Here is a 144,179-nt window from a genome sequence, read left to right as displayed (position 1 = left end):
CACATAGACACGACTGATGTGAGACTCTGTTTCTCAGTTGTTGAGTTTAGCAACCTGGGGGCTCCTGCTCGCTCAACCTCAGTGGCACCTGCTCTACGCCGAGCAGAGGAGTAGTCGGCGCTCAGCCCTCATCCCTCATTCACTTTGCAAGTGGAGGGAAAATAAATGGAATTAAGAGTCCAGTTGATTATTTCTTTGGGCTCTGCATGACAGCAACTTATGAAAAAGTGAAAGAGGAAGCAAAGGTATGTCGTCCCGTCCAACACAAATCTCTGTCACGCTAGGGGCAACTCCTACCGGGCTTCCCCGAAAAATAAGACCTGCCCATAAAATAAGCCCTGGCAGGATTTCTAAGCATGTGCACAATAGAAGCCCCACCCCGAAAATAAGCCCTAGTGACGGACGTGGCTGCGCAGCGCGTCTGCACAACTCATGCGTGTCGTCGCGGAGAGGGAAAGAAGACGAGCAGCCCTTCTCATCTGCCCCGTGAGAGCTCTATGGCTCGACACGAGAGATCGGGGCCGATGGTTCTAAAGGAGATAGAGGCGCAAGACATTCAGGATGGGATTCGGGGTTTGGAGAATGGTGATGATGTTCCAGAAGAAGATGACTTCACTATACTTGAATCAATGTAGACTGTGGTACTGTCCTTAAAAAAAAACCACACATGCCCTGAAAATAAGCCCTAGGGTGTCTTCTCAAGGAAAAATAAATACAAGACCCTGTCTTATTTTCAAGGAAACACGGTAGGCCAGTCATTCTCACCCGGGGGCGATTTTCGTGCCCTTTCCGTCTTCACCAGGGGACGTCTGGCAATGTCTGGAGGCATTTTGATGGACCCCATTGGGGAACTGCTCCTGGCATCCTAGTGGGTAAAGTCCAGGGACACTGCTGAATACCCCACCGTGCATGGCACAGCCCTCCAGCCACACCCATGGGGCTCAGTGGCCACCTAGGAGGTGGAAGACCCTGTTCTGTGCCCTGATGAATTCCTTTCAGCCTTTCTGGGCAGAAGAAACGTTGGGTACCTGCCTTCCCTTGCTTTCAGCCCATGTTCCTGCTTCAAAGCCCCTGCCCAACACTGGCACCATCCACCTGTGCAACCATCCAGTGGGAAGGCACGTCCCCATAGCCCATTTATGTCCCTGCTGAGGATCCCGGGGGTGGCTCACTCACCTGCACCACGGAGCATGTTTCCGGAATAAGACTCCAAGGGACGCTGCAGCTGGAGGCACCCCCTTTTAGCTGCCATGCGTGTGTCTGTGTCCCATCTCCCCAGCTCCAGGACCGGCAGCTGCGACGGCAGAGGGGAAATATCTGTCTGAAATCGGCCCCCACTGTGGGCTGGGGAGGCTCGCTGCAGTGGCCCAGCCAGGAGCTGCGGCTGGGGGTTTTGAATTCTCCTCCGCGAGGCCGGCAGCTGCAGGAAACCAAAAAAGAGAGTATCAGGCGGTGTCTGTTTGTGGGGCTGCAGATTCGGTGTCCCCCTTTGGCCGGCCTTCCCGAGGCCAGGCCGCTGAGCAGGACGTAGGTAATCTCGGGTCAGTCGGCAGGTTCCACTTGGCCAGAGAGACCTTAGAGGGATCCGGCCACAGCGAACGTTCTGGAGCCGGTGGGTCATGTCACAGCCAGCCCCTGCTCACACGCGGAGGAAGACACGGCTGAGTCCCCCAAACGTTCCTTTCCTTTGTTTCGGTGACTGTACTAAGGAAAAGTATTTCTTAAAACTCAACTGGCAGTGAGTTCTTGAAACCGAGCTCGTAGTGTCTAAGAGGCGTCCTCAAACTACAGCCCCGAGGGCCACATGCGGGAGTTTTTGCCCGTTTGATTTTTTAACCTCAAAATAAGAAATGTGCAGTGTGCATAGGAATTTGTTTATAGTTTTTTTTTTGTTTTTTGTTTTTTTTTTTTTTAAACTATAATCCGGCCCTCTGACGGTCTGAGGGACAGTGAACTGGCCCCCTGTTTAAAAAGTTTGAGGATCCCTGGTCAAGGTACAGTGCTGGGATGTTTAAGTGACAGTTTAAGTGACATCGTAAGCCACGGTGCAAGGAGCAGAGCCGGGGGGAGCGAGGGCTGCAGGAGCAGGGTTGGGAGACTGAGGCAGCACCCATAGCCCAGGAGGGCGGCAGAGCCTGCGGGGCAGGCGGGGATGGAGTGGCGGGGCGTGGCACCTCTGTCCTCCCTGAAGACCTGGGCATGAGGGTGCCGGGCAGACCCCAAGGCACCAGTGCCGTTCCTTTCATTGCCCTGGGTGGGTGTGACACCAGAGTGTCCCCTTGGTGACAGACAGTTCACCCAGCCATTCACGTGATTTCTTTTCTTTCCTATAGGTAATTTTTGGTTCAATAAAAATTTTACTAAGCATGCACAAAACGTTTTAAGAAACAGGCACAGAGTATGGTCCCCTTACCTTTTGACAGTGTCTCAAATGTTTCATAACTACTTGAATTCTTTGAATTATGTGTTGAATCAGACAGTTATTTCTTTGGATGTGCACGGCCGATATCCCAGGTCACAGAGGTTTCCACTTATATTTAGATTACACACCATGCTGATGCAAGTATTAGAAGCTTGTTTGATTTGCTTTTTGTTCCCTTTCCCTAGAATTCCTCCCCTCCCCCCCAACCCCCGCTCTGACTCATACATACCTATTGATTTTAAAGACTTTGAATAAACATAATTTTCATGAGAACTTTTTGAGCTTTCCTGGTAGAAGTGACCATTCTATTCTTTATGTTCTCACGACACAAAGCACATTTTCTATCCAAACCTATAAGATTGTAGCGAACCCATTTAACTCTAATTACTAGCTAATAAGCTCTTGTGATGGGAGAGATTTCGCTTAATCACCTTTTTATCTCAAGTCCCCAGAAAACACAGCAAATGCCCCCTAATACTTTCGTGAATGGATGTATACGCAGCTGAATGAAAATGTATGCGACCTGAACCCGTGTAATATAATTTTTCATCGTGGCTTTAATGTTCGTCATAGTTTATAATAAAAACACATTACTGTAAATGTAGAATCTAACATTACTTAAACACTCGACAGAAGCAAAGGCAGTTTTAGGTCTCTGGTCAAATTTTTTAGTAAATTAAGGATAACATAACTGATTTCAAATATTTGGCTCCTAAGTAATAATTTTCTGTCATTCAATGTCTATTTCCCTCCCTATTTGTTACTTAGGATATAAATAGTTTAAATTAAGAAAGCACAGCTGCCATCTCGGAAGTAGAGAAATGCAGATTTGACTCTCAGCTTACTTCTTGAAGGCTCTCTGACTTTTCATGAGCACTTTTATTTAAGCCTTAGTTTATGCATCAGTAAAACAAAGAAAATAATTCAACCATAATGGTAGCTGTGAAAATGAGATGAGGTCATTTCTACACTCTAACTCACGTAGAAGATTCTCAATAAATGTTAAGTTCTTATTATTTTTTTTTTTTTTTGAGACAGAGTCTCACTTTGTTGCCCGGGCTAGAGTGAGTGCCGTGGCGTCAGCCTAGCTCACAGCAACCTCAAACTCCTGGGCTCGAGTGATCCTTCTGCCTCAGCCTCCCGGGTAGCTGGGACTACAGGCATGCGCCACCATGCCCGGCTAATTTTTTATATATATATCAGTTGGCCAATTAATTTCTTTCTATTTATAGTAGAGACGGGGTCTGGCTCAGGCTGGTTTTGAACTCCTGACCTTGAGCAATCCGCCCGCCTCGGCCTCCCAAGAGCTAGGATTACAGCCGTGAGCCACAGCGCCCGGCCAAGTTCTTATTTTTTTTTCATACCTCCTAAATAAGAGCTCTTAAGTTTATCCCAAATATCCAACCCTAAAAACCCATGGCTTACTAGTTTTGCTTATTTTCCTTCTTGCTTTTTTTTTTTTTTAAAAGAAAGTAAACAACCTAACCCTTAATTTTTGCCATTAACTTTATCATGGTGGTGGGAGCTGGGGTCTCGTACACAGAAAAACGCTTTTCAGTCTTTCCGCTCTCATGTTTCCTGGTTGTGGTCACACGTTCCCAGAGGCAAATCTTCGTTTTAAAGGTTCCATAAACTCAAGCCTCCCTCATGGACGGTATATGTTAAATATGAGACTCTCTGAAAGAGTTTTCCCACATCACCACTGTATAAAGCAAAACAGAGCATCGTGAATGCATGCATTTAAATGAAGAAGGAGCAGGAAGTGAATGCATCCACCCATCATCCATCCATCAGCCAACTCAAGAGCCAGAACGGCAGGTCACGGCACACCCCGCTTTGCCCAGCCACCCCTGCAGTTTTTGTCACCAGCAGGGTGACATGCTCTGTTGTTGGGCACCTTCTTCAGGTGTGGAAGGGCCTCCTCTGGGGAAAGGGGAGGGTCCCCATTCTCTACCTGCCTGGCTCCCAGAACCGACCTCTGTCTCCAGGAGGAACCAACTCCATGGTGTAGCTTCCTCTCCTAGAGTCGCCCTGCAAGGTGCAGCTGAGTCTGGGGCTGCTGCACCCGGACCTTCTCCGGCTGGGTCCCCTCACTTTCTGACCATTCGGTTCCTTCCAGAAGGATTTCTTTAACAAATTCTTGCACCCAAGCCCCCATCTCAAGGTCTGCTTCTTCCAGGAGGATTCAACCTAAGATAGGGGTGCACCAATAAAGTGTAAGGGAAGAAAGAAACGTAGGAGAACAGCATTAATGTAAGCAAAAAGAAGAGGGATTATTGCAGGTGGTTCACAAAAAGAAGTCAGATAAAAGTCTGGAAGTCTTAACCACGAGAACGTCTATGCTACGCTCAGGCTCAGGAATCTGGGTGTGGAGTTGGGATGGACTCGGGCTTCATTCTGGGGATGTGATTATATGAACAGTGTCTAGCAGAGCCCAGAGTCAAACTCCGTGGGAGAGATTTTTAGAACCACAAGTAGGTGTCAGCAACTGATGAGTTCCTTAAGTGAACATCTCATGAGAGAACAGGAAAATGGAATGGAGGTAATTAAATAATGCAAATGCAGGACATTACCAAAGCCCTCAGGGTTGGGGCTGAGTTGCTGCCTATCATATTTTTCACAATGGACTTTTCTAACATGTATGAGGTCTGTTTTTTTTTTTTATTATATAAATATTTATGTTCTTTTGTGTTCGGCGCACCTTGCCTATAAAAGCTGCACAAGAAAGGTTGAATGCATGAGTCACAGTTGAATACAATAGTCACGGATCCTCGCTTTAATTTTTTTTTTCTGTTGTTCTGGGAGAACAATGTGTCTTTATACAAGAGGGGAGAAAACTCATTCCGTTCTTTTTTCTATTTTCACAAGCACCGAAACCCACCCTCTGGTTTCAAACCAAAGTCTCCTTCTGACATCTATAAATACAAACATTTGCTGGTAGGTATTTGCTTACAAAGAATAAAACTCCCCCTTTTATGGTGTATAAAGGTAAGTTTCTCTCTCAAGTAAGGGGAGGGCAGGTCCACACAGGTGGACTTGAGTGTACACAATTCTCGTGTGAGGCATGTACAACACCCAGCGAGCATGATGGCTGTATCTAACGTGTGTGTGTGTGTGTGTGTGTGTGTGTGTGTGTGTGTGTGTGTGACAAGATCCCCTTCCGAGCAGGGATCATAGGACATTTTCTGCAAACAATGAGATGCTTTGAAAGATTGAAAACCATAGCAGTGAAAGTGGAACCGGGCATTTACCTAACAAGGTGGCTTCTTCACTTATTATCAAAGGTGAAAGGAATATTTTCAGCAGGGTCCTCTGCTAACAAAAACATCTCCTGGGGAAAAGGCAAATGATTCTTTCTGATTTAGTTGTGTTCCGTATTCCTAGCAGGGAAAGCTAGGACCCACCGGGTCCATTTCAGAGACTGTCTCTGGGCTGAGGGTGGGGCAGCCGCAGTGCCTGAGCTGTCTCTCTGTCTCTGTGCTATTTGACAGATGCCAGTTGCCAACGATGAAGTATTTCTAGTTTCGGGCCAGTTGCCACTGGCGTCAAAAGCCCTAATTGCTCATTTTTCTAGTCTTCTGGGTGAAGAGAAGGACTGAATGGGAAGAGAGACGCCGTCCCATCTGGACGACATTGTCCTTGACAGTTGGGGACACCCAGAAGGGACAGGGTTGGGGCTGCCGAGAGACATCTGGGGACAGATAAGACACATTCACTTGGCTGCTATTGCCGTGGTTGTCATTGCTGCTATTATTATTATCATTTGTTACTGGTCTCCGATTGCAAGAGGCTGCTCTCTCCAGTAGTACCGTGTTTCCCTGAAAACAAGATAGGGTCTCATATTTATTTTTCCTCAAGAAGACACCCTAGGGCTTATTTGCATGGGATGTGATATATATATATATATATATATATATATATATATATATATTTTTTTTTTTTTTTTTTTTTTTTTTTTTTTTTAAGTACGGTACAACAATCTCCACTGATTCAAATAGAGTGAAGTCGCCTTTTTCTGGAACACCATCATCACTCTCCAAACCCTGAATTCCATCCTGAATTTCTTACAACTCTGTTTCCTTTAGAACCATCGGCCCCAATCTCTCCTGTCGAGCCACAGAGCTCTCACGGGGCAGAGGAGAAGGGCTGCTCGTGTTCTTTCCCGCTCCGCGACGACACGCATGGGTTGTGCAGACGCGCTGCGCAGCCACGCCCGTCACTAGGGCTTATTTTCGGGGTGGGGCTTCTATTGCACACATGCTTAGACATCCTGCTAGGGCTTATTTTATGGGTAGGTCTTATTTTCGGGGAAACACATAGCTTCTTTATTTAAAAGAAAAAAAATAGTTTCAATGTAATCATTTCACTCACAAGGCTATTCCAGAAACAAGGGAGTTGCATATTTGGCTTTTTAGCTGACACTCGCCTTTCCTGAGCTCCCTGCTGCCTCTCGGGTCCCCACAGTATATTCCACCGACAGCGAACAAATGGGCAGCAGTAAATATTATGGTCCCATCTAATGCTTCAACTGTGAAAACAGACGACAGAAAGTGTAGCCCACATAATAGATACGGAGGTCAAAAACCATTGGCACAGATATTCCACCCAGTGACTATTACAGTACACATTTCACGAAGGGCTTATTTATGGGAACATGTTATGAGTCATAGCAATTCATAACAGGCTGTTCTATGGAAAATTCCGTTCTCCGCTCTGACTAAACAGTAGACACACGGCACTCGTGTTTGATTAACGAGAGCCATAAACACACCCCGCCCGGTAGAATACAGTAGTTTACAGCTTTAACCTAAATCGACTGATATAGTTTTTCTCTTCATAAAATAAGAGACATAGGATCGAGCGAAATCATTGCAATTCTCAGCAGGAAGGTTAACCGGCCGCAGCCACTGCCAGGTTCAGTGTCATTACCTGCTTTCCAGAACGTGCCCTCCGTGTGCATCATTTATTCATTACCCAGAATGCAGCATCTGGGGGTGTCCTATAAATATCTTTCTAATTTGAATTAAGATAATGTGCTATCTGTGCTTGTTAGCTATGGCATAACGAAGTTTGCACTCACTTTGAATCTCACCAAGTCAGAGAGCATTTTTGCATTCCAGATAGAGCTAAAAATATTCACCCATTAAAATAGTAATCATCATTAAAATTAGCTCACTGATTTCGCTGATTAATTTTTCAGTAACAAGTGTGCTTTCTAAAAAGTTTCAATTAAACATTTTTGACAAAAGTAGATTTTTAGAATGTAAACTCTGTAAGAAGAAAGAGATAATTAAAGAAATAAAAATAGAAAATTTAAATCTACTGTAATTTTAAAAAGACTTAAAAAAAAAATTGGCTGACAAAAATAGAGAATGAAGAGGATGGGAATGGTTGCTATAACCGGAATGTAGGACTGAGTCCCCTACGATTTCATTTGGGGACTGTGGTCCTCATACCTTGGAAAGGTTGTCTATTTTTGTCTGTACAGGAAGAGAACAATCTAGCAGGCATAAGTATTCAAGTGATGAAGGCCACTTTCGTGAGACTTAAATGTTTATTTGCATGCGTTCCATTTTCATATGCATCAGGAATGGCTCAAGTTCAGAACAAGGTTGCAAATCAACAACTTCAAGGTGCAGCCCAGGGAGGAAATAAAGGTTGTGGCTTATAAGACGGCCATTGGAACGGACTACTCTGCTCTTAGTGCTTTTATTTCAGTTGAGGTTAAAGATACAAGCATGCGGAAATACAGTTTTGATCAACTCTTTTTTAAAATTCTGGGAGGGCAAGTGATGGGTTTTCATTTCAGCCCTTCAAGAAAAATCAACCCCTTCCCGTAATCTTTAAGGAAGTAGACCTCTCCAAAAGGCTCTATTTTGCTAAACTATTATAAATACGTTTTACATGGAGGAAAATGAATATGAATTAATAAGCCAGAAACTTGTTGAGGAAACAAGTATAGGTGGCAAATAGTAGGAGAAAGTTGTAAATAGTCAGTTGTGTTTAAGATGATGCTTGTACACAATGTGGAACTAATTAGAGCTGTTAAATATTTCTTAGCTGGGAATACTTGATGCGGTATATGCAGCATTTGTGGTGGACAAAGGTCTCAATGCAGTAGCGACGCACACCACACAGAAACTGTCACAGAAACACCCCTGACCTTCCCCAAGTGTCGGATGGCAGCGGATCTAGGGAGAGACAGAGGTTCATGGCAAAACGCCCTGGAATGTGGAAGGCAGGAAAGGGCAGTAGTCACCCCCAGGGTGTCCGTGTTTCCATGAACAAAGTACAAACACACATGCATCTCTTTTCTTTTTAGCGGACACAGATAATGTATAGCTAACGTATTTCTTTATTTCCAAATGCTAGGCTGTCGTGGAATTCAGCCTGTTTCAATAATACAATTCAGCGTCATCTTTTACAGAGCTCTAGTGAGCTATTTTCTAACGTTTTTAGGGAATACGTCCTTTGATTCCCATGAGTCTGATTATGTGTGTAATCTCTGTGCTATTTGTATGGCAAGAGATATTAAATCAAAACGTTTATAAAAGGTCATTTACGTATTCCGTGACACAATATGTCTCCAATGTCTGGTGTTTGAGAAAGTAGAAGATGGTCCTGTTTGTCTCCTGTAATTTGAAATGCAAATCTAGTTTGGTACAAGGTGGGATTCCGTGAGTCATTATCAGGAGGAAATAATCTGTGTATTTATGTGTGTGTGGGCATGTGTAGATTGGTAGATAGATAGATAAGTGGGTAGATCATAGCTGTAGACAGACATTTAAAGTACTTCAATTGTCAAGCATTTTTTAAGTCTTTATTCTTAATTAAATCCAGAAACATTTAAAAGTCAAGGCTTGAACTACTTTAAAGTGTGTGTATGGTATTTCCTAACATTCACCTTTGCCCTCTTGCAAACTACTTTTCCTTCAGTAGCCAGAATGATTTTTAAATAAAACTGGGATCGTTGCCCAGTTTTAAACAAATGGCATTTTGCTTTTTTTTTTTTTTTATTGGTGGGTTCTGCCATGTATTTATTTAGACTCTGAACGCTGCATTAAAATCAACACCTTCTGGTCTTCCTGGGATGTGCCTGTGTGTCTCAGGGGAGCTCCCACTGGACGCTGAACCTTCTACTGTGTCCCAGGTGTGACCAGGAGGGGCAGAGGCCAGGAGAGAAGTGTCAGGTGTTCTGGGCTCTGAGATTTGCAGGTGTGTTTTTCAGAGGCTTCCTGAAATTTCTCAATCTTACGCCCAGAAAAATACCCAGGTTGGCTTGTGGCATTGCCCTTTGGCTTGAGTCTCTCTCATTATATCTCGCTGTAACATAGGTGATTTTAATTTTTTTTTTTTTTTTAAAGAAAAGGACCTGGACGAGAAGTCCTCAGTAAGCAACACAGAGAGCTGTGTGTGAACAGAGGCCTGTCTTTCTTCCAGAGCTTGGTTACATGCTCCCCATGCTGGAATCATCCCCAAGGATCCTGTCTCCCTTTGCAAACTTTATTGGTGATGGCAGCCCCTGTGCTGGTGAGTTATATATATTCTGTTCTCTGTGGTGCACAAATAAAAGTGGTAGCTGTCCTATTTAGCTGTTTCAGGGAACTGAAGAAAGGAAAATATGAGACTGGAGGATCCTTGCTTTGACAAGTAAAGACTCAAAAAATGAAGTTTTCAGTACTGCGAGAAATAGATAGGTCTTTGCTAAAAAAAAAAAAAAAAAAAGTGGCATTATTTATGCAGGTAAATAAACGTGATTGGTCCAGTGAAATTTCACTCCTGGAGAAAGTTGCTATATCAATCAGTTTGGATTTCAGACAACTGTATGATTTGGAACATTTAAACAAAAAGAAAAAAGAAAAAGGAAGCTAACTGAAAATAAAGAAAGCAATAAAGTGTGGCATTGAGAAAGCACACGGAGGCTACGTATTCAGGATCAAAAGACCTGTGTTTTACTAGGGTGTTCTGTGGAAAAGCCTTTTTTAGAACAGAAAGAGAAATTTGACGCCAGTTTATCAAAATGATTAAGCTCTGTGTGAGAGACTTGAATAATCACAAGTGAAGTTTGAAGATTTCAACTCTATGTTTCTAAGCTGTGGGAAGATATGGCATTCTTATATTTGCGACTTTGGAGCACTTGCAAGGACAGGGAAGGTTGTCAGCTGTTATTCAAGGAACAGATGCTAAGAAAGGTAACAGGTGCCCACCCTTGGCGCTCAGTTTGAGACGGTAAATTGAGTTTCCAACCTGACAGTAACACGATGCTCAGCACAATAGTACATGGCAACTTCGCTGGTAGAATCTGCCACTCCACGCCCACCCCGCCAGGGTCTTGACGTCATTCATTTCTACCTACCTGCATGTCCCACATGTCTTGCATGGGATGGGGGTATTGCAAAGGCGCTAAAACTAGAAAGCGGCTAGGAAAAACAGGGTGGTTTGGGGCATCCTTCCACTGGGAGAAGGGGACAGGAGCAGATGCAGAGACTCTCTTTGGCAGTTCGAGCTGGTTACCTAGGACACGTGGCTGAAAAGAGAGAAGGACATGCATAGTGAGTGTTTCTTCCAATGCATGAACCATGTGGGAAATCCCATTTCCTTAGTTGAATGGGATTCCAGTTCATTCTTGAACAAATGGCTATAGACGGTGTTGTGAACCATAAATCATTTTATACTCTTTTGTTTTAAAATAACCCATGTCCTTTTGTAGCACACAAATTTGTCCCAATGTTGTGCTAATCGTACCTCCTTAGCACTAAGCTTTCTACTAGTGAAGAAAGTGAAAAAGAACACAATTCAAAGACGAGGCTAAAGATGGCCCAAGATTTAGACCCGGGATCATCGGATTTCAGATTCCCGTCATATCACAATGATTCTGTTCAGTGCCTTTTAGTCTTCTATAACAAATATACAATTTGGTGGGTTTTTTTTAATAGTTTCCAGGGAAGCAAGCAATTATTAAGCAGTATATTAACATTATTAAACCCGTTAAAACTTACAAAAGCTTTGAATATTTCAAGTTAGACGTAGAATTTAGTATAAAGCATAAGACTTCTTTAAAGTGCTAACCAAGGGAGTTTAATTACTAAAAACTTTTAAAAAATAATAAAAATAAAAAGGTTGCCACCAGAGAATCCAAGGGGTGTTACAGTACAATTCTACTCAGAAACTTCTGAGAATTTGGGGGACAGATAAAATTTTAGTGGTCGATTATATGACACCATTGACTTAAATTTAGAGGAAGCCATCGGTATACGAAAGGTGTAAGTTGGCTTCGGGACTACAGGATGGATATTATTGCGTTTAGATTTAAATAGTGCTAAAACTATATGCAAGATTGTAAACAGAAAAAAAAACAAACTGTGAGGTCCTAATACAAGGGAAAATGGGTGGGAAAAAAACCTTCCTTTTGCTAAATCCTCAGATTGAGCAAAATTTCTTCCAGTGACATTTATGTTTTCACATTCTCAGGTTTTGGGTGTGGGAAGCTCCGGGGCATGGATGGAATGCCCGCGACTTTGGAATATTAATTATAGTCGGGATTTTTTATTTTTATTTTTTCACTTTAATGGAACCCTTACGCATGTGAGATTTTCCAAATACGTGAGCATCTCCCTGCCCCGTTCCTCTCCACGTTTTTGGAATGCGGGCAAGAGCACTTCTATGCACAGCCTGTACTTTTCTCCAGTGCGGTCATTTTTTCCCTAACGACCATGCCTGTAAACCTTGGTAGTGTTGAGAACACAGAATTCCTGCAGGGTTATAAATAGCTTCTGAGAACTCTGCCCTCAACCCAGAGGCACCGAGAGAGCGACTGTTTCTAAAGACGGCGTCCGGCTGGTGACCCACGAGCAGCACGACCCAGCGCGGTGGCTGTCCCTGTGTTGCCCAGCTGGGGCTCAGGTGCAGCCTGAGTCCCCTCAGAGTTCAGCCTCAATGCTGCACTGCGCAAGAGGGAATTCCAGGGCTCCTCGTGCCGCGTGGTCCAAAAAACCGGCACTCAACCGAAAACATGCAAAGCAACACACATCACCTGGCTGAGATAAAGAAATTAGGAAAGTCTGTCTCTCAGGTTATCTTCCCAAAATTGCACCCGCACAGCGCACTAGTGCATTTTCACTGGAATGCGCGTTTCTTCATTCTTCTGGTATTGGGCAATGGCGTAGAAATGTCCCCGCGGGTAACAAAAGACGTTTGGCTTCTCAAATCACAGCCTCAAAAGTAAACATCAATGTCCTGAAGATCTAGACAATACGTTCTGTTTTACTCTTTTCTCCTTTTAATCAGAAGGGGGTCTAAGGCAAATAAAAAATTGTCCGCGTTAATGTTCGCAATTCCATTTTCTGCATTTTCTTCTCCCCAGATGCACTTGTTAGCGATGTGCATTAATTTTTAGCAAGCAATTGACATCTCAATGATTCCTACTGCTTGGATGTGAGCAACTAACTAAATATCAGGCAATTATCTTTCCATTAACGTGACAAAAAGAAAATGTGAGGTTATTCAAAGTGTTTCTAATAATTCTGCCCTGAAGACGTTAGCCCTTTTCCATGACGGAGTCACCACTGCGGTTCTACTCTCAGAAACGCAGAGAGTTAACACCAGGGCCTGCAGGCAAGACTCTCGGCACTCTCGGAACTAATCAAGTGTCTTCCCGTGTGCATATATGTTAACGTAGACTCAGTGCTGTGTGGAGTCATTGCCGTTCATTTATTGGGACACCTTGACTTTGCGAATACCTGTTAACAGACAACAGGGTCTCACCGGTGACGTGTGTGTTAACCACATAGGAACGCAGCGCTTTGAGATGCTAACGTCACACACTGCGTGCATGAACATGGCGTGAGAGGTGGTGGAGACTGTGTTCCATGTTGGGCACAACCATGTCAACTGTTTGTTTGTCCCAGCCCTGTCTAGCTCCGCCAGCTTTGACTTTAACCCACTTTATTTTTATTTTATTTTATTTTATTTTTGAGACAAGAGTCTCACTTTGTTGCCCAGGCTAGAGTGAGTGCCATGGCGTCAGCCCAGCTCACAGCAACCTCAAACTCCTGGGCTCAAGCGATCCTCCTGCCTCAGCCTCCCGAGTAGCTGGGACTACAGGCATGCGCCACCGTGCCCGGCTAATTTTTTGTATAAATGTATTTTAGTTGGTCAATTAATTTCTTTCTATTTATAGTAGAGACAGGGTCTCGCTCAGGCTGGTTTCGAACTCCTGACCTTGAGCAATCCGCCCTCCTCGGCCTCCCAGAGTGCTAGGATGACAGGCGTGAGCCACTGTCTTCAACCCACTTTAATGCAGTGACAACTTTCTTGAATCCATATAAACATTTCCTCGTTAGGTTTAATTCCAGGAGAAGGTAAGTCTCTCCAAGAATGACGATGATGTTTTCTCTTGTTTTTAGAAAAGACAACTTGTGCAAAGGGACGTCATCTTTTCTTTTTCTCAGCTGCTAAAAATCTTGGAACCAAATCGAAGGTGCGATTGTAGTTTCTAATATTCGCTCACGTAGGGGAAGAATGATCCCCGTACATTCTTAGCTGGAAACAGACCTCTGTAAGAAAAGACAGATTAACAAGAGAAATCCACCAGAAGTTTATTACGAACATGTATTTTTTCATATAGACATGGGAACACCCAGGAAATGAGTAGTTCTCAAAGATGTGGCTTTGAATTCTGGCTAATATATCATCTTTAACGAAGAACAGATAATTCTTAGAGAAGCAGCCAGGCAACAGAGAAGGCCTTTGAGTATCCTGGGGCGGCAACTTGGGAGAAGTCAAGCTACTACCAGGTAAAGGCGAGCTGATAAAGCTTGTCCACGCAGCCTGCACCGTGGTAGTAGTCTACATGGACACAGGGTCTAAAGCTGTCTTCAGGGGTTCACCTTTGCTCACCCTGGTAGAAGGGGAAGGCGAGGAGGAAGGAGGCCTTTTGTCTTTTATGTCTATGTCTTGCTTTTAGGTAAACAGGGAGGGCAGAAAGTTTTCCTTTCTCTTAATTGCCTTCAGTGCAACCAACCTTCACCGTACTTCCGTGACGTGCTCTAGTCCTGCCTCCTCTTCTCTCTTCCCAGGTAGGACTCCTACCCTTCTTCTTCTGCTGCTTCTAGATAATTCCTTAGCTCTTTACAGATCTCCCAGTGACATGTTTAGCTATCTTGCATCGCATTTGCCCTTGTAAACGAACTCGATCCCCTTTGGGGATTGGGAATGGTATACAACTTTCTAAGCTAGACGAGACTACGGTTCTACGTGTGCCTTGGCTAGCTGTCGAGCCCTGTCGCCAGGAGCACGGGACAGGATTCCCTCCTGCACGCCCCGGTGCCCGGTTCATGCTCGGATTTCTCCCTACCGGGTGCTGACCGCTCGCAAAGCGTCCTTAGGAGGAATTGCCCAGGCAGAGACAGTGGCAACTTTCAGAAGGACAGATTTTTTTTTTTTTTCAGAAACATCTTGAAAACTTTACTAGAAATATAGAGAAAAAATATAGAACTGCCTCAGAGGTTTCACCTCCTTTGAGGATGGATGGATAGACAAACAGATAGAGCTCCTAAGTCCAATGAGCTCCCAAGTCCCCATCCACTTTTTCCTCCTCCAGGAGCAATGCATCTATCTAGCTCCCCCAGCCGTGGCTGCAGCAGGGGTCTCGAATCTGGGCTAGGGGCCAGCTTAGGAGCCACGGTCCTGCCAGCTGCAGCCCGGACTGTGCAGGGTGGCCGCCAGGATCAAGGATGGTCTACAGCCTGCCGGAGCTTCCTTGAGCTGGTGAAAATGAGACTCCCATTTTCGTTCCCGGGGTTCCTCAGGGGTTCCTCAGGCTCCACAGGGCTCAGCCCACGTGAAGGGGTGTCTCCATCAGCCCCAGCCTCTCATCAGACTGGGTCACATTGGCTGTCAGGCCCCAAGGGGGTCATTGCAGGCAGCCCAGGTAGAGGCTGGCTCTCCCCGGCCCTTAGTTCTCAGTGAGGTGTGGGTTCAGGGCCAACGGGTTTGCTGAGGACCACCAGGAGCATTTTTTCCTTAATCACTCCCGGGACTTGGATTCTCTTAGGAAATGACTGCCCGAGGCTCTCTCTGGGCATCTGCCCAGGCTTTCTCTGGGCATCACTCCCAGGGAGTAAGCGCATCACTATTCCTAAATCTCTCAGGATTTCAAGCTAGGCTGGGCTTGTGCAGGGGAGACGCTCTCTCTGTCTCTGTCTCTCTGTCTCTGTCTCTCTCTGGTGGGAGGGACCCTGCTGCTTTCTCCTTTCCTTCTTTCCCTGCAAAAAGAACTGAAACGGCCACTCTTTCCCTCTGCATGTGTTAGAGTCTCCTTACACAGCGTGACTGATGGCTTTGTGCGACTTTCAATGTCTCGGGTTATAGTGTAGCCACTCTGCCGTTGCCGTTGGACCACTGTGTGTCTAACACGTGAAGTGTAATTATTTGCCTTTCCTTGTAAACGAAATGCTCTCTTTCCTTGTTCTACTTTTTCCTCCTAAGGTTATTGAGAACATGGCCTTTCTTATCACACTCTGGGAAGGGAAAGAGGCCATGCTGGGCTGATTCTGCCCCTGGGCTTCATCACACGTGCCGCGTGAAATGTATTTTTGACGTCCTCCCTCGACTCACCTGCCTGCCGCATGGCCGTGCGTGAGTGGCAACATCTAACATTTCTAGGGCTCCTGGCACGTGCTCTTTGCATGAATACAGTAAGGAAGGATCTACACTCCACCCCTCAGATTTGCGTGTTGAGTAAATCTTTTAAAATATACTTTAAAAACAGACAGGGGCGCTGACTCTTTTTGTTCTAGAAGGGTTCGTCAAGGTGTCTGCAGGGTTCGGTGGAGAGTGAATCGCGGAGGTGGCCACATGTGCTACGTGCAACCGCACACTTGCTGCAGAAGCTGCCCTGTCTCTGCCTGGGTGATTTCTTCTCCATGGGATCAGAGTGGGCACCTGACCCCGGGCCAGCAACCTCTGCGCTGGCTGCACCCTATACCTTCTAGGTACAAGGACTCGCGGGACCCCCGGATTTCCTCTAAGGGATTCAATGCGAGACCACAGAGAAAAGAGATAGTTGGCCATGGAAGCCGAAATACTAACAAAAATGATACGGCTAGCTTTTCAGAAGTACCACTAACTACTCTTGTCTTATGAGATATTCATTTCCCGCACGATCCTTTTTTTTTTTTTTTTTTTTTTTTTTCTGAAAGGAAATTCCTAAACTAAAATGCTGCCACCATTTCTAAATTGTGAGTTCTCTTTCAAAGTGTGAGAGATGGCTATCTTCGCAAAATGTAGCAAGGAAAATATAGATCCTAAAAGAAAAAAAAAAAAAAAAACCAGAAGACTGCTTTCACTGGAGCAGCATGGAAAGAACAATTGGTGGGACTAAAACAGTCTTCCTCTAACATTTAATGCCTACCTTGAAGAAAGGGCTTCTGAGCTGCTCTACGGCTTGATTCCGAAGGAGTTCAGTGATTAATTCATCTGACCGGAGGTGCGCTCTGCTTCCCTGTGTCCTCCTCAAACAAAGGGAAATTGATTCTTCAATATCATTGTTTTCGCGCGTTAAGTGGTATCACAAACGATTCATTCATAATTCCCTGTGCATAAACCTCTAGACTATAGCAGGGTATTGAAGTACTTCAAGCTATTTATCATGTTCTTATCAGCAGTACCCAAACAAAGAACTAATCTTACTGAAATCCTAAAGTAGAAATACAAAAACAAAGCAAGGTGACTTCAGTTTGCGTACTTGCTGCCTGAAGTGTGGCTGTGTCTCTGAGTGAGTGACACTCATGTAGCATCGCTTCTGGATCACACGTCCCCGTGAATGTTTGCGTGTCTAGCTCTGTGGCTCTCCGTGGTCAGCTCTGACCTCGAGGGTCTTGCGTGCGGGCCCTTGTGTTAACTCTCTGCGTTTCAACAGATGGTTGTACCCGGCGACATGTATTTTAAGCATATGCGCGACGTGATTGGGTTGTAGGGGTGGCGTGGGTTGAATCACGTCCCCAGAAAGATACATCGGAATCCTAACTACCCTCACCTGTGAATGCGACCGCATTTGGCCATCGCTCGTTGCGGACGTGATCGAGTGAAGCAGAGGTCGTAGTGGAGTAGGGTGGCCCCTACACCACGGTACATGACGTCCTTCCAAGAAGAGACAGAGACAGAAACTCAAAGGCTGTGTATTAATAAAGACAGAGGCAACCGTTGGCATGATGCTTCTACAAGCCAGAGGACGCCAAGGACCACCAACAAATCTCCAGGAGCCAGGAGAGGGGCCGGGGGCAGATTCTCTCTCTCTCTCTGAGCTCTCAAGAAGGAACCAACCCTGCTACAATCTTGATTCAGGACTCCGGCCTCCGTGACCGCAGGGGTGTACGTTTCCGCTGTTTAGAGGCACTCAGTGTGCTGTCCTTTATTACGGCAGCCTTAGGAAAGGAACGTGTGGGAATACAAAGATTTTTTTTTTTCTACCGTGTTTCCCCGAAAATAAGACCCACCCATAAGATAAGCCCTAGCAGGATTTCCAAGCATTTGCGCCATAGAAGCCCCACCCCAAAAATAAGCCCTAGTGACGGGCGTGGCTGCGCAGCGCATCTGCACAACCCATGCATGTCGTCGCGGAGCGGGAAAGAAGACGAGCAGCCCTTCTCCTCTATGAGAGCTCTGTTGCTCGACAGGAGAGATCGGGGCCAATGGTTCTAAAGGAAATAGAGTCACAAGACATTCAGGATGGAATTCGAGGCTTGGAGAGTGATGATGATGTTCCAGAAGAAGACGACTTAACTGTATTTGAATAAATGTAGATGGTTGTACCGTACTTAAAAAAAAAATAACACATCCCCTGAAAATAAGCTCTAGGGTGTCTTCTTGAGGAAAAATAAATATAAGCCCCTGTCTTATTTTTGGGGAAACAGGGTATCTGAAGTTAATGCATGAAGCCATCAGAGTTACAAAAAGAGAAACAGTTTTTGGAACGCAGCTGGCCTCCTCGGGTATCTGTGTGCTGCTCTTTGTCCCCAGTGCTCACTTCTCACCGTGGGCAGGGGCACCCCCATCCCACTGACGAGCATGGAGTTGAGTGTGGGGTCCACACACCGTTTTCCACAACACGTAAAATGGAACAGAACAAAACAAGAAAACAAAGAATCGAAAGGCGGACCAAAAGGCAGAACTCGTGCTTGCATGTCTTTGTCCCTTTGTCTTTTTCTTCTTTGTGGCATTTTGCTTTCAAAGAACCACGGAATGGGATGCCCAATTTTGAGTCATTTTGCACAATGAATTCTAAATCAGTTTGCTAAAATATGTTTTATTTTTATAGCAAATTGTTGTGTCTAGGACTGCCAACAAAAAGCTTTATTTGCATTTTTCAAAAAAAACAAAACCAGAAAGCAATTCATTTTTTTCTTTGTATGGATGTTTATGTGCATGTGCAGGAATGCTATTAAAATGTTTATCAACTGGTCAACTCAAGTGTCAGCCTCTCAGAACAGCCACCATCAAATATAGCTTAAATGGGCCCGCGTGGGGACCCTCAGGTGTTGCACATATGGTAGCTCCTGTGCATAGTTGTGTCTGAGCATGCAACAGATGTTTTAGATTCAACTACTAATAAAACATACCTATAGAACTACCATGTTTCCCCAAAAATAAGACAGGGTCTCATATTTATCTTTCCTCAAGAAGACACCCTAGGGCTTATTTTCGGGGGATGTGTCATTTTCCCCTCAAAGCCTCAGCTTGCAGCAAGCACAGGGTGGCCGGGACCTGACAGGGGGAGCCGACCTTGTTGGTGGGGCTGCCCGCACCTTTCCGGTCACCTCTGGGACAGCAGCTGTCACGATGGGGCAGATGAGAAGGGCTGCTCGTCTTCTTTCCCGCTCCGCGACGACACGCACGGGTTGTGCAGACGCGCTGCGCAGCCACGCCCGTCACTAGGGCTTATTTTCGGGGTGGGGCTTCTATTGCGCACATGCTTAGACATCCTGCTAGGGCTTATGTTATGGGGAGGTCTTATTTTCAGGGAAACATGGTAATGGAATCCTGAGGTTATGGTTTATTCTTTTAAAACACCAAACACAATGTTTAATTTCTTTGTCATTGTGAAACTTCCGTGAAGTAAGAGATTGAGTTTTGAAGCAAGAGAACGAGTTGTACATTCTCCAGACTGAATGCAGTAGTTACAAGTGTGACATTATTCATTTCGCTGATGTCCAGTGCTCATATATTCCATTTGATTTTTTTTTTTTTTTTTTTTTTTGGAGACAGAGTCTCGCTTTCTTGCCTAGGCTAGAGTGAGTGCCGTGGCGTCAGCCTAGCTCACAGCAACCTCAGACTCCTGGGCTCAAGCAATCCTCCTGCCTCAGCCTCCCAAGTAGCTGGGACTACAGGCACGAGCCACCATGCCCGGCTGATTTTTTTTATATTATATATATTAGTTGGCCAATTAATTTCTTTCTATTTTTATGGTAGAGACGGGGTCTCGCTCAGGCTGGTTTTGAACTCCTGACCTTGAGCAATCCGCCCACCTCGGCCTCTCAGAGTGCTAGGATTACAGGCGTGAGCCACCGCGCCCGGCCCCATTTGATTTTTAAGTTATTTCAGGCAACCAGGGTACATCAGGTCCCTATTACTCTCTGTCGAAAGTGGAATCATTCAGCTAATTTAACATAAACCGTATTCTAGGACTCTTATTTTTTTCCATCTAACTAGACACCAACATTGGGAGGATTTTGCCTCCACCTGTGAGGTTTTTTTTTTTTTTCTTTTCGAGACAGAGTCTCACTTTGTTGCCCAAGCTAGAGTGAGTGCCGTGGCATCAGCCTAGCTCACAGCAACCTCAGACTCCTGGGCTCAAGCGATCCTCCTGCCTCAGCCTCCCGGGTAGCTGGGACTACAGGCATGCGCCACCATGCCCGGCTAATTTTTCCTATATATATTAGTTGGCCAATTACTTTCTTTATATTTATAGTAGAGACAAGGGTCTCACTCTTGCTCAGGCTGGTTTCGAACTTCCTGACCTCGAGCAATCCTCCCGCCTCGGCCTCCCAGAGTGCTAGGATTACAGACATGAGCCACCCCGCCCGGCCATACGTGTGAGTTTTTAAAGCACGTATTTGTTCTCTGCAGCTCAACACTTAACATGCAAGGACAGGAGGTTTGGAAACAAACTGTATTGACACTTACCCTCGAGGGTAAGTGCTGACTTGCTTCTTCTAGAATCATCCTTAGAGCAGCATCACTTGCACAAACTTGTCATTAAATGTTTTTTCTTTCCCTAGGTCAATCGAGCCAATTTCAGCATTATCATTAGCACAATTTGCCCTGTTAATCCCAGTCTGTGTTTTAGAAAAAGGTATCAGCGCTCCAGCCTTGGTAGTGTAGCATTTCGGTGGTTTCATGTCAACACAATTGGTGCGGTTTTAATTACTTTCCTCTGTTTCTATTTTGAAGCTCTGAGTTGATAATCACCCATTTAAATGGGGAGTAATTACACATATTAAACCTATTTGTTTACTTGCTTTGGCTTACATATTGTAGCAATTTGGATGAGAACGGAAAGCATGGTCGGCTCATGGGAAAATATTTTTTTATGGATGTCAGTCCTCTTACTTAGATATCCTTTGGGAATCACTTAGTAAATACGTAAGCTTTTGAACTTACATCGAAAATGAATGATTTTAGAAAAAAAAAAAAGAAACTTGAAAAAAAATGTCTGGTTGCATTCTTTCCTCTTGCTAGCGAAGGTGAACTTATTTTGGAATGAATCAGCCGTGCGCTGTCATTAAACATGAGTGTCTGCTCTGTTAATCATCCCTTCCCAGTCTAGAGGCATCCTGGCAAAACCATTGTTGAGGATGAAAAATCGTAAGTCATCTGCTTTGAAAGCTTCGAAGCTTTAATAAATGTGATGTGTCAGCTACTTCATTTCTAAGGGATTTTTTTTTTCCCCTATAATTTTCTCAGAAGGAATCAAGTTATAAAAGAGGCTGCATTCATGCAAATGGATTGCACGTTTTGGCCCAGGTTGCCCCGCTAAATTTTACACTTAATAAATAAAAAATGAAGATACTAGAATGGAGGGGTGTTAAAGAGACAGCACCTTCCTCCCAGAAAAGGTTTTGGCCGGAAGACCTGAGCTCAGGGTGGTGCAGACAGCTGGGAATCGAAAACACAAGGTCTGTGATTTGGTTTAGGACATGATTTAGGCAATAAATGTCCCAGTGCTGTTTTCTATTTTTAGGAATAGCTACATTTTGATCATTTTAAATGGAATGACATCACACCAAATGTAAAACACACTGTCTGATGCCTTACAACAGGGATCACAGAATTCTCATGATTTTTTTTTCATTAATATACTAACTTTTAGTTCAAGGGAAACAGTGGGCTATTTAGACAGCTTGTAACATTTAATTAATAGCTGTAAATGTGAACATTTTAAAGCAGAAAAGGAAATCATTCCTCCAAAGACCAGATCTAGTCTAGATATTCTGTCGAATATATGTGTGTTTTCTACCTCTTAAACGAAAACAACAATCCTGTTAAAATGATACTTTTTTTCTTTAATATCTAGTAGACCATCCCAAAGATATTTGGATATTTTATTAAATGGATACAACTCCCCTATCAGCGATATTTTTCTTTAGGAGGGCAATCATTTGAGTGAGATGGAAGCTCGGTCTTCAATCCTTCTGGCATCCAAAGGATGCCAATTAAGGTTTCAGCATGTTTAAAAGATCTCCCTTTTCAAAGGATTTTCCTGATTTGGGTGGGAAGGGGTGTAAAACTCAATATTTCCTGTTCCCTTCTGATGGCATGGTAGAAAGTGACAGTCGCAGGTCACTTCAATAATTGTCCACCCTGGCTTGATCACAAAAGTTCAGGGATGGAGCTTCCAGAAGCTGCAAAAACGAACGTGCAATTCTCGTGTGCTTTACGATTCCTTGTTATGCCCTCTTTCTTCTCTTCTTTCATGATTCCTTCTGAGTGTTCTGAAGCAAAAAGTCAGGAGCCAAAATCCCTTTTCAGCATCGATAGGGTTTGCATCTGTCTCCCACCACCGCTGCCCCAAATAGCCACAACCTCAGTGGTTTAAAACAACATAAATTTATCTTCTCGCCACTTTGGAAGCTGGAAACCTGCTGGTGTCAGGGGCATCAGGCTCCTTTCGAGACTCTGGGCAGAACCTTCCTCGCCTCCTCCCACCTTTGCTGTGGCCATCGGTCGGTCTCTGCCTCCGTCATCACGTGACGTTCTCACTGTGTGTGTCTCTGTCTTGGGGTCTCCCTTTCTTATTAGGACACCAGTCCTGTTGCCAGGCTGTGGTCTGAATTGCCTGCTGTTGGCACGCTCATGGCCAAAGAGTGAGCAGGTGCACCAAAGTTAGGCAGGCACAGAAATGAGGTTTATTGAGAAGAGAAAGATGGGATGATAGGCCAGGAGCAAGACACGGGTTTGCAGAGCATGGTGCATACGCCTCAGATGACAGCCGGACCCATTGTCACAGCAAAGGGAGAGCAAGAGGAAGGATTCAAAAAGGGACCAGTTATGGTCTGCGCCTCGTTTCATAGCTCCCGGGTCAGGACCTCCCTAGTGGCTCAGACGTCAGCATGGAGCCACTTTGATGGACAGTTGAGAGCTGCATGACCTGAGTCTTACTGCACAGGCAGATCTCCCATGAGCCTCTGTGAAAGCCCATTTTGGGCGGGGGTGGGGGGTGAATCTCAGCAGCACCCACTTTCATTCCTAGGATCCCCGGAGCCCCTCGCTATCTACCTAACACTATTGGGTGAGGCCTCACCTTACCTCGGTGACATTCCGTGAAGACCCTATTTCCACGGCCGCATGCACAGGGGCGCTAAGACTTCATCTGGTCTTTTTTGGACACACGGTTCCACAAGTTTCCACTCCGGCAAAGGAGGATTTAAGAAACTGACACATATTCTCACTAAGTTGAAAGGAATAATTTTGCATTAGGAGTGCTGTTCAAAACAAACCATTAATAATCTGACCACCCAGATTCATTTAATCAAGAAAGAATGTTTAAAGATTGAAAAACAAAAATCTTTTGGGCTTATCCACAGGCTTGTTTATATCTTCCATTGACAGCATAGGTGTAGAATATTTTACCGATAAGGGTTTTCGGAGCTGTGAAGTATCGGAACGCAGGACGCTGTCAGGGATACGGCTCATGCATGGTGTGGAAAATAGCATCAGGAGAGTGGGGGCCACGCGGGGACCCCAATAAGGGCCTTGTCAGGGCCACCACCCCACTATACACCCATTATTTTCTTGCACACTTGGGGCTGCAGCTGAAGCCTTGGTACAATGGCATTTTGTCCAATTCCATAACCACTTCATTCCTTTTAGAGAAGAAGAAGGTGTCCCAGAAGAAAAGACATAGAGACTAACTTCTATAACTAGTCCCACCATTTTAACCAGCACAATTTAACTGACGGGAAGAGACGCCTCATCCTTTGCCTTTTTCCTGAAAGCCTCCGTGCATGTCACTTACTCGTTTGTATATTTAACGTGAATGTTTTCCTTCCTGGTGAATTATATCTGAAGCAGAATCATGAGGTGCAATTTTGAGGCTATTTTCTTCATTTTGAGGACCTCCCCTCACTGGATGCCCAGTGAACTACTTTGTTTGTTTGATTTTCCTCAATTGTAAATTGGACCAAATTTTATTTTTTGACTGCAGAGAGTTACTGTGAGGAATGCTTGTTCCAGGCATAGATTGACCATTAAAGTCAGCTCTTAGTAACCCCCACCCCAGAGAACATAGATTATTTGTACCACATTGGTGCTGGCCAGGTGTACAAACAGATAGGAGAATCCTTACTGTGTCCCTTGTCCCTGGACTTAAAAAGACTTTTAATCTTCCTGGTTGATTTTCTCATCGGTGAACTCTTTCATATTTAGGAAGCGAGCTCTTCATTTCTGGCACCATGCGCGGACAACAATACATGTTGGTAGTTTTTGAGAATGATGAAGATGGTTCCACAAATGAGGACTGAAAACCCTGCCCACAGAGAGCCAGCAGCATCTGCCCATTGCAAGATTCGCTGCAGAGAAGGAAATGGATAGTTCCAGCTCATTCTGGAGTTGTGAAGTTCCTCTTTTGCCCTGAATATGTCGGAAGAGAAATCAGGAAGAAGTTTGGACATTGCATGAACTGTTTGATTATAATAAGCATTTTTGAAACTATGAATCTATTTCATTACTTGGCTTTGAGAAGGAGGACATATGTCTTTGTAGGATTCCTGACCTCCTGCCTAAACCTTTTCTTTTTTGGGAAAAAAAAAAAAAAAAAGAAGAAATGAACTTCCTCTGGTAATGCTCTGAGAACATTCCTAAAAGTCCTTAGGGACCAGAGGGAAAAAATGAGATTAAGAGCCTCTTCCTTTCTCCACCCAATTTCTCTTGACTTTACATCACCTAAGACCTTCAGCGAATCTGGCAACATTTCCAGGGGCTGCGACTTCTTCCACGAATCAGAGCCTGCCACATGGTAAGTTCCGGAAGGGCGGAGCCTCCGTGCCTGCTGGTGCTCACGCCCCCGCCTGAGAACAGTCAGAAAATGTGTCTGGCAAATCACTTTTTTTTATGTTTTCCCAACGTGGACAACATTCCCCTTGGCGGTGCAAAGAGGTGAGGGAGGAATGGTAGGCAGAAATCTGGTAAACCACAGGAAAGAAAAAGGCACTTGGTTTAAGACCGTCAGTTTTACTCAAACACTAGGGGAAATAATTATTTTACTGTAAAGTGGGACTGCATTATTAAGAACTAGAATGCAACATGGACAACATGAGAGTTCAATGAATTGACAATGAGAAGATTTCACGATACTGATAGGAAGCCGTAGCTCCCCAAATTTTTATTTTTTATGGAGACCCACTGTCCTATTTAGCAGCAGATAACTTAAAAAAAAAAAAGATCCCACTCCATGGAAAGAACAAACTCTGGCCTTGTGCTCAATCCTGCACACTTTGGACTCAAGTCTTTGAGAAATCAGTGTAAGAGGTAGTCTGAGCAGTCACAACACAAATCCGATTAGACTGAAACTTCTAGAGACCCTATAGCTAAGCATCATGTTCAGGCTACTGGCTGTTTATCCCTAATTAAATTAGAATCACAGGGTATAGCATTGTAATACGTTAGCTTCTGAAGAGTTAGTTCTAAATTAATGTTGCAACTACTGAATGCAAAAATCCATTATGGTTGAAGACTCTCGTGACACTTACTCTGGTTCTATTTGTTTTCCATCGCCGTGTAACAAATTATCACAAAATTGGCAGCTTCGAATGATATCCCTTTGTGAGCTCTTCTTGGTTGTACGGGTCAGAACTCTGGGTGAGTTCAGCTGAGTTACCTGCGTGGGGTGTCACAAAATCCAGGTGTTGGCCAGGGGGGTCTCTGTCCTGGCAGCTCTAGGGAAAATCCGCTCCCAGACTCACTCAGCTGCCGGCAGAACTCCATTCCTTGTGGTTGTGGGACTGAGCTCTCGTTTCTTTGCTGGCTCCCTGTCCCCACACCTGCTGCCCGCCAGAGAAACCTCTCTGCCTCTGGGAGACACCTGCCGCCAGGCCACGCCCACCCACCTGCTCCCAGCATCCAAAGCTCACCTGACTTGCGACTTTGCTTTTGCAAAGCCCCTCCCGGCCGGATGTGGGTTGGGGTTTTTGGTTGGGTGACCTGGGGGACAGAACCTTCAGGGGTGGCCATGGCTTCTGTAGGATTCCGCCGGGCACACCTGTCAGCTTCCACACAGAGATGTTTTGTGAAAAGAGTGAACACTCAGTCTGGCTTGGAACTGAGGGGGAACCAGGAAGGAACACGCCTTGTCACCCTCGCTGCACGGCCCAGCGTGGCTCCGACAGAGTCTCGTTCTTCCCGTCACGCTGACCGGGGATCAAACGACAGGCGTGGAGGGTGTAAGTGACTAACCAGGGTCACATAGATTTTCTTCTTTACGAAACATTGACCGTGGTTTCTACTGCACATGTATTAAGGAAGGTGGCACGTAGCAAGTCCTCGTTAACTGTCTAGATAATCTATTTTTATTATCACAAACACTGACCCAGACCGCTGATAGACGCACGTGTAATTATTTGCCTTTATTTACGATAAAATTCTGTCGAAAGGTGTACGTTGTGTCCTTGAGATCTAAACATTATTTCAGCTGCAGTTTGCCTCGTTATAAACAGAAGTCTCTTTTCAGCAAGGGCACACACGTGGTCGCGGAATCAGAGAAATCGGAGTGTAGCTGTCATGCTAGGTTAGTTACCTATCCTCCATGCATCGATTTTTCTTATCCGCAGCCTCCTAGGGTTCATGTGAAAAATCAAAACTTTCTAAGACGATGGTTTTAAAGTCTTTATCCCAGTGCCCGATGACTGCCAAATCACAAAAATCAGATATTTCAAATATTACAATCATGAATGCACGGCGTAGGTAATCCGACCGACAATATTGATGAGTGTCTGAAAGGGAAAAGCATTAGGACAATCAGCAGTCCTACTGCAAGACTATTTTTAATTACAGCACTTTAAAAATAGCTGCTGCAATTATTCTGAACCTGCCGGCACTCTGCAGACGTGCTGTGCGGGTGTTGGGGGGAGGTGTTATGTTAATCAGAGGGCTCGGTCCGATGAGACATCACAGTAGGCCAGCAGCGAGCAGGAATTAAGAGCCCGCGGTGTGAAGCCTCACACTTGGAACTGATTGTTGCTGTTGTTTGCGGGAGTTTAGAACAGGGTTGGGATGCATTTCTTACTCGCTGGTGGATACAATCGCGGTGCTTGCTGGAAAAGACGTGGGGTTTGCAGACCTTTTTCCTTGTGGGAGAATCTGTCCTCTGTGACCAGTGACTGTTGACTTCTGTTTCTTCCACTTCCCTGCTGAAAAAGAAACCGTCAGAGCTACATGCAAATGGGTAGAGCAGCCTCCTGGGGCCCAAAGGTGCCAGCTACTTAGCTATTATATCACAAGAAGGATATTACAGGAATGGTTCTTTTTTTTTTATTTTCAGTGGTTCACAATAATCATTTTCTGCCTGACTTAAAATACCTTAATTTTTTTTTTCATTTACTCTGGTCCTCATCCTCTTACATATGGATTTTTTTTTTTTTTTTTTTGAGACATGGTCTCACTATGTCACCCGGGCTAGAGTGCAGTGGAGTCAGCCTAGCTCACTGCAGCCTCAAATTCCTGGGCTCAAGTGATCCTACTGCCTCAGCTTCCCAAGTAGCTGGACTACAGGCATGCTCCACCATACCTGGATAATTTTTCTATTTTTAACAGAGACAGGGTCTCACTCTTGCTCAAGCTGTTCTCAAACTCCTGATCTCAAGCCATCCTCCCACTTCAGCCTCTCTAAGTGCTAGGATTACAGGTGTGAGCCCCTGAGCCTGGCCAGATTATATATTTTTAAATCATCTCTTGTCAAATATGTCTAATCTGTCATCCATGGCCACTGGAGGAAGCAACATGGAACAGAGGTTGGATCACATCGCTTCACCTCAAGAGAAACAACTGACCATGGCATAAATTGGAGCTTTCAAGTGAAATGTAAAATATTGGAAAACCTGTATTTGCTGTCATGAATTTGACAGATTCATGATATTTAAAGACTTTTCTGACGAGATCAATGTTCATATTAACTAATATGATCTTTCAGAAACTGTAAACATCTTTTAGAGAATCTATATCAGTCAGTGAGTAGATATTTTATAGGTGACTTCCAGGCAACTGAGATCCAGTGAGTTCTCATGTGAGAGATTATAAAATGTTTATTGATTCATTGGTACGATTTCAGTACCCGCATCACAACTAGCCCTTGAGAAATGACCACTTGTTGAGTTTTGGTGTAGTATCAGAGAAGAATAGTCACAATTATGAATTAGCTGTTCAAATATTTCTTGCATTTCCAACTACATATCTTGTGGGGTTAGGGTTAGGGTCAGCATTTTCTTGAGATACTTCAGTCACAAAAAAAGCATTCAACAGGTTGACTCTGACACAGATATGAAAATCCACCTGTCTTTCATTGGTCAAGTGATTCTGTAAGCATGGGTGTCATTCTTCTTAATAATGGTGTGTTGGTTGGAAAATATTTTTACTGAAGATATCATTTATTTTTTTACCTGTAATCTTTATATTATTGTTATTTTTAGATGCATTGTTAAATATTTTTAAAATTTTCAGTCTTATTTCCTAACACAGTATACATTGACAGGTGTAACTAATATTAACAAAACTTCTTTGGGGTACTCTATAAATTTAAAATGTGTAAAGGAATTTCAAGCTCACATATTTTGGGAACTGTCGGCGTACACCAGGGAGACGACAGCCATATGGTTTGTGTGAGAAGTGCTTTGAAATCTCTGATGTCCAAGGAGTTCTCCCAAACCAGATGGTTGTCATAAGGACTAAAATTTCATTCTGAAAAAATGCTTTTCATCTGCTTAAAAATCACTGTCTCTGGGTGACCCTTGCTGAACGAGTCTGTATTAAATTTCTCGCGCTGTATTGGGTGCTGGGGTGGAAAAGGGCTTAACCACTGAAAGAGCAATAGAACCTGTTACAAAGGCTTCTTCTAGCCCTGACTTGGTGGTAATTTAAGGAAAGTTTTCAAAGGGCCTTGGCTGGCTCTTTTGTAAAGTGGGGAGATTATCAGAGTATTGCAGGTCCGTTTTGCTGCTAAGGAGGATAACACGCGTGAAATGCCGGCTACAGAGGTGTCCTCAGTGAATGTGTATCCTCTCCCGCCCCAGAGCAAGGTAGCTCAGCTCCCTGGACCATTTTACAGAGAAGAAGGACCAGGCTGCAGGATGGCGGACAGAGAAAGAAGATGAGGAAGGTAACTGACAGAAAACCACGGGGTGGGTGACATGAATGTCCTGTACACTGGTGCAGTTGCCAGCGCTAGGCAATCCCGCCACGGGGGACAGTTTCCTCCACGCCAGGCATGTGGGCACATCTCTTCCTCCCTGCATTTACCCGCTGGTCTTCCACAATTCAGTACATCCTCGCCTGAAACCTGCCCTTCACCGTGGAGCCCCTATGTCTCTACAACTTAATTCCAAATGCCCTTTCAGCGATCGCCTTTTTAATAATTTAATCTGTTAGCATACATAGAATCTGAGATATTAACAGTTCTCTCTTTCAGTGTTGTTTGGCCAGCGATGGCATTGTTTGTTGAAACTCTGAAGCTATAATTGGCTTTGGTCATAGCATACAAAGTCATCAGAGGCAACCAATATTGCACCCTTGCTTAGATCAAATATATCACTCTCAGCAACCTGCAATTGGTCCTTTTCAGTCCTTTCGTTACTCATTCTTGCACAAGCATGGCAGTATATTAGCTTCACCTTTATGACTTGGTAAAATTAAGATTTTTCTAAGCTGAGAGGGTCATAAAATGAGCTAAGTGCATAAGCACCGTATTAAGTAATAGATGTAAAGTTTAAAGAGATAGAATTAATAATCGTTACCCAACAATTGATGTTTTAAACTATTTTTAAACTATAAAACAAATACATGGTTATAGAAAAACATCTAGAAAATATAGCATTTTAAATATGACTTAGGCTTCATTAAATTAATTCTTTTTTTCTATCTAATGCACTGACTGGTAAATTATAAAGAATGGAAGCTTGGACAGTCACCACATGAGAGCAAAATGTTTGCAGAGCTATGCGGCATAAAACATGGGAATTTAGAAGACAGACATGACACCTTCGCATCTCTGTCCACGATCTCTTCCCCCACCACCATGCACCATAGTGAGCTATGCCAACATCCTGCATGTATACAAATGCGTGTGACCTTGGACAAGTTACTTACTTTTTTCAGCCTAACATAGTTTTTCCTCTATAGAAACAGGGATACTAGTTTCATTCCTGAGATACTGGTGTGTGTGTGTGTGTTTGTGTGTGTGTGTGTGTATGGGTGTAGGGACTAAAAGGTTAAAGGAGATAAATTGTGTGCCTAGGGCATCAACTATTCTCAATAAATATTGCTTTCCCTTTAGCTCCATTGGCCCCAACAAGTTAATGGGAAGTGTATGATGTACGAATTGTCTGTGAGTATCAGAAAGCTTAAAGTGTGTGTTTTGTTTGGTTTGTTTCTAGGCAGTGAATAGATGGTCAGAGGCACTTTGTAGTTTTGGGCTAAAGAAAGTGTGTGTGTATGAGAGAGACAGAGAGAGGGAGAGAGAGAGAGAGGAGAGAGAAAGAGAGAGAGATACAGAGAGAGAGAGAGAGGGAGAGAGATACAGAGAGAGAGAGAGAGGGAGAGAGAGAGAGAGAGAGAGAGAGAGAGAGAGAGAGAGAGAGAGAGAGAGAGAGAGAGAGAGAGAGAGAGAGAAGGAGAGAGAGCACACAGGGGTTGCATAAACCCAATTCTACAAGAACAGTCCACCAATCCCCTGTGTTTTCGCTGGAACAACCAGGCAATTGTGTCTCTCCTTCCACACTGCTATTCAGCAATGTGTTTACTCATCTCCTCCCCAGATTACAGCTTCGCGCTGCATCTTCTATGGGAAACCGCCACTCTCCCATGTTTTTACTGGAAGGAAGGCAGCTCGCACAAAGCCAAAACCCCACTGGAGGGTCCACATGTTTTGAGAGCACAAGTCGATTTTCACAGCTTCCAAGCACTGAGCGGTCCTGGCTGAACATCTCTCTAGGTGCCAGGGCTGAAGATTTTCATGAGAATGATCTTCCAGTTGAAAGAATAAAAACAAAAACAATAATAACGAGAAACAACGAAAGCCCCTTTTCCATGCAAAGGTTTTGTCTGCCATCCTTTTAGCGTCTGAGTGGAGGGTCGGCAGCGGGACGCTTTAATCTCTGGAGGCCACTGAACCTCCTTGCACCTCACTGAGGGAGGTAACACCTCTCTCTGGAGGCTTGTCATTATTTCTTGTGTTCGTTGATAGCACAAAATAGTTTCCATCTGCAGTTATTATACTTCAAATCTATAAGGTTCCTCTCTTTTCTGGGGTCCCTGCTAAAAGACAAGTCTCGGAGAACTGTCTCTCTGAGCCTAAGGAGAACTTTGTATGGAGCAGAGTATGTTTTCCCAAAAGTTTTAAGCGGCTGAGGCGGACCCGAGAGGAGGCAGCATCTATCAGCAGCTGATGAAAGCATTTGGCGAATGAAGCTCAGCGGTGCCTGTGCCCAGACAGACTCGCTCTGTTCCCAGGGGATTAAAATGTTCAGACAGTGTGGCCCGTGTGCAGCAAATTGGCAAGGGAGGGCAGGCAAGAGAGGGAAAAGAAAAAAAGGTATTTGTAGTGACGTTGTTCTGTGTAATATTGATGGAACTAGAAGCAAACAAAAACTAAAAACTAGTGATTAGGCATTAAGCCCTGAGGAGCAGCGTCCCAGGGGTGCGGAGGAGGAAGGGACGGGTTTTTGTCAAATCATGCAGCGGGCGGAAGCGGCCCAACCACGGAATGCCAGAATTCATGTGGTCGCCCCGAGCTTGTGAGTCAGTGGTCCCCGGCGAAACAAAGGGCACTTCAGAGTCCTACTGGGACAATAGGTTTCCATGTGTCCAGATGACATCACTCTCAGCAAAGCCCAGAGGAAAGACAGGGGCCAGCGCGAGTGGTCCGGCGCCGCACACAGTGGTTTGATTTTCAAACCTCAAAACTAGGCATTTTTTGTTTCAAGGCTTTAAAAAAAGAGTTAACATCCAAATAATAAGCAGGAGGTAGGATGACACATTTAGAGAACATGATGCCTTTTTTTTTTTTAAATAAATAACTGTAAGAATGTTTTCCTGATGGTTTTCTTGGCTGTGATATTAGCAGAGGAAGTAAATAGAACTGGAGAGGGACTCCATTCTGCTGGGGACGCAGAGACGGGATCGGGAAGGCACCTGGGAAAACGTCTGCGCCCAGACAGGTGAGGCTGGAGGTGGAATCTCGCCGCTCTTAGGAGCTTTGGCCCTTAAACATCTCCTGTTACTTGAGATAAACAGCAGATTCTCAGGGAGACACTATGGTTGCATCTCACCCTCATTTTTGGTCTGCGTCTATTCATTCCCATGGTCACAGAGTATTATGTTATGTTATACGTATACAAGGCATCTGGGCCGTTTTCCATTTTTGGCTGCCACAAACAGTGAAGCTATGAACATTCTTGCAGGTGTCTTTTGGTGGACGAAGGCACGCATTGCTGTCCTACCCAAAGCCGTACCTGGGAGTGGGACGTTATGCTTGATCCCGCCATGGCAGGTCCTGCTAAGCAGGTTTCTGCATCCAGTCGCCATGTAGTTCCGGGAGTGCCATGTCGTTCTCAGCGCTTGGTATTGTCTCTACTCTTTCCTTTTGCCGTTCCTGCTAGTGAATCGATAGGCATTTACCTTACAATATCTTGTCTAATATAAATCGACCTCTAATGGTAAACCATTAAGACCCAATATCGGGTCTCTCCTGGAGACTTTGTTTAAAAACATGATGACTTGATGGGATTACTTCGAGGAATGGTGAAAAAACAAAAACAGGAAGAGACAAACGCAATTATTTAACAATTTTAAAGAAACTCATGCGCTACAGCAAGTAGTGCACTGAATTCTAGCTCAGCGCACTTTGTCAACCCGTTCCCTGTGGCCCAAACATCAGAGGAGCTTTTTGGGGTTTTTTTGCTTTCTCAGAGCAGCCAGAAACGTGACACCTTTGGATGGTCTCCGTCCAGTTTATGAATCTCAAGGTATCCACTGAGATGCAGCCCGGGAAGCATGCCCAGAGTGCTGGGCCTGCTTGTGGGTGTGTGATCCCAATTCTGGTTCAAGTCATAGAGGACAGGTAAATGAATTGCAAGGTGGTTGATCTCTGAGATACGCACATTTAGGGATCTGTGTACGAAGTCAGCACTTTATTGTGTGGGTCTGAAAAATGGCCATGAAATTCCCTTTCACTGACTGTCAATATATTTCCCCTTCCAAATCAGCTCATGTGTTCAAGATCCCAGCATTTATGTTCTAAAAAGGGGCAAGAGCTAAATTCCAAACCGTGAGCGGGAAGAGCGTGAATGCGTCTAGCATTCTATTCTACAGCATGGAATTAACTTGTGCAATGGCAGAATAAAGAGCCAGATAAAAATATAAAAGGGTAGGGGAGAATGAGTGTTTATCTACATGTTTATCTCAGGAAAGAAGGAAAGAAAATGGTGTAAAATTTGTGTTTCTTGCCTCTTATATCCTCAATCTGTTTTCTATTAAAAAAAAACACCAAGTAAAAGGCTTAGAATATCAGGTTATTTTTAAATGTGTTTGCTCAGAAAAGTTATTTTTTTCTTCTCTATTATCAACAAAATTCAACAATTGCCCTGGGCCTGGGTAATATTTCCCCTGTGTAAACCCCTCCGTTGTAACTTTTCCCCGTGAATGTGAACCAGTTTAAAAATCCCTGAACCCAGTCTAATTACAGACCTCCCCTGTTCGCTTTCTTAAAATTGTTAGCACTGCCAACTGTATTTGTTTGAACTGAAATTTGGCAAAAACATAATTATGTTTTTAGGAGACAGGGACTTGTCAGATACCACTTGACAATTCATTTTGCTCTTAATTTAGGATAATAATGGATTTATGTTGTTAGAAAGAAAAAACTAATTGGCTGAACTAAGAGATATGAGTTTCAATCCCAGGTTTAATTCTAAATCGGTTCCAGATATAAAACGTAGCTTTTCCCCCCGGAGGCCTTTCGGCGACGAGCAGAAACTCCATGTTATAAACATGTTCTTGGCAAATGTCATGAAAGTGTAGCTTTGCCCCACAACTTGCTAACATGTATGCTTAGAACAGTAGACAACTCCTTCCGAGTTGAATTTGGCAAAAATTCTACGAAAAGGTTAGGTCTGCCAGCCCTGCTCAGGAACCCAAGCAGAAACCCAAGCATACAGAGATTCCCCTCCAATGAGACAAACTGCTCCACAAGCCACCAAATGTCCCCTTGAACAGAACACCACTCTTTTACACCTCTGGTCCCGGGGTCGTGGCCTGGTACCAGTGTGTGGCCTGTTGGGAACCAGGCTGCACAGCAGGAGCTGGGTGGCGGGTGACCGAGCGCATAAGAAGCTCTGCCCATTGTTCATGAGACTCAGGTCACTGTCCCACCCCAGCCTCTACTCCACCTACCCTTCCCGTGACCAGGAATGTGGCCAACGGCGTCCACGACACTGGGTCTACTCACTGAGTCGGGTTCCTGGGCCTCTCTAGAGACCCCTCATCTCCGGACTGGCTCAAGGGGTGAGCTTTGCAAAGGCCGAAGGAATCACAGAAGATCGTAAACCAGGAAAAGGTGGATACCTGTTACAGCTTCTGTTTTTGGTATCTCTTCTGTTGCACCTGCTGAGACCAGATGTCCCCAGATAGTTCTACTTGTCTAGCTGTTTATAAATTTTGAAGCACAGAAATCAAGCCAGTCCCCTGTGTCGTTCCGTGGGGTAACAACGGGATGTCCCCATGCGAGATGAACTCGGAGAGCTACTCAGCAGGCAGGAATTAGAGTGAAATTGCTGTGGTCATCAGCATCCGAAAATCGACATGGAATGTTTAATGCAGGGCACACTGACGTGGGTATCCTTCTCTGTTTTAAGGGCATTTACCAACTGTACACGATTGTGTAGGAAATTGGCAAATTTGGTTTTCTGATTTTGTAACGGTGTCTGTTTAGCAGTAATCTCTCTAAGCATTCTTTCAGGAAGGCCAATCGCCAGCCAAGTATCTGCCTCTGAGAAATCATCTCAGGCTCAATTTGAAGATCATCAGAATTTATTCAAATAGTATCAGATAGTACTGGGTAGGGTTCTTCTACCCGAACGTTCAAGTACAAAGTAATTCTTTCAAGCAACTGCATCAACCTGCAACAATACAATGTTGCACAGATTTCCTAAAAAATCAAACTATAATGTACAGTCCGATAGTTAGAGATACATAGTATCTGCTTTCATAGTTAGAGATACATAGTATCTGCTTTCATTGTCTTCTTTGTATTCCCTGAGGGATCGTTAGTGACTGTCTAGACTGGGTCTCGTCCAGGCCTCTTGTCCGTTTCTGGATGTGCTTGAAAGGCTCGTTCCCCGGAGCCAGGGGAGTCCCTTCTCTTGCAGGGTACGGTGATCTCAGCGGTGGTGCCGGGGCTCTGGTGTGATCACATGGTAGGATTAACTCTTCCACTTATCTGCCTGTGTCTACTTAGTGATATTACCAGCATGCTAGAATTTTCCCTCTTACACTTAAACCATATACAGCCTCTGTTTTTCTCTCTCCCTTCTCTCTGATTTTGGTGTTCTTTTTTTTTTTTTTTTGCACCTCATCATAAACTACAGTAAATTCCTCCCTTTATTTTACCCCAAGATGGAGAGTTTATTTATCAGGCCCTTGGAGACGCTCATTGTCCCAAATGAGGAGCTCGGGCACCGTGATACTGACCCTTAGTTGCCGCTAAGCACCACCTGGGCTACCGCCCTGGACGGTTAAACCAGTGGGGCTGTGTGCTGCACAGCCTGTCCGGCCACGGTGAAACGCAGCCCCCGTGAGAGCCAGCTCTGGGGAGCAGCCAGGGTGCGATCTGCAGAAGACCCCTCGCCAGGAAAACACAGGGACCCACCCTCGAATTCTCTTGCTGCTTTTACATCAAAGTGCTATGACTACCCGCAGGATCAAAAGCATCTTGAGCCCCTGGGGCTTGGCGTCGAGATCCTCCAGCTCAGAGGACCCGAAAAGGCTTTGAAGTCCCTGTGCATGTCTATGGCCGGGGAGAAGTGCCCCATTAGGGGAATGAGGTCATGGTTTGCCAAAAAGAACTGCTGCCCATGTACTTTCATGGGGCGTCTGAGACGGAAACGCCTCCACTTAAATGCTGCTCTTGGCTCTATTAAATTTTACTCTTTACGATAAATTAATATTTAGTGTCTCCATAAAAGTTAAGAATGGCTGTTGGTTTTCAGCCATTTATTTAATATGCCGCTAAAAGTTTCTTGGGGAGAGTATGAAAAATGTAAAGTGAACTCATTATCTGTTGAATTTCTCCCATAGACACCTGGCCTTCTGTAGGCGTCTGGTCCCTTTGGAACATAGTTTAAGTGAAAGATGCGTCAACAGCAGGAGAAAAACGCAGTTTCTGATGTCTAACCTCCTGTTGTATCTCAACATAGCTGTGTGTGTCCCACAGACAGAAAGGGCCCGAGACCCTGTGGCTCTGGGAATAAATGTGACAGTTGACCACAGGTGTTCTGGTCCTTGTCTGTGAACATTTTAGGAACATGTGATCACACGGTTTGCCTTTAATATATTTACATGCTATAACCTGGTAGATCCTAAATATTACTACGTCGGAACTACCAGGCGAGATAGGGATCGATGGCATTGTGCTCTCCTAGGAAGAGGTAAATACTGTTTTTACCCTGAAATAATAGGGAAAAACCTCATATACAAATCTGGTGACTGGGCTAATGCTTGTGTTTGTGCATCTAGATTTTGATAACCTGGCCACTCCCCAGCAATCATTAACTATCTTCTTAATAACACACCAGGAACTAGAAACAGGTTGCCAATTTGGGGACTATTTCACAGGGTTACTTTGGATTAGAAATAAAGTTACACAGCACAGTTTAGAAGGTAAAGAATAGATAAGGAACAAATTCTACCCAAACTGATTTTAATAATTAAAAGTTATTCTGTGACTATGCAGTTTAGGTAAGTTGTGTTGTTTTAAAATCAACCCAATTTTTTAAAGGTTAAAGTAGCATTTTTTTTTTTTTTTTTGAGACAGAGTCTCACTCTGTTGTCCGGGCTAGAGTGAGTGCCGTGGCGTCAGCCTAGCTCACAGCAACCTCAAACTCCTGGGCTCAAGCAAGCCTTCTGCCTCAGCCTCCCGAGTAGCTGGGACTACAGGCATGAGCCACCATGTCTGGCTAATTTTTTCTATATATTTCTAGTTGGCCAATTAATTTCTTTCTATTTATAGTAGAGACGGGGTCTCGCTCTTGCTCAGGCTGGTTTCGAACTCCTGACCTTGAGTGATCCTCCTGCCTCGGCCTCCCAGAGTGCTAGGATGACAGGCGTGAGCCACCACGCCCGGCCTAAAGTAGCATTTTATATACTACCGAATTGATTAGTTAATAAGCCTTCCTCTGTGCCCAAAATGACCAAGCGAAGACTTACGTCACAACCCAGCCATTAGAACCATGTCTGAAGTGGGGTTGTATTGAAACTTTTATTAACTTTCAGTGAACTTTAGAACCTAGCTGAGATTTTGGCTGGATCTCTACATTTGAATGAATATTTATAGTGCTTAGCTAATCAGAGCAGCCCATGGTTTGTTCAGTCCTTAAACCGAAAGGTCTTACAGATCTGCCTCTTTCTGGCATGGTTCCCAGGCCCCAGGCACATCCTAGAAGATTGGACACAGGGTCTCTTGGATATTTGACAAAACGCCTCAACGGGGCTCAGAACACGTCACCCCACAGCGCGGGGCTCTGGCAAGACAAGAGCCCTGAGCTGGAGGAGGTGGGACTCCAGATGCCAGGTCTCTCTGCTCTTCTACCCACTCCTGTCTCTGCCCCTCCATCTGCCCAGGACGCCAGTCACAGCAACCAAAACTCCTCCTCCCCAAGGCAGGTCATAGAAACTGGAACCCTGTCCCCCAAAGCAAGGCGCAAAACCTAGAAAGCTCACTCTCTGCCTTCTCCCCGGAAGACCCTTATTCGAGGAGCCCCGCCAAGCCCTGCAGGAAGGGGTGCCACGGCGGGGGGAGGCCAGGAAGGGTCTGAGCAGACAGGCTGCGCTGGTCCCCATGCCGGTCCGTCAGCACCAGCTCACGCTCTTCGTCTAATCGCCTTTCTACATGGCCGTCGGTTCTTTATGGAACCTACGTATGAATATAAACAGTTCTATCTGGGTCTCTGGGTCTTCATTTCTGAAGGCTCCCACGTCAGATGAAACTCTGATATTCGATGAGTCTGCTTTGCTTTTCTCTTTTTGATCCACCTTTTGTTCAAGGACAGGTGTGGGAGGGTCTCACACCTTTCTGCCCTCACGGCCGCCTGAGATACGGTCTCCTATCTCGCTGCGGCAGAGGGCAGGGCATCTCCAACCTCGGTCATCCAGGATCCTGCTACACGCAGACCATTAGCAGGTTGGGATGGAGCCCAGAGTCCTGCTGCCTGCCCGGCGGGGCTGCCAGCACGTCCAGGTCCAGACCGACTGGCAGGTGCCACCTGTGGAGGTCCCGGAGGCTGCTTGAACTCTCTCAGCCTGGGCTCCTCCCCTGCAAGCACGAATGGCATCGCTCCCAACCCGGGTATGACCTCGAGAATCAGCGAGATCCTGTGCGAAATCAAAGACACAGCTAATGAAATCCACGACGAATTTAGTACAGGCTAAAATTCCTCCTTTGCTTTTGGAAGAAAAAAATCGATTTGCTATCAAGAGACAACGACGGAAGTCATACCATATCGTAATTTTTCATTCTTCTCTTAGAGGATTTATTTTTCCCATCATCACCTACAGGAAGCACGTTACATTTTCCAAGTGCTAGGCAAATTGTGTTTAGGTTCGTTAACACACAGAATCATTGGCAGACAGGGATCATTATTGGGTTTCATTGGTTTCCGTCAATATGGGCACGATTTCCAAGAGAGCTCTTTCCACTCGGTGCTGGGGCGTTTTGCCCAATATCTCCAATGCTGTTGGGTGGCTTTTCACATGCCTAGTGAAATATATATATATGTGTGTATGTGTGTGTGTGTGTGTGTGTGTGTGTGTATTTCCTATTTAATGTGCTTTCCTCATAATAAAAACCCTCTCTAAACCAAAAGCAAATTTTATTCTAATGTGGAGGTATATTCCACCTTGAGAATGAATCAGTGCCACATTTTCTCCGCACAAGGAAAGCACCGTGCCATTAAGCTTTTGTGTATTTTCACAGATGTTGTTCTCCTTTTGCCTGGAAGTGAACTATCAAAGCCACATTTTGCAGATAAACAGGTAGGTCTGAGTCGGAACTAGAAATCAGGGTGGGCAGTGAAGCTACTGAAATTTTCAGCAGCCTACATCTTTATTTTAGGCCATGTTGCCCACCCTGAAAGCAAATATTTAGAGCACGTCTGTGCTGAATGCCCTCCTGACCTCCGGCGGGGACTTTTTAAGAAAAAAATGAGCACGATGTCTCTGCTCCCTGTGCCCCGAGGGTGGGGACAGGCCAGTGGTGTTTTTAAATAGCCCCAGGTCACATCTATGATGACTCATCCCCCAACTGCAGCTTTTCAAATAGCTGACAAGGTCGACTCTCAGTAGTACAACCTTTTAAAAACATGCATTTTTACTACTTAGAAGTTTTTTTTTTTTTGCCATAAAAAAAAAATACAGGCAGCAGGTTTTTATTCCTGCCTCCATCATGCCAATGAAAATAAAGGATGTTTATTTTTTAAAAACCCAAGGGTATGTCGTTCTGCACGATGGAGCCTTTCTCTCTGCTAAATCTGTGCATCAGAGTACCACCGTGAGTCTACAAGAAGCATACGTGTATTTGTTTTATTATCACTTTGTCCCAAAGCCTTTTTGTACCTATTCCATCCTGGGTTAGTGGTATAGATGGAAAGGGGAAAAGATAGAAAGGGGAAAAAAATAAAAATTAATGAAGCGAACCAAGCACCGATCATGATGTAGCGGGGAAACAAAAAGGATCTGGGGCCAGAACTAGGGTGACGAACTAGACTGTCCCAGTCTGCCCGGAAGGAAGGTATTTATTTCCCGGACCACGGAGGCTCTGTGCCGACACCAGGACAGCTGGTCACCCCCCTCCTACCCCGGCTGCCGGCCACACTGGGGTTCAGACCCAGACTCCACCTTTTACTGGCCTTGAAGCCTTTTGGCAAATGCACTTCTCGGAGCCTTGGTGGTCTCTTCTGCAAAGGGACAGTAATAACTGTTCCTTGTGATTTGAAAGACTAGAGACAATGTGTGCAAAGAACGTGGCACAGGTTCCGGAATCGGAACAGTGACCATGCGCTGGGCGGCCCCCAGGGGGATCCGGCGCCGCCCAGAGCATTTGACTCGCACTCTGCTTGTCCTCGTGCAGGGGCAAGGTGTGGGGAGGCACCACCACCCTTCCCTGCAGGTGACCGCACCAGGGCAGGAGCCGGAGGAGCTGTCCCCAGCTAGGTCCACTGCCGGCGCTGGGCTCGGCTCCGCCTCCAACCCACGCTCTCCCTCTCTGTGCCTCTGTGCCCTTTTCTCATCATTGTTTTCAGATACAAATAAAATAATTGCTTTCGGTTCTTCTCCACTCTGCATCCTCCCCTCGGAAGATAGCTGCCATCGGGGAGCGTGTTGAAAGCCACATAGATCCTGTCGGTTTTCCACTCCGGAGCCCAAGTTTGGGTTGGCAGATTCCACTTGGGGGTGCAAACCATTGCTCCTTCACACCCGTGGCCGACTTATCCTCACCCACCTCTGCTCTGTGAACCGGCCACTGCGTTCGCGCCTCCGTAGCCTCTTGCCATGTCATGTGCAGAGTATGGGCCGCTCGGCAGTGATTTATTTTGGGATCTTAAGAAACTAGACTTGCTTTTCTTTAACTTTTCAAAAAGTCCCGGAAGCCAGTGCCAGGCGTCCGGTCGCAGGGCTGCAAGCCAGGGAGCTGGGGAGTTAGGGGCCGAGGCCTGTCCACAGACATTTGCTTTCCTTCCAGCGGATCTCTAGTCCCGGTTCTGGCCAGTGTTCGCTGCACCTTCGATTTATTCCGTGGTCGGAAGGCTCAGCGCTGCAGACGGCCCGCGGCCATCGTCTGCCCGACGCTGCAGCCCGATCTATTAGACAGGATTCTGTTATTTTAAGAAGTCGGAGGCCCCTCTTTCTCCTGGCATATTCTTCACGCAGTTCGAGTGGCCAGGACTCCGGGCGTTGCTGGGTGTCGGCTGCCGTGAGAGCCCGTGGCCAAACTCTACTCGCCTTTTCCAGCAGTGGTCAACTTGCTCTTCTATGCTGATGTGCACATTCTCTTTGTTGTCCTTCCTGACACAAGCGGGAAGCGTCCAGAAGCCCCCCAAAATAAGACAGCGAATGACTCACATGGTTTGTTTCAGTTTAGTTAATTTATGAATATTTCAATAAAGCACTATTTCTTGTGAACCACTTACATTTAGGGAGGTTATTTCCTTCACTTCCTAAGTAAATGAATAGAAGTTGGAGAAACTCATAAGATCCCTTCGACAGGAAAAGACAAAACCCATCCCTTTCTTTTCTCTGGATTCCAGACTTGCTAAAACTTGCATCGGCTTTTCGGGATTCATGATAACCCAGGTTATTACTGCAGTGCGGGGAATTTTAAAGGTACGGATTCAACCTTTGGAAAGAGGCTGGAACTTCAAATGTCTGCCAGCTGCCTCCCGTCGATTTTGCAACTTCTCCTCGGTGTGCGCAACATTCATTAGCTTAGTTCTGGTTTCTAGAGTAATCTGGTGTGGGTGGCACCACCAGAGTCAATGACAAAGAAAACAGCCTTGTTGGATTTGCACTTCATGGGGGAAAAAATAACTTTCTTTGGTCTCCCCTTCCCCAATATAATGCAGTTTTTAAAATAAATAAAGCCAAGGCAAAATGAAATTTTAAAATGCCCTATACCGTTTTTCAGAGGACCTTGAAAATGAGTGATAATGACCCACTGGTCTCTGTGCCGTTTATTTGCATATTTTCATATTTAGAACGCAAACATGTGGAAGTGAGCAAAACTGGGACCTGAGGAACCACTGCAGTGTTTTAAATTATACCCATAAAAGTATGGACTCTTGATTTATAGGCAGTTCTCTCATGCACTCAATCATTGCCTATTAATTATTATCCTCCGCACAGTTTTCCCCCACATTAGTGATAAAAAAAAAAAACTTCTAACCCAAAACACTGAGAGAATTCCACACCCAGCGAGCACTTAGGCACCCACCGCCGAGACTGCACCATTAGTATTTGTTATCTCCGTTTTGTTTCATCTCTGTCCTACTCATTTCTCCATCCATAAATCAATCCATTATAAAATGCTGTTTTAACAAGCTGAATTATCTACTTTTCCACCCACAGAAGTTAGGAGGCAAGGGATATCAACACCCTCAATGGATCCTGGCGCATTGACAACCCTAAGACGTGATGTGGACACGTTCATGGGACAGGTCCACAGGAGAAGAAGAGCGCAATGGTCTTAGTCACTGAGGCTGTTGTGTATGAGATGGGAAATAGTGAATTCACCACGCCACATATACCACCAACCCTGACCCTTCGTGCAGGGCAGACATTGCAACATACGCTCCTGAGATGTGGCACTTCTCAACACAACACTCGAGCCAGGCAGCCAAGGGATCAGAGTTGCCCGTCAAGTAGAAACCAATCTCTGCCATCCATGGTGGAGTGGGAGCCCTCCCTGCATGGGCCAGTAAACTCCAAGGGCAGCCGCAGCAAAGCAACACATACAGACACAGCTAGCAATGAGCCTGGGCACTAACAAAACGTGAACTCAATACATTCAGAGTCCCTGATACTTGACACCACCACTTCTCCTCTAATTTTTGCATATTCAGGTATTTTCCATTCCCTTTGCTTAAAAAAAAAAAAAAAAAAGACGAAGAAAGCAAAAGTGTTGCATTACAATTCTAACCAACCTGAGAAATTTTTGTGGCCTGGGTTCCACATGGGCAGCGGTCAGGAAGTTCTCGGTCGGCAGATTTGATCTTAAGCAAAGGAAAAGGAGAACCGGGTTAATAGGGTGCACTGAGCGACCTGGGCGTGTAGGGTGTGAGGGAGGCAGGGAGCCAGGTGTACCTTTTCCTGCAAGAGCCTAGGCTGCAGGTGGGGTGAAGAAGGCAGGTGAAGCTCAGGTATCTGCACATATCTAGGCAATTTCCGAATATTGCATTTTGCTTGCCTAAGCATGATTTGTTTTTTTATCATTGGTACCCAGTCTGGAAGGCCTGGAAAAAACAAAAAACTTCAATGAGCTTGATTGTGAATTTTTAGGATTTTTTAGTCTACTGACTTGTTCTGTTAATGGTAGGGCAGTGATTACAGAATGACCAGCAGTAAATGATGTGATTGACAGAGGGACTTTAATAATTTTTTTAAAGGGCTGCTAGGATAATTACAGTTAACTCTTTAAAAAGTTTGGCCGGCGCGGGGGCTCACACCTGTAATCCTAGCACTCTGGGAGGCCAAGGCAGGTCGATTTTGTTCAAGGTCAGGAGTTCAAAACCAGCCTGAGCAAGAGAGAGAGACCCCCGTCTCTACTAAAAATAGAAAGAAATTAATTGGCCAACTAAAAATATATATAGAAAAAATTAGCCGGGCATGGCGGCGCATGCCTGTAGTCCCAGCTACTCGGGAGGCTGAGGCAGGAGGATCGCTTGAGCCCAGGAGTAGGAGGTTGCTGTGAGCTAGGCTGACGCCACAACACTCTAGCCCGGGCAACAGAGTGAGAGTCTGTCTCAAAAAAATACAAAAAAAAAGTTCCGGCATATGCATGGTGAACTTCATTTATCTAGAAGATTCCTGGAAGCGAACCAGCTCGTTCTCCAACGAATCGTTAAGTCAGGCGCCTTACTTAGCGTATCAGCAGAGCAATATATTTTGTGACTTGCTGACTTTGTGAGTGAAGTGAAAATATTGCTTTTCGTTCATCTTAATTGCAGCGGACTAAATTGATTCGCCTTTTGAGACCGGCCACCGGCCTGGCGAGATGACGGGAGAAGCGGCGGTGCCCGGGCGGCCAGGCCTGGCGGTGGGTCTGCGGTCTGTGCATGGAGCCGGCCTCCCGTGTTGTTTGCGTAGCTGGGCTACTGAAAATAGAGGGTTTCCCTTCCTGAGAGCCCCGGGGTCAGCAGCGATATCACATTACCACTCGGCGTGCCATAAGAGGTTTCCCGACCGTGTGAGGTTCGGAAGCACCATGTGTTGTCCCCAACTGTGTCCACAAACACTTCTGGGTGCTTCCATTCTGTTTATGGCAAAAAAAAAAGTAAGACGGTCACATCTTAAAGGTGACCCTGGTGGAGTCCCAGATAGTGGCACCACGATGCATTTTCCGTTCCTCCGGGTGGTCTTTGGCCAGAGCTGGGGAAGCGAGAATACGAGGCGGTGTCTGAACTCTGCAAGACTCACCTGCGTCGGCACCAGCCGGACACGGATGGAGAACAGCAACCAGGGCAGGTTCCCCAGGTCTAGCGGCAATGAAGTTCCAAAGGAGGGAAGACCCTTTTACACGCTTAAAATTTGCTGTGGACTAAAACGCAAATGCAGGTTATCTCCGTAAACGCTCTCAGGACTCCACCCACCCCCATTGTAGGTGATATTTTTTATATTGGCAAGCTGGAGCATTGACAACTGACAATTGTGTGTTTCTGGAATTGCATCTTGGCTGCAGGAGCTTTTGGGGAGGGCTGGCGGGCTTTTTGCAGCACAGCCGAAACAAAACGACTGTGAAGACACTAGTTCGTAATCTATGCGTCACACTCATCAGGGATGTGTGTGAGCATAGGTGTGTGAGTTTGTGTAGTGTGTGTAGGTTTGTGATGTATTTCATCCGCTGCAGACCCAATATCTAGCAGCGACTGTGCAGATTCGGTCGTTAAGGGAAGCACCATCCAAACCCAGTCTGGTCAAGTCATTAGCGTTCTATCCTTGCTAATGAGCTGATTGAAGGTTGCATAATAGATTAATTTTAAATCGAAGTTAACGCCACCATGCTCAAGGTTAAAGAAGGGAGTAGAAGGACAGTGATACACAGTGTCCTGTGTCCTCTGCGGTTCTGGACCAGGCAGGCTGTGACACTCACCATCAGGTGAGCCCGTCTCTCGTGATGCCCAACGCTGACCACCGTGTTCCGGAAGCCCACGCTTCAGGAAACTGACAAAACAGGGAGAGGTTGTTTGGCTGAGATACTGCACGAAACACCACTTGATGCAGAAGTTGAGTTTTTAAAATGACACCAGACACGAGAGTGAGCCCGCTTTGTTCCAGCGGTCCTATATTCATTCGTAGCTCAATGAGCAATTATGCGTACACGCGTTTACCTTTGCATATAGATACACGTACACACATACACATACGTGTCCATATGCATATGTACACACAATAATATACACACATGCACCGGCTCCATACCCTCCCACTAGGAGAGCCACAGAAAACTCATATTCCTGAGTTTTCTTGCAAGATGCTTTATCTCCGGCAGCGGAAAAAAAAATGGCCAACGTGGTTTGGGGGCACCTTGCTACATTAATGGCCCACCGATGGCATTTGCTATATAAGGTCACGCCTTTGATTTCTGTTGATTTGTGTCCCTGGGCAATGGTTCCCAAGCCAGGTGTCCTATTTTGGATATTAAAGAGAAGGTTTTATTGCTGTTGTTGTTGTTGTGTTGTTGCGTTGTAAAGTGGTGCTGATTTTCTAAACTCTCCTGGGCTGCTCTAGCAAGTCCCCGCTCACCCGGGGCTCTGGTATTCCGGGGATTACCAGCTGTCCCCTCAGGCATCACGCTCGCTGCCACCCTGCCCTGACCTCTGACACCATGCCAGGCAGCTGCTCCTCACCTGCTGCCCCCCGTCCCTTCCTCTGTGTCCACACAGGCAGAGCCCCCTACATGGTAGTTCCTAACGTTTATAATTTTGCTTTATTGGTTACATAGAGTCAATCTTGCACAAAATAACATTTGTACATGGGGCCATTTGAAGGTTGAAACCAGGATTTTTTTTTTTTTGAAGAAATGACACAAGACCCGGATACGATTGTGGATTCCTCCGAGGGTGACTGGAGTGTCAGCATCCTACGACCCCACAATTCCAGCCCTAGGCACGTCCCCCCCACATTGAAAGCAGGAGCTCCAAACAAAAATGTGTCCATCTGCAATCATGGCAGAATTCTGCTCCTCGTACCCAAGAGGCAGAAACACCCCAGAGGCCCATCAGCTGCTGAAGGGATGAGCAAATGTGGTCCGGCCTATGTTGGAACATGATTCAGCCTCGAACAGGAGAGAGGCGCTGACACACACTCCAACATGGATGAACCTCGAAAACCTCACGCTAAGTGACGGAAGCCAAGACACATTGAGCACATGTTGTAGGCTTGCACATATATGAAACATCCAGAACGGGCACATCCACGGAGACAGCACACACATCAGTAGCTGCCAGGTGGGTGGGAGGACTGATGGGGGCTGGCTGTTAAGGGCTCCTGCATTTCCTTCCAGAGCAACAAGAACCTTCCGGAACAAGACGGTGGTGATAGATGGGCAACCTCGTGCACGCACTAGATGCCGCTGAATTGTTCCCTTCAAATGGGAAAGATGGGTGAATTTTTCCTTATGTAACTTTTAACAAAATAAAAAAAAAAATCAGACGGCTGCTTTTCAAAATTATTTTAACCATTTAGGTCTTGACATGACCTGATAAAGTTTATGGGTTTTTTTAAGCTGGTGCAAAAACTACAGAGCCTTAAACAGTCTCCAGATAGCCTTTTAACCCCTAAATAGAATAAGAGTCGATAATCTGACAAATTTCTAAATCACACACATGACTTTTGCATTGCTTTATAAAAAACCATCATATAATGGATACGCTCTTATTTGGAAACAAGGGAATGTTGTATTTTTAAAATCAGAAACACAAGATTCTAGATAATTTTTTCCCTCTAAGAACCAGAAGCTAAAAACTGTCTAATGGAGAATCAAAGAGGCTGGTGTGCCGCTAGATACTATATTTCTAAATTAAAAGTTCATAATGTATTGTTTGAGCTAATAGTCAGGGTCAGTCTTTATTTATGTCTCTATGTATAATTTACATCCTATGTATTTTGCAGAAGACCTGAGGCCTCTGTGCTAGCCCCATGTGTTGATTGAATAGCTATGTTTTGTGCTGTGTAATTTCAGGAGTATTAGAAAGGTTCTTCCCACCCAAAAATCAAATGCACATGCCTGAAATCCCACTGTTACAAACAGTTTTGATTTTCGTATCTTCCAGGCTCCTCTAACAAAGCGTGACTACTCCTGAGGATGGTAGAGCCTTCGGCCTCCCAAGCGTCAGCTACATAAATGAATCCGGGGGGGGGGGGGGGGATCAGCCCCAGTAGTGACTCTGCCATGTCAGGGTTTGCACCTGTGACAGGAGTGGGCACGCGCCTGGGACCCTCAGCACCCTCTCAGTGCAGCTCGTCTACGCTGGCTTGAATATTCCTCTCTCGTATTTCCCTCTGCCTGCTACAGAGGCAAACCTAGTACTTAACTTTGGGGACTTGAGTCAGGAAAGGGGACAGCCTTAAGAAGGGCAATTCTCTTCTGTAAAGCCCAAGGCTACCATGCTTGTTCGTGGCCCTGGGTGCCCTTCCTCGCTCTCCTTTGGGAGAAGGCACTTCTCGAGTGACCTGTGCTTTGTGTACCCAAGCGCCTCTCCTTTGGGGCAGGTTCATTTTGTTTCGGGAACGGGCACTGGGAGGCATGGCTGAAACTGCTGCAGAGGTTTGTGTTTCAACAAATCATCCGAACCATCCAAGTTGAGCACCGGGGAAGACGGAGACTGTAACACAGTGCACGGTTGACGCAAGTGCCTCCCATGACCAGAGCGAGGCAACCCCCCGGGGTCTGTGCCTTACGGCCTCCGTGGAAAACATTCTCCAGTGCTCTTTGGAAGAGGATGACTCATGCCAGAGGGTATTTTTAGGGATCCGTTAACTTGCACTTAGCTTAGAGATGCAAGATCCAATTCGGGAGGAGCCGTTACACACAAGCTGTTTTGAATGTTGTAATTGTACCACGGTTTCTTGGTCTGCGGAGTGAGTCATCCGCTAGTTAAGCAGAAGAGGAAAAACAGAAAGAGACTGTTGCTACAACAGGGCATTTGATAAGATGCGAAGGAAATCAATGCCAGCAACGGCATCGTGTTTATCTTTACAGAAGAGCACCTGCTGGTCCCAAGCGCATCTTGCAATACTCGCTCAAGTTTTGCAAAGTCACTCCTGGACATTTTTAGGAATACATTGAAATACCGGCACTGATGTTAGAGGCAGACATAGTCGAATATGTTAAAATGCCTCTTGAAGCAACATCAACTTGAAATAGTGCTCATAAATGTGCATCTTGCTCTTCAGACCATGGGAGAAACGGGCAAGTTAGAACAGCAAGGAGCCGCCTGTGGAAGGTTAAAACAGCAGGGAACATTTTTCCCTGGAAGGCCGGACTCTCCCAAATATGTGTACGTATATGCTATGTGTGAATTTGCATTTATGCCTATATATGTGCATGTTCGTGTGTGTGTGTGTTGTGTTTGCATGTATATATGTGTGCGTTTGTGTGTGTATGTTGCATGTGTTTATGTGTGTGTATTTTTTGTGTTTATCTGTGTGCGTTTGTTTCTGTGGGTGTGTTTGTACACGTATATGTGCATTTATGGGTCGTGTGTAGTTTAGTTACTAAATATCAATACCACAAATCATTCCACCCACCCGCCAGGGAGTAAGTGGGTTGTGTGCAGAGCTTTCAAAGCTGAGAAGTGGAATCTTTGTTTCAGAGTCAGGAAAAGGAAATTCTGCTATCAAATGTCTAGAGTAATGGTTTGATATGGTTTGGGTTTGGTGGCAAGAATCTCTTGTCTTCTAGTAACAATCAAAAGCCAAACAAAACAAACAAGTGCCAAAAAGAGAGAGAGAAAGGAAGGAAGGAAGGAAGGAAGGAAGGAAGGAAGGAAGGAAGGAAGGAAGGAAGGAAGGAAGGGAGGGAGGGAGGGAGGGAGGGAGGGAGGGAGGGAGGGAGGGAGGGAGGGAGGGAGGGAGGGAGGAAGGAGGGAGGGAGGAAGGGAGGAAGAAAGGAAAGAAGGGAGGAAGGAAGGGAGGGAGGAAAGAAGGGAGGGAGGAAGGGAGGGAGGGAGGAAGGGAGGAAGAAAGGAAAGAAGGGAGGGAGGGAGGAAGAAAGGAAAGAAGGGAGGAAGGAAGGAAAGAAGGGTGGGAGGGAGGGAAGTATCATTCAACCTGAATATCATATTTCTTTGACTGTTGATGTTTTCCTCCTTCTTGTCTACATTTTTTCCCTGCCTGATATTGAGATTATTTTTCGAAGTTGTTTTGCCTGTACATCCAAGTTTCTATCCAACTATCCCTTGCCAGGAGACGACAGTCTGCTCTGACTGATACGCTGCCTTACCTGACATGTCTGGGGCTCAACACACATGCAATGAACTTGGGAATCTTCTCCAAGGAGAGCCGTGGTGACTAGGAGCTCTCCCAGCTACATTTTGCAATCTTTCCCCCTTCACATCAGTATTATTAAAACAGATGGTGCCTTTCCAGGGCAGCAGGGAGCTACAGAACCAATTTTAGAGAGTAAATTGGAAGGTTGATGTTTCCTTTTAAATAAGTGAAGGATAGCTGGTCCACCTCAGCCAAGAAAGCAAACCAGATCTCAAATTTTACCCGAAAATTCAAACCACTATAAAGCAGTCCTTAGCTTGAAAAAAAAAACAAACAAAAAAAAAAAAAACAAAAAAACGAAGAACAAAAACACTACGTAGGATTCTCACATCGAAACTGTGATATGATTTTCATGTTTCACTTCATGCTGAAAAGCAGGAACAGCAGTTTCTTGGAACAGTATTTTTGGTCTGTCCAAAACTGAGGATGTATCAGATAATTCATGCAAAATCTTGTCCTGATACAATTTCCAGTCATCTCTCTGGAATCGAAAATATTTGGTGGAGAAGCAGCTGAACCCTGGTGCTAGAGTTGAGCCCCCAAATGGTCACTGTTGAAGGACTATTGATCATTAAAGTGAATTCCCAAAGCATAATATAGCCAAGCACTCCCATTTATATGCAAATAGAATATGAAAAATACACACTTTAAAAACCTTTACCCTTTATGTTTTCACAGGTGCTTATGTTCAAACTTCCTGCATGCTTAATTTAGTCACGATCTTGTCTCTCCAAATTCTCATTAATTGTCCATTTTGGTATTTTCCCTACTATTAGCAGAACAGCCAATGGCAACGGCTTGGAATTTGAATTTTCCTCCCAGTTATTGTTCCTAAACTCCTAATTACAGGAAGTATATATACTTACTTATATACAAGATTTCCCCCTTCATATGTTTGCATTTATATATATATAAAAAAACAATGTAGCTGTGTGTATGCTTGTCATAGCAGCTGGTACTACCCTGGCTATTGCATTCCTTTTCCAAAGAACTGCAAGGATTAGGCTGGACACATTTAAAAATGACTTCAAACCAGTCAGTGAAATAACAAGCGTAGAAATCTATCTGTATTAGAGTCCGATGATGCTTTCTAACTCTTTTGGCAGTTCTAGCCTTGTTGGAGTCAATGATTAAACCCGAAATGGTTGACTTTTCCTCCTGCTTCCTCTGTTTGATTTCTCTGTTTTAATCTACGAAGTGCTGTGGGGCTGTCATGCGGGCACCCTATAAATTATCTCGGAACGTACACTTTTGCGTCAATTTGTTCTACTAAATTTAAATTAACGTATCCTCTTAGTTCATTATTTAGAAAGCTGTCTTTTGGCCTATGTCTTAGAGAGATGCCCTAGGAGTTTTGATTTGCGCCTTCCTATTTCAAAGCCGATGCAGAAGGAAATCCAGGCAAGCCTGGGCGGTGCCTGAGGGAGAAAGGGAGTCTGAGGGTCAGAGAACACCCCATCCATCTGAGCATAACAGGATATGGACTGTGAGAATTCTGCATTAAAATTAAACAACTCTAAAAGTATAAATTAATTGCCAGTGGAGAAGAACAGTGCCTTAAGTGGGATAAAGAGGATAATGAGACTAGAAATAGAAGTCATAAAAATAGAAGATGTTTTAACCACACAATTTTTCAAGGGGTCAGCTCTGGACACGAGGGTCCTCGATGAGTTTTCTGCTGCTACTGAGACGAATCACCACAAGCTCAGCGGCTTCAGCCGGCACACGCTCACCTTGCAGCCCTGGAGCTGAGGAGCCCGACCTCTCCCTGGATGCAATCCACTGTCCCAGTGCCCCCCCTCCCCCGACCACCTGTTGTCACAGGCTCTCGGGTAAAGTCAGCCTCACGATACATCACCCCACAATATGACCGTAGGAAGCCGGATGACACCTGCCCAAAATATGCCTTTATTATTTTTCAGAAACTGCAGACACGGAAGAAGCTCTGGAAAGTTCCCGTTTTACAAGAGAAATTTACAAGAAAAATCTCCATTGTTGAGAATGGCTCCCTGTCTGCACCAGGAAGGAAGGCGAAATGGCTAGAGATTCCTTTTTATGTTTGTTTGTTTGTTTGTTTGTTTGTTTGTTTGAAACAGAGTCTCACTCTGTGGCCCCAGGTAGAGCGCAGCAGCGTCATCATAGCTCACAGCAACCTCAAACTCCTGGGCTCAGGTGGTCCTCCTGCCTCAGCCTCCCGAGTAGCTGGGACTACAGGCATGCGCCATCATGCCCGGCTACTTTTTCTATTTTTAGTCTAGAGGGTCTCACTCTTGCTCACTCTTGCTGAACTCCTGAGCTCAAGGGATCCTCCTGCCTCAGCCTCCCAGAGTGCTAGAATTACAGGTGTGAGCCACCATGCCAGCCTAGAGATTCTTACCTATAGAGGAAAGAAAGCATGGACTTACATTTGCACAGCTAACCTCGCCCTTGCCTACGGGACTTTTCCTGCCATCTCATCCTTGATCCAGCCTTCCCTTGCTGGAACAAATGGTGATATTTCAGCCTCAAGTCCATGACAACTGTTTTGGATCTTCTCTCCAGATTTACTCGTTTCTCTGGTTATTTCCCACGCATGCAGGAGGTATGCATGTTATAGGACTTCTGTTTGGTTTTCTATTGTTAATCTACCTTTTGTTACCAGGAGCCACAGCTAAGAACTCAGGATGGTGGAGGAGAAGCTGTTCTCCCTTCCCTAACCTGCGTCCGCTCCTGCAGCTGCCCGCAACCCTGACTCAGGGCCCCTTCTCCACCTTCAGAGCCTGCGGTGGGGCATCTTTCCATCTCCCGGACTCTGAGCCTCCCACCTCCCTGTCCCACTCAGAAGGAAGCTTGTGATTATATTGGATCTGCCTGGATAACCCAGGCTAATTTTCCCACCTCCAAGTCAGCCGATAATTAGCCGATAATTAGCAGCCTTAATTGCATCTACAAGCTAAGTTACACTTGGCTGTGTAACTTCTACTGTTCACGGGTCCAGGTTAGGTGAGGATGTGGACCTTGCAAGGCAGAAGAACCACCCCGAAACATGGCCCCTTGGCATATGGGCTATTTGGTGCTGAAGACAATGGAAAAGCAGTAGATACAAGAAAGACGACCCCTCATTGGCTCATGGCAGGACATAAACTTGCAAAGGTGTCTTCTCTCCTCTCTCTTCTGGAAAGGACTGGAGTTAAGCAGCTGAGATAGGGCTGGTCCCTTATCAGCCTGAAGGGACCAGAGGAATCTATACAACAAACCACGATAATTAGCCCTATTTTCCATCACTTCCCCAGGTATTTACCGTCCCACAATTTGCCACCATAGAAACTTAAAATCCTGTTGCTTTGTCCTGTCTCTTCTCTAAACATGCCCACTTTCTCCCATCCAAATACTAGCCAGGCCCCACCCTACTTAGCTTCCAAGATGAGATGAGATCGGGCGCGTTCAGGGTGGTATGGCCATAGACAAGATGCCCATTTTCTTACCACCCCTCAGAGTTACTCATAACTAGGTTTTCCTGTGTGTAGGCATGAAGCGGGTGTTAGTAAACTTCTGTTTGTTTTCCTCTTGTTAATCTGCCTTTTGTCAGTCTAACCTACAGGGCCCCAGTCATCAAATTTAAGATTGACAGAGGAAAAAAGAAAACTTTCTCCCCTACAACATCCTTGGGAGGGGGGTGCGTTATTCCACCTACCACAGATACCTGCCCTTTGAGACTGAGAGGGTTGTTTCTAATTCCTGCGCTCATGGGTTTATCCGCCGGACAAGCACTCATCCAGCGGACGCTCTGTTCCAGGCAAGGCACAGACGCCGGATCTGAATAGGACGGTGGGAATAGCTACCTACCGAGCCCACTGAGACCCTCCCGATGGGTGAACAGTGAAGGCAGGCTGCAGAAGCACATGCCAAGGACCTCGGCGTTCCCCGCGGCCATCGAGTTAGGACCTGGACACGTCTGAGACAAATTTGGTACACGCCACGAGATGTATTGGGTTCGGGCCCGCAGGGTGGGATCAGAGCTCACAGCAGGAAGACCCTCTTCCCTGCTGCCAGGGTCTGAGCACTTACAGGAAAACCCCGACCTCCACACAGCCCCGACTGTCCCTCTCACACAGCCCCGAGTGTCCCTCTCACACAGGCTGATGAGTCAGCTTCACCAAAAATCAAGAAATCGTTCTGGATAGCAAACTAAAATGCAGGCCAGTCTTGGGGTCCTCTCTGTACAAAGACGCCCCTTTCAAGAGGCGAGACGAGTTATCGGGCTTCCAGGCCCTTGATAGATAGATGTCGTGCAGATGGGTGGTTACGAAACCACTGTGCTCATCTTATAGACCTGAGTTCCTGCCAAGTGCACGCAGACGTGGGTCCTCTCAAACTGCGTTGCGGTTGGCAGCACCTCCCCCATAGACGCCCATCTGTGCTGCGTGGCCACGACCCATCTGTGCCGCGTGGCCACGGCAGGTCGGCCGCCCCGGGAGGGGCGAGGGGCTGGCTAACGCCAACTGCTAAATGAGGCTCACAAGGAGAGTGGCAGGGGGAGGGGGAGGACGGCAGAGAAAAGCGCAGGACCCAGCAGAGAATCACTTTTCTCTGTGATAGCCCTTGCATTCGTCCTCGGGGAGCCTGGTACCCGCCTCACCCCGCTCACCTTTCGCAGAAGATCCCGAGCTCCCTGCTGGCCTCGCTTTCCTGCTCCCATCTTTTTTTTTCTTTTCCAGAGTGCTATTATATTTGGAGAGAGAAAAATGTGTGGCAAAGAGAAAGATAAAACCCTTTCATAAAAATGATCAAATTCTACCCTGACTGGGGGCATCCTGGCTGCTGCCAAGTTTCACATCTCAGACCACAATAGCCCAGCAGGGACGGACCTGTCGCTGGGTTGTCTCTGTCCAACCGTGGGGCAAAGGTCTCTCGTTTCTCCTCTCGCTTCTTACCTGCTGCAGCCCTCCACGCCGTCACTCTCCGACAACATCAAAGGGAAAGAACGACCCTCAGCTGGTGTCCACGGCCAGGGATTTCTGGGCAGCGGTGGGGAAGACCTAGAAAACAGGTGAATTCTTCTAGGTGAGAAACGGCTGAGCGGGACACGTGGAAAAAATGCTTGTCGCGTCAGTGACCTGGGCTCTCAGCAGCATCCGATTCTATTTGTTAAACATCCCACCCACCATTGTGCTGTTTTTGGAATTATGTCATGCCCTCCCGGGACACATTTAATAAACAGACACATTTAGGAGGCACCTGTTGGAAACAAAAGCCGCTGACCTGTTTGTTAAGTAAATGTTATAGATCTCGCAGAAGATGTTACCAGGCGGGACAGTGCCTTTAACGTCTACTTTTGCAAACAGATCCCATTTTCTTTGCTGCTATACAAAAAAGCAAACTCTTTATAATCCCCTTCTCAATATTTTTTTTATATATTAGTACTCATTTTAAAATGTCATTTACTTTGTTATCTACAGAGTGACTCAATCACAAATCTACTCAGAGTTTTCAAAGACAATGAAGAGGCAGAACCTGTCACTGTGTTCATGGCTTGCTAGCTAGTTATTATAAATGCAATTAACTCCAACAGGTGCTAGCAACTCTCCCTTTACCCAGCCCATCTCTTTCATCTTCTTCAATTTCATTTTTTTGTTCCTGAAGAGTCAAAGTTACCCGCAATTCCTTCGAAGAACACCTGCTCTCAAACCTAATGCCTTCACTACCACTAGTGCCTAACCTAATGCCTTCACTACCACTAGTCTGAGAAACACTTTGGACCTGAACAACTTAATATTCCCATTTCTGAGTCATTTCCTCCCCATAGTTTCACCGAAGAGGACAGAAAACAATGTAAACACCATAACTGACAAAGATGTGACTCACAGATTCTGTGGACAACAGGAATCCATGTTCTATGTATATTCCAATCCAAACAACCTCCAACCAGAACATCATGTCTCATAGGAGTTCCAGGATTATTTTAAATGGAGCCCAGTGGAAACAAAGAGAATCTGGAATACATAAATACCAAGCTGCCCAGGACAGTGGAATGTTCTTGAAACAGGAAAGCAAATCTCATATATAAAACTGGTAACTGATTTAGAACTGAAAATATATGTCCTGTGAGATTAGGATGGACATATCACTTAAAGTGCAGCCTCTGCTACCATTTTAAAAAAATGCAATACAAAAATCACAGCCTGCCTGGGGGCTGAGTCAGCTTGGCAGTGAGAATAAAGCATTGAATGGCCAGTGAAACTGAGCCCAACTTTTCTTTCTTTCACCAGAAATACAGGTAGGGAGGAGCAGCTCTGTGCTGTGACAAATCAGTCAATATGTGTCTAGTCTCCATCTTATTTGTGTCTAGGCTGTGCAAGATGCCGGAAACATAGGTACCAGTAAGGTGGACAAAGATCTGCCTTTACGGGGCCAGTTGCCCAGAGGGTAGGAAGGGCGTGAAACTGATCATGAGGAAGCGCAGAAAAGAGAAACAAAGAGGTGACATGAAATTGTAGCCAGATGTGTGGAATATGATCTCAGACTGCTCCCCTTCAAATACTGGTTCCCACATTGCAAGGAATGATCTTGAACAGGACACAAAGGTCTCTGAGCCTAAGTTTCCCCCGAGTGTAAAATCAGAGAATTCCTAGTAGCTCCCCGACAGTGTTGAATGAGGATTAAATGTGTGAATGCTTGCAAACTGCTCACACAGTATGCCTGGCACAGGGTAGAATGCAAGCATGTTAGCAAGGATTATTTTTGCAAAATTTATTCTCGTGTTATAAGTTTTACGTTTAGGTCCCGGTTATATGAATTGCACACCATCCAGGGAAAATTGCGTCTTTAAATGCTCAATAGCATACGTACTTTCTCTGTCCCTAATGAAGTAATTTGTAGATAATAGCACTGTCTTTGTTTACTATTACATTCTAATTCCAACTTGTGCATGATACAGGATGGAAGAGATTACAAAATGAAATGGTTTCTTACTTCCACATTTCAAGCAGGGGCTGAACTAAATGAATAAAGAAAGAACAAACCATCTCTCGGGTTATACTCCAACCCTTCTCTCAAGATCTATGTTTCTAAGACAGTGAACATTTTCTCTCTCTCTCTCTCTCTTTTATTTTGTTAGTTTTGTTCGTTTTTCACATGCTAGTTTGTTTAAAGCAGCATAACTCCCAGAAACACCAGGCACCATTAGAGTTAAGTGAGTCAGCAATTATAACTCATATTTATCGGGAGTTTACTTACAGCCAGACACAATGCTTAAGAACCTTAAGCAATTATCCTGTGATAAGGGCTACAGAGAAGTAAAACTAAGTATCTGTGCTGTGGCTCCCAGCTGCCTCAGTTCAGCACTCAGTATATTCATCTGGGGAAATCTCTCCCCACCCCAAAATCAGAAAGATTTCATTATTAGCCTCATTTTCTAAGGCCAGTTTTTTAGGCAACTGAAATGAAGTAAGGTCAACACCAGGCTCCCAGTAATCAGTAGAGAAGACCTCAAACCCAGGTTTCCAATTCCTCTACCCTCTGAAATTTGGAAGAATCAGCTCCATGAGCATAAATCATCAAGAATCAGGTACTACATCATACTAACTTGACATATCTCACACTAAAAGAAGGGGCCACAGTTATTTTCACGGCTCTGTGTGTGCTTGTGTGTGTGTGTGTGTGTGGTGTGTGTGTGTGTGTGTGTATGTGTGTGTGTGAGATGCCTAGTTCACCAGACACTAGAACTGTTGAACAAGAAGGCCAAAAATTTGCCTATTTTACTCTAGTTCCAGAATTTTTGCCAAGATAACCACTTAGTAAAAACAAGTCCGTAGTCTTTATCTTGATGGAACTCTTCCAGTATGCGATGCCTACACATTTGAGGACATAGAGTCCTCTTCTTCGTTGGATTAGACTGTCAATTCCAGTAAGCTTTGCTCTGGGGACAGGCAGGGAGGTTCGATTCCACGTAAAGGAAATTAGTGGGGACAGAGGAAACCCTTCCACTTGGACACCAGAGCAGCTCTGCCGCTGCAAAGAAGAAATAAACCATAGCTGACGGACGTATGCGCGAAGGGATCGCAGCAAACCACGTACATCTGTGTTCAACTAGAAGGAAGAAGTCAGCTTTGCACCATGTGTTCAACTCACCATTTGTGGCAGCTGCATTATTTTAATTTACTGTCAGTATTGGCTCAATGCGACAATGCATTTTATCCTGGGCTCTGTCTGAAAGCATGAACTGGTTCGACTATGTGTGTCCCAAGAATTGGCTGATTCTCCTCTGTATCATGTTGGCTCGACATTATTTGAGACAAATGCTCAGTATATCATTCCCTTTCCCCTTGGCATGACTCATCACCCTTCAAACCATACCCTCAATTGACCCTACTCTCGCGTCTCATTGATCTCGTCCTGCTGGCTTCAGATTCATATGTACATGGGCTGTATTCTGTCCCGAACTCTGACTCATTAGATGTTGGCATTACACTTATGGCACTTGTCATTTCTCAGAGCACGTGGGTTTGGTGCCCACCCTGGCTCTCGGGCCGGTGTCTGTCCTGGTGAATGTCTTTCATGGGCCACCACCTTTGGTGATTGAGCAGAAAGGATTCTGCCATATTTTAATGGTAAGTGGTCACTGGAATTAAAAAAAAAAAAAAAGAAAAAGAAAGAAATTGAGAAAATGTTGAATAATCAAAGTATTTATCCAGAACCAAATAATTCCCTTTTTGTTATGGTGAGAAAAAAAGAAATGTAATTTTAGAAGTTGGTGCACATAGAGGTGTTGGCTCTCGGCATCACAGGAGGCCTCCATTTGCAGATTCTGACTATTAAGTAGACATCAAGATCAAATAGGAAGACAGTCTACTCGAGCAGGGAAACGCACTAAGGACAAGAGACACTCAGGAAGGCGGGGGTAGGAAAGAAAACCTCCTGGATCTCATTACATTTTGGGGGGATTCTTTTCTACCCAATTACCTTCTCAATGCTGAGATGGACAACAATTTAGGGACCCACAAATCTTAGCCGACTCACTGGCCTTCTTGATCCTAGACGAGCAAGGTATGAAGGGAAGAATAAGTCCCCGTGTTCTATGCCACCTGTAGGACCATTATAGTTAACAATAATAGATTACGAAGCTTCCAATAGCTAGAAGGAGGGTGTCGAATATTCCCCAAAGAAATGATACATATTTGGGATGATGGAAAGGCTAATTACCCTGATCTGATCACTATACATTATGTGCATCGAAACAGCACACCCTATGAATATATACAAATATTGCGTCAATTAAAAAAAATAAAATTGCCCGGGTGCGGTGGCTCACGCCTATAATCCTAGCACTCTGGGAGGCCAAGGCAGGCGGATTGCTAGAGGTCAGGAGTTCGAAACCACCCTGAGCGAGACCCCGTCTCTACTAAAAATAGAAAGAAATTAATTGACCAACTAAAAATATATATAAATTTATAAAATTTATAATTTATAAAAAATTAGCCAGGCATGGTGGCACATGCCTATAGTCCCGGCTACTCAGGAGGCTGAAGCAGGAGGATCACTGGAGCCCAGGGGTGTGAGGTTGCTGTGAGCGAGGCTGACGCCATGGCACTCCCTGTAGCCTGGGCAAAGTCTCAAAAAATAAAATAAAATAAAATAAAATTTAAAAACAGAAGGAAGATATACACCAGCAAATGCAAGTGGGGGCAAAGCCTTTTCCACGCAGAGCAGCCTCTCGTGCAGACCTCTCCACCCTGCCCACATCAGTGCTGTGCAAGTGTCACACAGTGCTAATTCTCCTTTCCGTCATCGTGTTCCCATTTTAGACGTAATCCGACCTATAAGACAAGCTTTCGCCAGCTGTGAAACATGTTTCCTAGCGTGGCTTCAATGCTTAGAAGGACTTGAAGGAGAAACTGTAAGGGCTGGCTTGGCCAAAGGCAAGAAATAGTGTCTCAGGCTGAGGATGGAGATATTTACTTAAGAAAGTTATCCAGATTTTAATGGGGAAGATCTCATCACTTACCAAAATGCGTGTGTCTCAGGATTAAAAATGTAATACATGCTATTTTATGTATCCTCAGGCATGGGAACTGGGGTATTATATTACATATTGTTCTGTTGTAATAGAGTTGTAAAAATATAGCTTAATTCTTAAATGGGAAAGATGAGCAATTTCATAAATTCAACCTATTTAGTATTTAGTAGTTGTATGCCCTGACTTTCATATGCTGCATATATAATTAAAATATATAACAATACCTTAACACCGTTCTAGCTTATACTAATAAAGGTCCTGGGCATCGTGGTATTATATGAATAACTGCATATAAGATGACCCTTTGTGTCTGCAGAGTAGTTAATGATTTCCCTAGTTCTTACTGCTTCTGACATACTTAGATAATTGCATAAATTGAGGCATGCCCAAACATTCCATTATTGTTAGCGCAATAAACAGATTTTGCCATCCAATTATGCTAACATAAATGAAATAAGAATGTAATAACATAAAACTTTTTAGAATTTCATTAGTCATTAGGGACACAGTAGAGATAAGCAAATGATTAACATTTCAGCTATTCCAGTAGTTTTAATAATTTTAGTGTCTAATTTAGTTAGAAATGCGCATGCCTACTTTGAGGTCCAGAGCTGCAGATAATCATGTGATAAGTGGAAAACCGATTTGCCAGAAACATGGCATTATGGACAAATGCATCAAGACACAATTTAATTTATTTAAAATAATATGAAATGTATGCACAGACAACAACACCAAAGCCTGTGTCAGCCTGAGCTCTGGGCAGAAAAATAAAATAAAAGTTGATAAAATTTAAAACCATAAGCCTGCACCTAGGACATGTTTTTAAGAACTTTGAGAACTTGCATTGACACCATTCATGTGACCCTGGGACCAGCAAACCCAGCTGCAAACTAAAGAATGAGTCCCAGGCCAGCGGTCAGTCTGAGGCTCACGGCAAAAGTAAATAAAAACCCTCTCCGGACATTGCCCAAGTCCGGACCACAGGGCGGGCTCTAAACCATAGCCTCGAGTCAGATCTAGAGTTATGCAGCACAGCGTTTGCGAACACCCACGCGTAAAGTGAAAGTCAAGCCTCAACTCAGTGGTTTGAAATAATAAAATGGCAATCTTAAAAGGTATTATTAAAAGAATAAAGAGAAAATGATTCAAGGCATAAATAATCAAAGCCCTAAGAGGGAGGGGAGGGGAAGACACAATGAAAAAAGGTATAAGCAACACTCAAAGGGAACTTAAAGGAATAAAAAATATACTTTTTGCAATTAAAAATCAATGGATGGATTTAAGAACAAGTACAACACGGTAAAAAAACAGAAAGTTTCCAAGAAGATACTGGAGGACATGGCACAGAATCACACCAAGAAATACCGGGAAGTTACGCACAGAAGAGTGAATGTGCATGGGGAATAGAATGAAAATATTCTACTAATATATGAATAGGAGTTCTAGAAAACAAGAATGGAGAGACTCAGAAAATGTGAAGCGCTAATGACTGAATTTTCAGAATCGATGAGATTTGAACATCTTCAGAGCCAAGATTCATAATAAGTCCTAAGTGAGATGAATAAAAATAAATAAACATAAAAATAAACATTTTAATGACTTTGAGATGAATGTAAAAAAAGAAATCTTTGTGACATTTGGGGAAAGAGAATTTCTTTTTAGGCCAATCTTAGAAAGCAAACACTGCAGAGAAAACAAATTTGATGAATTTGATTTCCTTATAATTCAAAATTTCTCCATGAAAAACAGATATCATAAAACAACTGAATAAAATAAAAAAAAAACTAGAAAAAGATCTCTATGGTTTATATAAGCAAGAAAAAGTTATTATGCATAATATCTGCAAATACTTACAGTGTAAAAACAAAAGATAAATAAGCAAATAGATGAAAAGGAAATTTACAAAATAAAAAAAATGTCTAATAAGATCATAAAGGGTGGTCAGCTTCCTTAGCAATCAGAGAAATGCAAATAATCCCATAATGAAACACAATTTAATACCCAACATACAGCCACAGTTGAATAAGTCTGATAACATTTTGGCAGAAATGGAGGAAATAGGATTATACATTGTTTGAGGGAGTATAAATGTGTATAATAACTTCAGACAGCAATTTTGCAATACCCGGTAAAAATGGAGATGCACATATTCCAAATCAGCCGTTCTTTAGGTTAATTGTAGACCTTAGAGAATAATCTCACACATGTTCACTGCCTTGCATGTACAAGACTATTTTTTGTGGCAGTGTTTGAAATAGTAGGAAAGCGATAACAACTGTCACTTAGAAGGTGGGTGCATAATTACCTGGTTTATTAACTGTCACTTAGTGAATACATAATTGCCTGGTTTATTAACACAGTGGCATACCGTACAGCAGCTAAAAGGAATGAACTGAATCTATATTTACATAGATAAATCTCAGAAATGTATAGCAAGGAAAGCAAAGTTGCAAAATGATATAAATCCAACAAGATGCATACCAATTGTGAAAACGCTGCAGTATGTATTAGTTATGGATGCCTAGCTACATTTTACAAATATAGAAACAAATAGAGGAAAGGCAAAAATTCAGATTCAGAATATTAGTTAATTCTGGGGTGTGGTGGGTAGCAAAAGGATCAAGTGAAGCTTTAACTATCTTTTCAGGTTCACTTTTTAAAAGGGAGATAAAGTCAGAAATGCAGATGGACAGAAAGAGACTGTTCACGTACAAGAGAGAGAAATAAAACAAGCTGTTGGAAAGTGCTCATTCCCAGTAGATGGGACACAAGCATGTCTGATATTAGTTTCTGCATTTTTGTCATGTTTGGAATGCTTCAGTAATTGTAAAAAAATGCGAAAGTTTTAATCAATATACTCTAGAATAACATAAAATATGTACATTGGAAAAAATGTGAGCTTGTATGTGTAGAAACAAGTGCAAAAGAATCTATACTGTGGTGCAGATAATTCAAAGCATCCCTTATAAATAAGAACACAAGTTTCTAGATTATTCTGATCTAAATTTAACACAAAATAATAATCTGATTTGATAGTAGTAGCAAAGATCTTGGAGTGTTAGTGTAATAGTTTTAACACATGCAATTGCTGCTGTCATTTCTATTTTGTGCCTGTGGAAATTGTTTTGAAAACTGGATAAAGAAAGAAATATGAAATCCAGATGTATATAATGAACACATCATTTCAGACAATAACTGTGGTCTGCAAATATCACATTTAAGATAATTTAACAAAAAGGCCACTGGAGTTTATTGAAAGGGACTGTGATTTTCAGGTTCACTGAAAGGATTCAAAGAAAATACCTACAGAAATATTGAGTATCTAGAGGTGTATTATGTATATGCATAAATAAGAAAGAAAAAGGGGGGGCAGGATGGGAGGGAGGGAGAGGGGAATTTATTTGGAAAACAGGTGAATATGATAAATTATAGTTTTTAAAAAATCTCTTCTAATGCATCACATAGTTGGCAGGTAGTAAGAACAATCTTCAGTGGTCTCACAATGTTGACAGATCACGCATTCCAAGAAGGGAAGCTCAGAAGCCAAGAGCTGCTGCTGACGGCTTTGTGAGACACCCCCAGTGGAATGGGAAGTGGGAGAGGCCACTCAGGAGAGGGAGCCCAGGGCTCTCGCCAAGTGGGGAGTGAGTTCAGCACACATCCTCCGCCGCAATTAGATATGGGACAGCAGAAACGTGACACCTTTAGTGGGGAAATGAAAATGGACACTTCAGGGAAACTCCGCTGCTCTTACTTAGTCTTGGCTCCGGGTGCTGCTGATAAAAATCCCACAATCTCAGGCTGTGAGAGGAGAGGAGCAAGAACTCACATCATGTGTGAAGTTAAAAGCAAAATATAATTTTAATGCAAAATAGTTCTGGGCCAGAACTGCATACAGCTTAGACCCCTGGAAGAGGCAACCACAAATTCTGTCCTGAAGAGAGTACCTTAAAGCTACATGAAGAGATAAAAAGTATCAGTCCTCCAAGGGCTGAAAACATTTTTAACTTCTGAGATTAACATACAAGAGAAACGAGTTTAGGGGGAATGAAAATGTGCATGCTGAAAGTCTGAGCAAAGTGTCAGAGGCTACTAACCTGATCAAACGGACTTGATAAAGAAGTTAGAGAAATTTTACAAATAAAAAAAATCACTGAGATTTAAAACTGAATATATTAAGTGACTTTAAAACCAAGTATGTGTATACATTTAAATAAAGTTAGTGGGATAAAAAAAAAAATCCCAGAGTGTAGACCATAAAAATGAAGAGGGAAAATTATGAAAGAAAGCCGCAGAGACTTGAATGAGGGGCTGAGAATGTCCAACTTGCATCCATTTGGGCTTCAAAAGGACAGAACCCAGAACATGAGGGAGAGGCAGGATTCAAAGAGACAACTGTGAAACTTTTTTTTTGAAATGCAAATTCAGTGATTCTGATGAATTTCCTATCTGTGAACTTTGCAGTGAGACCAGATAGCGCCCAGGGCTGGGAAGGCTCTCTCATCAGGGGATATCTTAAAGGACAAACTGCCCATGTGGGACTGGCAGTAAGCCTGTAGGAGACCTTTCAGCCATAACAGCTAAGGCCAGACCGCATGGAACAGGTCCTTCAAAATGCTGGTGGTGGGGGGGGGGAATAACTGTCAAGCTAAGGTCGGGGACAGTGGCTCATGCCAGTAATCTCAACACTTTGGAAGGCTGAGAGGGTAGGCTTGCTTGAGGCCAGGAATTTGAGACCAGCCTGGGCAACATAGTGAGACCCCATCTCTACAAAAAATAAAATAAAATAAAAAATTAGGCAGGCATGAAGGCATGTGCTTGTCATCCCAGCTACTTGGCAGGCTGAGGCAGGAGGATCACTTGAGCCCAGGAGTTTGGGGCTGCAGTGAACTATGATGATGCCACTGAACTCTGGTCTGAGTGACAGAGCAAGACCCTGTCTTCAAAAAGCCCCCAAAACAAAAAGCAAAAAAACCAAAACAAAACAAAACAAAAAAAACCCTGTCAACCTAAAACTTTATGCTCAGTAAACTAGAGACTGAGAACAAAATAAACACATTGCCCTTGAAACAAAAATTGTGAGTTTCCCACCATCAAACCCTCACTACAGGAAGTTTCAGAGAATGTGCTTCAGGAACAAGCAAAATGATTCCAGATGGAGGATATGAAAGCAGGAAGAAGTTAAGAATGTAGGTAAATAGTTTGAAAATGCCTTGCTAATATAAGGCAATAAAATGATGTTTAATTTATGATGTTAAAATGATACGACCAAGCTATTTGAAAACATAGTATGTGAGTTCAAGGGTGATCACAGTTAAAGTAACTTAAGTTTGTTGTATTCTTTGACAGTGTGATAAAGCGCTTAAGTTTGGATTTCATTAAGTAAAATGCACATGTTAAACTTCCTATCGTACTCTTGCACAAATAGAAATAGAATTTATAACTTCAAAAGTAGTAGAGGAAAAAAATGGAACCACAGGAAAAACACACTCCTCAACCAATTTGTACAGTGGCTGGAGATAGGCAGAAATAAATCCAAATATGCGGTAACCACAATAAAAGAGAAAGAACTGAATCATCCAATTAAATGCAAAGATTGTCAGGCTGGATTAAAAATATCCAGCCATATGTTCTTTAACAAAAGATGCACTTAAAATAAATTAGACCAATTTTCATCTTACAAACACACAAAAAAATGCAGTTAGGAAGTAATAAAAATAAAAATAAGCAAACAATTGGACATTTAAAATTATTCTGACAAAATGCTATCTCAAGGAAAAAAAACATGGATAATCCTAGATCATCAAAAAATTATCTCAGTTAAAAATCACAATTTTTGCACTGAGAAAATAACAATCTAGGAGAGTTTTTTAAAGTCCATCAAGCATACAGAAAACATAATTTCTCTTACAGAAATCTTTCCAGAAAACATGAAAAGAGAAATTATTCTTAAAATATGATTAAGAATCATGACAAATGATGCTTTACTATCTGCTTACCATCATAAACGGAAGGACTCCGTATAAGGAAGGAAAATGGATGTTTAATCTCACAAATACATCCAGAACAATGCAGGATCCCATCAACAAGCTTTTCAGCACAAGAAAAATAATTAATGTAATTTGCCACCTCCGTAAATTGACGGAAATAAGCCAAATGATCATCACATTAATGCAGAAAATGTATGTAATAAAATCGAACACTTATGTTAAAAATGTTAACAAATCGAGAATAAAACAGAGTTTCTCTAATCCAATAAACATTTTCTACAGGAAAAAAAAATCTATAACAATCTTTGCACTTGGTGTAAATGTAAATGCTTCCTTTAAATCAGGAAAACAAGAAGGGTGTTTGCTTTTGTATTCACCATTGTCCTGAATGTCTTTTCCAATATGGTATAATTAGAAAAGCGAAAATTATAAGGGTTATAAAGGATGATACAAATGGGCCATTGTTTATGGATGACATGATGGCTTTAGCCCCAAATGCAAGCATGTAATTGGAATTATTCAGACGCGGGAGCAGTCGTAGATGTGGGCTTACCGAAAGAAGCATTTTGTTGTTACAGTACATTGTAAGAATTATAAAATGTTGAAAGACATTGGGTAGAATATAGAGATGTTTTTCAATATCTCGAGAAGGGGAATTGTTAGAAACCACAGCACACCTCTCCTCACTCTTGGTGCTCTACTCGGGAATCAAGTCTAGATCTTATTTAACAACTACCTTCACTTCAGAGATGAGTAGACAGGTCACTTGCTAAAACACTGACAACATTTAAATCGGATCAGAGCACGTATGTGACGGCTATGTTTCTCTAATCAGGCCAGTCAGAATGGGAACTGGGTAGAGGTGGTTATCACCTGGCAATTTGCAACCCAGGTCTGGTGTTGGTTATGGCTTTTCAAGCATCAATGATCCGTTGCTTTCAAAGGGAAGAGGAAGGCAAGAAGAAATTAAGGTTTACTATCATCCACGTTGATAGGAAGGACCTCAGGCTAGTGAAGCTCTATATCTGCTGCTGAAGCAATTTCTCCAATAATCTTCTGAAAATAAGAACTTGGGTTGATTTTAAGCTACAAAGATCAAGTGGGAAAGGGACCTGTACGTTTATCGTGGTCCAGCACTGCAGTCATATAAAATAGTACTGACTTTGCAGGTTGCACATGTGCCCTGACTCAGAATTTCGCCCTATAGCGTACTGTGACTATCTCAGCCCATTCGATCATCTTTTAGCTGGGTGGCTGTGTGTGTGTCATTACACATTGGGTGCTGTGCAATCCAGACTTCTTAAAAGGAGCTGCATGTGAACATCTTTAGCTGTCTGCTGGAAATATTTCAAACACAGACCGTAGACTCCAGAGCGGGCAACTCTAAACCTCCCCCTGCAGCTTTCAGAAGGCACCACAGCTCTGGGGACCATATTAGTCCGCAGAACAACAGATGACATTAGAAATCGCAATAAATGATGATGTAAAAGAGAAAAACCATTTTTATGGGATTTAACAATTTGTGTGTGTGTGTTTTCAACTCTCTACATGGACCCCAAACCCTGCCCCAACCCCTAATGATAGTTACGTTTTTATGTCATGTGGAGAAGAGACTTTTGAGGTTATACTGCCTGGATACTGCCTGGGCTCTTGAGACAAAAGACTCTAGCAGAGTCTTTTGAAAACAAAATAAACTGAATGCAGTTTTTGGTTTGCAATGCAAACTGGATAAAACCTCTAATAATTTGGGAACAAAATTATTATAGCAACTTCTTGAAAATATTTTACCAGTTCCGTTTTTTTTTCCTAAAAAAAAAATGTGTGAATGGGATATTTGGATGCAAGGAAGATACATAATCTGTGAATAGAAAGAATAGTGCTTTACATACTTTTATTTAATAACAGCAAAAGATTTTTAAATAATTTGTGCTATTTTGAAACATAAACTTTAATTTTTAGAGCGGTCGAACTGCTCTGCTCCGTGAATCTCAAAGATTCACAGCAAATTGAACAGAAGGTACAGAGATTTTTCATATACTTCTTCCCCATAAACATGTCTAACCTCCTCCGCTATCAAAATCCCAAAGTAGAGTGGTACATTTGTTAGAGCCAATGAGTCTACGTTGACATGCCATTATCACTCAAAGCCTGTAATTTATATGCAAGTTCATTCTCGGTGTTGGATATTCTAAGGGTTTTGGGGCTGTGAAACAAAACATGACTTTAAGGCAGCCAGGTCCAAGACCACTAGGGCTTTAAAGATCCCCACCAGCACCTCTTATGATGAGTAGAACCACAACATGGCAAGTCAACTTTAGCATTTATTGCTCAGAGTCACTCTCCTGCTTAGATTATATAATTGGACCAGATAGCTTTCAATACTTTGCAAGTTAATAAAAAAATATGTATTTATATCTACACCTTTCCCCAAGATAAAGATGTGAAAAAAATGTATCCTTGTATATTAGAGCTGATTTTTAAATCTCCCTCTTGGTATTCACTTTAATACGTAAGACCTATTTAGCAGCAGAGAAAAATGTGTCATATGTGTGTATGTGTACAAAAACAAAAACCAGATAAAGAAAACTAAAAGGAGAACTCTCTAAGCTAGAAAAAAAAAATAAAGCTAAAAAGAAGGGAGTCGAAACAATAGCAATACAATGTTGCATGCATAGCAAAAATGATCTAATACAATTCTTAATATAGTAAATTGGTGATGAACTTTTAGTTTCTGGCAAGTTTTCCATGAAAACAGATTTAAAATTTCCATGACAGAATACTAATTCTACTCTTGGGCATTAATATTCACACAGAACTAGAATTAAAAACAAAATGAACGAACCAAAAATGATTAAAAATATACTAGAGGGAGTTTATGTTATATTCTTATAACTTCATATATCTTATCATGTGAATCATCACATTCAGTACAGTCCTGTCATTATTTGGAAAATGCTGTTTAGTAAGTTAAGACCTGTTAAAATCTATTTCATTATAGAATACACAAGTTATTTTAAACATACACAAACATATACACACACATACACTGTGAGATTAACTAAAATTGCAAAAAAAAATGTGATTGCTTTAGACATTTTTGTGAGCCTTTTCTAGAAGTTGTTTTTGTAGCTCATCAAACCAGCAATGACTGTAACAGCCAAAGGTCAAAACCAAGCATTTCATGAGGATGATGTCATGTTAGCTGTAAAGCAAAAGATACAATAATTCTAGCTTCCATATGTTCTCATTTGGGCTTAAAATTATATGTTACTGCCAAACTGACTAAAATTAAAAGGACACACAATAACCAGTGTCGTCGGCAAGCATAAGAAGCAACTGGAACTCCCATAAATTGGTGCTGTCAACAAACACTCAACGCACGTCTACCTTCTCGTTCAGTAATTTTCCCTCCAGGCATGTGCCCAATAACTATGAGTGCCTATTTCTGCCAAAAGACATGATGTTTAAAGCAGCACATGTTCATAATAGCTCCACAGTAGAAAGAACCTAGATATCCACCATCAGCAGAAGGGATAAATAAATTGTTTGTATAAACACAATGGAATATACCACTGTAGGGGAAAGAAAAAACTGTTATTCCTTGCAGCTGAATGAACCTCACTAACTTAAACGCGGGGGTGACTTAACGAGACACAAAAGCATGCCTTCCCTTTATCTGTGATTCTCAAACAGACAAAGCTATTTTGTTGCCTGGAGGTCAGGATAGCAGGGAAAGACGGAGAGGTACTGTGAAGGAGGCTGAAAGTGTCCTGTGTCATGACTCGTGAGTCATGGATTTAGATGCCTGTGAAGATTCATCAAGCCCCACCTTAAGATTTGTGTTCTACATGGAATTATAACTCAATTAAGCGCATACATACACGAGTAAAATAAATGCTTCAAAGGAACTGAAATAAAATAATCGCGGAGGCTAGTTTTGTGTGGTAGACCTGCAAATGGGTTTTTTGTTTGTTTGTTTTTGTTTTTTTGCTTCTCCAAATTTCTCAGTTGAACATATACCATGTTTATAATCAGAAACAACCCATCGACATTTTTTATTAGAGGAAGTTTCCGTAATGACAGAAACAAAGGAAAGGATAAAACTTGCATTTTATATGTTTTGTGAAATTGATCACTGCAGTCGACAGTTCAGTGCAGAATGGATTTGCTGTTCTTAGGTTTGATTTTATGGGAAATGTATTTAAAACGAGTGGCTTACTATTTAGTCTACAGAATACAACAATTTTTTTCTTCTAGTGCAATATGTCAGCTTTTTTTTTTTTTTTTAGAGGTGCTTTGTATTTAGAATACATGCATAAAAACTGTCTAAAGATTTAACTCTCATGTCTTAGGGGAGAGTGGTAGCCACTGAAGATGAGAAGGGCTGTTTTGTCCTGTTGTACGTCACTGTGGTCTGTTAAAATTGAAAACATCTGTGCAAAGGAAATGGCTCTCTAATTAGAACAATGTGTACAGCATACCAACCAAAGTCGGGAGAATGATTGAATAGCGCTTGAATAAAGCTCTTAGCCCTTCAGGTTAAAGTTTGTGTTTATAGGCTCATGTCGGGTACACATCTGTTTCCACCTACTGTATATTTCTTGGGTTCAGAACAATTGATTTCCCACTGCAGATATGCCTCCTGAAAAATAATTTTGGCTTAGTCTGTCATGTTGTTTGTATTTTTAAGTGATTTTTTTTCTTTTTTTACTGAAATAATCGTGGATTCCCATGCAATTGAAACAAATACTTTCTCCGTTGGTAGCATTTTGCAAAACTATAATACAATGTTGCAACCAGGATATTGGCACCGTTACAACCCGTTCACCTTATTCAGAGTATCCAAGTGTTACTTGTACTCATTTGCCTGTGTGTGTTTAGTTCTGCAGAGTTTTATCACATGTAGGTTTCCGAATCCACCAGAACAGTCCAGATGGGACCAGTCCCATCACCGCAGGAATCCTTCATGCTATTCTTTGATAACTGCGTCCTCATGCACGAATCCTTACCCCTGAGCAACACCCAATATGTTCTTCATTTCTAAAATTCTGTCATTGCAAAAGCGTTACATGAATTAAATAATAAGAGTATGTAACATTTTGGGGTTGACTTTTTCCTCTAACTCAGCAAAATTCCCCCGAGATTTATCCAAGTCGTCGGTTCGTAAGTCTGAGCAGTGTCCCATGCTATGTCTGCTGTAGTTTAACTATTCCTCTGTTGAAATGCATCCGTGCTGTTTCCAGTTTCTTGCTATTACAAATAAAGTTTCTGTTGTACATCTGTATACTGTTTTATCTGTGAAAACAAGTTCTCATTTCTCAGGCATATATGCCCCAGAGTAATTTTAGTGGGTCCTCTGGTTAATTGTATGTTTAACTTTAAAATAAATTTTCCAAACAATTTCAGAGTGGTTGGGTCGTTTTGCAGTGCTGGTCGCAGTGGATGAGTGATTCAATGTCTGGGCTTTTGCTCCAGCATTTGGTATTGTCGTTATTTTTAATTTTAGCTGTTTTAGTAGATTCGTGATGATCTCTCATGTGGTCTAAATTGCCATTTCCCTTATTGCTAGTAATCTTGAAAACCTGTCCACATGTTTATTTGCCATCTGTAGATCCCTCTCAGTGAAATATCTCTTCATGTCTTTTGCCCACTTTCAAATTGGATTGTTTCTTTAATGTTGGATTTTGAGGATTATGTAACATAGTCTAGTTATTAGTCGTTTGCCCTTTACAAATACTTCCTCCTTGGTCACAACTTGTCTTTTCTCTTGTCACATGGACCTTCACAGACAAAAAGTTTCTTAATTCTGATGAAGTCCAATTTATCAATTTTTCTTTATAGGTCATGCTTTTGTTGTCAATTATAAGAACTCTTTGTCTAGCTTTTATTCCTGAAAATTGTCTGATATATATATATATATATATATATACACACACACACATGTGTATATCTATAGATACATACATACATACATAAAAGTTTTATGGTTTTATACTTAAGTCTGTGAAACATTTTGAGTTTAATTTTCTTTAATGTGTGAGGTTTATGTTGAGGTTAATTTTTTTTTTTTTTTTTTTTTTTTTTTTGCATTATGAAGGTCCAATTGTTCAGCACCATCTGTTGAAAATAGTATAATTCTGCCATCAAATAGGTTTTGTACCTTTTTCAAATGTCAGTTGAACATATTTGTGTGAAGATATTTCTGGGTTCTGAATCCTTTTCTGTTTATCTATGGGTTTATGCTTCTGCCAAAAACCACACTGTTTTGATTATTTTAGCTACATAATAAGCCTTAATACAAGATACAGTGATTCTTTCTGTAATTTTCTTCTTTGTAAGATTGCTTTAGCTATTCTGGGACCTTTGCCTTTGTATATAAATTTTAGAATAAACTTGTCTATGTCTAACTAAAACCTTGTTGGAATTTGGCAGGAATTGCTTTGAACCTATAGACAATTTGGGGAAAAAATAGTGTCTTTACTATTTATATTCACTCCTCTGATCCATGAACATGGTATGTCTCTCATTTATTTAGGTTTTCTTTTATTTCTTTCATCATCATTTTGTAATGTTCACAACGTAGACCCTGTATATGCTTTGTTAAGTATTTTGCTCCTTTTGGAGTGATTGTACATAATATTGTGTTTTTAATTGTGGTATTCACATGTTGACTGCAAATATGTAGAAATGTGATGGAATTATTGGTGTTGACCTTGTATCTTACAACTTTACTGAACTCCTTCTGCATGTTTTGTAATTATTCTAATTTTCTTGTTCTTGTTCCTAGCATTGGAAAACTAGTTTATTGATTTGATATTGTTCTTCTTTTATAATAAAAGAATTTAGAGCTATGAATTATCCTCTTATTACTGCTTTATCTGTATCCCTCAGATTTTTAAATTTTATATTCATCCAGCTCTATGGATCCAGTTTTATTTTCTTTGAGACTTCCTCTTTGACCTGTGATTATTTAGAAGTGTGTTATTTAGTTTTCATGTGTTTAGAGATTTTTTTCTGTTGCATTCTCTTTAATGATTTCAGGTTTCATACTATTATGGTCAGATTATATATTCTGCTCCATAGCCCTGCTAATTTCCTGTCTAGATGTTGAGGAGACAGATAAAAGGCCAAGTTTCCATGGAAATAGAAAAATGTGACCAGACTAAGAGAAGAGGAAATGGATAGAAAAGATTCAGATGTAGAAATGAGAAGATCGTGGGTTTAAAGCAGTCACAACACTGACATTAAGGAATGTAAAGGAAAATAGGCTCACAATGAATGTAAAAATATGAAATATCAGCAGAGAAATAAAATTTATAAGAAGAAATAAATAGAATCTCTAAGCAAAAGAAAAAGTGCAATGCCTGAAATAACTCATTGGATGATTTTAACAGCAGACTGGACATAATGGGAGGAAAATCAATGCACTTCTATAGAGATGAATTTGCATTGGCCAATTTGAAGAAAAATGAGAAGAAAAAATAAATATATAAAGCAAATAGTGGCAAAAATTACATGAGAAATAGGCAAGTTCACAATCAGACACAAGTTTTAACAGAAAAATCAGAAAATCATTTAAGCCCAGGAACAATAAATCTAACTCTGTGGATTTTATAGAATTACACACCCTGTAACTGCAGAATTCAAGCACATGTAACACATTTAAAAAAAATTGAACATTTGTAAGTACATAAATCAAGTTAGGTGAATTTCAGAGGATTTAAATCTCACAGGGTATGTGAGTTTTAAATGTAAGTTAATAAAGCAGTTATTCAAAATATGAAATACTTTGAATGTATGACAATAACCATATTACATAGGAAATACATGTGCTGCAATCAGAACAGTAAGTAGAAGAAAATGTATGGACTTTTGATCTCTGGGTGTCTCTCACTAGTCTTAGTGGAACTTTTGAAAGGGCCTGACTAGTTATTAATAATAATCTAAAAGCACTTAGTTCGAAGAACTTAAGAACTCTAAAACGCACTGCTGTGGAGCGGTATGCACTCATTCAAGAAATATTTGTCACGTGCCTGCAATGGACAAGATGTGTGTTAGATGTGGTCCTCTAAGGACCACAAAAGTGAGGGTGGTTTCTTCCGGGAGCTCCAAGGGTGGAGACAGACCTTACACAGGTGTGAGCATGCCGGGACACCTGCTAATGAGAGACATGGGGCTGTCTGAGCATATCGGGAATTTCAAAGCATTCAGGGAGGTCAGGGAATGTTTTGGAAGGTAGGAAATTTCGATTTAACTGAGATCCTAAGGGTGAGTAGAAGGTAGCCGTGGCAGAGGGGGAAAAGAGCCATTGAGGCAGAAGGAATGGCACATGTATGCCCTCCGGGGGCTGAGAAGAGACCTGGGTACCAGTGTATAATGGAAGAGCCTCAGGGGAGTGGCGGGAAATAGAGCCCTGCTGGTCCTCAGTGGGGGGACCACACAAGACCCCGTCAGCCAGCGTAAGTATATTGGTGTTTATCCTAAGATCCAGGGGACCCCAGTGGAATTTTTCAAGCAGGCATTTGACATCAAATTTGTGTTTTGAGAAGGCTGTGGTTGTACAGTGGAGAATGGATTACGGGAAAGTGATGCTTGCAGTGGCTCAGGAGAGACCACTTAGAGAGCTTTTTAGAAAAGAATTCAGCAAGAAATGTTTGTATAATAGGTTGAACTAGATTTTAATGATGGAGAGCGAGAGAAATAAATGGAGGAAAATTATGCAATGAAATCAATGGGACTTGGTTTAGCAGACGGTAAGCTTGACTCAGGAGGACGAAATTGAGACACTAGGCTGCAAGTAGTTATTAAGAAACCTGTTACCCTCAGTACTTGAAAAGAGCATTTGAACAGAAATATTTTTCTTGCTAAGACATTATTTTTATTATCATGAAACTGATGACTAATGAAAATATTTTCTTTTTAAGACTTCAGGCACTGGGTGAAGGATGTCTTGGTTTGACTCCTACATTCACCGTTTGCTCACTTGGTGATGATAAGATGATGTCACCTCTCTAAAAACCTTCAGATATTTTAATTTTTTGCTTGTAAAATGGAGCCACCTACCTCACGTGGTTATTATGAGAGTGAATTAAAGCGATGCAAAAAGGTGCTTAATATGACATCTGACATACACCCAAGAGCTAAATAAATACTAGTTATTATTGATGTGATGTAATCATGACTATTATTAATCGGAAATAGCATGGTAAGAAGACTTCATTTTAAAATTTGAACAAGAGGCAAGACCTGCATTTTCTATTGATGAAATATTATTACCGGGGTGGGAAATTCCGTCTCCTTAAACATGAACTTTCACTGTAAAAGGAGGATTTTTAGTGCTAATATTTGGGGAAATCTGTTTATCTTTGACATTCCCCAGGGAGCCTGGGCAACGCTGAGCATTTCAACCATGCAGGTGTTTACCTTGGGCTTATCCGGGAAGCACAGAAATCACGAAGAAATGCTGAATCAATTGTCTTGGATTAACAGTCTTGTGGGTTGCATAATTATTACAGAAATAGTCACAACATTGTAGACTTATTTCTAGAATAAATAAAAGAACATGAATTTCATATTAATAAATATTATAGATAACACAAACTATATCAAATTTTACCCTATTTAATTAATTTATAAAATAATATTTTTTTTTGCTAGCTAAAACCCTCAGCTCAGCCATTGTACTAATTTAAAATTATATAATATCAGCACATGTATTCTAATTGGTTGCTACAGGGTACAGATCTCTATTTGCACATGCGAAGTGAAAACTATACCAAATACTAAATGCTAATATATGTGCTAAGTCTTAATTCATCGTTTTATTTTAGGATGAAAGGAAATCAGGGAAATGTGTTTGCCAATAAACTTTAATATATTTCTCCCCGGAGCAATGATTATAAGATTAAACTGCCTAGAAACACTATAGTACATACACTAAGTAATTCAAAATATGTCAGTCCCTACTCATTTGGTCAAAGCCAGGAATTTTAAAAAAAGAAAGATCGGTTCCTGTTGAATTTCATTTTATGCCTTATGTTAGAAATTTGTAAAACTGCCTCTTGCTGGCTCTCAAATTGTGAAATAACAATGAACACCGCTCCAGGCAAGCTGCTTTCCCAGGCAGACCTGTCAGGAGAGAGACAGACAGTTCAGGGTAATTCATTCTTGCCACTGGGTCTCAAGTGACTTGTGAAGGAATCTGGCATTTCTAAAATATAAATAGCATTAACTTGCAGCAAGAAATAGAAAGTGTTCTTCATGTTTATCGAGAGGCAAAAGACGGATAGTAGCAATGGAAAGCTATCATGGGGTTTGATGACAGGATTTTTAAAAGCAAGAATTTTACCAGTAGCTGTCTATAAAGGACACACCTCAGCCAATTGGTGGGTGCCTGGAGGTAACTGATTTCCAGTGTTTTTTTTACAAGTCTATTGTTCCTCAAATGATCTTAGTGTGCAAATATATATGTGTGTGTGTGTGTGTGCGCGCGCGCATATGTGTGTGTGTATATATATATGCAAATGAATTTTGGATCAAGATACAAAAATAAAATATACCAATCAAAATAAAGCGAAGGAAACTAGAGATACATTAGGCAGGCTCAAAGCTCTGGTCTTTCTGCTCATTAATTCAGCGTGCAACTCACATTCCAACAGTAGCAGAGAAGGTTGAGTCCACAATCAAACTGTCACTGAATTCTAAACCCAAACTGAAGCCTGGACTTCTTCTCATTAGGGTCACGCTGGCAGGACCACACAATGAAATGCCTCGCTGTGAGAGAGGACAGCAATTTTCCTTGCTCTCAAGGTTCCTGTGTGGATAGAAATCAAGGACGTTATGGTGCTAAATGTTATTACTGCGAGAATTCAACCCCCAGGAATTCATAAACCATTGTATTTCTAACACTGCTATATTGAAGTACTAAGGAAAAATATGAGGAAAGATAAATGAAAGCAAGTGTGCTGGAAAGTTTCTTTTCTTTTTTTTTCTTTCCTCCTATTTTTCCTGCTGTTAATTTACATAAGATTATAGCTGAGAACTGTCTGTCTTGAGCATATCATAGAACTATTTCTCGTTCAGGGCTTTTTTTTTTTTTTTTTTTTTTTTTTTTGCAGAGTCTATTGAGGAAGAATTAAAACAGCCTTTAAACGTGGGCTGGTCAACAGGACAGATCAACAGGACAGGAAATGAATGGTTTCAACTTAGCACCAAAGTGTCCCTGTATCAAGGTAGGAACTGTCTTTGGACATCTGTTGCCCACTTTACTCAGCTCTTTTTTCATACACTCTGCTGTCACACGAAGAATTTCTGTGTGTCATCACCTTTCCAATATCAATGGGGACTAGTCGGCCATTCTACCCCTAAAAAAAAAGGTAGATATTTTCCTCAAGCCAGTCTTCCTAGACTGTGGGCTGCCAGGCTAGCAGATTCCCTCTCCCAGATGTTAGGAGCTTTGATGATCTCAGCATGGGTGTAAACCTAGCTACTTACAATCTACTCCCTGTTCCCTTTTAAGACTCCTCATGTAAGTGAAGGGCGTATGTCTGTTATCTGATAATACATGTCCTGTTATCGTACCTTGTGGATGCCAAGTTACAGCTTTGAGCCAACACAGAAGGGAGGAAACTCTGTTACGAGAGATTCTCTGTTTAGACAGAATTCTGATCCGATGGCCACATTTTAACTCACGTTTGCTACAGACATGATACTTCATAGCAGTAAGCCCTACTGTCCTCCTCGGAATCTTATCGAAGAACCTCCTATTTGACAAGGACACGGCTGGGGCTCAGAAAACAACGCCCTAACATGAAGGCTTCGGAAGCAAAAGTTTTTCTCTGCCCTTCTCCCGCTCTCCTGTCTCTCAGTCCCACTCTGCCCCCAGCCCAAGCAGCCGCAGAAACTAGAATCTCTCCTCCCCAAGGCAGCTCCTGGAAACCAGAACCCCTTTTCCCCAAAGCCAGGTATAAAACCTAAAACATGTTATTGTAACTTTCCTTTTGCCTTTCTGTTGGGAGGCGCGGGGGGTGGGGGGGGACTGGCCATAAAGAAATTGACCTCTCTTGCCTGACTACAGGTCATAGGACCCCCCATTCCAGAGAGGTCCCTGCCCCACACCCAGAAAAAAGGAATGCATGCTCAGAGAGGCCAAACACAGCAGGGTGTAGTGGAAGAAGTTGTCTTTTGAATCAAACTGGCTTGGACTCAAATCCACTTCTGATTTTTACCGTTCAGATTCCTTAAGTTGCTTAATCCATCTGCTTTCTACCTCCACCTATAAAACGGCAGCTCCTATGTATAGTGCATGAGGGTGCTATGAGGATTATACCACACGTGTTGAAAATTAAAAGAAAGTTTCCATGATTTTACCCACCACCCTGTAGCATCTCTGATGTCCGGAAGCACCGTTTAACCACCTCTGCTCCACTAATGCACAACCTGGTCTACACACCTGGACTGTGCACAGTGAATATTTGATGAATTAGTGTCCCCCCTCCTCTGACTGTCCTAAACACCATAAGTTAATATTCTTAAACCCGTTCTTCTGTATTCAGTATAAGGTGATGTATTCACTACTTTGTGCTATACAAAGTGTCATAGCAGTTACAAAATAAGTTGGAAGGTAGCATTATCCTCCCAAGGAACTTAAGATTTATCTGGAGAGATAAAAGCAAGCTACCTGGGCGTTTATTAATAGTCCAAAGTAATATCTAATAAGATACCAAATGAGTCTAGCGGATGTTGTATCAGTACCTGTGTTTTATCGCACTTGACAAAGCAACAAAGAGACCGAACCTGTGTCCAGTAAGGAAAGGAAAGCTATTGGCTCACGAACCTGAGAAGTTGGGAGAAGGAGCTGGTTCTAGACACACCTGGATTCAGGGTCCGTCTGTGTCCCTGGGCTCCGTGTCGCCTGTTTGGCTCTGTCCTCTGCTCTGTAGGGTGGAATCTGCTGTCTGTAGCCTCATGCCACCATGGCACCCAGTCTAGAGGAAGAGAACATCTCTCCTCAAAGAACCCAAATAAAACTTTAGGCCTCAAGTTTCAGTTGCTTCACCGCCTTGTCTTGCATGACGTTCTTAACTGAAGACAGTAACTGTGGCTGGGGGCGGGGGGAATTGACTATGGGTGTTCAGCTTCTCCCAGATCAGTGCTCCTGGACTGATTCCTGCATCCTGGAGGTGGACTTATCCCTGGAGGAATAGGGATGAGGCCGTGCGTGGGAGGCCCGTGCGTGAAGAGCTTTAAGGTGCATTTGATTCCGTCGAGGGTCTTGCCACGGTGCAGATCCAGCTCCAGCAGGTCCATAGTGGTCGAGATTCTGCATCTGTAACGAGCTCCCAGGTGACATGATGCCACGGGCTGATGGCCACACCGCATCCTGGTAGCGGGGGACTAGAGCAAGTGCTGCCAAGGCACAGGTGGGAGATTCCTGACACGAGAAGTGAGGGCAGAGGATGAGTGGTAAGATGGTAAATGAGTGTTCAAAGTGAGAGGTGAGAAGGATACCTTATGGGCTGAGGGTGGCCACAGTGGTCTTCCCTGGCGTCCTGCTCCTGACAGATGGCAGGCCCTAGAGTCAGGCTTCTTGGCATGGGGCTCAGGTCCTCCACTCACTGGAAGAAAAGTGATCCAGCCGCTCAGTGCCTCAGTTTCTCTCCCTGTTAGGCTGAAAATATAACGTAGCTCTTATGCCATAGGGCCGACATGAAGATTAAATGGGTTACTGTTTCTAAAACACTCAGAATAGCACTGGACATATAGAAGGTACTCTGTAAGTTCTCTCACCTAAAAATAAATAAAATAAGCTATACATAAAAGAAGTACTTATTGGGGGTAGTGTTTTAAAAGGCAGTATCAACAGGCTAGAAGCGGTGGTTCTCAACTTTAACTATGTCAGAATTATCTGGAAGGCTTGTTAGACATCCGGGCCTGGCCCCCCAGGGTTTCTGATATCACAGGCCTCAGAAAGCACCCGAATAATCTCACGTCTAAACAGAATCCCCGTTGGCTTGGGGGCTGCTGCTCTGGAGTTTGGCTTTGTGGACAGTCTTGCTAGGATCTCTGTCTCACCTTGAGCACTGGGCCACAGGTCAGGTACATCAAGTGGAGATCTTAGATTCTCCATGATGATGGAGTTTATGGTCTGGGAAGGTGATGAAAGGATGAGAGGTGATGATTTTTATTCCTCTGCCCAACATGTTTCATTCCCATGGCTTGTCGCTGCTGAGGGGTGGTGCAGGGAAGTGGATGGACCTCATTTGTGTTTTGGACACTGGAATTGCCATCTCAGATTGTAAATTCAAGAAACAGAATTCTTCCCTGCTTCCTTGAAGGCCTGATGATTTAACATTCCACTCATCCCTCTAACCTTTGTAATGTAAATTCTCTAATCATCTCCAGGTAGGGCAGATCAGGAGACCTTTCTTCTAGTGACACACAGCTTTGGGCACGGCCCTCAACTCTGCAGAGGCTGAGTGTCCTCCTGTGTCCAGCGAGGAGGGAAATTAAACCTTCTCGATGTCAGACACCTCCCAGAAGGCCCCCCCAAGGCACAGTGGCTCCCTTCTCCCCACCTCAGACTCCACAGGCAGGACAGTGGGATTCGGATAGCTCATTCTGTTCCTCCTGGGCTTAGTTATAAAATAGAAAAAAAAAAAAAAAAAAAACCCACAACTTTCTAGTTATAGAACCTTTATTCCAATCTGGGCCATTCATGTTCCTCCCAGGAATTTGGAATTTGACACTGAAAATTAATAGGCACAGATTTCTTTGGCCGCAGAAGCATGTCAACAGCAACACTCTGAGTGCAGATTTATGGGGTGCCTGGTGTCCCTATGTTTTAAGGACTGGCTCTTTAAATTCCATAATCCTATCAGAAATCCTCCCCCCACCCTTAAAAAAAAAAACTTCTTTTTTTTTTTTTGCTTGTATTAACTGTGGTTAGAGTCTAGTGCAATACTAACAACAGCACACTTTCTCTCTATACCCTCTTTTTGTCGGATGTATTTTTGTGTCTTTAAATACAGATTGATCACACTGAAGCCCTAACATCTGTAAATGTCTGAATCAGAGGAGTTATAAGTATACAGGACAAGTACCACAGCCTTCACTCAAGCAGCCTCACCCTACTTCACCCCAATTCTCCAAAGAATTCTTGTCGATATGGGAAAGTATTTGATTTTCCACCAAATATGGGATGGAGATTTGAGCAATTTTATAAAAATCTCCAAGGACAGGATGTCCTGGAAGATTAAAGGTTTGGAGGCCATCTAATGCGGAGATATCTCAGTAATGCAACCAACTAGATGAACTCCTGAAATCACCTGCGTTTTGAAAATATGCTTCTTGGAGTGATAGCTCTTCTCACTATAGTAACTTACAGTAAACATTTTCTTCCACTCCTAATGACTTCGGGTGTACATATTTTTTTTTCTAGGAGAGGTTAAGCTAGTCATCCTTGTTATAGTTGCTCATTTTTTAACAAGAATATATCCTTCAATCTTTCTAAAGGGACTCTTCAGGAAAATCTCTGGCATTAGTGGTATGTGGGTATCATTTCAAATAGTCAGCAAGAGAACACAGGTAAAGACCTAGAGAAATATCATCTGGCATGTTAAGAACTTCTCTGGAAAACTTGAAATCCTAACCTGCATACAGTGGAGGGAGGACCACTAAAAACATAAAACACATAAACAAAGATAGTTGAATCCAAATTAAAATTTTCCTTAATCCAAAATAACCAGTGCCACCAAATATACGTATTCCCCCTTTATGTTCTATGAAGAATGCGTATCTCTTTCTAATTCTAACTGCACCTCATTTAGGTAAGAAAAGGTTTGGAAAAGTTTCATGAAAAATTAGGTAAACAAGATTAATAAGCACTTGCTAAATATAAAACATATCGCTAGGTTTTATAGAAAATAAAAAGAAAACCTGAACATGGCAGTGTTTCTGCTCCGAGGGTATACAAGCCATTGGTAAACATTACGAGAAGCAAGCAACGAAGTGAATGACCCCACAAAGATAATTTGGGAATTCAAGAGAAGTTGCGGTTATTTTAAGGCAGATATTTTAAAGACAAAAAGAGACTCTGCAATGTAGACTAATATGAAGATAAAGGTATTCTAAGAGGATGGGATAAACATAATTGAATGTACAAAGATAGAGTTCAGAGAGTCGATGGCGTGAAGAGTAGGGTGATTTGTACACAGTTTAGAACATGTTTGTCTGCGCCCAATGCATAGTTCAAGAGATAGTTTGGGAATGAGTCACTGGGTACCCAGAAGGTCACATTACAGAGGTTGGCTTTCATTTTGCATACGCACACAGAGAAAGAAACACAGCTTGAAGTCATGGCACATTTAGTGCAAAGTCTAGCTGGGACAGTGATTCTTCTCCTTGAGCAATTCTGAATTACCATGCTCAAGTGTTCCCCATGATTAAGAAACAGAAGTAAACTCACAGTGATATGCTATGAATATGGGGAAACCTTTCTACACACTATATAGATTCATATTGAAACTCATTTCACACTGAGCCTCCTTTTAGTAACTGCTCCTTTGAGACATTCGCACGCAGAGAAAGAATAAAAAAATAAAGTCGTAACTTGAGACCTTTTGAATCTACCTCAATCAGCAAGGCCATTAGGATTTTTCTTTTTTGACCTTGGAAAAAAATCTTTCTCTACAACAGGGATTTTGTCCAAAAACCCATAGGAATCACTGAGTGCGAATTATTGCCTAAGTGCACAACAACTGCAGCCCTTTGAGTTCCAAATCCAACAGTGCTTTTAGATCTTCGGCATTACCCTGGCTGGGAAATGCCTCCCCACTTCTCTTTCTGGTTTTTTCATCACCAAAATGGTGTTCATAAAAGTCATCACCAGTCTGCCTTCACAGGTGACTGTGAAGATAAATTCATATCCATAAAAAAAAGTGCGCAGCTAACAGAATTCACGGAAGTAACTGGATTAATAGCCATAATAGCAATAAGGCAGCACTATCCTCCTATGGGTGTAATTAATTAATATAATTTATTGGCTTGGGAACTCAACTCAAGGGCCGAGATTGCAGACATCTATGAGGAGGTGAAGCTCTCGCTGGAATACTCTTGGGAGATGCCTATTTCTTTAGCTTTTCCACTGAGAATAGAAATATCTGTCTATATTGGGAAAGCTTAGGGGAGAGTTCATTTTCTCTTGTAGCTTTAAATTTAATAATATATGACAAGTGACATTCTGCTCGCATTCACACGTGATACAGTTTTAAGACTCTAATAGATGAATCCCTTTGATTTTCTACTTATTTGTCTTTTTAGCTATGGACAGAAAACAGAATGGAAGACATATACAACTGGCCCACCCAGTATGCAAGTAGGCAACCCCCTACGCGGCATGACTTGCGGAGGGTCAGGGTCTTCCTTATGCCATTCCCCCTGTTGGGAAGTCTCCAGGATTCAGTCTTCAGAGATGGAGATGCCCGCAAGAGGCTGACAGCCTTGTAGGATGTAGCGTACCTCATCAAACTGGATTGTCAGATAGGGCAAATGGGGCTGAGAATATGGCCAGGGGAGGTTGGGATACACCATTCTGCTCTGTCTACTGTCACGTGTCACGTAATGACCTTCTGGTCAACGACAGACTGCATGTACAACGGTGGTCCCGTAAGGTTATAACGCTGTACTTTCACGGTGCCTTTTCTATGTTTAGATATGCGAATATTTACCATGGTGTTGCAACCGCCTACAGTACTCGGTCCAGTCACCTGCTGCGCAGGTGTGCAATAGCCCAGGTGTGCAGTAGCCCGGGCTGTACCGTCTAGTTGTGTAAGAGCACTCTGATGTTTGAACAACGACGACATAGCCTGAGGATGCATTTCTCAGAATGTGTTCCCGCCATTAAGCGACACATGACTGCATTTGGGGTTGCATTAGCCAGGGGCAGCTAGCTTCTGTAGCAAAAGACCCCAGAGCCCAGCGGCTTCACCCAACAGACGTTACAGCCTGCTGATGTGGCACCCCCAGCCCCTGTCCCCAGGAAAGCCTCTGTGCAATGTTCCAGGGGCCCAAGGCCCTTCTCCTGGGTGCCTTAACCCTCTTTTGTGGCCTTGGAGCTCCTCGTGCAGCTTCCAAACAGGGAAAGAGAGAGAAGATTCGGCGGAAAAGGCCTTATTGGCTGGACCATGAAGCAATAACTTTTTCCACTGTCAAGAACCCACATGACTACCTCTAACTGGAGGGGAGACTGGAAAATGTGCGTCGCTATGTGTCCAAAAGTTAAGAGACATCACACCAGTATCTGCCACAGGGCCCTGGGTTTGCAGAAAGAATTTTAAAGACGTAGGTTTTGGCATCAGGCAATCCACGAATTTGTCCTGGCAATGCTACTGGCCACGAGACCTTGGACGAATTGTTCAGCATGTTTAATGTGCACCTGTGTGCACTTGAGCATGCTGTTCCTCTCCTCATCTTTGTTCTCTCTCTCTCTCTCTCTCCTATTTTCATGTCTTTAAAAAAATTGCCTAAGCCTTTTTTTTTCTTCTCCAGACCTTCCTCACAGGGAAGAAGTGGGAAGCATAGTATGTAAGGCACATAAAACTTACCTTTGTGCCTGGCACCAAGTGTGACCTCCAGTTCTCATTAGTTCCCATCATGTCTGACATGCCTGGGAACGGCTGCGGTGGTGGTCTCAGACGTGGTTGTCTCTCACTCTCTCATCTGGCCAGATGTGAGTTAAAAGATTTTTCAGTCTTTTAAACATAAAATAATGAGGGTATTTGTCATGTGGCCTGACCCTACGCCCACGTTCCTGAAAGACAAAGCACAAAGAAAATTCGGGGCTGCAAAACCCACCTGTAGTTACAGCCCACCTCGGATGTGCAGCTCCCTCTCCAAAATGTTTCAAAGAAAATGTATCTGTGCAAGTAAAGGAGACTTTTTTTAAAAAAAAATAATAAACCGCAGGAGATGCTGGTATCTTTGGGATTTGAGTCCTCTGTGCTCTTCAGCCAGTCTTTGCAGACTAATTGAATCTGCTTAATTGAGCTACAAATCTATGAGGATGAGTTCTTAAGGGATTTTGCAAACCTCCTGCTTACAGATAAATCAAAATGATTACAGAATAGTCCTTCTCAATGTGCTTGGCTTCAGGAGCCTGTGAAATGAAACATAAAAGGAGGGGAAATGTGCACATTCTCAAACATGAAGAGTCGGTGGAGGCTCAGGATTAGCAGTGCCAGATGTCGCAGTTGGCTCCCGAGCAGGGAAAGTGTCTTCACCTCACATCTGAGTGATGATCTTATGTGCCCTGGAAACAGGGTGTAGAGTAAAGGCACTTTTCTGCCAAATGGCCTTCTTGCTCCACCGCTATCATGTTCAAAGTGATTTGGACAAATCGTAACTAAAGAAGCAATTCCTTCTGAAAAGCAGATATAAGTCATTGAACCCCGAAGTTAACGGGATTTCTCAGCACACTTGTATCAGTATTCTGGGATCCACCCACAGTTAAAATTCATGGAACGAAGCTTTATGAATTTCAAAATGCTTATTATCCTACCAGCAAAAAGAGAAAAGAAAAGAAAAGAAAAGAAAAGAAAAGAAAAGAAAAGAAAAGAAAAGAAAAGAAAAGAAAAGAAAAAGAAAAAGAAAGAAAAAAAGAAAGAGAGAAAGAGAGAGGAAGGAAGGAAGGAAGGAAGGAAGGAAGGAAGGAAGGAAGGAAGGAAGGAAGGAAGGAAGGAAGGAAGGAAGGAAGGAAGGAAAATGATGTGGTTAAAAACCAGGTGTTAGAGGCCAGCTGAGATCGAAGTTTGGCTGATCTTTGGCATTTTAAACAATATGAATAATGTAAACTCTGTTTTCTGAAATTGCTTCGAGAGAAATAACTTGTGGTTCAGGCTGATCTTTACCATCTGCAACCTTTTCCCACTTCTGGCCATTATCTACAGATGCAAGAATTGGACGTCACGTATTTATAATTATAATTTGTCAAGCTACACGTGAAACCTGTATAAGTAATCCTATTATTAGGTTAACTTCCATTTACACACCCGTGCAAATGACTTCTTTATCTCTCCTCCTTTAGTATTCTGGGTTGTAGACTTTCTTATATTTTTACATGCGACATAATGGTTAAAGAGATTGGATTTTTCTGCCAAATATTAATGTTGGTGTATTTGAGTATTTCATTTCTTAGCAGTAGATCTGGCTATTTCAAGCAGACTATTTGGCTTGAAAATTATCATTATCATAATGGGCAAAAAATAACAGGTTTATGTCAACAGGATCCACCCTTTTCCCAAACACATCTTACCAATGAAAAAACAAGATTTTTAAAGTAGCTCTTCAGATAATTATTGTTTTACAGCTTATTTTTAAAGTTGTATCTTAAATCGGGTTGGGAAACTGATACTCAAAGGCAATGCCCAGGAGACCTAAAATGTTCAAATGAAAAATAAGCCCCCGGAACGATCAAATTGAATTCCATAAAGTTCATCTACTAGCTTCTTGGCCTTTACTTCCAAATCCATTTTATCATATGCACTATAAATTGAAAAGCAACAGGAAAAGTTATGCTGAGCAGCTGTCCTGCTATTATAAAAAATTCTGGGAATGAAATTAACTGTGGTAGATGATTCTGTTTCAGTGCTGAGATGAAAGAGCTACATTACCAAGGAGATTTCCTTTGTTGCCTGTTAGAAATATGCATGAGGACAGATGCATTTATGGTGTACAACATGTTCCCTAGACATGTATGTGCAGGCAGGATAAGGCAATAGATTCTCAAGACTGGACTTAGAGGAAGTGCTAAAAGCCCAGTGACCTTTTGATAAACAAACAAACAAACAAAAAAATCTTTCCTCAAAAATTTACATAATTCTTTCAAACTATCCCCATCACATATGCCTTTGGCTTACATCATTTTAGGCTTTAAAGAATTTTTAGTTGAAAAAATATAATAGCTTGTATTCGTAGGGTGCATTGGATGGAATGAAGCTGTTTCACACATATTATCTCACTTGATTCTCATATCCTCGTTTAATAGAAGAAGAAAAGAGAGCTTCAAGGCCGTAAAAGGACTCTGCCACAATTGAACCTAGTGATGATTCTAATTGTGGACACTTTACCTGTAGATGATGACGCTAATGTCTATACTGGCTACTTCACTGTATATATTCGTTTATCTTATCTGGAAGTGCTGGAGAAAGTTCATCTCAGTGGACAGAGGACAGAAGGAAATTATCTGAAACATTGTTCCACACCTAAAATGTTGATAGGAAGCTCTGGGAAAAGAGAGAAGAATGTGGGTAAAAAAAAAAGTGGAAGATAGGTTTCAGATACCCCAAACAAAGCCATTCTAATGAAAACAGCAGAGAATGCTGGAAGAAAATACACACACACACACACACACACACACACACACACACACACACACACATTGCAGTACTCGGTTGTCAATAAAGTGACATCTGAGAAACTGAAAACAATGTAAAAGTGGGAATCCAAAAGAGTCGAGCAGAATGTTGAACTTGGATTTCACTCGCAGATACGTGCTACAACCTGTGAACACGAGTTTTGATTTCAAAACCTAGAGGTAAAAACCTAGAGGTAAAGCAAGGCTGTGACCAAGGTGTGTGTTCTAACGACCTCCACAGGCTATGGCTGGGTCTAGCGGTACACCAGAGGTAAACGTGCTCTGCTGAGCAGAATCACAAAGAAATGTTCAGAAATTTTTTTTAGTTCGATTTTATAAACTACATCCTAAACTCAAAAGATATTGTGCTTCTGTATAGGAAATTAGCAACATACATTTGTAAGCTATTTTTTTTTTCACATTTATCGCATTTACCTAACCAAAGACCTTTAATATATGCACGTCTGTTGTCTGCTTTTTGAAATTAGAGAGTTAGGGGAAAGTGGTCATATTATGTATTTCTCTTTGTTCCCCACGTGTTAAAAATGGTGCCAGACAAACACTCATGGACTTCTTTTGTTTCGCCCGATGTGTTACAAGCAATTTCTACTTCCTAATCATGCCCTTCTACACCTGATAGGCTCCCGTTTGCTCTAGATTAGTCAGTCTAGACTAGATTGATTGGAGCTTCCACTGGTACTGGGTCAGAACCAGGAACTGACTCACGAGATGATGGAGGCTGAGAAGTCCCAGGATCTGCAGTTAGCGAGCTGGAGCCCAGGGGAGCGGCCGGGCAGGTTCCAGTCCGAATCCAAGGCCTGGGGACATGGAGAGCTGAGCATGTTGTTCCAATCCAAAGGCTGCAAGCTCAAGACCCTGGAAAGCACCGATGTTTTGGAGTGAGTCTGAAAGAAGGAAAAAGCCCACCCACATCAGGGAGGACAATCCACTTTTCTCCAAGTCCACCGATGTAAATGCTCATATCACCCAAAAACACTCACCGAAATATTGTTTGACCAAATATCTGGACACCGTATGGCCCCATCAAGGTGACACAGAAAATGAGCCATCACGTCATCTTTTTTTCTTCACTTAATTGGAAAAAGACATACAGACACAAGGGAAAAAGGGAAAATGTATGTGAAGACCAATGTAAAATAGGCTACACTTTATTTATGTCTCAGATTATTCATGTATATTTGAACTTATTTTATGGATTTTATTTTTCAGTCCTACTTGTAATGCAATTCTGTGATCAATGACGATGTGCAGGTGTGAAGAGATTTTAAGTACGTTGTTGATACAGTTCTCCGAATTGAAATATTTTGCCTATATAAGATGCATTATTAAGGTCATACAGATAGAATGAACACATGCAAATTACCCAGCTAATTTTATCAAAATACCATCTACATCTAGGGACCAAGCTATATAATAACCCTTGTTATGTTGCCAATCTATGAGATTCTTTCTTCTAGCTGTACACTTACCATCATTAATCACACTTGGAAACATACTACAGCTGGGGGTAGAAGGGTAAGACAAAAAATGTAAAATTTAATACAGGTGATGTCAAGAATCTGCATTTCAGGCACATGGTAAGTGATATGGAAAAAATTATTTTATAGAGCCATGCTTTGTATTAAAACATAATACATATTTACTTTAAATTTTACTTGTGAATTGTGTTTTATTTATTCTTTATATTAATGTCATATCTATCATTACTCTTTTTAATTTTTTTGATTATTAATTCTATTTTTCAACTGTTAATCTCAACCCTTTTCCATCCGCCTTCTTTTTTGTTGTTATTCACAGAAGATGTCTAAAAGAAGAGGAAAGAGAGAATACAGACTGTAGGGTACTTTTATAATTTGATACAGTTTTACTATTTTGTAATACGGTGAAACAAAGTGTCTAAGTTGATTGCTAAATTTATAAATGGTCAGATCTTCATTCATAAAGGGAGAGGAGTAAAGATTATTCTATTTTAATTCATAAAATAGAAACTATTTCAAGCATACTTAATGTGTAAAGTATATATGCCAGAGAGGAAAGGATTTTAATTACATGCTTGGCTTCAGAAACTTAATTGAGTTGCCTGAGAATAGTTAATTTGATCAAAACATTTTTTGTTGATGTCATTTTAGCAGTCCAACATAGTTTGGTACTTTAAATTAGAGACTGATTAATTGGTGACAACCAATTCTTGGTTCTTGTATCTACTGTGAACAAATTTGAGTTAGTTCTAATCATAAATGAGGTTTAAAAATTATGGGTCCACATCTAGCATTGTTTGAAACTTTGTTCCATGTCGTTAACCACACTGAACTATACTTAAATGACCATATTGAAATAAAAAAGTTTAAATGGATCTTAAAGTGTTTTCACTGGTTAAAAAAAAAAATTCTGATCAATAACTCAACATTATACAAAAATCAATTCAGGTTAACTGTAGTTCTAAATGAGAAAGTTGAAGCACTGACCCTTCTAGAAGAATCTATGGCAGGGAGTCCAGTTACCTGGGTTAGATAAATAGAAAACAGTAAGAACTAATGACAAAGCAAACAATTGACACCTTGATCTCTATTCAAATTAAGAAACTCTGTTCCTCCAATGATACCATGAGAGTGAAAATACGAGCTACTCCATGGATGAATGTTTGCTTCTAAGTCCCTGCCAGACCCACTGCGGAAGGCAACTGCAAACCGTGGACACAGCACAAACAGCCAAGCCCCAGCAGGCAGTGGGGGCTGGGGGAATGACAGGAGCAGAGAGACTCTGGTGGGCTTGCACAACTTCTGAATGGATTAGAGACCAGGAACTATAAAAGCTCTTTTGCTTGTAGCCCAGACGAAACGCAGTCCCTGTGGCATGCTCAGGGGTGGTGAGATAGATGTGAAAATACCCAGTCTTTCTGGCCAGGGGCACCTGGAAGTGAGGTTAGGACACAATGATCCCAAGGACCCTAGGAAGCCCCATAGGAGAAAGATCCAGAGAGGGGACCACCCACATGTGCCCACCCACCTCTCTGACTGACTCCTGAAACACGCACACGCATGAGAGACTAAAAACATCTCGGCAGAAGTGAAACCATCTCAGCTAAGACCACAGCAGCCTCTCCAGAACTAGAGTTTGTAGCCCAAACACCTAGCTGAGAAAATGATCTGTTACACAGAGGAAACCGTGCCCATCAGAGAAACGTAACAGAATCTAGAATCTACTCAAGTTCATATTCATAATACCCCAAATAGAATCCAGGGTTACCAGGCATATGAAGAATTAGGAAAATGGAACATATTCTCAGGAGAAAAGAAAATCAGTCAAGTCTGATCCCGAGATGAACCAGAAATCTCAACTAACAGAAAACAGTTTTAAAGCAGCCATTATATCTATGTTTAATTACTAAACAAAATATGTTTCCAATGAATGAGAAATAATATGTTTTCACAGAGTAGAAACAATGAAGTAGAATTGAATGAAAATTCTGAAGTTGAAAAATAAAATTTCTGAAATAAAATATTCCAATGCAATAGAATGACTAAAATTAAAAGGACAGTTAACGCCAAGGGCTAATTAGGATGTGGAACTGGAAATCTCATATATCTCGGGTGGGAATGGAAAATAATTTGGAAGTTTCTCACGCAATTAAATATACAGATAATATATGTTACCGACAGTTCTACCTCTCAGGATTTACCAACAGTCAATAAAGGCTTGTACGTAACAGCTTTATACCTAATAGCTTTACACTCAATAGAAGATTAATACTTAATCTGAATAGATTTCAGCCAAAACTGAAATCAACCCAGATGCCCACTAAAAGAAGAATCGATCAACAAATGTGGCTTTTTCGCCGGATAGAACAGTACTCAGTATTATCCTGGATGGGGCTGGAGCCCATTCTACTATCACAAGAATGGAAAAACAAGCACCACGTGTACTCACCATCAAGTTGGCATTGTTTGATCAACACTTCTGTGCATACACGGTAGTAGCGTTCATTAGGTGTCAGACAGGTGGGAGGGGGAGGAGGGGATGGGAATGTTCACACCTAATGGGATTGGTGCGCACCGTCTGGGGAATGGACACGCTTGTAGCTTTGACTTGGGTGGGGCAAAGGCAATGTATGTAACCTAAACATTTGTACCCCCATAATATTCCAGAATAAATTTTAAAAAAGAACAGAACTCAGCAATAAAAGTGAATTCGTTTTTATCAACGACAAGTATCTCAAAGGCATTTTCCTCAGTGAAGAAAGACAGGTACAGAAGAGGGTGTACTGCAATTCCATCAGTACAAAATCCCAAGGCTGGAAAAATGATTCTGTGCATACAGAAGGCTGAGCAATGGCTCTGGGTTCGGGGGAAGGGAACGATTCACTGTCAGAGAGTCACGAAGGGGTCTTTGTGGGGTGAATGTTCTGTATCTTTATTGTGGCAATGACAAGACAGTTTAATAGGCAATCAAATAAGTTTAGAGATTGCATCCGAACTTATCCAACCTTGGAAGAGTCATAGGATATTAATTTTAAAAAATGGTTTAAATTTTTCATAGCCCAATTTTCCTGTTCTTATATGAGTAGAGACTTTTTAAAAAAAATTCCTCTTAAAACTTGTTAACATCAAGGAACATACTGTGTCAAACACTGCTGTAGGGGTAAGAGAAAGAAAATGAAACAAGGACACTAACTGTAGGCCCCTTACACTCTTGTAGAGGACATGATTAGAACATAAATATCCTATTACAAGGCATTTAGTGCTAAGTGCAATAAAAAGATCCAAAAATCTGGTAGAAATTTTTACAGTGTATCGTATATGTCACTTCCTCAGTGAAGTTCAAAGTCAGGAGGTAGAGAATTTTTGAGCTAGAAATTTCCCCCAGGAGCCTCTGTTTTTAATATAACTCGCAGATGCTGGAAATATTCAATGCTTTCTTAATATATTTAGATTTGGCAAGAACTCTCTTAAGAAACAAGGGGAATTGTTTTGACGTGCATAATTGTAGGGATTTCAGAGGAACATAAAAATGTTGCTAAGTACAAATTTCTAGGGGTATTTAGAGGTAATGACACAGGTGCCCAATATATAAAGCTCGGCATAGTGTCTGGGGAACTCTTAAGTTCTACTTCACTAATAAAATACACTCTAAAAGGGGAAACATTTTCACGTATTTTTACGTTCGGCAATCTAAAATAAAACCTAAAGGAAAGATTGATCTGGGCTTTGTGTTTTTCCCTGCCTTTGTCAAGGTTTCTAACGGAACTGATTTATGTGAGCATCTAGTTTTTAAGATGACAGTTTCTAGCAACGAGAACGCCTACGATGACCTTTACAGCTTGTCTTTTAAGAGGCACGGTGACCCTTGGCCGGCAGCTCTTACAACTGTTTATCATTTTTTGATCTTTACACACATTGAGCCCAATTTGCTGAATAGGTGTGTTTTTCCCTGCTATAATTTTAAGAGATCTGAAAGCTGCTTTAATTCTTATTGTATACTAAACGCTACCATGGCAATGTTAAAATAATATAGCTTCCCCAAACAACTATATTCCTTTCAGCATGTAGTTTATGCACTATTACTCCAAGACCTCTTTATTATCCTGGTTTCCACTGCCATGGGAGCCGTGATCCTAAATGAAGCAGATAGCCGAGCCACCCCCAGGCAGGTTGAACACCTAGCGCCAAAGCACCTGGACGCAAGGTCGTGGGCTGACTGCTGGGAGCTTTGATCCATTCCCCACGGGAACAGCAGGCCCTGGGAGCCCCTGGGTTTCCCTCCACATCCTGACAAAGACTAAAGTAAAAAGGGTCTGCTCAAGGCATGCCGTGAATGTCCAAGAACTTCAGTGCGTGCCTAAAATTCTGAACCGTTTGCAGAAAGTCAGTGAGGCATGGAAATCTACACACCCCAAGGGCTGGTGATTGGAAAGACAGAACAAACAGAGCTGCTCTGTTCCTGACTGAAGATATTGGCGAAAACTGCACCTGTCCATGGCAGTGATCCTGCTTGAACGTGCACCCTCCTCCTTCTCCCAGTGTGGAGTGGAGGGGTCACGGACACTTTGTAACTAACTAGAGACCCAAGCAGGCACTCAAGGCAGATTCACCACTCTTGAGTCTTCCATCCCTTTAGGCATCCGTTCTCATCTTCTGCAACATACATAGAAGAAAGTAGGGGAGCATCAGTTTTCGAATTTCCTGCATAAGTGCAAAGTGTTACAAATGAGTAGATGGTTAAGTTCACATCACAGTCACCAGCCATCCAGGCTACACGGTCCTCTGACTTTCTACTTAATATCTCTCTCACTATACCATGTGGTTAAAAAAAGATGCCACCATATGATCAATAGATGGCCTTTTAAATCATTAAACCCAGAACAAATTAAAATATCCAAGCCTACATGTATAATTGTACACAAAAGACACAGCTGGCCACCAGCATTTTAAGTAGTTGAACGGGTATTTTCGTCCCGTGTGACTATAAATTAGGTGCAAATATGTAACAGATTTTTGTCATTAGAGTGAAATACCCATTATGACTAGTCCAGTCTTCCTGACCAAATTTGTTGCATTTATTTTATTTTGTGTTTTGAAGTGGAATATGAATGTTGGAATGTGAGGGGCATAGTCATTGGATTACCAGAATATCTGAGTATCCAAAAAGATGTGAAATAATTACTTCTATTAGGTTATATTAGGTTCAAAAGGATTTATTGAGATCCTGAAATATCGTACTTGCCAAAGGGGGGAACGGTCTTCCAAACTCATCTTTCTTTTCTAAATTTGGTTGTCCAAAACCACCGCATTCACTGCAATTAATAAAAATCTCTGGCAAGGCATGAGAGTGTTCTTGCTTCAAGCTGCAAGCACTCTCCCCTGAAGGCTTGGAATGACACTAAATTAATATGAGGGAGGAAAGGAAGAATTAATTAGTATTTGATAGTAGAGAATTAGATGTTGATTTATAGCCGGGACCAACATTAGTGGAGTTTACTTTATAAACCTCAAACCGTAGCCTTTGCTGGTTTCTTCTCATCACCACCATAAACTGTCTATGCGCTACCTGATGGTAATTTGTCAAAAACAAGCACAAGAGCTCTTAGTCAGACGGCAGCCCCAGTGAGGGTGTGTACATTTTGTCTTATTAAAATGACCAGTGGAATATCCCAACTATGAGGAGAATTGCATCAGCATTGAAAAAATGTAAAGGGGTGCTACCTGCAAGCAAATAAAGTGAAAACAAGGCAGGGATCATAACATTACCAAACAAGAGAGCGTTCAAGGTAATAAACTGTTAAAAATAATAATGAATATTTTCTTTTGACAAGTGTTAAAATTAACCTGACAGGGATTTTTGGTATAATTGGGTTTTATTTTTCTGACATTGATAACTTTATAGCTCTGATTAAAGCTGACTAGAATGGAAATTTTTTTATGTGTAATGTTCTCATACTTTAATGCCCTTTTATTTAGGAATGGGTAATATTATTTTTCAAAGATGAAGGAGGAACTGATAGTGAGTGAAGGAATACACACTGAAATAAAGGAACTGTGTACATGCTAATAATTCAATACCCACCCCTCTTTTTTTCTTTTTTTTTTTTTGGATATAGGGTTTCACTCTGTTGCCTGTGATAGAGTGCCTTGGTGTCAGCATAGCTTGATACTTCCTCGAACTCCTGGGCTCAAGAGATCCTCCTGCCTCAGCCTCCTGAGTAGCTGGGATTACAGGCATGCGCACCACCACACCTGGTTAATTTCAGAAATTTCACAAGCCATGTTTCCTAAAACACAATGCAATGAAATAATAATAAAAATTATTATTACCAAAAAAGTAAAATGAAACTTCTAATGCTTTAATATTGCAAAACATTCCATTAATGATTGGCTAAATGGGAAACCTAAACTGCAAAATATCAACCATTAGAACTTGCTATCACTGAGTACGGTCAAAGCTATGTAAAAAGCAATAGATACTGGTGCTGTTACAATGAAAAGGGAATGCTCCAACACTGTTGCTGGGAATGTAAATTGTACAATCACTGCGGAAAGCAGTACGGAGATTCCTCAAAGAACTAAAAGTAGACCTGCTATTCGATCCAGCAATGCCACCACTTTTCCCAAAGGAAAAGAAGTCGTTTTATCAAAAAGACACCTGCAACAGAATATTTACTGCGGCACAATTCGCAATTGCAAAGATATGGAATCCACCTAAGTGCCCATCAACTGAGGAGCAGATAAATAAAATATGGTATATATCAATGTATGCCATGGAATACTACTCAGCCATAAAGAAGAATGAAATACTGTCTTTTACAGCAACTTGGATGGAGCTGGAGACCATTATCCCAAGTGAAGTATATTGGAATGGAAAAACAAATACCACATCTTCTCACTTATAAGTGGGAGCTAAAAGAAGGATATATATGGTCATAAAGTGGTGGATTGGACATTGGAAACCAAGAAGGGGGGAGGTGGGAGGGGGACGAGGAACAAAAATCTGCCTATTGGGTACAATGTCCACTATTCTGGTAATGGGTATACTGAAAGCCCTGACTTCAACATGATACAGTTTATCCACATAACAAAATACACTTGTACCTCCTACATTTTTTGAAATAAAAAACACGTTATAGCCTTAAAACTGGACAATTATTGAATAAGAATGAATGAAACAAAATAAACATTCAGTAGAAGGGGTAAGAAAAAATAGAAAAAAAATTATAAAGGTAAACTACATTATTAGCTTATTATAACATAAAAGCTAGGATACATAAACACAGCCAAGAATTGGTGCTTTAAATAATCACATAATAAGTACATATTCCAGACTGGAAGGAAACATGCCAAAAATGCTATGTGTCATTTTCAGTGAGCATAGGGATCGATGGCAAGTTTATATTTTGCACTATTTTTCAATTTATTTTGCATTAGGCATGAATTTATTTTATTAATCAGAATAACATTAATCTCCTAAAACATAAAAAGTTAAATTTTAGGATCATGTATCCTAAACCTTTAAAGGAAAGGATAAAACTTGATTCTTTAAAAAACTCTTTGAAATGACAAAATATGCAATCATTAATAATATCCTCTTTACCTTCTTGTACTACGAGTATAGCTATAAAGAGATTTCCTCCTTGGTTTATTACACTGGCCCTTGCAGCTGCTTCTCCAGCACATTCCTTCCATCTTCTCCTGGTACCTTCCCAGTTCATGTTGGAGTTTCCACACTTCTCAACCTAGCGCCTCTCGGCCATGTGCTTCTAAGAACCCGGTTGAAACATTGCTTCTAGGGAAAGACATGAGTCAAGTTCAAACTGTTCATCGCCATCATATATGCCCATCCTCCGTGAGTGGTTCCTGGGAATGCATGTTTGGCTCAATGAAACAGCAACAGAGATTTTCCTGGACATTTGGTTGGGGAAACATAAAAGTTTCCTCAGTGCTTCTGAAAATAAACAACCAAGTAGAGGTTCCATGCTTCCTTCTCTCTCTAGCACGCTCTCTCTGTGCCTCTGTCTCTGTCTCCTCCTGGGTGGGGAGGGACAGGCCTTAATGATCTCCTGGTTCTGTCTCTGCCCCCACTACCCAGGGGGGACATCACTTTTGTTGTTAAAGAAAGCTCACGCTGGGTTATTTATCACTCATAGTTAAAGCTTATTAATACGTTCACATCAATATCCTCATGATGGAATTACATCATACTCTCATGATAGCATCAAGAGGAATTTAAAGCCCTCTCCCCCCCCCCCACTAAAACAATACAGGTGAAACACTCACTCTGCCCTTTTTTAAAATCTCTGCTCCTAGACAAGTTGTTAAAATGTCCTGAGTCTGTTTCTCCATCTCAATATGTATAGGATCAATAATATATATATATATCTCTTTCTTTTCAGTGTCATATATATAAATAAGTACCATAAGTAGTTCTTGTAACAGAGAGGCTCTCAAAAATGATATTAGGCCATTCATTTTTCTCCTATCATAAATCCTTATGATACACTCATTTTAACTACAACCACTAAGAGTCTTTTTTGAGAGTCTGAATACACAAACGGACCATAGACTGCGTATTTGTGACCATAGAACTCTGACCCACAACCTCTGTAGTGATCTTCTCCAATGGCAAGGACTTGGTCAATGACTGCCAGCTACACTGCTTCTGTCTCCAACAGGACCAACCAGATAATCCAACATGCATTTTTGACAGTCACATGCTTCCCTTTTTTTCTTTTATTTTTATTTGTAATTCTATTTTACAATTTAAAAAATCGGCTAATGATCCTAGGTATAGCATCAAATAATGCACTCAATTTACAATTGCTCTTACATTAACGATTTTACTCTTTCACTTCCCTGTGGTTGGTTGTTTTCCCCCCTCAGGTTCTGCAAACAGATCTGTTGCATAAAATCGCACCTCTGAGAAATCCAAGCACGCTGGCACAGTGTTCTGGACGCGTGCTGTGGTGTTTCTGCCAGCAGTAGGCATCCTTATTAAAAACGCAGAGGCTCACTTGCAGCAAGTTTGATAGCAGGATGATAAGATGGCAAGATATTTTTAAACACAGGTTTTATGAGACATGCATGAAATGGAATTAAATTCAGACCCAACAGCAAGGAAATCACCAGTATGCTCTGAGCGAGGTGCAGATTGTCCCAGCTCTAGGTGGACTCTATCTGCTCAATGATGCATCACTCCGTGCATGCCACATAAATGCGTAAACCTGTGGGGCACTCTTCGGTTTGGCACGCCAGTCGTGGCGTCTTCCCCCCATGAGATGCCTTACCTGGACAGGTCTGTAGGGCAGGAGGTGGGCAGTTGGTGGAAACTCATTACAGAAGGAGACCATGAATCCTCCTCTAACAAACAATCTCTGCTCCCTCAGTGCACACATCACCCCCTTCTGAAAACGGGACAGACAACAGCTACTTAACAGAACGTGCTTGGAAAAGCTGCGCTTTTTGTTTTGTTTTCCAGTAGGATCAGCCTAGACATAAGGTTGCACTCCTGCTCCTCATTTGCAATTTTGCATGTAGACTTCAGAACAAATTCAATAAGGGTCATTTAGATGGAGGCCAGCTGAGTGAGATTTCCAACTTATTCTAAACTGATGTGTCCACTCTTCTTAACTCATAATTTTCCTCTGTGTTTTTGTCTCCTTGAACGGGTACCCAACTCACATAGAATCAGAACTTTGAATTTGTTCTCTCTCCTTCTCATTGTCCAATGTCTATGTCTTTTGTATGCTTTTTCCCCTTACTCTCTGCCCCCCTCTACCATACTCAGAACGCTCCCATCAACTGGGAACTGAAATTCGCCAAGCGTGGTCCAGAGTGCTGATGGCGCAAAGATGCATAATCCCTGCTTTCGGAAGACCGCTTTTCAGAAGGGCGGGCCAGGGAGCCAGCACCTGCGGAGGACTGAGAAGAGTTAGGCTCAAGGGAGGCAGAGGAGTTGGGAGAGCAAAGGGGAAAGATGTTTGCTCAGAATGGTGGGGATGGGTGGTCAGGCAGGGTTCCTGCTGCTGAGATGAGTGTTGAAGGACGAGTAGAAAACAAGGCAGAGTCTGATTTAAGAATGGGGGAGGGGGGACCAGTGCACCTGCCCGGGTCCATGCTTAGGAAGAGCCTCTGCTTGGTTGGATGCGTTGATGTCTCCATCTTAAAACACATATCAGCGTCGGAACAGGGAGCCCCATGCTTTCATCTTGCGCTGACTGTGTCTTCTGGAGTGAAGAGAGAACCGCCACTAATCTATAAGGGAAACTGGTGTTTGAAGAGCTGGCAGAGACAATGAAGTCTACAGAGGAGATGAAGAAAGTGTGGCCGGAGAGAAGACAGGGGAAGCAGAGACAAGCAGCAGGAAGTAGAAGCAGGAGGGTTTTGAGAACTGGGTAAGTCAGAGAATGGCACGTTGAGTTTTGCAACACGGGGAGCGATGAACAAGAGCAGCCACTGGGTACTGCAGTTTGTAGGAAAGAAGCCGGACCGATGTCGGTGGGTGGAAAGGGACATCACTGTAGGTTCACATACTGAAAATCTACATACTGTAGGTTCACATACTGAAAATCTACACACTATAGATTTTCAAGACCCTGATGCAGTAACGAAGGAAAGAAAAAGAAAGGCGTCGTAAGAGAGGAGGTTTCTTTTGGTTATAAAGTGATGGTAAATATCTGCTCATGTTCACATGTGGGGGGAAAGTAGGTGAGATAGGTTAGATAGGTGCAGAAGAAAGAGGGCAGCATCGACGAATGGGGCAAAGTTCTAAGGAGACCACAGGCAAACCCCCCTGGGCTGCTGCCCCCCTCACTGACACCAGGTCCTCCCCGTCTTGTTCCTAGAGTCTTCCGCTGGCTTCTCCCCAATGCGAGTCCAATATCTGCATCCCTGGCAGAGCAATCTCACTCAAAGCCACATTCAGTGATTTATTTCTTCTACTCACATCACCCATGGGCTCCCTGAGCTCTTAAATATCTACTTTCTTTGTCTCAACAGCAGAATTTTTATCCCTCCTTCCAGACTGACTCTCCCATAGAATCCTCCTCAATGACGTCGATGTTTCTCATGAACTTCTGTTACGATTCTTACCCACACTTCATAATGGATTACCCAAACTACCCCTAAATATTCTGTTTCTCCCATGCCCATGAACCTCTTCTGAGAGGAAAAAAAAACAATCTACATTGTTCATTTGCTCTCATCTAAGTTTTCGTGCTTTATATCTAGAAACCTGACATCTCTATCTCAATGATGTAGTTCCGAAACTGTGTTACTATGCCCCTGGAGACAACAGCAAACTCATGGGGGAGCCACAAGATATTTTAAACCTTTGAGAGGAACACAGAGACCTTTGACGTCTGTCAAAGGCTGCTAACATACTAGCTTGAAGTAATGAGTAGTTTCCGCCTTAGACCACATCATATCCCCTCATTAGCATCACCTCTTTTTTTTAATTATCGTCATATTTGATTCTTTATTTATAAGTTGAAAGATTGGATGAAATCTGAGTTTTCCAAAGTGTGGTCCAAGGATTTCTGGGAGGCTTGGTAAAAACCCAAATTTCTGGGATCCATGCCATATCTCTTACATTAACACCTCTGCAGGTGAGGCCCAGCAATCTGCATTTTCAAATAGCTCCTCAGGTGACTTTTATACACACCCACTTTTGAACGGAATAATCCTGAGGTCACTCTCACTTCTAAAGGTCTCTGTTCACATAATGCCAGATTCCTTTGCCTAGCAGAGTAGGTGCTCATTAAGTGGATGGTGAATACATGGATGAATGAATAAGTGAACAAATGAGTGGACTGGGGATTCAAGGATTTAGGATCCTATAGCAAGTAATGCCCTTGCTCTGCCCATATCTCCTTAGAATTTACCATTGTGGTGGGTGATTGCTCAACGCCCAGCTGGCCACCGCTGGAGCCCCCATTTCCTGAAGGCTCAGCTGTCCTCACTAATAAGCAGGGCCTTTGGTGGCTGCTGTCATAAAACTATGAACAAGGAAAGTCAATGTGCATCAAGAAATGAGGATAGAGAAATTGTGCAGTGCCCGACAGATACGCATTTCCCCTTACTGAGTCATGATAGTTACTTAACTATAAAATAAATTGTCATTTTACTTTCAGTCTACACTTGTTGTCTTTTCAAGGGCTTGCTAAATGGTTAGGATATAAACACTTACGATTTTTGGACTGGGCTACTCAATACATGTCAGCTGTGAAACGTTTACTTTGGAACACTATGGAAGTATTGCTGCCATGGTGAAGATGCTGGGTGAACTGAAAAGGCGGGGGGGGGGTCCGTCTCTTTGTTATGGGGGGGAGGGCACCAGGCTGGAGCCGATGGCAGCTGTCTGGCCAGCGTCTGCAGGGGTTCTGCTGTGGGATCGCAGGCCACCAGGGAAGCAAGCTGGAGAAAGCAATCCACCCCATCATCCGGTCCTGTCTCCGGGGATGAGTCAAGGTGAGACACACAGGAGACCAGGCAGTGGGATGGCCCTGGATGGACAGGTCAGAAATAATGGGGAGGAAGGAAGGAGGCTGTGTGTGTGCGTGTTTGTGTGTGTGTGTGTGTGTGTGTGTGTGTGTGTGTTGGGACTGAAATCTGCCTGTGGCCGACACACCTTCAGGACTGAGTGCCCCGAGAGAGGGGGCTTGTCACCTGCCTTGGGGAGGACCAGTCAGGAGAGGGTCGGAGACAGAGAAAGGCTTCCTTCTGGGAATAGCTGCCACACTGCTTCACTAGAGCTGCCTTTTAGTCTGGGAGCAAACGGACAATGCCCCAGCCCCAGCCCATGGAAATGTTTTCTTGTTTCTTTATGAATCTCGGCATCCTTCTACTCCTGCCCCCAGCCCACTCCCCCACTGCGGCTCCCCCAACGACCCCCCCACTGTGTCTTTGACCTTTGCAATTCGAAAGAGCCCCATCAGCCTGTTAGCGCCTGTTACAGGCTGTGTGTCGTTTTAGCTGTTTGACGTGTACTTTTAACTTCCCAGATGTACATTTGTGTCACCCCTGAGCCCTATTCTATGTAAACCCCACAACATTAGATACAGACAGCTCTTATTTTATTACATAATGCAACAACGTAGGGCAGATCGTACAGTTTTGAACTTTCTCAATACCGTGTCTCATTGTAAACACAAGAAAAATCTGTGTCCGTTCAAAGCACAATGAAAAAGCCAAGCTCACATAGAGTGAATCACATCACCCCAATTTAGTCTGATGCTTTGATTCCAAAACACAGATATTCCGCTTCACCATGAGGTTAAAGATACTTACTGAGGTATCCCGATCGTCTCAACCTTAGTCACTGTCACTATCATCAATTCAAGTCCCTTGACAGAATGTAGCCCATCTTGTGAGTGTAACATTTCTTCAATGTGTCTTAAACAGCCACCCAATACGACACCACGCTATGAAATTAGCATTTCATCTGTAAAACAGAGACAGACAGTCATCGTAAGAGACATTTGCTCGGCACGGTGCCTAAAGGGTTAACTGCTAAACCATGTATTGAGACCCAAGGAAATGTACAAAAGAAAAATTTCAATTACGTATCCTCTCATTCATAAATGTATCTATTGTTTTTTAAGATTCTCTGTCCTTTTAGAAAAAAAAAATGTCTACTTTGGGAAGCATCTGTTTCATGAAGAGTGGGATGGTCACTGATGTTTTCACCCAGATCTTCTTGCCAAGTTCCCTGTCATCCGCTTCATTCATTCCATCTTCTGGAGTCTCTGTTCTCTTAAGGGAGGTTATTCTCCTTTAGAAAATTAATTGTCTCTTGGTAAAAATGTACTACCTCTTGTATTATTGAAGCCAGGTACTCATTTGACCCTACGTCATTAGTGATGAATGGCTGTCGGATCCGAAGAACGAACGTCGGTTTTGCTCACTGGGCTCTTGTGCTATTTGTGTAATTCCAATTTTGTGTCCTGCGGGAGGGGAAGTAAGGTCTGTCTGGACGTTTATGAAGACATAAATAGATACATATGTTCCTGAGAGATGGCTTCCATTTGTGTAGCCTGGTGTATATATATATATATTAGATATCCATCCACTGTCTCATCATCGGAATAGTCTATGATGTATCTTTCTTACCTAGGCAGCTACACATATTTATTTTCCTTTTGTGAATATATTGCTTAATTCTTAGAAATGTCTCAGAGTTTCCCTGTCAGAATACTACAAGACCTATCTAATTTATGTCACATGCAAGAAACACATTTTCTAACAGGCACTCAAATTTTGCAGTTCCACATTTGACAGCACAGACATTCATAATTTTTCTTCTTCTTACTCGCTCTCTGGCTGAAAATTTTCTCTCAGGATTTTTAAATAAAAAATATTCCCTAGGGCTCTGTTAAAAAGCGTCAGATTGGTTTTGCATGAGGCAAATGGTCACCATTTATATTGCGCTACTATGAGTTGGTCATATTTTCTACTTTATTGATTTATTGATTTAATTTTTATTTTTATCTCTAAACAGACCAGGCTGGAATTGAAACTTGCAAATAATTTAAATGTAGGACATTCTGGGTGGTCACTTAGGAGGATAGTAGCTTCTCAATCAAAACATTTATGTGAATTTGCAGTTTCAATGACACATGTTTTATTTAACAAGCATTTGTTGAGTGCCTTTCTTTGTGCAAAGCCCTGCAAAAGTGTGGACTTAGAAGAGGAACAAAACGTAAAACTTACTCTCAAGAGATATTACAATTTCATTGGGACAATTGTCAGATACATAAAGATCATGCCCAGGATTGAGAAATGGTGCAGAGATTGGGGCACAAAAGAAAAATGTTGTGTGGGTAAAAGAGAGATTCTTTGTTTGGAATGCTCGAGATTTTAACACCATTTTAAGGTGTGGAGTATGTGTGTATATATATATATGTATGTGTGTATCTACACACACAAATACACATTATATATTCATACACACACATATGTATCCTATATAAAATAAATAAAAATCACCACAATTCCACCATCCTAAAAAATCATGGGTTAATAATTTTGTGTATTTCCTTGCAGTTTTCCCTGTAAATCTAGATCTTATGTAATTGTTATTAAAGACAAGATACAACTGCACTTTTTAAACACTGTCACATTTATAGCACAAGTATTTGAATAATGCTGCATTTCTTAATAACTACCATCTTGAATAAGAGCGTAACATTTTTTTTCAGAGGATCTACTGTAACTTTCTTCTAACTTTCTCCTACTCTTATTTATTTTTATTGGCATTTCAGTCTTTTACATGGCTTGTTTTGAAAAACAATTCTCAATCAATGTATTCTTGCCTTTTTTATAGTAGCAGCCTAATTAAGACATTTGGAGTCAATAAAAACCTAGAATAGTACAAGGCACATTTTCAGTCCTCAATATTTATTTCTAAAATAAATAAACAAATGGAATAAACAAATGGACTTCAGTGTTAATCATGTTTAATTATACTTAAGCAATAATTTTTCATAGACTATAGCCAAGAAAATAGTCCATAGGAAGAGAAATTACAAATAATGTGGACTGTGCCAACAGCCAACTCACCAGGTACTTTAACTTTTTTTAAACTTTTAATCTTGATATTTTTTCTCCAGTCTACATACTCTTTTAAGGCAAGATGGCCTTCTTATTCCACATTTACAGGAACAGATGTAGAAAGTATGAACTTCTCAGTTGCCAATTGCTTATCATGGAAGGTTATTTATTAGGCAGGAAATTTACACAAATATAAAGCCATACCATACTAGGTTTTAGGCATTTAAACTATGAGAATCTTTTGGCTTTTGATTTTTCTCAAAATTTTTTATTGTCTTTTATAATGAGTCTCTAATGTGATTACAACACATAATTTGAGCAAAGCATATCCGTGTTTCTACTTTATCCACATATCAATTTTTTAAATTAATCTAAATGTCTCTTTTGTCATTATCTCTAGAAAAGAGATATTGAAATAAAAGGGGGCCTTATTTTAAGAGTAGGAATAATGTAATTTTTGACAAAGTTCTGAATTTTCTCCATGTGGTTTATTAATAAAAATATCTCTTTCATTAGAAAATAAAGCTTCAGGAGGCGGGCGGATTGCTCGAGGTCAGGAGTTAGAAACCAGCCTGAGCATGAGCGAGATCCCATCTCTACTATAAATAGAAAGAAATTACTTGGCCAACTAATATATATAGAAAAAATTAGCCGGGCATGGTGGCACATGCCTGTAGTCCCAGCTACTCGGGAGGCTGAGGCAGCAGGATCTCTTGAGCCCAGGAGTTGGAGGTTGCTGTGAGCTAGGCTGACGCCATGGCACTCACTCCAGCCTGGGCAACATAGCGAAACTCAGTCTCAAAAAAAAAAAAAGAAAAGAAAGCTTCAATTTCTAATTTACTCTTTTCTCTGCCTGTTATTATTATTATTATTATTATTATTATTATTAGCTATCCTGGAATATCCTGGCAGTTCTGGCCATGAAATAAAGCCATGTGACTTGTATTGAGATTCATTGAGATTCAGTCCCTGAATTGCGTGATTGGAGAAAAACGTCCAACGTCTGCTGGCGTTTCGAGTGGCAAATTCTGCCTCTAATTGCTGTGACCTTTTCTCAACTATCAACGATTTAAATCATACACTATCCCTTTTTTATATATAAATTTATGTAAGTTTAATGTAGTCACTGCATTTTATATCTTTATAATGAACTGGGTACGAGCTTTAAAACTCTGTGAAGTGTGGAGAGAGTCATTATCATGTTTCGACATGACACTTATGAAATAATTTAACTCTTCAAGGGCTAGTTGATTCGTTGAGGAAATCAAGACGTCAGCAGGGTTTCTATGGCCAATGTAATGCCACAGCACATAACACTACGTGACGTTTGGACACAATGTCAGATGGTAAGTCTTAATATCCACCATCTCCCGTGCCACGCCTCTCATTCGTTAGGCATTCGCAATGTGTGTAGGCATTGTTAAATAGGCTCCATTTTACAAGCTCTTTAGGAGTAAGGCATGACCCGTGAGGATTGTCCTTATCAGAGCATCTAAGTAGTTTATCGTAAATATTCTCGATCTCTGCTCCAAGCATCAGACCAGTCCTATAGCAGGAAGTCTGTAAGAAAGCAACTCACTGTGCATGTACAAACGGTTTCGCTTTCCTCTCCCTACTTTTCTGAGCTGAGGGGTGAGTTATGAGAGTCGGTGCAGATGAACTCACGCTGGAATAGCATAATATGAAAAAGCAAACAAAGGAAAAAAAGGGACCTTTCCTAAGATTAGCGAATATCAATAGGGTGCTTTTCATAAATCAGTCACGGTACCAAATATTTTGCGTTAAATAACCTCTTAATCCTCGAAGTGTTCCTATGAGCTAGGTGTTAACACTGCCGTCACGTGACCAAGCAGGCACAGGAGGTTCACGCTGGTCTCCAGTTGCAGAGCTGGTTCCTGCATCAGAACTCAGATTCAAATCACGCAGGGTGGAGGCAGAGCCCGTGGCACCGCCATCCTGCCTCCGCCATCCAAAACAAGGAGAATAATCTGTTTCGAAATGCCGAGAGAAATCATGAGTATCAGAATCAGTGTTTGTTTCCACCGATCCATCATGATCCCTTTTATGCTAATCCGTGCAGCATCACTGCTGTAGATTCTGAAAGATCAAAGCATTGCCCAAACCTGGACTCCCTACAGATGTGTAATCCCCTCTGAGAGGGATGGCCCTAGCCGGCCGGAAAGTTCAAGCAACCCTGCTGTGAAAAGATGAGAAATGATTGCTTTGGACATGGGCGAAATGCCTTGAGCCCAAAGTCCAGGCTTCCTGCGCGTATAAAAAGTATAGATCAAACCTCCAGCTAACGCTCTCTCCAAGAGAAGCGCTTGTGTGTACCTTCAGCGTTTCTACTTAGACAAGATGAAGCGCTAAGTGATTACAGCTGGAAGTCAAGCCATTTGTCCCAGATGCTCAGATATTTCAAACCTGGTGTTCCCGAGGCTACGGCAGCACACAGAGTTTTATGCCGGTATAAGAATAATGTGTTTGCGAGCATGGTGCTTACTTTTCTGGTATAGGAACAAAAAAAAACACGTCAATTTAAGGAAATATCTGCGATGACAAGGCAGAGTACCAAAATGGGGTAATTTCTGCACAATTAAGCTTTAAAAATACACCTTAGTCGCAAAGATGTGGTGATTTTGAGCTCCGTTTTTTTTTTTTTGCTTTAATAATTTGTTTAATTGCTTTACCTATTGATTTCACTTCTCCTACATAAAAAAAAAAGCTTTAAGAAATTATTTGCTTTCAATCATACCTTGGAGGTATTGCAGGTCCAGAACACCGAAATAAAACGAGTATTGCCATAAAAAGCAAGTAACACGATATTTTTGGTTTCCCGGTGCATATAAAAGTTATGTTTACACTATACTAGTGTATATTAAGTGTGGGACGGCATTATGCCTAGAAAATGTACATACCTTAATTAAAAATACTTTATTGCTAAATAATGCTAATGATCCCCTGAGCCTTCATCCAGTCCTAGTCTTTTTTTTTTCCTGGGGGAAGGTTTTGCTGCCATGTTGGTGGCTGCAGGCTGGTCAGGGTGGTGGTTGCTGGAGGTTGAGGTGGCTCTAGCAATTTCTTAAAATAAGAGGACAACAAAGTTTGCCACACCGATTGATTCTCCTTTTCACAAAAGATTTCTCTGTAGAATGCCATGCTACTGGGTAATATTTTATCCACGGCAGAAAGAACTTCTTTTCAAGATTGGAGTCAGTCCTCCCAAACCCTGCTGCTGCTTTATCAACTAAGTTTATGTGATTGCACATGCTTTGTTGTTACCACAACAAGTTCACAATGTCTTCACTAGGAGTAGATTCCATCTCAGGACACCATTTTCTTTGCTCATCCATAAGAAGCAGCTCCTCATTTACTCAAATTTTATCCTGAAATGGCAGCAATCCAGTCAGATATGCAGGCTCCACTTGTAGTTCTAGTTCTCTTGCTATTTCCACCACCTCTGCAGTGCCTTCCTCAACTAAAGTCTTGAACCCCTCAAAATCATCCATGATGCTCGGGATCAACTTCTTCCAAACCTCTGTGAACGTAGATATTTTGACATCCTCACATGAACCAAGAATGTTCTTAATCAAATCTAGAATGGTGAATCCTTTCTAGAAGCTTTCCAATTCCCCTTGCCCAGATCCATAGTAGGAATCACCATCCATGGCAGCTATAGCCTTATGAGATCTATTTCTTAAAGAATAAGACTTGAAAGTCGAAATGACTCCCTGCTCCAAGGGCTGCAGAATGGATGCTGTGTTAGCAGGCATGAAAACAGCACTAATCTCCTTGTATATCTCCATCAGAGCTCTTGGGTGACAGGTGTGTTGTTAATGAGCAGCAATATTTTGAAAGGGATTTTTTTCCCAAGCAGTAGACCTCAACAGTGGATTTAACATATTCAGTAAACAATGCTGTAATCAGATGTACTGTCACCCAGGCTTTGTTGTTCCATTTATAGAGCCCAGAAAGAGGAGATGCAGCATAATGCTTAAGGGCCCTAGGATTCTTGGAATGGTGAGTGAACATGAACTTCAACTTAAAGTCACCTACTCCATCAGTCCTTTATAAGAGAGTCAGCCTGTCCTTTGAAGCTTTGAAGCCAGGCATTGATTTCTCCTCTCTAGCTATGGAAGTCCTAGATGGCATCTTTGTCCAGTATAAAGGTGGTTTGTTTATGTCAAAAGTTCAGTGTGGCCACCTTCATCACTGATCCTAGCCTGGTTTCCTCTGTCACCTGCTGCAGCTCTTCCATCAGCACCTGCTGCCGCACCTTGTACTCTCATGTAATACAAATGGCTTCTTTCCTTAAACCTTATGAGCCCACCTCTTCTGGCTTCCAACTTTCTTCCATAGCTTTCTCACCTCTCTCAGCCTTTAGAGAATTGAAGAGGGTCAGGACCTTGCTCTGGATAAGGCCTTAGCTTAAGGACTGTCGTGGCTGGTTTGATCTTCTATCCAGAGCCCTGAGACCTTCTAGGTATCCACAATAAAGCTGTTTGGCTTTCTTATGATTCCCGTGTTCACTGGAGTGGCATTTTTCATTTCTTTTAAGAACTTTTCCTTTGCATTCACACATTTGCTAACTATTTGGTGCAAGAGGCCTATCTCTGCTTCTGATGTGCCTTCCTCACTAGGGTTAATCATTTCCAGCTTTTGATTTAAAATAAGCGATCTGCAGCAGCAGGTGCTCTCTTTGTATCTCTGTGCCACATTTCGGTAGTTCCTGTAATATTTTAGACCTTCTCATTCTTTTTATGCCTATTATGGAGGCAAAGATCAGTGATCTTTGATATTACTGCTGTTTTGGGGCCCCACGAACCACACCCACAGAAGGCGGCAAACGCAGTGGACCATGGTGTGTGTGCTCTGAGCACTGCACCGGCCAGCCCTTAACCGTCTCTCTCCCTCTTCCCAGGCCTCCCTCTTCCCTGAGACCCAACAGTATTGAAATTAGGCCAATCAATGACCCTAGAATGACCAGTGCACAGATCCGAGACCATGCGTCTCTGTTTCAACCAGGAAATGAGACAGACTTCATCATTCATTCATGCATTCATTATTTCACTCAATTTATGTAATGAAAGAATGTTCCTTGAGTGTCACCTGCATGTCATGCGTGGTTCTGGGCCCATGAATTCAGGTGGGAACAAAACGGGGCCTTACCTCATCAGAGAATATGACTGCAGACAAAACAATCAAGGAAATACATGTTAGGTCACACGGTGGCCAAGGCTTTGGAGAAAACTGGTTCCACTTTGCTGCAGCTGGTCTCCAAGGAGGCCTCCTGCGGAATGCCTTGGGGCAAACCCACTCTTCACGGATTTTCCCTGCAGTTAATGAAGAGAGTGATAATATTGTGATGAAATCACAAGAATGAGAACATTCTCAGCAATAAATTAAAAGGTGTTGTGTGACAAGGGGCAGTGTAGACATGTAAACGGAGAGCTGGTGATGGGACTAGAAGCAGAGCAGCCACAAACACACGTGCATGGGGAGAGTGTGGGCAGAGGGTGTGGTGTGAGGCAGGTGTTGAACTCAGCATGGTTTGGTACTACAAGGACACCCCGAACCTGGTTCTCTGGCCCTGCCCAGGTTCTGCGGAAGTATGATATAAACGTTTTACTATATTTATTATACAGGGAGAAACCTCCCCTAAAAAATATGGTCACTCGTTTTCTTTGATCCGTGTCTTAATGGGCCTTAATATCCTCAGGGTATTTTCTCTCTTTCTACTTCTCTCAAAAGGTTTTGTGTCTATTAGAGAGAACCACTTCACGGTATCTAACAGGATCTCCATGCTACGAATTTTCTCTTACTTAGCAAAAGATCAGATCTTCTGGGGGTGACTTACATTCTACAATGATGTTCACACCACACTGCTTTATTTGTTTACATATACTGACAATGCTACAAAGTAGACATAGCAAAGGCAATTTATTACGAAGACATAAGTTAAAAAGAAATAAAAAATATTAAGCAGACCTTCCTTCCCCACAAAGGGATGATGGAAGAGGAACGTTTCCTTTTCACAGCTGCAGGGGAGCTCCGGAATTGGACTCCAAAGTAATTGCTTAACTCCTATCAAGTCTTCCCCCGTTAAACTGATGCTTTATAGATGACTATTGAACTGTTCCTTGAGCACTACAAATCTAAATTAACCTGAAATACAACAGGGATTTCAGGAGCTATACCTCGAGTCTGGAGGAGAATTTGAAATATCTCTATTTCAGGAAGCCTTATCTTAATTATTTTTCTTATCAACGTAAGCATAACATTTCCAAACACTGCGTGATAAGCCTAAAACTTAAATACGTATCAGCCTGCTGCCTTGTCCATCTAGCTACTGCCAGGAAATTCTAGACACCAGCCACACCCCTCCCAACCTTGGGACAGAGAGATTTCTTTTAACTGGCATTTTGTGTTTCTATGAATGCTGTTCACTAATTCTATCACCATAAATCTACCATAAAACAATCAAAGTTGGTCTTTTACAATGAAATATGGCTTTACACAGACCAGCTAAAACAATGGGTTGGAGAAAGGAAACGATTTAATTCACTGTCTGGCTCATTGACGGAATACAAAGCATGCAAATAATCGCGACTACCAAAATAAAATGAAACAAAACAAAGAACAAAAGAAAATAACAGCAAACACAGGTTTGTTAACTTCCTCAGGGAAGGTAATACTGTGCCCAAACAATGGATGTAATTAGTACAGGCTGTTACCCAGTCATATTAGGGTTAGAAAAAGAAGTTAAACAAGTTATTTACCTGAATTGACTGGTAAGCTAATTAGTATCTCACTATGTTGAGACAGACTCATAAATATTGTTAGGAATTCCTAACATTCTGTTCAGTCTAAAAAGACTGAATGAATTTTCTTCTCTTTCCTATAGCTAGTGCTTTGGAAACCAGGTAAAATATTAAACTGAAAATTCTCTTTCATCCCCACCTTGACACTGTGTAATTCAAGCGAAATAACCTCTTAGCAGGTCTATTCTTTCGATTTGAAATAGAGGCATTGAGACTCACTCTGTCTCACGTCTTTCATATAAATGGAAGATAAGTGGGGAAGGGAGGGTGTCTGGCACACTCGGGAGAGGGGGGAAGGTTGAATGTTCATCCCGTATTGGACAGGAACCGCAGGACAGTGGCTCCTGGTGACCTGTTCTTACGAGGTGAGTCTAATCATGCAAATGTGGAATAAAAAAAAATTAAGAAATGCACTTTAGTTTTTAACCCAAGGTTAATAAAAACAAAAACCTGTACTTGAAAGATGTCAGCAATATTATTAAGATTGGTTTATCTGTGACGTTTGTGGCTTCTTCCTCCAAATGAGCATTGAGTTGGTATAATGCGATGATTAATAAAAAAAAAAAAACATGAGTAACACTTAAAAAACAACTAATACATCTTTAAATGTATCTCTACACATAAACGTAGGGGCACACAGATGTGGCAGGATTCTCAAATCAAGCACATGCAATTCCTGTGGAGTATCAGTTTTAAATCTTCTCACTGGAAATGAAACAGCTTGAATTATTACTAGAATTAAAATTAACATATAAAAATGGTATGCTGCGCAAGTTACTTCAATTTTTGCAAAGCTTTTTAGAGAATACTCTAGATTTGAAGATACTTATCATGCCATTGCGGGTTTTTTGAACATTTATAAAATTATTTGAAATGCATTTAGGCTCAAAGTACAGTTGCAAAGGTAGGACAGAAAGCTTCACACCCCCCACCATTGGGTGGTGGGGTCTAAGGAGCTGTGATGAGGTCGTGAGTGCTCTGTACTCATGAATGAATTAACGCTATTACAAGGGAGTGGGGTCCTTGTAAGAGGTTAGGTTTGGCCCTCTCTTACTCTTCCTTGCTGTCTGGCCTTCTGCCATGGATGATATACCCCTTGATATTGGACTTCCCAGCCTCAAGAACTGTGAGCCCATCAATTTCTGTTCAATTCAAATCATGCAGTTTCTGTTAGTGCAGCACAAAGCAGACTAAGACAACAGCTGACCCAAAGCAAACTTGCACGTCTTTTTTCAGATTTTCTATTTCATGTAGTCTGGAGGTGCCTTGGGTGTGAGTTGTATTTTGAAGGAAGAATAACCACAGCCCGATACTTGGTAGGTATTTGCTATATATTGAATAATGATAAAAAGATGGGTTAATCCATTGGAACTTACTTAATGGCAATCTTGATATAATAGTTGTGTAATTCTTATTTCTTAAGAATATCTTCTTGTGTGAAAGCTTTAACATGCAAAGCTCAGGCAAACCTTGAGATAGACATAAAAAAGAATTAATACACTTAAAACTCTCCTGGGCCTCAGAGGCATGCTACATATGCTGCAGATAGTAGGAAGAAAATATGGGGACTTAAGTAGGTGAGTCAGATTATCATAAGTGAGCAATTTTCAATAGCTTGGGGATATGCATGATAAAACGTTTCGAGACAAACATACACTTGCCTACCTACCATCAAGTGCTAATTCATGGTCACTGTTAGACAGGAAGAAGTTATTTGGTAAAGATGTTCCTTAGCTTATCAGAAATGTGCTACTCAATTTTCTAAAGCTATTACTATTTTGAGTAAATAGAATCATTTTTGCATACATCCCTTGAGCCTTTTACAGCTTCTTCGCCTTTCATGTGAGTGTATTTAAGTAAAAATTTTGAGTTACTTTGAAGTTATTCAGACAGTAGAGTCTCTTGTAAATTTGCTTTTTCAAACATTTGTTGTTTTTAATTATAACTTTCATGGATTTTTTTTGAGGACAAGTTAAACATGGCACTATTTATTAATACTTATGATTCTAATGGTAGCCTGCACTCATGATTCTATGGTAATTCTTTGTCACAGATTTTTACATTTTACTACAAGTTGCTTTAAAACTTTTTACTTTTGTATTTTTTTTTTTAGAGAATGAAACACTCAAAGAAGAGAAAAGGAAACGTGAACCACAGATGCTCTGAGTTATTTCAAGGCCCATCTGGAATGAAAGTCTCGGCAGTAGACGTCCTCAGTGTGCCTGCCGCCTTCTTCTCTCTTTGCAACTGGCTTCTGTCACTGGCCCACATGGCAGAAGTCAAGGCCACCCAGAGCTTCAAACATGGTAAGGATCCAGCCTACGATGGAGAAATTGGATCCGTCTTTTAGTCCCAATTCTGAAGTCCTTGGGCATGCGCTGTGATTAGGCTAAACAAGTGAGCCTGCTGCTTCAGTTGGTTGCAGACATAATAAAGGACTACAGCCGGTCACCTGTTTGATGATGTAGATTTGCGGAAGGGTTGGTAAGCCGCTGGGGTACGGAAGTGGGAGAGTTACCCAATAATTGTTCACTGTAAAACCATAACAGAAAACAACATTAATAATAATGAAAACATGCATAATTAAAATATTTAATAACATACCCAAATCTTAATTCGTGTTGAAAGTAGAGCACTTATAGGAACAGGATACCTGCGATTTAAGATTTCTTCTAAGCTAAAGTTAACTTTAATGTGTATTAAAGTACACATATATCACTGCCTCAGAAATCCATTAAGAAACAATATTAGGTTCAGTACCCTAGACGTTCACACCGTAAGAACCAGTCAAATCTGTCTTTCTTCTTCATCCCAACAGAAAGCAACATATTGATGAAACTTTTGTGTTTATGGAGACTATACATATATATCAATACATATGCATGTATAGTGTATATATACATCTATATGTATATATAGTGTATATGTATATATACAGTGTACATATGCACACATGTATATATAGTATATGCAGAGTGTATATATACATGTACATGTATGTGTAGTGTATACACACATGTGTGTATGTAGTGTGTATACATATACACATGTATAAAGACATCCTAAGGGGTGTTTTTTGTGTGTGCACATATATGTATACAGTAGAGTGTGGGATAGGGAAGAAAGACAGTCATATAGAGGAAAGAAATAATGTCAGAACAGGTCTGAATTTGGCAAGCAGAGCTAGAGATCTGGGTTCCCTAAAATCTCAGCGTGTGTCCTCATAACATCTTCTGTAATTCATCCCAGACTTCAGCAGCCCCCTCATGAAGGAAGTCTGGCATTTTTCCTAAAGAGCTTTGTACAAGGATGACTTGCTCCATTGTAAGCAGTGTTTTTGAAGGGCACATCATGCTTTCAACAAGAAAATAGATTTAGAATGTTTGTAGAAACAGCTCTTATTCGCTGTGTTAGAAAGAGGATTTCTTCTAGACCTTTGGCATAACACGTAATGAGTCTAATCAAATGGCACCTAAGCAGGGTGCAGCTTCTGTGCTAATATGTTTCAGTCAAAGGGATTTCCAAGCAGAGGAGTTAAATGCATCTCCTGGACATACAAGCAATTGCAGATGGATACAGCTTTCAGCATTAGCACCTGTTGACTTTGCCCTCATGGGCTCTGAAATCCTACTGAATCTGCTGATTTCTTTTCTATTTTCTTTATACTCAGGGAAGTGAGGAGATATGGTGAGTAATTCCAAGATAAAATAAATGAGAGGAGATAGCCTGTCCTTAAAATAATGCATATAACGCTGGCTATTTTTGCTAAAGTCAGTATTCTACATGTATTATCATGTATACCTTTTACCTTTTTTTTAATTTTTCATTGGAGCAAATATTTTATTATATTAGAATTTGCTAAAGTATCTTTTACTTTAATGCAGCATTAAGAAGCACATTCTGAAAGTGTCAAATTATTTTCCAATTTGATTAAGAAGTTGTTAAATAAGAGGAAATTGTGTCAGAATATAAGACCGTTAGATATTAAAATATCTCAACTCACAGAACCATAGCGTCATCTCTCTGATCCTTCTGACCCTCTTCCAGGCATTTTGAACTGTGTCTTCAAAGCAAGAGCTTCTTTTTGGAGGTTTTCCATGGAAGGTGTTTCTATTGCTGAATTCCCAACAAAACTGTGCTTCCCAAGTACGCGCATATACATTTTGTGGTATAGCTTATGTAATTTCTATCCCAAAGTGGACATTTTTTTCTTATTATGCCCCCAAAACGAAAAGCAAATAATAGCTTCCTACTGTATCTATAGACAAATTTTTTGAAACTAAGGGGACTCTGGCTAAACTTTAATTTCTATCACTATATACTCACAGGCCCTATATCCTGTTCTCAGACATTTGTCTCAAATATTGTGAGGACCTCAAATGGGAACAATTTAAAACACTAGTTGACTACAGTAGTCACTGTCTTGAGTATGCCTTTCAAGGCATTGGAACAGCTGTGTAGATTCAATCACAAAATTGAACAACACAAACTATATGAACAAATGGGATTTGCTAAGTGAGCTGCAGTGTTCTCCAGAACTTTCTGGCTCCACACTGTGGCTTTCTATTTTCAGAGCCTGGGAGGAGATGATTATCGGGGAAAGGACTGGTCCAGAGCATCCGTCACAACCAGGTGAGGTGTAGTGACGGGTTTGGGAGCACAGGGACTGTGGGACAATGTCTTGGCTCAAATTCCAGCTCCAAAATGAATCCACCTTGAGAACTTGAGTAGGTTATATTGTCTCTCTATACCTCAGTTTCCTCATCTATGAAGTGGAGATAGTAATATTACTGACCTCATCGTGTTATAATGAAGGTACAGTGAAATAAATACTAGAAATCACAGCATTAAACACATAATGCGTGTTAAATAAATGTTTACTACTGTAATCATTTTCAAAGTTCGGTTAGCATTTCCTGGGCCAGCTCATTGAAAGAGATGGGCTGAAATCTGTGTAAGATCACGCTACAACTGCTGGTCAAAATCAGATGCAGCTTCCTATAATGTGACCTTAAATCATCAAAGCATGCCCTGGAAAACATAAGGAGTCAGTTTCTGCCACATGAATACAGGGAGCTTCTCATATGCTTCTCCCAAATCACTATGTCTGGGAACAGTGGAAGATAAAAGGGAGATAAGCACTTGGACCACTCTTCCAGCTGCAAAGAGAATAAAAGCAAGATTTGGACCTTTCTGCCTTTGAAAAAAGACACATCCTTGACATGTAGATTTTGCCAAAATAATTAAAATTAATAGTCTAAAATGTCTTAATTCTCACAGTGACTTAAAAAAATATATATGATCCTTTCCTCTTTTTCCATAACTTTCTGAGTTTTTTCTTTGACCAAAAGATTTTGGATCTTCTTTGGGAGATGTGATCAACAATCCCTGCATATGTCAGATTCAACCTAACTTTCTCAAGGCATCTGCAGAATAGAAGATTTTCTTACTAAGGGTTGACGTAGAAGCCTGAGGGGTGGTGGGCTGGAGAGCCTGCCTTTTGTCCACTCCTTGGTGACATGCAGCGTTGACATTGGAGCACAGACGTTCTCAGGCCACGTGGCCAATTCATATTCCGTAGGCGTGCGTGACTGCTGGGCCATCTTGAATTCCTAGAGCTGAATGAAACCTTATTTTCAGTCTCGGAGGGGAAATGCATTTCATCTTTTGATCGAGATATTCGACTCACTGAAGCCCAGCCACCTGGGGAGAGAAAACAGCTTGGCTGAGTCTTCCTTCCAGCCCAGCACACTCACCACGCTGGTGTCTCCCTGTTAAAATAAGCAAATTCTTATCAGTCAGCATCTGTTTCCCTTCTTTTTCTCTCCCCTCCGGCCTGTTTACCAGATTTTCCATTGAGAGACTTCCTTCTGAAGTATAATTCATGTCGCTTTTGCTCATTCAGAAGGTTTTTTAACATCTCCCAGCTGAAACGATTTTAAGCAAATTTCTGAGGACTCATCTCATAATGGAACGTGACTCATTTGCCTAAGCAGAGCTCCCGTGCCGGAGCCCAGGCAGCCGGAGCTCTTGCGAGATGCAGTCAGCTCGCACAATGCGCCCTTTTAGATATGAGTATGTGATTCACTGGTGAAGAGGTTGGTCCGTGAAGTCTTCTCCGCCTCTATGCTGAAATGAAGTGGGTTGTTTTAATATGCAAATGTCTGGAAAAGACTAGTTCTTTTTCATCCCCCCACCCCCACCCCGCCAGCCGCCAGAAGTTGCCAGCGTGCGGAAAATAATCTAGACAAAGTAAACTCATCGGTTTCACACAACACAAAATCCAATTGCCGTTGCCGGGCGTTGCCATGGCAACTGCCTTCCCAAGCAAACTTCTCTACAAAATATACAGCTGTTATTTTATCTCATTGCTAAGTTCCCCTGACGAAGCCGCACTGCAATAACCCCTTACATATATGGGGCGAAGGGGATAGGCCTCCCCTGGCCAGCGTGGTTTATCTTTTCAATGATAACTTAGGAATTTGACCTTCCATTTCAATACCGCATGTTTTTCCCCCCTCTCCTTTGCCTTGAAACTGTGCCATATTAGGAAAAATTCATGCAAGTCTTTAATAGACTGTTAGTTGTGTAAGAATTTTTTCTCTACTTTGTTTTCATCTAGCAGTGAACAATTATATGACTCACATTTCCATTACATGAGATGATAAAATGATCTGGTCTAATATTTCATACCTCCACAGTGAATATATTCCATGTCATTGTTCATTCTAATTTTTTTTTTAGCATGATCATGACTGGACTAGTCTTTGGGTGTCAATTATTCTGTGCTAGTTGAAAACAGGGTAGGATCTGCGTACCTCTAGATGGGAACTAGTAGAAAATTGAACTCAAATTCCGTCCAATTGCTGAGCCCCGGGGAGAGACCATGTTACCTGTCATATGCCCAACCATGGCATATGTCAGCGCCAGAGCAAGCTGTAAATAAGCCAGAAGAAAAATAGGTCAAAGCCCTGTAGGAAAGTCAGATTGCCATGAAGTTTGCACAGGGAGACTCTCTCCTCCTGCTAGTGAGGGGAGGCACATACCGAGGGGAGAATCAGTGGGAACAATGTCCCCTAAAAGGATAAAGTTTGCTTTAGTTTCACTGTTAGACAGCTACACGTGTCCATGGCCTTCTTTTAAAAGAACGATTTTCCCCAGTTTTGCCCTTCCTCCACGTGAAGACAGAGGAAAATACTCTCATCAAGTCATAAGCACCATGCCGGGGGAATTAATGATTCAGTTATTAATTAATGTGATTAAGCCTAGGAGAGCAAAGGCAGATTGTGGAAACATTCATGGGAGATGACAGCCGAACGAGGTTGGGTGGTTAACTCAGATCTCCATAGACGGAGGGAGACAGTGGCGTTTGAAGATGAGGGAATAAATGAGGTGGACAAAGGCTGGGTGGTATCAGATGTATCAGATGAGGATATATTCAGAGAGACGAGTAGGTGGAGTCCAATGGGGCAGAATTAGAGGACAACTGATGTCATTCTGGAAGACAAGTCAATGCTGGAAAATTGGTTCCAAATCAGTTGACATAAGCAACCAAACTAATAATTCATCTTTGTCGTACGTATATGCAGCGGGAGTCCATACACTGCGGATTTGTGAGGTCTGGGGTGTATTCTGAAATCTGACAACATGGCTGTGTATGAAAGACCAGTGTGGGTACCTGGATCGGGGACCGAGGCTGCAGAGCTCCCGGAAGTCAAAGACCACGAAGTGACTGGGACAGGTAACGGGCACATAGGTTAGAACAGAGACCATCAGGGGTAGTCACATGGTAGTCTCCCACAGAGATTTCATGCCCGTGTTTCATGCTGTTGGGACAGAGCATGAAGGAGTCAGGAATGTACAGACCCACCTAACAGGAGTATTTCTGACCTGTCCTTCCCAGAGGTGGTGTACGCTCCCCGCAAAAGCAGAGCCAGTGAAATGTTAATAAAACGAAATGCTGGGCTCTGATCCACGTGACACCTTCCCACAGGCCACTGGTGACGTGCACACCACACCTCTGGAAACAGTTTTCCACCGTTTTCTTGTACTGCCGTTTAATCTCGTTATGCTTGACAGCCTTTATGTCTGTGTATGCTATTTCCCCAAATAAATTATTTATTGCCATAAAAAAAGTAGGTGTTCTAATTGCAAGTTGTCTCTTGGAATCTTGATGCCTCAGAATAAGTTTTAAGGAGTATGTCAATAAGTTCAGAATTGGAAATGTTGTGCTTTGTAATATCGGCAAGAGAAACATATGGAGGTATTTATGAGAGAGCTAGATATTTGAGTCTGGAGTTCATAAAACGAATAAGGTTAATAATAGAGGTCACCAGTTTTAATAATTTTATCTATTACCTAGTACCATGTTTCCTAAATAGGTCACCATGAAATGTGAGGACTGACAATACTACCAACGAAAGGTTTTCGTAGTGGTTATCTTCTAAAATCTTTGAAGTTCTTTAAGTCAATGTTAAGCATTGATGTCTTATTGCTTCCAGAAAGCACTGATGTCTTATTGATTTCAGAAGTGTAAAATCACTTTGTTCAATGCCGCAGTACTCAAGATGTGGATATTTACAACCCCAGAAGGGTGCCCTAGAGAGAAATTTGCCAAGAACTAATAATCGAGATTTTATACACTTAGCCAACTGCAATGTTTTTTAGGCAGTAAGATCAGGAACTATATTTCGTATTTCAGGACATACAATAAAGCCTTTTCTTTCGGAATTGCAATAAGAAATAATCCTATTCAACTCCATAGCATGTTGTGAGAATATTTATATTTCAAAGCCATTTCATGGTCTTCGTATTTTAAAGCACACTTAAATTCGCATTTAAGGCATGGGATCACTGGATAACCAGTGTCTTGTCTTCCTTACCTTTTTAGAGAATGACTTTTCTACTTAGGAAATCATTCAATGGCTCCTCTGCTTCTTCTTCAGGAAACAGCCCATTCTCTCTGCGTGGCTCCCGGGGCTGCTCACAACAGGAATTCCTGGCATTATTGCCCCTCCAAGATGCAAATCCTATCCTCCAGCTCCACTGGGCTAATCACAACCCCTAGAGTCTACATAGCATCATTCTCCCAGCCCCTCCCACATAATGTCTGCTCTGCTTGGAATATATTTCCCGCCCTTATCCAGCTAACTCCAAAGTCAAGACTCGGTGCCTTTAGGAAATCTCCTCTGACCCCCACCTGCGCTCCTAGTGCCCTGCGCATGTTCATCAAAAATGTGTTTGTGTGCTGTCCATTTGCACACCTCTTCTAGTGGATTGCAGGTATGTGTCTGTGCAAATATCTCCAGATCATTACTGCTGCTGTGGCTGGTGATCACCGGGCTAAAATGAGAAGGCTTTCAAATGTAGAGTATAAAATGTAGTTCTATTGCTTTGTGACGAGTAATATTCAAAGTGGATTCATGGTCTATTTTTTAGGCCCCTGGATCTATCTTTAAATTACGTAGTAGGTATAGAAATGCTTTGCTGGGATGTTTTCACTGATATAAATGATTATAATTAATTCAGTACATAGGAAGAAATTATTTTTCTTGGGAGGACTGTATCTGAACAAAGTACACGAGTGTCTGTGTCATTGTAACAAGTCCACATTGGATTTTTTGCTCATCTTTGTCTTTTCTTCTTTTCTTACTACTTTGATTGCACATCAGTGGGAAGTGTATTTTAATAATCTAAAATAAATAAGTCAGTTTTTAGGACTAATGTGGGAAAAAGGAAAGATTACATGAAAGATGAAAAAGAAATAGATCAAAGCAGTAGGTGTTCAAGAATAAACAAACAAACACAAAAAGAAAACAAAGAAAATTGGTAAAATAATCAGTAGGATTCTAAAAGAAATAGGGAGAAAAACACTAAAATAACTAGACAACTCCAGACATATGAGATATTTGATATGAGAAAAAGTTTTTGAAATAAAAGTAAATTGTATGATAACAAAACAGAAAGTAAAAGAAAACATGGTTTATGCAATAGAGGCAAAATCTTGTTCTCTCTTGAAGGATAATATATAAAATATGTAGAAGACATTTTCTTATATAATAGAGTAAGAAATAGAACAAAATTTTGTTCTGGTTTATTTTTAGTGAAAGTTCCAATTCCATGTGACAAATTTTCTTTTATAATATAAACGCTTTTCTAGAATACCTAGCATTCATGTTCAAGGATAAATCACCATTTGTTTAAATCATTGTTGATTTTAAGTGGTTTGTAACCTGTATTTTTCAAATTGTTCTTAATGTCTTTAAATGTTTCTATATAGGAACTGTGTGTGCCCCAATTTAACACCCACAATCATATATATATATTTGACAGTTTTATTAATTGATACATCTCTAGGGAGGAAAAGAAAATGAAACGCAAATTAGGTGCTTAATGAATATTTTTTATTGAGTGATTTTCTTTTATTATAACACTTATTTAATCTTTGACATTAACAGTAGTGGAGATAACTCTTAGATATAAAATAAAAGTAGCCATGCTTTTTAAAACTTACTTATTTAAAAGAAATAAGATGATAGATAGTGAATTTTATTTTTGCATAGGCAAAATAAAAATGAAACAAAACACCAGAGTAAGCATGCTTAGAAGATTTTCTTCTCATTAATAACCTGAATGACATGGTGTTGTATAATATCTTTAAGTAATTGGTTTGTACCAACTGCTTCAAACAAGAGTCCACTTTCCACAGAGGTGCAGTAAACTGAATAGTAGTTTCACTAGGGGTCTGGAGGAGAAGGAGCTTGGAGGAAAATTCAAAGAAGACAAAGGAGACTGAGATGGCTGGAATTTGATGAGAAGCTGAGAAAGCACTGTAGTTAAGGGCTGAGAGGCAGAAAGATGTCAGCTCATAAGATTGAAGACAGAACTGAGTGGCCTAGAAGAATCCAAAGTAGGCCAGCCAGAGTTAATGAGCAGCTTGTGCGGACACTGATAGGGGTCAGCAGATTCTTCACTCTTCCTGCCCCCTCAAGGATTTCAGATTCTTTGGAAAAGAAACCAACTGTCATTGGCTATATGTTAATTCTCAGTCTACATGATCGCTCAGAAAGGAAGCAAGGACGTTTGCCAGAGTGAAATTGAAGTCCTATGACCTGAAGAAGACAGGATGCACGATGTACGATGAACATGAAAGAACACAGATAGGTACCCACTGCTGTTATTTAGGGGGCTTCTGGAGTGGTGAAGAGAACTTTGATCTTTATGAAACTTATAGAAAACATTGTTGAGTAGATGCAGCAAAAATGACGATAACCTGAAACCTTTTTTATTAGGAAATGACTTTCTTGATCCCCGAAACTATTCTTTGCTTGGAAATCTACTTTCCTTGAGGTTACAGCCATTTATGCTACTTTTTAATCCATAGTAATTTGGTATGATTTTTTCTTCCATTTACTTTTAGTGTACTTGTGCCTTTATATTTTAAAAGGGTGTCTTGTGGGCATTCTATAGTTGCATGTTTATTTTTCAGCCAATCTTACAATTCCTGCCTTTATTTATTTATTTATTTATTTATTTATTTATTTATTTATCTTAACAGATGGGGTCTCTATATGTTTCCGGGGCTGGTGTGCACTGGCTATGAACAAGCACAGTCATATGCACTGTAGCCTCAAACTCTTGGGCTCAAGGGATCCTCCTGCCTCAACTTCTCCAGTATCTGGGAGTACAGGCACATGCCACCATGCCTGGCAATTCTTGCCTTTTAATTAGTCTGTTTAGATGATTTATATTAACATGATTATTGATTGGATTGGATTTAAATCCATTAATACAATACTGCTGTTTTTCTTCATAGTGGATGCACCTTTTCTTTATCTTCCTTTCTCTCTCTTTCTTTTTTGCCTACTTTTGGAGTAATTCAATAACTTAATTATTTAATTGTATATTATTAGCTACATTTCTTTGGGGGGAGGTGTGTGTGTGTATGTTTTCATGGTGGCTTGAGGGGTTAAGCATATATATTTAATTTGGAATAATCTAAATTTAAATGATATTATCCCGATTTCCATATATTAAGTAAGAACCTTACAACTATATACTTCCATTCCTCCCCCCTTCAACTCTGTACAATTATCATACATTTTACTTCCACATATAATATATCTCATGCTACATTATTTGTATTTTAGACAATCATCTTTTCAAAAGAATTAAATTGTAAGAAAAAAGTCTTTCATAGTTATGCACTCAGTTACTACTTCTAATGTTTGTAATTCCTTTGTGGAGGTCCAGATTTTCATTCCAGGCATTGTGGTTCTCATCTCAAGAAGTTCAACTGGGGTCTTCTAAAATAGTGTCTGTGACTCCATATAACTTTTCTTTCGCTCTTTGACTATGTGAAAGACAGTGATAATTTTCCAGGTGCTCGTCTATTCATTTTATGTATGCCATTTCCATGTTAGTTTCTATCTATTGGCTCCTTTCCCCTCATTACGAATTATATTTTACTGCTTCTTTGCATGCTTATAATTTTGTATTGAATGGAAACCATTTCAAATTTTATCTTTTGGGTTCATGATTAATTTTCACATTCCTGTAAATACTCTTGAGCACTATTCTGAGATGCCGGTTCATTATTTGGTAATAGTTCAATCTTTTGGTTCCTTATTTTTAATCTTTGTTAGGTGGGATCCAGACATCATTTATTCCAGGGTTTTTTCCTGCTACGTGAGGCAAAACCCTTAGGACTGTTCTACCGATGCCTTGTAAATTATGAGATTTTTCCACTTTGGGTTTTGGAAACAGGAATTATTTCTGGCTCTGTGTGAGTTTCAGGGTTGTTTTTCTAATCCTTGTAAGTGGTTCTTGTCCCAGAAGAGGGTAGTTTCCTCATATATATGCACCGGTTAGGACTTGGCTGAAGATCTAAGAGGGACCTTCTGCCAATCCCCAGAACAGTCTTTCTGTCAGCTGTCCTCGCCAGTGCCTGGTGTGGTTTAGCTGCTGTGGCCGCTCTAGATTTTTGTCTGCCCAACCAGGTCATGTGCTGCATCCTCCTGGCTTCCCATCTCTAAGCTCTGTCTGGACACATCTCCAGGCAGTGAGCTGCGGAAATCTGGAGTTTGCCTCATTGGTTTTTTATTCCTCTAAGATTTCTCCACTCTTAGGCCTGCTGTCCAATGTCTTCAAAACCATTGCTTCTAATATTTTGTTTGTTTTTTAATTGTTTCAGGAAGAAGCATTAATCTAGCTCCTGTTATTCCATCTTGGCTGGGAATAAAAGTCCTCAGTTGCTTGAATTTTTTTTTTTTTCTGTCTTTCCATAAATACTTCTGGCACTTTTATTTGTACATGGCAAATACAAATAGATGATCTCATCATGATTTCTAATGAATTTCATAATCTGAAAAGTTTGAAGAAATCCCCAAAGACACTCTGAAGCTGGCATTTAGATTCCAAGAGGGTATGAATGAAAAATCATGTCATTTATTGGTAGGTTTGTAAAAATATCGCCTCTAGGTTAAGCTACCTTTTAATTTTAATAAATAATCAAGGATCTTAAAAATGCAGATGCCAGTAATCATTTCAATAATAACTGCTTGAATAGGTTATTTAATAATGTTTCTTTTGAGCCTTTTACACAAGTTTTTTTTTTTTTAATAGATGACAATTTTGTCTTAAAATAGGTTCTTTCTCAGCCATTGTTTGGAAATGGATGGTGTTTTTATTACATGCTTTATCATCAGATTATCAAAATTGATAGTGCAGGAGAATAAAAATACATGTTTTATTAGAGCTTACTTAGTGTCTGAAAACTTTCTTCTCTGTCCCTCTCTGACTCCTGGCACAAAGTGGATGAATGCCTTCTCCACAGAAGAATGGAGCTCATTTTTCATGGTCAATCTAAAAAAAACAAAGGTGTCTGAAAGAGTTGAATAGATTTTTAGACTGTTAGAACTAGAAAGTATTTTGGACAATCTAGCTGGATCATTATAATATATTTTTCCCAGAAAATATATCAACTACAGTGCATATTTTAATAATTAAGCTTCTGAATTTGAAAGAAATTATGCAATATATCAACAAATGCAGAATTCAACCATACTATCTAAATACATCAGTGAATATCTTCAGAAATAGAAGTTTTAATAAATTATGTTCAAGGATTCCCTGTGAGCATCATGATAGGAAAAAAGTATTTAATACAAAATTCAAAAATTTAAATTTTTGTGCTTTTAATTTGTAGGCAATACATTTTTTTTTTAAAAAGTGATGAAATGTTGTTGATCCAAGAGCTTTATTCCAGCTCTATTTTGAATGATTTTTTATCTGTGTTGAATATATTTATTTACTATTTTTACCATTTATGTGTCTTTATATTTATATGCATTATTTCTAGAAAATTAAAATCAAATTACCTGGTTATTGTGAAAATCTTATATTATATTGGATGTCAGAATATAATATATAATGTTCATTCCTCAGATGTTATTAAGTATTTCAATTTTGTATTAAATGATGCATTTAATTTATATTATACTCCTTATAGATGCACCCACATTTCTAATTAATCTCATGGTATTGGACATTTAATCTATGGGCCAGTTAGCTATTGCCATAACATGCCATTTAAAAAAACCTTCCATAAATTCCACTGCTTAAGACAATCACGTATTGTCCAGCCTCCACTAAGATTCAGAGGACGCCCTGGGCTTGGCAGGGAGGTTCTGCTGATCCTAATGGGGCTCTGCGGTGCACCTGGTCTCAGTAGTGAATCCACTGCACACGGCTGGGCTCCAGTGGATGTTTCAGCCCTGTCCCAAGCACCTCTCATCCTCCCTCTGGAATCAGCAAGCTAGTCTCAACATTCCTCTTGTGGCAAAGGCAGAGATGCAAGAGAGCAAGTCTGTCTGTGTGTTGCCACCTTAGCCTGTTGTTCTCTCAACCCTCTCCTCCACCTCTGCCTCCCTCTGTCTGTCTCTCGAGAGACAGAGTGCCACCATTTAACTTTTCTGCTAAGTTGACACATCCAAGCAGAGATTATAACCTTTGGTCTAAGCATTTAAGTACATTTTTTTTTAGACCTTCCTTCAGAGGTTTACAGAAGTAACACTTAGACTCATTGCATTATTTATTGAGGGCAGCTTTGGTCCCGCTGCTCCTGTTACTTCAAAAATAATCACTCAGACGAATCTTACTCTGTACCAATGAGTCAAGCAAGGTTGACTTGAAGGGACATAAAATCTCAAGCTTGAGCTGCCAGTAAACTGTGCTTCGTGGAGCTGCGCTGACCTTTGTCTATTGGAGTGATGTATTTGCTGTCTTTGTTTTTATTTTATTTTTGATGGATGCTAACTACAGTCAACATATATGATGCCAAATTGCTCTTTTTGAAATGGATTTCATTTTTCAAAAACATAATTGACATTGGACACTCTTCATTTTTTCCTTTTTTACCTCCTTCTCTATAGCACAAGCACACAGTTCTACTCATTAGTTTGGGCATCTCTATTTGCCACTTAAGTTTTTTATAGTAATTTTTAAAAAGCGTGGTTCATTGTCTTCTTTCATTATTTTAGATTTTTCAGATTTAACTTAAATGTTGGCCCCACTAAAAACAGGCCCCTCGTTTGAAAAATATTTCACTAACTAGTAACTGTTACCTAACTAAATGTGTTACCTAAATAAATTTGTAAGAATTTAGTATAATAGGCTGTTTTCTTACATCATTTATTTATCTTGAATGATTGAAGCTAATCATCTGCTTGTCTAAAATTAATACAATGTTGTATCACCATCAAACTACTAAGCATAAGGATAACCCCTGATTGTGGATGGAAGGGTGGTGTCCCTCGGAAATTCATATGTTGAAACCCTAAACCCAAAGGGGATGGGAGGTGGGGCCTTTGAGAGGTGATTAGATCCTGAGAGTGGAGCCCTCACAAATGGGATTTGTGCCCTTATAAGAAGAGAAAGGAGAGACCTTGCTTCCTCTCCCTGAACTCCCTGCACCGTATGAAAACACACTAAAAACGTGGTCATCTTAAACCAGGAAGACATCCCTCACTAGACACTGGGTGTGTTAGAACTTTCATCTAATTCAGGCTGCAGAATTGTGAGAAATGTTTTTGTTGTTTAAGCCGCCCAGTCTGTGATATTCGTTGTAGCAGCCTGAATGAACTAAGACATCCTTTAATGGAAACCTATTTGGAAACTCAAAATATATATACTTTTTCACTTCAGAAGATACTGTATTGGTGACTTTTCAAGAAGGTCATTAAATAGCCAATGGTTCTTCAGTCACATAACACTCAACCTTTGCACCAACAAAAGCAAAGTTGAGTGTCAAAGTGATATTTTCAAAGTATTGCAGTCTGTGTTCAACACCAGTACTCAATTAATTGGTACTCAGTACTAATTAATTCAATCAGACAGAAATGCAGTAAGGAATACCTTTAACATGCAATTATTCCATTAAATGTTTTCTAGAACTTATACTGATAGATACATGATATCTTAAACCTAAGTAAACATCTTTAATTCATTGTTTGAAAAGATTTTGTTCTTATCCTAATCCAAATATTAGATTTACTTTGCAATTGAATGATGTATAACCTTGCTGAATGAAATAAATTTGAATTAATGTTCACTGAACACATACCACATGTCACTGCATTCTGCTAGATGCTTTACACTTACTAATTCATTTAATCCTCGTCATAATTCTTTGTGGCAAGTTTACTCCTCTTTTTGTAAATGAGGTAATTGCAGATTGTAATGTCCAAATTACTTGTCCAAAATCACAGTTAATACGAAGTAGAGCTAAGTTTTCAACCAGATGTGCCTGATTCAGGAGTGTGTGAGACACACTCTGAGACACACTGGAGCTAAAGTGACATTTGCCCCTAATTATTTTCTGCTTAAAACAAGAAAACACCGGATAATGTGAATGTTCAATAGCAAGGTCCTGAGCATTGACACTCTTGTCTCAGCTAATATTTTCTATTTTTATGCCTCGTTCTCTCCCACACTCTCTGTCACAAACAACTTACCTTGTCTAGACTGGTCCTTCCTACCCGCAGTTCTTTGTGCACACCATTGCCTTCATTTTTCACTCTTCCTGGCCTAGTGGGCTATGGAAATTCTGTCCACCAAATCTCACCTCACCTAACAATGTCTCTGCTCTTGTCCCTCAGAAATGATACCAGTGATGTATCCGCAGCTCTTTGTTCTCCCTGTTCACAGATGATGCACCTTGAGATCTGAAAGGTATTCTGGAAATCTTAGTGCATGCTGTAGTGTCTTTATGCATGCAATAAAAACAAACCTAGACAGCTAACGTTAGTATACTGTAAATGCTGATGACCTTCGCTTTCAGTTAAACAGAATCATGCTCCACTTGCAATCTCTTTACATTTCAGCCACTCTCGTGGGCTCCTTGTGCTTGCTGACTGTGGTCAGTATTCCAGGTCATTTCCAGGATCCCCCATCATGGCCACACTGTGGCAGACCTTACTACCCCCTTTAACGCAGGAGTTGGAAGATTAGACACATTCAGTGAAGTAGCTGCTGAGCCGAGCTCCTAAGTGAAGAGTAGGAATATCTGACTCTGAAGGTTAAATTCTCATCCACTGAGCTTTGCTGCCTCCAAGAGCAAAGAGGTTCAGAGGAGTTAACTATCAAAAAGCAACAGCCATGCAATTCATTCCCAGACCCTTCAAGGCCAAGATTCTCTTTATCTCATCAAGATAGGCTTACCCCCATGATGCACTCGTAAAGCATTTGGACTTGAGTTATTACCACTGACCATAGTTCTCCAAGGAGCAGAAATTCTTTCTTCCCTTTCCAGCTTAGCTATCAATATATTCAACCATCTAAATGGTTTGGGTTAACACTGGAAATCTCCCTCTGTATTTCACTTCTATGAGTTTATAATTTCTTCCATAAACTATAATGCCAGCATTAGGGAAACTGGAATATAACAAATCTGCAGTGCAGACATTTTGAAACTTATGTTTGCCCCTAAGCCAAAAACACCATAACAACTATCATCACTCACCATTTTAATTGTTCGCTTCCTGTTTGGAATTGTGGCATAAAACTCAGTGTCATACGTGTCATTCTGACTTTGATGTCCGGTTCTTCATCATAGTTTTGAAAATTGCTTTGATGAAGGGCTCAAGTATTCCAGTTACAGAGGTCACCAATTACAATCTCCCTAATAAAAAACTTCAAATGAATCGCAGACATCTGGTAATTTTGCGGTCATGCTACCTTGATCACGCTTCAGAACATAACAGAGCCATCACGGTTGCGTCTCTACGATTAACTGTTTCTTTAAATACCTGCTTAAAAAGAAAAAAAAAAGTGAGTGATTTTACAAGAATCAAGATGGACATGCTCTATTAAGCAAGTAGAGTTTTTATAGGGAATTGATTACTGCTAATAATTAATGATTAATACGTGCATTACCTTCATTATAAACTTAGCCTTGCTTCGCTAGTAAACCATAAATCACTTTAGATGTAACATAGACATTAAAAATAGATTCCTACTGTTGCCATTAACATTTCCATACTCTTTTCATACTTGATGACAATACCTTTTTTTAAGTGGTCATGTCAAAGTATTTTTTGAGTGCTTATTTTTTTTTTTTTTACATATTTCTTTTTAATGCTGTTTGTGAACAAGGTTACTAATGAGGTTTTTAAATTGTGCCCGCTTTTTTTCTTGCAGCGTTTTAGTGTCTGAATGAAGCACTGTCTCTGTTAGGAATACATCAGTCCCTAAAAGCATCTCCCAAGAGGCCTAGAGGGGGGTCACCACCGCTTCAGCAGCTTCACAGCGTAACAGCCACAGACTTTGGAGTACCCTTGGTCTCCCCTATGTGTCATTTGCTGCTTGGTCCCATTACGGCCATGACACTTTCGGGCACCTTTTCTGTGTTCAAGGCAGGAAGCTTTGCCCCTCATCTCTGCTTCATACCAAGAAAGCAAAAGACCCAGTGCTGGTCTCAGCAGAGTTTTGCTCCTTCTCATGGCCAAAAGCAAGTCCTCCATCCACTCCTAGCTGAAATGTTTAGGAACAGTTTGCTGAGCCATGGTGAAAATAATTATTTAATGTAAATATTTATTCAGGGCCTACTGTGTGCCGGCCACTAGGTTATCTGTTAGCCTTATGCAAGTGACACCTTCTGTTTTAGGATTCCACGAAAAGTGTGCTGTCTTGGGTTATAGGCAGTGAGGCTGAGATTTTAAAAGTGAAGACCCTATTGAGGTTAATGTAGGAGAATGAATTATTCATGGTCATGCATTAGTGTATGGGAGGACAATGGGAATGTTCACTGGAGGACTTGAGATGCCGTATAAAGGACAAGGCGGGAACGTACGATACATCACTGAGTTAATGACTTCGTGACCTAAGATTTGAGTCCAATTTTCCTACTCAAAAGCAAAACTGCAAAAGTAAGCAAGTTCAAGTACAGATTTCAAAGTTCATCTTTGTTTCTTTCATTCTCTGATTGATTACACCTCATCTTCTTTACCAATATCATGTTTTGCTTAAATATTTATATAATAATACAGAAAACTTAGACAGTAAGAAGTTAATGCAGCTACACAGGAAAGCAGATGTCAGGAGACATGTCACTGGGCTGTTATGGACTGAACGCTGTCCTTCCAAAAGCACATGTAGAAGCCTTAACCCTCACCCCCAATAGGATGATATTTGGAGGTGGTGCTTTTGGGAGGTAACTAGGTCTAGATGGGGTCACAAGAGTTGAGTCCGCATCATGAGATTAGTACTTACACCTGGATCTTGGACTTATCAGCTTCCAGAAATGTGGGCAATAAAATTTCTATTGTTTAAGCCACTCAGTCTAGAGTATTTTGTTGGGGTAGAATAAATAAAGACTGGAGTAGATACTCCCTAAGGAGACACGTGAAAACTACTATGGTTTGTTTAGGAGGTGTTTTTGCTGCAGCTGCACACATTCATTCAGTCAAAAGTGTTTATAAAGCAAGTGTACATGACTTTACCTAAACTCTACAAAAGAGAAGTGTCCATCTGTTGGGCCAGACGGGTAACCTGCTCTCAGGAGGAATGCAGCCCAGAGGAAACTGACATTGACCATGTAGTTACTCTCAAGGGTGTAGGATCATGAACTCCGATAAATGCTTTCGAGGCAAATCATGACTGCTGTAGGGAACTGTACAGTCATGGAGGAGATGTGCCAAGCCAGCGAAAGTTTCCGTAGATGTACATCTGGCCTAAAATCTGAAGGACAAGCAGGAAATAACCAGGTGAGAGTTTCAGGAAGGTAAGTCCAGAGGAAGAACGGCCCCACGTGGACATGAGTGTGGGGTGCTCTGGGTACAAAGAGGACCGGCCTCGCTGCAGTGCAGGTGGGGATAGAGCAATGCCATGTACCACACGTGGCCAGCAATACCTGTGATACCAGCTATAGCCAAAGGCAAACAGGCACCAGAAGTTCAGGATTTCTTCTTCTTTAAAAGTAATAGGTAGGTGGTCATGAAAGGCGGTAAGTGGTGGGAAGGTGTGTCATGAACAAAATTGCGTTTTGGATAGATGCTGTGGTTGTAGGTGATGAACGTTCTGGAGAGGACCATGGATTAGGTATAGGGAAGGAAACCTATTGCCTAAGCTAGACGTAAGAACAGCCCAAGCTAAGGTAGCTATGGAGGAAATGAAGACAATTTGACAATTTGAGAGACATTTAGGAGGAATAGACCCAGGTAGTATGTGGTCAACAGGAGACAAGAAAAGGACCGAGACTATATGTTTCCTATTTTACGGACGAGGATGAAGAGTGATGCTGCCCTGCTGGACAGTAGTGGCCTTGGCCAGTCAGACCCTGAGACTTGCAGAAACTTTCATAGGTCCAGAGGGCAGAGAAGATTGTTAGCAAAATCCTGGCAGCACACTCTGCCAGCAACTACATGAGCCATGATGTTCAAACTCATCACACACAACAAGGAACAGATGCCAGGATGAGTGGATTTTGCTGGAATAACCCCAATCTATGCTGCACCAAGTATTCCAGTATCCATCTTCTTCCCATGTCTACAGCTACCCCCAGCTACTCCTCAGGGGACCAGCTTCCCATGAGATAAAGGAAAACTTAAAAAAAAAAAATTCAGAACCCTAAAGATCCCGGAAGAGTTAGTGGAATCTGCAAGTACTTCACAGACCCGGGCCTACAAACAACCGGAAATGAGGCCTCTGATTTTCTCCTCATTGGCAGATACTCGGAGCACTGACCTCTGGTTTTGTTTAGGAAAAGGACAGGGTATATGAGGATCCCAGTAGTCTCCAGCTGAGATGGGATGCGACTAAAACGAGGGGTCAGTGAGTTTGAAGTAGTGCAGAAACTCACAGCGCTAAAGTGCCTCCTCGTGAGCGCAGGAACTGCAGGAAGAGAGCCAGTCTCTGCCATGGAAACTGAATAAAATACCCCCCAGGGGAAAGGCCTTTCCTTTTCTTCTTCTTGACAAACACGCCAGGGTGGCTGGGTATGCTCCCTGGGTCTAAATTGCACTCTGAAAATGGAACGGGAAAAATCGGATAACTCACCCAAATCACTTCCCGCTGGTAAGGGACAGGTGGGGGGGAAGTTTCGAGGCTGAGCTCAGTCGATGGCAATCAGGGACGGACACGGGGGGGGCCCCCCCCGGGCAGGCCCTTGGGAGGCCACGCTGCTGACCCTGACGAAATCAGGGAGGAAATCGGTACCCGATTTGTCACAGGAGGAAAACGGCGATTTACACGCTAAGCGGAGGTGACAGGCACTAACTCCTCTGTGGCCACACTGAGCTGACAGAGCCCCCAAGTAAGATGCTGAAGGTATATGAAAGACCACAGGGAACAGAGAGGCCTGGGTTCTAATGGTGGAGAACTGGCTCGAAGCAGGTGGTTGAGCAGAGATTCTGGTTCTCAGAGGAGGCCGACCAAGGAGAAAGAGGCCAGGTGTTCGGACCCTCAGTTTCCCGGGAAAGTGTTGTCACACAGGGAGAGGTGTGCCCCAGGAGGGCAGGTAAATCCTGCCTTCCTCCCTTTACCCATGAAGGGAGACTCGGGAGGGGACAACAGCATCTCCAAGCAGCTGCACAGCACGGCTTTTATTTGGACCACGTGCAACACAGTGACCATAGATACCGCTGAACCCAACGCTGACCCTGAGGAGCCAGGCTGCGCTGGGAGCACAGGGTTCCAGGTGCAACTCTGCGTAGGACTCCATAGCTCACGCCTGCTGACAACGGACTACGGGTCTGTCTGTCTTAGGTCCGTTTCCTCTGAAAACAGACCCTGAAACTGCACACAGGACAGTTTGTTGGGGAGGACTCGGGAGCAAGGCGCGTGAGGAAGTGAGTAGATTGAGGAGTAGGGATGCAACACGTCTCAGCATGGCCTCGGCCATCCCACCACCCTGCTCTGGAGCTCACAGCGCCCGTCTGTGTCCCCAGGGAGCAGAGTGCATGGGGCAGGTCCCTCCCTCCAGGGCCTTCTCTGTGGGTAGGGGGATGGGGGACACCCTTACCAGGCAGTATTTCTTCTGCCAGCCCCACAGGTCTGGGCCTTGCCTGTAGCACCCAGGGAAGGTCCGGTTGGGCCCAGAAGGCCAGGCCACCCCATCATCCACACGAGAGTTGCTCTGAAGGGAAATGATGTCCTCTTGCCAATCATCCTGGGAAGAGGTGAATCTGGGAAAGATTGGGAATTAAATGTAAATGACAGTGCTACGGCCAACGTGGAGCACGGCCACTGTGTTTAGGAACGTCCTGAGACCACATAGCTGTTTTAATGCACAGCATGAGCAGGATCTGTTTTCTCTGATGCTGGTTTTAGCCATCAAGCACACTGCAGTTATTCTAGTGCAAGAAATGTGCTGCAATAAAAAAAAATGACACAATCAAAGGTGTCTCTGTGCTGGGCATGGCACATTCAAAGTACTTCGAAAACAGGCTCTAGTGCTGGACGGCCGGGCTCCAGCCCTAAGGACATGAGAGATGCTGGACAGGCCACGCAAGCTCCTTATGCCTCAGTTTAGTCTTCCCAACAACGGAGACATGGGATTGTCAGGAGGGCTAACTGAGATAGTGAGGTGAAGCCCTTCAACAGCGCTGGCCCACAGAAATGTGATGAGAGCCACATGCAGAAGTTTAGATTTTCTAGGAACCACATTAAAAATAGGGGAAAAAAAAGAAATAGGAAAATTAAAAAATAGGAAAAAAAAAAGAAGTGAAATTTATTTTGATGTTTTAATTCAATATATGTTATCATTCTCTACATAATAAAAATTAAAAATAGATACATTTTGCATTTTTGATACTGTGTTTTCCCAATCCAGTGTGTACTTTATGCTTACAACACATTTGAATTCGATGGTTCAACTTAGAACCATCCCTGATGGTTCTAGATGCTTAATGAGAATTAGTTTTTAGTATTTTATTTTATTTGAGCTAATATGTCCTTGCCTAATTTATAAGTTTTCATAATGTTTTAAACATCCTAAGTTTCAGTGTAAATACTACATATTTTTAAATTATTTCTACCACCTTTTCCCCTATATAAACACATGCACGCATCTTTAAATAAAAGAATTTTTTTTATTTGTTTGTTCATATTGTCTTGAAGAGAGAAAAGAATTTACTCAATTTATATAAATAAATTTCTCAGATATCAACATGGAATCTTTTCACAGCTGTAGCATTGGATTAACCAAATTAAAATTTGAGACATTTCAGAAAAACTAGTCTTTCAACTGGAGGGAGTTTTCCCCTTTTGAAGGAAAGCTATTTATATAGAGTAACTATAACTGGCTAGAATTTCAATGAATATATTTAGCATTTATACATTAGTTTTAAAATATTTTGTGCTAGGGAAATTAAAATATGCTCATGATACTTTTGAATGAAAATATCAGATAGGTTGGATTTTTATTCCTTACAAATATATGGAAAATAATTTTCTCACTGCAACAGATATTTTTGTCATTGTTTGAAAGAAGATCAAAGGCCACTGGTATTGCTCAAGGTAAATTAACACCTTTTTTACTGCTTCTCTTACCTGGTCAGGGCCAGTCCAATTTAAGCCCAAAGGGCTATCAGAATGTCAAGGAGCAGATAATTTATCCTTATTCAAAGACTGTCTAACCTTAAAGGAAAGGTGAATGTCCTCTGTTTCAATGCATACAAATTCAGTTAGATGGCATTTTTTTTTTTTTTACAATATGAAGAGTAAGCATATTTTTTATGGTCAATTATAATTTCATGTTGCTCACTTCAGCTTGCAAAAAAAGATTCATCAGGTCCCCTGATTTTCTGTTCTTTCTGTGTCTGTACTAGTCGCCTCTCACGGTAGTGAAGGATGTGGAATAGAATTGAGATCACTGGGTGATGATGTCTCAGTCAAAGTAGTGTTTTAATAATGAATGTTGACACAGCGAGTGGAAAAAGCTGAGATTCAAACCCAAGTGTTCTTCCTCGGAGGGGAGTGCTGGATTCTTTGTCCCCCTTGTGTGTCCTCAACTGGGGTTTCGCCCAGGTCCTGTGTGTGTGTATGTGAGTGTGTGTGAATGTGTGTGTGAGTGTGAGAGATTGTGCGAGTGTGTTGGTGTGTGAGTGTGAGTGTGTGTGAGTGTGGATGAGTGTGTGCGGGGAGTCTGGACACAGGGGCGTGGGGGAGGGGTGGAGCAGCAACTTGAAGAGACAACTGAAAGGGAAGCTTAACTCCAAAATAAAAGGAATACTATATGTCAAGAATTGGGGAGAAATGTGTTTCCTTTAGCTGTGACAAACCCTTGGGGGGTTAGTGTTATTCTGACTTTTACGTAGCTTTCAACTGTTTTTAATAACAAATATTACTGACGTCAAGAAATAATATAAAAACTTGTCATTTCCATAATCTTTTGCTTCTGTTAAATTTACCTAGTTTCATATAATCATCCAGAAAAGGACCAATGTGTATATTTTTATACGTTCAAGTGAACTCAAATGAACTCAGGAGTTGGGGTCCAATAAAAACATCTTTCATATGCCCCCCAATCTTAGCTGATGTTTGAGCATCTTTATCTCTGCACTGGGAATAAAAGCTCTTGCCTAGCTGACCAACCGTGTGTGGTTGGCAGAATTAAAAGTCTCACATGTGGAAGGACAGTAGGTACTTTTCCGGGAATTCGTGAAATTTAGATCTGCCTGCAACCATAACATCGCCTTATGCAGGGAAAAACGATAGCAGCTTCCCCGTAGGGGCTGGTCTGCCCATATATTAGAGTATTTATGTGGCCTTTGGATTCCTAATTGTGTGTGCAAGACATGGGAAAAACCTGACGCGAGTTTAGGGGAAAGCAATGAAAATGATTAAGAGGCTGTTTGCATTGATTTATGGAGACATGTTAAATGAATTCAATATGAATAACTCTCCTAAGTGACAACCAGGGAAAAGCATAATAAATGTCTACAAATATCTGTTGGGTGTGAACACTGAAGAGGGAGATGGATGAGGGTGCAGAAGAAGATGATAAGGAATAATGAGATGGAATTGGGAGAGTTTATAAGGAGAAAAAAAAAAGTGTAGTCGTTTTACGCCTCTGAAAAGTGTCCGTCAACGAAGCAGCCGCAGGCCACGATGAGAAGCGCTCAGACTGCAGGATCCAGGCTGAGGGAGCTGCTGGCAAAAGCGTGTGCCAGGGACGCGGGCCTTGCGGGGGCCCCGCCCCGGGGGACGGGGCTGGGGGGTGTCATGCTTAACACCGGGCCACATTTGGGTCCGTATTTCCTTATCTCTCGTTTAGGAAAACAAGTAGGACTCACAATTCCGTGGTCTGGATTCTATGCCAAGCGTCACAGATTTGCCTGTGTGTCTGTCTACTCCCGCACTCCTTCAGTGAGACCCGGAGAACAACTCCGCTAAATGAGCAGCTTTGCTGTAAAAGACAGTTGTTTCTATTAGTATAACGCTCACTTCTCCTACCCAAGGGCATGAGACGCCATATTAAAAGGTCTGTGCATTTTTTTTTTTTTTTTACATTATAGCCTCTTCTTCCTCCTTCCCCTCTCTGGTATCTGAGTCTCTGCAAAGGACAGAGAGAAACCGGGAACGGCGGGAGGGAGGGCATTGCCGCGTCTGTCCTGCTCAGTCATCACTAAATAAAGCTTTTCTGCTTGGTTGTGATGAATTATTTTCTTGATAAGCACCTGGATTCGATTGGCCAGAGTCCCCAAACAACAAATGCTGGCGTGGATGCGGAGAGAGAGGAACACTCCTACACTGCTGGTGGGACTGCAAACTAGTTCAACCTCTGCGGAAAGCAATATGGAGATACCGCAAAGCGATACAAGTAGATCTACCATTTGATCCAGCAATCCCACTACTGGGCATCTACCCAAAAGGTCAAAAGTCACTTTATGAAAAAGACACCTGCGCTGGAATGTTTATAGCGGCACAATTCACAATTGCAAAGCTGTGGAAACAACCCAAGTACCCATCAATTCGTGAGTGGATTAATAAAATGTGGTATATGTACGCCATGGAGTACTATTCAGCTTTAAGAAACAACGGTGATCTAGCACCTCTTGTATATTCCTGGATAGAGCTGGAACCCATTCTACTAAGTGAAGTATCTCAAAACTAGCACCACATGTACTCACCAGCAAATTGGTATTAACGGATCAACACCTAAGTGGACATATAGGAGTAACATTTATCGGGTGTCGGGAGGGTGGGAAGGGGGAGATGGGGAGGGGTATATACAACTACAACGAGTAAGATGTGCAAAGTTTGGGGAATGGACACGCTTGAAGCTCTTACTCGAGGGGGGAGGGGGGCATGGGCAATATAAGTAACCTTAACACTTGTAGCCCCATAATATGCTAAAAAATAAATAAATAAAAACAAACAAACAAACAAACAAAAAGAGACCATGTGAAGAGGCAGCGAGAGGGTGGCTGTCTGCACACTGAGGAGAGAGGCCTCAGAAGGGGCCTGCCAGCCCCCGATCTGCAACTTCCAGCCTCCCGAACTGTGAAAATAAACTGTTGTTTAAACCAGAAAAAAATAAAATAAAATAAAGCTTTTCTATTCAAAAACGGGGGGCGATATGGCTAATAATTAATGAATTCAGCTGAGACAAATAACAATTATGTTTAATAAAGCCTTAACAATTAGCATCTTAACCATTATTTCATGGGAAGCGAAACATTGGATTAGTTACGCTTGTAGGAAGTAATCAGCTAAGAATTGCTCATTTTCAACTAATTATAATTGCCCTGTTCGTTTTATTGGGTCTTTCAACTGAGATTCTCAGCCTGTGTCCATAGTGGGGCTAACAAAAAGGATAAATGCTACTTATTTAGAAAGTGTAATCTTTAAAGCACAGCTTTAAGTTCATTTTTAAAACAAAATACAATACTTTTAAAAGAAGCCACATTAGTGTCTATTTGACCACTTTAGTACTGCTCACCGGCCGCGACACCTTGCCCACAGCCGGCACTCAGAGTCCGCATGATAGTTTATGCTGTGCTTAGACAACGGATCTGTTTTGCTCTTGTGTGATGAGGAAAGCAAAGCACTGAAAGCTTGTTTTACTTTACAGGCAGCTTTACTTGTCATGTAAATCAGAACAGGTAAACATAGACATATATGTCTTCATAACGTTATTTTTAAATGTTCACAATTTTATTTTGATAAATGAAAAATTGGGAAAGTCATATCACGGCTGTCGGCTAAAGTCACTGTGCGCGTTCATCTGTGGCTGTCGACTATAGTGGACGCTGGTACTGAAGTGGTTAAATGTCTATAGCTGATGGGGAGGAAAAGTTGTGTTTTATATATCAATTAAGTAAATATTTGGAGCCAGAAAAGTTTATAGATTCTAGATAAGATAATTTTTAGTTCAGATTTTGCTATCAGTTATGACCACCAGAAGGAAACTTTGAGCAAGAAAATAGCTTTAAAAATATCATTTATCAAATGGTTTATATAGCCAGTGATGAAAATGGGAAATCCCTTATTCAATGAGATAATAGTTGTATAGATAATGTTGCATAGTTATTAAATTTTACAATTTTATATTAATAATTTTTTTCTTAGTATTATGTTTTTATAATTTTGTCCTACCATTGGGATAGTAGAATACACAGTGGTCAACATTTTCCTTTAAAAATTTAAGATCTATAAGAATGTTTCTAAATAAGTTATAAGAAGAGATTATAAGATAAATGCATACATTTTCCGGAGGCAAAAAATATATTTTGGAATTTGTCGCACAATAGGAAAACATATAAAATCACATTTACAGAATTAGTCTCAGGATAAAACCTTCAGGAAATCTAAAGGCAAACAAACTGTATCATGTGTAGCATGACATAAAAGTACCAAATATTTAGCCACTTTGCCATATATCCATCACTGATCTTCAGTGGTAACCATGATGTTTAAAGCCATTGAATACAGATTGCTCTGAAGCCTAGATGACACTAATTTTGACCTTTTAAAGCAGCGGGAATCTTCCCTACATGCCAGAATTATTCTAATTTCATTTAAATTTTTGTGATAACATTTGTGCCTCTGCAAAAATGGTCCTTTGATTTCTGGTGACAATCTACTTATAATGAATGACCTGCATGTAAACTGAACCCATCTACCTTCTAGTGACGTAAAATCCTGCCCAGACCTCCTGAGCTTTAATTCAGTATCTGGCTACTGTGGGGCCGTCTGTGCAATTCTTTCTGAGTGTGGACACGTGTAGGAATGTAAGGTTAGTGAAAGAAAAGATCTTGTTTCTGTAACAATGAAAAGCAAGAATTAATTTTCTAAGCTCTTGGAAACTGCAATGGGGATATTTCTGAGCCTTTATAATTTTCCTTAAGCAGATGGATAACCAACGGGTTGGATACTTTGGATTACAAAATATTCTCAACATACGCAAATTATTTACGGTAGTGTTGTAGTCACAGTATAGTGACTGACCATTCAAGAAGACATCAGTGTTTACTATAAAAGGAGACAACGTGCTAAAAAAACACTGCTTTGTTCCCCCGATGTCTCCACATTCCTGTTATTCTGATCGCTTATTTTCTATTCTCATCCCTTGTATAACATTCACCAAAAACCGAAGCACTTACTGTTCATAAATGCACATGTTGAAACATCTGCAGTTTATGAAAAGATTAGCACACGGGCCATCGGCTTTCAAGTTTTATTAATAATGAGTAGTCTTTTCTGTCTTATGATTTTTTTTTATTCACTATTAACTTTTCCAGTGTCCTTTTGGAAGGAAGAAGAAATGGATATGAATTGCAGTTTCTGTAAAACATGGTTTATAAATGAGGACAAGCGTTTGTCAGTAATTTTATTAACAAGAACAATTTCCCGAACTCGGACATTTCAGCGTACAAATCAGAAGATCTTCTCGGTTTCCCATTTTCTACACTCACACAGGAGGCACAGGACTCTCTCTGTGGCATTTTGAGACTTATTTAATTTACATCTTCAAAGTGACGTCTGACCTCCCACACAATGGACATGAAATGGAAAAGTCATTCACTGGGGTCACGAGTGCAAGGTATTGAGCTCAGCCCCGTGTGAGCTGTGAAAGCAAGTTTCCTACGTTCAGCAAACAGACCATAGTGAGAGAGAGGCTAGGCACAGCCTGTACCGAAACGTCAGGTGGCTGCACTGGTGCTGGAGGAAAGAGCCACCTGCTGTGTGGCCAAGCAGGGGCTGCGCAGTGCCAGAGACGAGGTAGTTTTACAGAGCATTAAATGCCTGGTGAAGGCGTTTTGCTTTTCCTCCCCTGTAGTAAATGTGACATGAATCACACAAGCTTGTGGGCAATTCATTCCTGCATGCTGTCTATCAGATTATCCTCAGAAACAACGGATTGGAGAAGGGTAACCCAATTTGGATGTCTCTAACGCAAGCAAGGTAAACGCGTGCTCTCTTGGCTTAACTTCTGATCTGCCTCGGGAATTCCCTTTTGCCTTTGTGAGAATCCTCCACGCATCCTTAGGGTTTTCTGAAAGGGTCAGGCTCAGAATCCTGAGTCCACTGAGCGGCAGAAGAATTACCTCAAACCCGGTGCCAGACGCTTTCAGAGCTTCCGTGCAATGTGTTCCTTTTGTCAGGTCTAGATAAAACCGCGGGTTTTCCTGTAACTAAAGGCTCCCAAGGCCGAATGAGTGGCACGTTCTACAGAAAGAAGCTGAGGCACTGGAGGCCGCGGCCTTGATGCCCGCATCCTAATGGACCCGGGACCACTCACTTCCCGGGAGCTGACCGCCTGGTTACGGATTCGAATAAAGGAGATTGTACAGGGACTAAAAGCAACACATTCATAAAGGACGCAAGGCACTTACTGCTTTTGCTGGGGTAATAATGCAACAAAAGAAATGGAAAGAAAAAGGCCATTTCCTTAGGCAAAAGATTTTTTTTGTTTACAGAGCAGTGCTGGCCATAGGGAGGCTATTCCATCACCGTTGTCCACCCTGGATTCGCTCTTCTTTACTCCTGAAGAACCTTCCATTCTTCCCTCTCCACGTTTTCTCAGTAAGCACCATTTTCAGATCAGTGTTTGCTCCCCAGGTGACATTTCGGCGGGGATGTGCGTTCGGTTCACTTCTGCGATAACGGCTCTTTGGACCCTACATATGGCACGAGGGCTGCACCTCTCTGCACGGGGCAGGTGGGGAGCTACAAAAAGGCACTCTCCAAACGCACCGAGCCCTGGAGAGGGCCCAGGTCAGCATCCCAGGGAGAAAGAAACACCACCGAAGATTGTCCTTGGTGTCTCTCTCTGCCTGGAGACACCCAGAGGCCGTTGAAACTGCCTCCTTATGGGGAGGAGAAACCTCTTGCTCCCAGAATCAATCCTCACCACTTTGCGGGAACTCGGACAGAAATTCTAAGCAAGCAGTTAGTGTGTGTGTGTGTGTGTGTGTGTGTGTGTGTGTGTGTGTGTGTGTGTGTGACTCATCTGGAAATAGGTAAAATATGCGGCTCGTCCATTGGAATCCAGAGTAAAAAGAAAAGAAATGAGAAACAGCAAAAGAACAGAATGATACAGCATGAATAATAATGTTGATAATGGTGACAAACGTACATTATTAAAATACAGTGTCTCATTTAGGACTCAGCACAGCTTCAGGAGTGAGGTTGGGGATCAGCCCCAGGGCAGGCAGGCGGAACTGGCTGGCGTCTGCACACGCGTGCCGTTGCGACAGTGAAGCTCCGTGGACACGGTGCGATCCCGCAAGGCAGCATCAGTGCCTCATACAAGAGGAAACTGCGGCTGGAAGAGGTTCTATAATTTGGTAACGGTTTTAGAAACTCGTGGATAGTCACGTTTCAGTCCTTTTACTCTTAGTTTTTTTGTCTCCCAGTAAATATTTAGGAATCGCCAACCCTTAGCAAAACAGTAAGCCATACATGTGGAGAGCACGACATTGAAGTATGTGTGTGCGCACGCATCTCTCTTCACATAAATGCACATAAATGCTAAACGGAAAGTAGAAAAAAGATGATTCCAACTAAGAGTTCCAGGGAATGTTCTAAGGAGGCACTTGTACTGAGGAGTCCCTGAGGGCTGGGCAGATTCCTCCAACCCCCGCAAAGGGTGTTGATGGTCTGCTCTGAGCCAGGCACTTCCTTTGTCTCTGGGACCAAGGCAGGAGCAGTCCCTAGCCCCAGGGCACGCAGGTTCTAGCCTAGCATGATGCCTTGCAGGAAGTGCATGCATGCATGTTTGTGCACTGGATGCATGGCCCAGATCAGGTGCTCTGGGAAATCAAGATTTGTTTGCGTGGAGCTGATAGGGGAGTGCTCTGGGACCAACATAATGAGGGTGTGAGAAAACAGCACAGGGTAGAAGGAGGGATTGAGCAGTGCTGGCAAGCACAGCAAAAGGCTGCTCATCCCACAGGGGCTCTGCAATGGAAATGGCCCTTCAAACTGCCCCAAACCGAGGCTAGGGGCTCAGGCATTAATACCTCACACTGACCAGTCATTGGATGTAGCTGCAGTTGAAAAAGAGGCAGGACCTTTAGCAGGCAAAGGAAGTTTCCAGAGAGGGACTCCCCTCCTCTGTCGGGAAGAAGACCCCCCCCCCTCCATGGAGGCCCCATGCAGACACACATATGAGCCGAGAACACAGCGCAAGTGAAGCAGTGGTAGGTTTTATGGGAGTCTGGCCATTGCCATCAGAGCTTACCTGTGTTCCTGGCACTGTTCTGGTTGGTTCCAGTGGCCCTGTCTCTCTCCATCTTACAACAGGTGGTTTCTGGGTCGACACCGTGACTCAGTAGGCCCAATTGCAGTGCTGTGCTTGACATGGCACCCTTACTTTCATAGATGACAAACCTCTGTTGACGTTGGTGTCTGGCAAATATTTTCTTTTCAGTCTCTATCAGAGGGATGACAGAAGCACTGTTCACATGCTCAGAAGGCACAGGAGGGTGCATTCCATTCCCACTCGTACACGCTGACTCTCCTGCTGGCTGTCACTATAGAGTCCTGATGGAACAATCTCGGGAGACCCAGTTGAATATTATCCAAATGGAGGTCATTCCCCTTGTCCCTCAGAAATAATGGTGCTGCATGTTTCTCGGCGGCCGTCGAACTCTCTATAGACTACTTGTACAATATGATGAAGGACTTTAAAAACTCTGCAGTAATAATTGGGTCAAGGATATTCAAGGAGTTGATCAGGAAGGTTTATTAATTAGCATATCTCCAAAGGAGCTATCGCAGCTGATCAATGAGATGGCACACAAAGGGAGCGTGGAGTTTAAAAACCAATGACAAAATCAGCAGCATTGTGTCTTTGGGATCAATTGCATTGAAGCATTATTAAAAGAATCTTAGATTATTAATCATCAGTCCAATAGTCCCTAAGTACAGGCTGATCAAAAGACGAAAGCAGCTAGAATCTCCCTAGGAAACTTCCTATAAATTTATTTACTTTGGATCAAAATTCTTTCTGTTCAAATTGAAATAACTGTATTGTTTAATTTTAATTTTAAATAGCAACAGCAATTAGTCCACTAAAGGAACTAATTGCTTGCAAATTTTCATATTTAAACACAAAGCCATTTTTTAAACGACAGTGCCGAATACCGTTTCAAAGGCTAAGCGAAGATTTTGAAAAGTGAGCTATACATAATTTTATAATATTGTTCACTAATTATAAAACAGTAAAGCAATGGTTTAAAAAACTTCGGGAAAGAGTAAATGTTCTTGCTTTATTTTTATAAATAAGAGTACCTTTCAAAAGAGAGTGA

Source organism: Microcebus murinus, chromosome 25 (genome assembly GCF_040939455.1).
Source record: "Microcebus murinus isolate Inina chromosome 25, M.murinus_Inina_mat1.0, whole genome shotgun sequence".
NCBI lineage: Eukaryota > Metazoa > Chordata > Mammalia > Primates > Cheirogaleidae > Microcebus > Microcebus murinus.
Note: the sequence above shows the minus strand (reverse complement) of the source record.